The following is a 144179-nucleotide window of genomic DNA, read 5'->3' on the forward strand; positions in this document are numbered from 1 at the left end:
AAAACGGAACAACGGAACGGAAACGGAACCACAACGGAAGCAAAAAACTGAACAACGGATCCGTGAAAAACGGACCGCAAAACACTGAAATGGACATACTGTAGTGTGAAAGAGGCCTAAGGCCTCATGCACACGACAGTTTTTTTTCACGGTCCGCAAAAACGGGGTCCGTGGGTCCGTGATCCGTGACCGTTTTTTCGTCCGTGGGTCTTCCTTGATTTTTGGAGGATCCACGGACATGAAAAAAAAGTCGTTTTGGTGTCCGCCTGGCCGTGCGGAGCCAAACGGATCCGTCCTGAATTACAATGCAAGTCAATGGGGACGGATCCGTTTGACGTTGACACAATATGGTGCAATTGCAAACGGATCCGTCCCCCATTGACTTTCAATGTAAAGTCAGGAGTCCCTTTACTTTCACACTTGCGTTCATATAATGCAGACGGTGGCTCCGTTCAGAACGGATCCGTCTGCATTATATTGTTAAAACATTTCTAATGTGAAAGTAGCCTCAGACGGATCCGTCCAGACTTTACATTGAAAGTCAATGGGGGACGGATTCGTTTGAAAATTGAGCCACAGTGTGTCATCTTCAAACGGATCCGTCCCCATTGACTTACATTATAAGTCTGGACGGATCCGCTTGCCTCCGCACGGCCAGGCGGACACCCGAACATAACTTGAAGCGTCCCCATCACCATGGGAACGCCTCTATGTTAGAATATACTGTCGGATATGAGCTACATCGTGAAACTCATTTCTGACAGTATATTCTAACACAGAGGCGTTCCCATGGTGATGGGGACGCTTCTAGTTAGAATATACTACAAACTGTGTACATGACTGCCCCCTGCTGCCTGGCAGCACCCGATCTCTTACAGGGGGCTGTGATCAGCACAATTAACTCCTCAGGTGCCGCACCTGAAGGGGTTAATTGTACTATCATATCCCCCTGTAAGAGATCAGGGCAGACCCCCCCCTCCCCAGTTTGAATATCGTTGGTGGCACAGTGTGCGCCCACCATCGGCCCCCCCCTTCCTCCCTCTATTGTTATAAATCGTTGGTGGCACAGTGTGCACCCACCATCGGGCCCCCCCCTTCCTCCCTCTATTGTTATAAATCGTTGGTGGCACAGTGTGCCAACCACCATCGGCCCCCCCCCCTCCCTCCCTCTATTGTAATAAATCGTTGGTGGCACAGTGTGCGCCCCCCATCGGCCCCCCTCCCTCTATAGCAGTAACAACATTGGTGGCAGTCTGCGGCCTCCCATCTCCCCCCCCCCCCCCCGATCATTGGTGGCAGCGTAGTTCCGATCGGAGCCCCAGTTTAATCGCTGGGGCTCCAATCGGTAACCATGGCAACCAGGAAGCTACTGCAGCCCTGGTTGCCATGGTTACTTAGCAATAGTACAATTGTAGAAGATTCATACTTACCTGCTTGCTGCTGCGATGTCTGTGACCGGCCGGGAGCTCCACCTACTGGTAAGTGACAGTTCTTTAGCAATGCGCCGCACAGACCTGTCACTTACCAGTAGGTGGAGCTCCCGGCCGGACACAGACATCGCAGCAGCAAGCAGGTAACTATGAATCTTCTACTATTGTACTATTGCTAAGTAACCATGGCAACCAGGACTGCAGTAGCGTCCTGGTTGCCATGGTTACCGATCGGAGCCCCAGCGATTAAACTGGGACTCCGATCGGAACCACGCTGCCACCAATGATCAGGGGGGGGGGAGATGGGAGGCCGCACACTGCCACCAATTTTGTTACTGCTATAGAGGGAGGGGGGCCGATGGGGGGCGCACACTGTGCCACCAACGATTTATTACAATAGAGGGAGGGAGGGGGGGCCGATGGTGGGCGCACACTGTGCCACCAACGATTTATTACAATAGAGGGAGGGAGGGGGGGGGGCCATGGTGGGTGCACACTGTGCCACCAACGATTTCTAACAATAGAGGGAGGAAGGGGGGGCCCGATGGGGGGCGCACACTGTGCCACCAACGATATTCAAACTGGGGAGGGGGGGGGGTCTGCCCCCTGCTGCCTGGCAGCCCTGATCTCTTACAGGGGAATATGATAGTACAATTAACCCCTTCAGGTGCCGCACCTGAGGAGTTAATTGTGCTATCATACCCCCCTGTAAGAGATCGGGTGCTGCCAGGCAGCAGGGGGCAGTCTTGTACAAAGTTTGTAGTGTATTCTAACTAGAAGCGTCCCCATCACCATGGGAACGCTTCTGTGTTAGAATATACTGTCGGATATGAGTTTTCACGAAGTGAAAACTTAGATCTGAAAAAGCTTTTATGCAGACGGATCTTCGGATCGGTCTGTATGAAAGCAACCTACGGCCACGGATCACGGACACGGATGCCAATCTTGTGTGCATCCGTGTTCTTTCACTGACCCATTGACTTGAATGGGTCCGTGAACCGTTGTCCGTCAAAAAAATAGGACAGGTCATATTTTTTTGACGGACAGGATACACGGATCACTGCCTCGGCTGCAAAACGGTGCATTTTCCGATTTTTCCACGGACCCATTGAAAGTCAATGGGTCCGCGAAAAAAACGGAAAACGGCACAACGGCCACGGATGCACACAACGGTCGTGTGCATGAGGCCTAAGTGTGAGAACATACCGCGCGCTCCGTATTGTGCCGCCTATAGAGCTCCCATTGTTGTGCTCTCCGCCTGGACTCAGCGCTTTTCTAACTATCCCTTGTAATGGTCGCCTTCCCTGCGGCGCAGCATGTCGGACGGCGCCCGCGCTACGTTACTGCCGGCCGCACTTCGCTATGTCTAGTGATTAATACTGTACCGTTTTCATGCACATTCTGTTCTGTTGTTAGCAGCATTATATGGCGGTGTATGTGGCTCGGGGTGCGGCTTTCTAATACTTCCCTCTCTGTGTCGCTGAACTATTGTAGAGCAGCCGCGCAGCGACCGCCTCACGTCCTGGAGGCACGAGCTTCCTGGCGCCTCTCAGTGTTACTGACGCTTTTCTTCCCTGGAGGGTTTTATTTTGTGCTTCTCATTTTCATTTTTAGTTTTTCTGTTTGTCGTCCTGCGGAAAAGTGTTAGGAATACGCTATACCTGCCGTTACTTACTGTATGTAGCAGAGCTGTGTGTCTATGTAGCAGAGCTGTATGTCTGTGTAGTTGAGCAGTGTATGTAGCAGAGCTGTGTGTCTATGTAGCTGAGCAGTATATGCAGCAGAGCTGTATGTCTGTGTAGATGAGCAGTGTAGTGTATGTAGCAGAGCTGTATGTCTGTGTAGTTGAGCAGTGTATGTAGCAGAGCTGTGTGTCTATGTATATGAGAAGTGTATGTAGCAGAGCTGTATGTCTGTGTAGATGAGCAGTGTAGTGTATGTAGCAGAGCTGTATGTCTGTGTAGTTGAGCAGTGTATGCAGCAGAGCTTCATGGCTGTGTAGTTGAGCAGTGTATGTAGCAGAGCTGGATGTCTGTGTAGTTGAGCAGTGTATGTAGCAGAGCTGGATGTCTGTGTAGTTGAGCAGTGTATGCAGCAGAGCTTCATGTCTGTGCAGTTGAGCAGTGTATGGAGCTCTGCTTTGTGATACTGTCTATGGAAATGTGAAGAGACACAAAGCTTGTCACGAGATGCCACCCCCCCCCCCCCCCCCCCCCAGGAGAACTCCAGCAACATGGCCAGCCAATAATACATTGATGGTTTTTGGGCTTCGGGGCAAAGTTAGTTCTATACTTCTTTTTGGTTGGAAGTGGTTAAATTTTTTAAATGTTTTTATGCTTTTTATTTTTTAACCCTTTCCCGACATATGCCATACATATACGGTGCGCTGATCAGGCAGGTGCAGGAGATATTTTTCTGAAGGCCGAGCAACTGCTGTTTACACAAATGCTAGCACTTTAACCCTCTGTATGCCGCTGTCAGCACTGACCGCAGCATGTACGGCGTTTGTGGAGGGAGGGGGCTCCCACCCCATCAGGTCCCCGCGCTGCAGTGACGGGTTAGGGTTCCTTCCACAGGTATCAGCGCTTGGCTTCTATGGAAGCCTGTGAGACCCGATATTCCACTGGTAATTGTCACGACCATGTTTATGGCCGTGACTCCTTGGGAGCCGCATACAGTTGCCCGCGGTTTGGGTTGTAGTGTCAACCGCAGCTGGAGGCATAATGTTGTTAGCCTCAGGTGCGGTTGCCGCGGACAACAGGTATGTGTGCGGTCCCCTTGGAGTTGTGTGCGTGTTTGTATGCACTTTTGTATGTCTGTGTGCACTCTGTTTTATGTTTGGTGTGCACCGACATCTTTCCTACACTGTGGTTGCCCGTGGCAACGTTTGGTTGGAGTTGTACATGTGGTGGCAGTGTCCCGGCCTTCGGGCTGACTCCCAGGACATGGTTGCCACCCATGTCGTTGCCGGCGGCCACAGCCACAGTGTGTACTGGATTTGGACACTTCCCCTTTATGTTGTGTTTTCCCTTCTGTGGTATTGGAAGGGTTAACTCTCTTTCTGCGGGTGTGAGTCACGGGGTGTGCCTGATTGTTGGGTGTGGCCTCTCGGCCCTATATAGCCTCAGTTGTAGGCAGTAGCCAGAGAGGGTGCTTCAGCCATGCTGGCTGGAGACAGTCTCCTGGTTACTTACCAACTGCCAGTGGGGGCCATCCTTCTGGTCATAGCAAAAATATAATCTCGTTTGGTGTCTAGAAGACGTGTTTGGTTTTATGCTTGTTTATTGCACCTATGGTCCTGGGTTCCCGTGTGTAGTGTGTTGTGTGCTGAGTCCTGTTGTCTGTGGTCAGTACTTCCACATGGGTTCCAGGCTTTGTGTCTGTGGCAGGTGAGTGTTATGCTTGTGGCAAGTACCTGCCATTGCCATAGGTTGTATTTGTTCTCCCTTCCTTGCAGCTTGGCCAGTGAGACTCCTGTTCCTCCGTATCCAGAAGGAACAGGTTGTCTTACCCTGACTCCTAGTCCAGGGACCGGTCGGAGTTAGGGATCCGAGGTTCCTGAGCATGGGTCCCCCTACCTTAAAGGTCGGCCCATGCAGCTAGGAGTTAGGGTCAGGTTAGGGACGCTTTAGGAGGTGACCAGCTCCCTAATCCTGTCGTCCTGGTCAAGCAGCGACCATCTTCCACCATCACACGGCTGAGGGTTTTCCCCATCCTCAGCTGTGACAGTAATACACTGACAGGCAATGCATTACAATACACACCTCCTGTAATGCATTATAGAGAGGAGCAGACCCCAAAAGCTGAAGTCCCACAGTGGGACAAAAGGATAAAGGGGAAAAAAAGTTAATAAAAAAAAGTGTTTTCATAATAAAAATATAAACGTTTGAAGTAAAAAAATTCCGCTATCATATAATAAACAAAAAGAAAAACAGACATATTTGATATCGCAGTGTCCGTAATGACCGGCTCTATAAAAATATCCATGGCCTATACTATTCAAATGAATGCCTTAAAAAATTAATTTAAAAAAGTAGTGAAAATACCCATTTTTGGTCACTTTCCCCTAAATAAGTGTAGTAGCAAGTGATCAAAAAGTACAATGTACCTCACAATGGTAACTGAAAACATCACCTCATCCCGCAACAAATGAGCTCCTACACAAGACGATAGGCAGATTTTTTTTTTTTTTACTGATATGTGAGGTGTGAGGTATAATAGATGCAGTGTACAGATATATAGTATATACAGCAGTGTACTGATATGTGAGGTATGAGGTATAATAGATGCAGTGTGTACAGATATATAGTATATACAGCAGTGTACTGATATGAGGTACGAGGTATAATAGATGCAGAGTGTACAGATATATAGTATATACAGCAGTGTACTGATATGTGAGGTACGAGGTATAATAGATGCAGTGTGTACATATATATAGTATATACAGCAGTGTACTGATATGTGAGGTACGGGGTATAATAGATGCAGTGTGTACAGATATATAGTATATACAGCAGTGTACTGATATGAGGTACGAGGTATAATAGATGCAGAGTGTACAGATATATAGTATATACAGCAGTGTACTGATATGTGAGGTACGAGGTATAATAGATGCAGTGTGTACATATATATAGTATATACAGCAGTGTACTGATATGTGAGGTATGAGGTATAATAGATGCAGTGTGTACAGATATATAGTATATACAGCAGTGTACTGATATGTAAGGTACGAGGTATAATAGATGCAGTGTGTACAGGTATATAGTGTATACTGCAGTGTACTGATATGTGAGGTACGAGGTATAATAGATGCAGTGTGTACAGATATATAGTATATACAGCAGTGTACTGATATGTGAGGTACGAGGTATAATAGATGCAGTGTGTACAGGTATATAGTATATACAGCAGTGTACTGATATGTGAGGTATAATAGATGCAGTGTGTACAGATATATAGTATATACAGCAGTGTACTGATATGTGAGGTACGAGGTATAATAGATGCAGTGTGTACAGATATATAGTATATACAGCAGTGTACTGATATGTGAGGTACGAGGTATAATAGATGCAGTGTGTACAGATATATAGTATATACAGCAGTGTACTGATATGTGAGGTACGAGGTATAATAGATGCAGTGTGTACAGATATATAGTATATACAGCAGTGTACTGATATGTGAGGTACGAGGTATAATAGATGCAGTGTGTACAGATATATAGTATATACAGCAGTGTACTGATATGAGGTACGAGGTATAATAGATGCAGTGTACAGATATATAGTATATACAGCAGTGTACTGATATGTGAGGTGCGAGGTATAATAGATGCAGAGTGTACAGATATATAGTATATACAGCAGTGTACTGATATGTGAGGTATGAGGTATAATAGATGCAGTGTGCACAGGTATATAGTATATACAGCAGTGTACTGATATGTGAGGTACGAGGTATAATAGATGCAATGTACAGATATATAGTATATACAGCAGTGTACTGATATGTGAGGTACGAGGTGTAATAGATGCAGTGTGTACAGATATATAGTATATACAGCAGTGTACTGATATGTGAGGTACGAGGTATAATAGATGCAGTGTGTACAGATATATAGTATATACAGCAGTGTACTGATATGTGAGGTACGAGGTATAATAGATGCAGTGTGTACAGATATATAGTATATACAGCAGTGTACTGATATGTGAGGTACGAGGTATAATAGATGCAGTGTGTACAGATATATAGTATATACAGCAGTGTACTGATATGTGAGGTACGAGGTATAATAGATGCAGTGTGTACAGATATATAGTATATACAGCAGTGTACTGATATGTGAGGTACGAGGTATAATAGATGCAGTGTGTACAGATATATAGTATATACAGCAGTGTACTGATATGTGAGGTATGAGGTATAATAGATGCAGTGTGTACAGATATATAGTATATACAGCAGTGTACTGATATGTGAGGTACGAGGTATAATAGATGCAGTGTACAGATATATAGTATATACAGCAGTGTACTGATATGTGAGGTACGAGGTATAATAGATGCAGTGTGTACAGATATAGTATATACAGCAGTGTACTGATATGTGAGGTACGAGGTATAATAGATGCAGTGTACAGATATATAGTATATACAGCAGTGTACTGATATGTGAGGTACGAGGTATAATAGATGCAGTGTGTACAGATATATAGTATATACAGCAGTGTACTGATATGTGAGGTACGAGGTATAATAGATGCAGTGTGTACAGATATATAGTATATACAGCAGTGTACTGATATGTGAGGTACGAGGTATAATAGATGCAGTGTGTACAGATATATAGTATATACAGCAGTGTACTGATATGTGAGGTATGAGGTATAATAGATGCAGTGTGTACAGGTATATAGTATATACAGCAGTGTACTGATATGTGAGGTACGAGGTATAATATATGCAGTGTGTACAGATATATAGTATATACAGCAGTGTACTGATATGTGAGGTACGAGGTATAATAGATGCAGTGTGTACAGATATAGTATATACTGCAGTGTACTGATATGTGAGGTATGAGGTATAATAGATGCAGTGTGTACAGATATATAGTATATACCTCTCAGATTTCCCACCCCTTCCAGAGCTCCCACCCAAACGCCCCTCCAGTACCTCCCACCCCAACATCCCCACACCCCTCCTAGACCTCCCACCCCCACACCCATCCTAAATCTCCCACCGCCAGTCCCCAGATATAATGGTCCAGACATCAAGTGTCCTGCTCCCCCCCTCAATTTAATGGTCCAGACCTTGGAGATCCTGCAGCTCCCCCCTCAATAAATTGGTCCAGACCTCCAGGGTCCTGCTTCCCCTCCTCCCCAGATATAATGGTCCAGTGTCCTGTTCCCCCCTATATAATGGTCCAGACCATACCTCCAGGTCCTGCACCCCCCTTCTCCTTAAATGTACTGGTCCAGACCTCCAGGGTCCTGCTCCCCCTTCTCCTTAAATGTACTGGTCCAGACCTCCAGGGTCCTGCTCCCCCTCCTCCCTAGATATAATGGTCCAGTGTCCTGTTTCCCCCTATATAATGGTCCAGACCATACCTCCAGGTCCTGCTCCCCCCCTTCTCCTTAAATGTACTGGTCCAGACCTCCAGGGTCCTGCTCCCCCTTCTCCTTAAATGTACTGGTCCAGACCTCCAGGGTCCTGCTCCCCCTCCTCCCTAGATATAATGGTCCAGTGTCCTGTTGCCCCCTATATAATGGTCCAGACCATACCTCCAGGTCCTGCACCCCACTTCTCCTTAAATGTACTGGTCCAGACCTCCAGGGTCCTGCTCCCCCTTCTCCTTAAATGTACTGGTCCAGACCTCCAGGGTCCTGCTCCCCCTCCTCCCTAGATATAATGGTCCAGGACTCCAGAGTACATTTTTCCAGTCCCAGAGTCAGCCAGCCCTCACCTCACAGCCACTTGAACGTCTGCGCGCCCACACTCCAGCAGCGCTGGCTGGCCCAGCAGCACGCAGCTTCGCTGTACGCGCCGCCTCTTCCACTTCCGGCCAGTAGGACTGCCGCCCAGACTGGGAGCGGGACCACTCCATCCCCTCACTGCAGGTACGCCTCTCTGCCTCCGGCTGCCCCCTATCGCACTGCCCACAGCCTACAGGCCCTGCAGATAGCGCTTTCTCTGTCTGTCCTGGAGGGGCCTGCGACCCCAGTAGCTCAGTGGCGTAGCGTGGGTTGCCAGCACCCGGGGCAAGCCAAAAATTGCGCCCCCCCCCCCCCTACCCCAGGCACGCCCCTTTTAACAGATACTGTAGTAGATCACTAGCAGTCCTATGTAACACCACAGATAACACAGTGATAACTCTGAGTACAGATAATGTAGTAGATGGGAGTGAGCCCCCAGAATTCAGAACACGCACAGTGTGACCTGAAGTCTGGGCCATATTCTCAATCTTCTCCCCCAACCCTACTGTGAAACAGATATCTGCAGGGACATTATTATTACAGTATAATACCGCCCCATACCTGTTACATCCAGTGACATCTCCTGTGATGTAGACTCTCCTCGACATCTTCATTCAGAGATAAGACCGCCATGACGCCTTCTTTCAGCCGCTTCTCGTCTCTGCAGAGTTTCACAGAATTTTTTTTAGGTTCCTCACTTTACTCTCATCCTCTCCTTCCTGGTGTCTCAACACTGTCATCCTGCTGACCCCCAATACTGTGCTAGAGCCAGATAGTCCCCCATTCCCCATAATATTATTTCCCCTGTATATTATAATGGCCCCCTCTTCATTATTAATATAATGTCCCCCTCTTTATTATTAATATAATGGCCCCCTCTATGTTATTAATATAATGGCCCCCTCTATGTTATTAATATAATGGCCCCCTCTATGTTATTAATATAATGGCCCGCTCTTTGTTATTAATGTAATGACAACAGCGTCAGGCTCGATTTAACTTGTGCCAGCCCAGCGGACAGCTGCGCCCCCCTGCAGTGTGGCACCCGGGGAAACGGCCCCCCCGGCCACCCCCCACGCTACGCCCCTGCAGTAGCTATACCACATGAATTAAAAATAATAATCCTCAGCAGGCGGCCCGGGCCCCCAGTGGCGTAGGGCCCCATAGCCATTGCTATGGCTGCTATGGTGATCCCTACGCCCATGCCTCCAGGCCCCCCCATATCTGATCCCCATTAGACCTTCAGACCCTCCAGTTAAACCTCTAGACCCCCAGTCTGACCAACATTAGACCTCCAGACCCCCCTATAAAAACCCCATTAGACCTCCAGACCTACATATCAGACCTCCATACCAGACCCCCATTAGACCTCCAGACTCCCACTAGACATCCAGACCCCCATATATGACCGCGATTAGACCTCCAGACCCCCCGGTCAGACCTGTAGGCCCCCCCATGTCAGACCTCCAGAACCCCCCATGTCAGACCTCCAGAACCCCCATAGACCACTCCAGACCCCCCAGTCAGACCTCCAGCCCCCCAATCGACCTCCAGACCCCCAGTCATAACTCCCCCCCCCCCATAGACCACTCCAGACCCCCATTAGACCTCCATATCAGACCTCAGATCAGACTGTAAAATATTAAACCAACTTACCTCTCCTGCCGCCCTCTCCCTGCCCTGCTGTCTTCTCTTCTCAGGGCCGGCGCTGCAGTCACCTGACCTCCTGCAGCGTCAGGTCAGAGTGCGCTATGTACGTCCTGACGCTGCAGGCAGCCAGGACACAGCAGGCCCTGAGAAGAGCGAGCAGGAGGAGGGGTAAGTACTCACTAGTATTCAGCAATGAGCGCTTCCATCTGTATTAATGAAAGCGCTCGTTGCTTCTGGCACCCCAATGAGATCGGCACCCGGTGTGGAGCGCCCCCTCCAACCTTCCCGGGCATGCCACTGGAGCTCCTGCAGCACAACCTCCCTTGGCAGGGGGTAAACTGGACTCACTGTCTTCTAACTAACTAAATTCCTCCCCTAGAGGGGGAGAAGAGAATGGAAAGAAGGTTCCATCCTCTGACCCTGGAGCTCTGCCATGCTTGCCGCCATCTGCTGGTGAACCAGGCACATCACACTTAAACAGTTGCATAACAAGAAATAGCAATACACATTTTGCAGGATCTGGAAATTAGTCCATATGATGACATTAGGTTAACCATTGGAGACAGTAGCAAGGTGCAAAGGTGGTAATGACACTGGGGTGCTACAGATGCATGTGGTTGTATTATTGTAATGGAAGTGTTTTTGCACATCCATGACGGATCCGCAAAAAACGCTAGTGTGAAAGTAGCCTAAGAGATGATCTGTGTATCTAATCCTATCCTGTGTGATACTGTCTGCTGAGCTGTGTAGCTAATCCTGTCCTGTGTGATACTGTCTGCTGAGCTGTGTATCTAATCCTATCCTGTGTGATACTGTCTGCTGAGGTGTGTATCTAATCCTATCCTGTGTGATACTGTCTGCTGAGCTGTGTATCTAATCCTACCCTGTGTGATACTGTCTGCTGAGCTGTGTATCTAATCCTATCCTGTGTGATACTGTCTGCTGAGCTGTGTATCTAATCCTATCCTGTGTGATACTGTCTGCTGAGCTGTGTAGCTAATCCTGTCCTGTGTGATACTGTCTGCTGAGCTGTGTATCTAATCCTATCCTGTGTGATACTGTCTGCTGAGCTGTGTATCTAATCCTATCCTGTGTGATACTGTCTGCTGAGCTGTGTAGCTAATCCTATCCTGTGTGATACTGTCTGCTGAGCTGTGTATCTAATCCTCTCCTGTGTGATACTGTCTGCTGAGCTGTGTATCTAATCCCCTCCTGTGTGATACTGTCTTCTGAGCTGTGTATCTAATCCTCTCCTGTATGATACTGTCTTCTGAGCTGTGTATCTAATCCTCTCCTGTGTGATACTGTCTGTTGAGCTGTGTATATAATCCTATCCTGTGTGATACTGTCTGCTGAGCTGTGTATCTAATCCTATCCTGTGTGATACGGTCTCTTGGATTCGGCTCAGTCTGCAGAATGTGAATGGTGAGAAGAACAGATGGAGGATGTGTTGGAAAAGTTTTAAAATGTATATCATTTAATGGGTTTACAAAGTGGTTTATAGAAGGTCCTGTCATATTCTATAGAAGGTCCTGTCATATTCTATAGAAGGTCCTGTCATATTCTATAGAAGGTCCTGTTGTATTTTCTATACAAAGTAGCAATTATTTTGGATACTGCTTATTACTTTATTCCTTACGTAAGGAACCTTATAGAAAGCCTGTACTCCTAAGGATAATCAGACGACTGCTTGGCGACATTGTATCTTGTGTGTTATTTGTCTCACAGGAAATAAACTCTGTTCACCTTCTGACAGGAGTCCTGCATAATGGAGTCGGTGCCGATCCGTTATGCTGCCCGTACACTTCTATTATGAAGGAAGGCCTCTAAAGGAATCCCGTTATACCAAATGGTAATTTGGTATCTGATATTACTGTAGGGGAAAGCTTGGGACCTAGTGATCACCAGTCAGTGTGGTTTACTATAAGTACATTAACTGAGTCACACAAACAAAAACAAAAGTTTTAGATTTTAGAAAAAGTGAATTTTCTAAAATTAGATTAGTGGTATATGAGTCCCTATCAGATTTGAACAGTTTCAAGGGAGTCCAGGAGAAATGGGACTACTTAAAGGGAACCTGTCACCAGTTTTATGGTGTCCTAACTAAGGGTAACATAAATAAGTGACTGGGTCACTTTCTTTAATTGACCCAGTCAATCTGCCAACATCTTGTATTGAAAAGCTCCAGCTGATAAAGATGAGTCATGAATATTTATGAGCTCCTGACTCTCCCCGCCCACCTGCTGCTGAATTACAGTTTGTTTCCATATGAATCAGCAGCAGGTGGGCAGGGGAGTGGCTATAGCTCTGAATTAAATACACGCTGGACTCCATGACATCACGGTGGACCCGAATCAGCTCATTAGGATGCGGCATCTTTGTGTGTATATTATGAGGTAACCATCTGTCACACCAGTAAGTGAATACATCTAAGGTACTTTTTAGTAGTTAATGATTGTATATAATTAGTTAGATTATAATCAAATATCCACATGACAGGTTCCCTTTAAAAGTGGCACTATTGAAGGCAACAGATAATTGCATTAGGCTTGTCAGTAAACGCAAATAAAGGAAGAGACCACTGTGGTACTCAGCAGAAGTGGCCAAAATCATTAAAAACAAAAAGAAAGCATTTAGGAATTATAAAAAAAAAAAAAAAAGAGGATGACAGGCAAATTTATAAGATTAGGCAGAGAGAGGCCAAACAAGTTATAAGAGCTTCTAAAGCACAGGCAGAAGAGAAATTAGCTCAGTCAGTGAAAAAAGGCGATAAGACATTCTTCAGATACATAAATGAAAAAAGGAAACTAAAACAAGGAATTACCAAATTAAAAACAAAAGAAGGAAGGTATATGGAAGAAGATAAAGAACTAGCTGACTGCCTCAATGAATACTTCTGTTCAGTTTTTACAAAGGAAAATGAAGGAAAAGGACCTCAGTTAGGAAAGAAGACTAATGAATATTTTGATGCATGTGACTTTACAGAGGAAGAGGTTCTAAGTCAGCTGTCTAAAATGAATACAAATAAGTCACAGGGGCCTGATGGAATACACCCAAAGCTATTAAAAAAACTCAGATTAACAGATTTATTTAACCAATTACTGGCAACAGGAGTTGTCACCGCCAGATCTCTGAGAAGCTCTGACATATGTTCTTCAGTACCTCTTGCTTGAGGTTCTTTTGTTTTGGTTTCGTTTTGTCATCTCGTTTCCCTCTCTCAGCTGTCATCTAGTTGCACTGATTGCATCCCTTTATATCCCCTCCCATACTGCATCACTTTGCGGTTTATACAACTTCCTGGATTGTACTCACTGCTAGATGCTGCAACTGCTGGTTCCCAGATAAGTCTGTTCCTTTATTTGTGTTTTCCTGTTGGCTTGATCCTAGGTGACCCTGACTCCCTCCCCTCTCTACCAGCAAGTAGGGCGGTGACTTGCTGGTAGCAGCCGCATCCTGCTTTAAAAAAAACGCTCCCTCCTCCTGTTAATTGACAGGGCCAGCGATCGCTCTCGTCCTCTGGCTAGCCCTGTCTGCGTTATAAATCTCGTGCCTGCGCCGTACCAGTCTTCAGTCGGCGCAGGCGCGAGATTTTGAACGCAGACAGGGCCAGCCAGAGGACGAGAGCGATCTCTGGCCCTGTCAATTAACAGGAGGAGGGGGAATTTTTTTTAAGGCAGGATGCGGCTGCTACCAGCAAGTAACCGCCCTACTTGCTGGTAGAGAGGTAATTTACATATTATAAAAGTCCATTTTTTAAAGAAACTAGTGAACGAAGAAGGCTAAGAGCACTATATATTGAAAAATCGCTGTATAAGGATTTTATGTAGCCAAAAAATGGGGGGGTGACAGAAGCCCTTTAAGCATGCATGGGATAGGCATAAGGCCATCCTTCATATAAGATGGGGCCAGGGGCTATCCATAGTATTCAGTATATTGAGCAGACTAGATGGGCCAAATGGCTCTTATCTGCCGACACATTCTATGTTTCTAGGTTTCTAAGAGGCCTCGGTCTTTCCTTGCTTTTTTTTTTTTTTGATCCACTTATGGATTTGACTCAAAAAGCTGCAAGTGTGACTCCAGCCTAACGAGAAAAACCTGCAGATGAACCGTAGACACCTCCAGCATAAGATAAATGATACCGCCATCTCCCTCACATCACCGCAACATGATGATAATGCTGCAAATAACTGGTAATTGACGAGCAACGTCTCCTCTCGGCTAATTATCTCCTACGGCATCAGGTGCAGATCCCACAACTGGCCCCTCTGCTGTAGGACCAGCTGTGATCAGCCACAACATCTAGGACTGTGCTCACATCTATGTTGGAGCAGATTTCAGGGAACATTAAGAGCGCTAATTGGCAAAAATTGTGTAGTGGCTCACCTGTCTAGTGACTGGAGTAAGGTGCTCTAAGTCGTATCTGATCCACCCCAAAAAATGTACAGAAAGTATTGGGTCTCTTTCACACGGGCGTCACGTTTTGGCTCAGGATGCGTCCCGAGTGCATTGCGGCAAACCCGCGCGAGTAGGTACCCAATTTCAGTCAGTTTTGACTGCGATCCGTTCAGTTTTTATTGTGCGGATGCAATGCATTTTACTCACGCGTGATAAAAAACTGAATGTGGTACCCAGACCGGAACTTCTTCACTGAAGTTCAGGTTTGGGTTCAAGGTTGTGTAGATGTAATTATTTTCCCTTATAACATGGTTATAAGGGAAAACAATAGCATTCTTAATATAGAATGCTTAGTAAAATAGCGCTGGAGGGGTTAAAAAAAATTAATAATAATTTAACTCTCCTTAATCCACTTGTTCGCGCAGCCTGGCTTCTCTTCTGTCTTCTTTCTTCAGGACCTGGGTAACGGACCTTTGATGACATCACTGCGCTCATCACATGGTCCGTTACATGAGCCATCACCATGTTGATGGATCATGTGATGGACCATGTGATGAACGCAGTGACGTCACCACAAGTCCTTTTCCTCCTGCACAGCAGAGAAAAAGACAGAAGAGAAGCCGGGCTGCGCGAACAAGTTGATTAAGGTGAGTTAAATTTTGTATTTATTTTTTTAACCCCTCCAGCGCTATTTTACTAAGCATTCTGTATTCAGAATGCTATTATTTTCCCTTATAACCATGTTATAAGGGAAAATAATAAAGATCCTGATCGTCTCCTAGCAACCGTGCGTGAAAATCGCACCGCATCCGCACTTGCTTGCGATTTTCATGCAGCCCCATTCACTTCTATGGGGCCTGCGTTGCGTGAAAAACGCACAAAATAGAGCATGCTGCGATTTTCACGCAACGCACAAGTGATGCGTGAAAATCACCGCTCATGTGCACAGCCCCATAGAAATGAATGGGTCCGGGTTTAGTGCGGGTGCAATGCGTTCACCTCACGCATCGCATCCGCGTGGAATACTCGCCCGTGTGAAAGGGGCCTTAATATAGAGACCGGCACTCTAAATCCGAGGTTACGCAGAGGGTTAAAAATGTAACTAATTTAATATCAATAATAAAAGTACAGAAAGACTCCCCTGAATCAAATACAATAAAATGAGATAGAATAGAAGAGGATGAATAAGGATAACCCCCTGTAGTATGTAGGTATTAGTGCTGTGACATTTACACTGCACTTATAAAAAAAAAAAAAATAATCTGTCTGTCTAGTCACCATGTGGTATTTATAGTATAGCCATCAGTTCAATATAAAACACTGCAGGATGGATTCTTAGGGCTGGTTCACACCTGAGCGTTTTACAGCGCGGTCCTACGCGCTGTAAAACGCTCAACAGGCAAGAACCAATGATTCCCTATGGGAATGGTTCTCACCTGAGCGTTTTACAGCGCGTACGAACACGCTGTAAAACGCCCTACGCCCCAAGTACCGGAGCTTCTTTGGGGCGTAGTGTCGCACGTTCCCGTACATAGACTTCCAGGAACGCGCAACACTGGGCGTTCGCTTGTCTCTGTATGTGCGATTGCAAACGCCCGTACAATCGCGCATACAGAGCGTACGTTCAGTACTCTCTGGTGTGAACCCAGCGTTAATGTTACTTGTAGAGCAGATGTAATGTTACCACCAGGTGGCAGCACAGACCAGAACTGGGCACCTAGTCAGTCCTGTATCTCAGCCCGCTCGGAATATCTTCAGAGTGTACACGTATAGCCACAAGTAAGTTCCATCAATTATCTCCGTATGTTCCACATGCTTAGTCCTGGTCAATGATAAAATATCGCTGCCCCGATCAGATATCCCCAATTCTGCCGACCAACAGGGACAGTCAGAAAATAATCTCAGCATATATTTTTTCTATATTTCTATTTGGCAGATAGAATAATAGTAGGCCTGAGCTCCCCGATGTTTAACAGTGGCGTCCCACTGTACACGGATGTGCTGGCCACTTACCTGTCCCGGCTTAGTTTACCCGCATGACGTAGTTTTAGTACCGCTGCCTCTCGCTGTGCGCTGCCGTGCTGCCGCCAGAACTCTTCACCCGCCCCCATTATAGTCAATGGGGACGGAGCGGCAGTCCGGGGGCACACGTGAACTAGCGGCAGGACAGATCCGACAGGCTGTTCACCCGCCGGACTCCCCTGCCGCTAATGTGAAAGTACCCTAACAGCGATAGACAGGCTCTACATTCTTTACAGAGGAGAACATGGGATGTAACAAGCTTGGTCCTTTCATCTTTCCTGGTAAGTTTTATCCTGCAATCCATGGACCAGTTTAGTAGCTTTTCTGAACTCTCTCCAAAGTATCAATATCCTTCTGGAGATATGGTCTCCAGTACTGCGCACAATACTCCAAATGAGGTCTCACTAGTGCTCTGTAGAGCGGCATGAGCGCCTCCCTCTGTCTACTGGTAATGCCTCTCCCTATACACCCCAGCATTCTGCTGGCATTTCCTGCTGCTCTATGACATTGTCTGCCTACCTTTAACCCCTTAAGGACTCAGCCCTATTTCACCTTAAGGACTTGGCCATTTTCTTGCAAATCTGACCAGTGTCACTTTAAGTGCTGATAACTTTAAAACGCTTTGACTTACCCAGGCTGTTCTGAGATTGTTTTTTTTCGTCACATATTGTACTTCATGACACTGCTAAAATTGGGTCAAAAAAGTAAAAAATGTTTGCATAAAAAAATACAAAATGTACCAAAATTTTTGAAAAATTAGCAAATTTCAAAGTTTCAGTTTCTCTACTACTGTAATGCATAGTAATACCCCCCAAAATTGTGATGACTTTACAGTCCCCATATGTCTACTTCATGTTTGTAGCATTTTGGAAATTATATTTTATTTTTTGGGGATGTTACATAGCTTAGAAGTTTAGAAGCAAATTTCGAAATTTTTCTGAAATTTTCCAAATCCCACTTTTTAAGGACCAGTTCAGGTTTGAAGTCACTTTGTGAGGCTTACGTAATAGAAACCATCCAAAAATTATCCCATTCTAGAAACTACACCCCTCAAGGTATTCACAACTGATTTTACAAACGTCATTAACCCTTTAGGTCTTCCACAAGACTTCATGGCAAATGGACATAAAATGTAAGAATTTTGATTATTTTTGAAAATTTTCCAATATAATAGTTTTTTTCCAAATAAAAAGTAAGGGTTAACTGCCAAACAAAACTCAATATGGGTTGCCCACATTCTGTAGTTTTCAAAAACACCCCATATGTGGTCCTAAACTATTGTTTGGCCAAACCGGAGAACATAGAAAGAGGGGAACGCCATATGGGTTTTGGAAGGCAGATTTTGCAGGACTGGTTTTGTTTATACCATGTCCCATTTCAAGCCCCCTGTTGCACCCCTAGAATAGAAATTCCAAAAAAGTGGCTCCATCTAAGAAAGTACACCCCTCAAGGTATTCAAAACTGGGTTTGCAAACTTTGTTAACCCTTTAGGTGTTCCAGAAGAGTTAATGGCAGATGGAGAAACAATTTTGGAATTTCTATTTTTGGGAAAATTTTCCATTTTAACCCTTACTTTATTACTGGAAAAAATCGGTTAACAGCCAAACAAAACTCAACATGGGTTGCCCTGATTCTGTAGTTTGCAGAAACACCCCATATGTGGTCGTAAACTACTATTTGGCTAAACGGCAGGACATATGGTTTTTGGAAGGCAGATTTTGCTGGACTGGTTTATTTACACCATGTACCCTTTCAAGCCCCCTGATGCAACCCGAGTAGAAACTCCATAAAAGTGACCCCATCTAGGAAACTACGGGATAAGGTGGTTGTTGTTGTTTTGGGACTATTTTAGGGGTAAATATGATTTTTGGTTGCTCTATATTACACTTTTTTGAGGCAAGGTAACAAAAAATTAAAATTCAAAAATTGTTTCTACATTCGCTATTTAGTTTTGTGGAACACCTAAAGGGTTAACAAAGTTTGTGAAGTAACTTTTGAATACCTGGGGGTGTAGTTTCTTAGATAGGGTCACTTTTTTGAAGTTTCTAGTCTAGGCTACATCAGGGGGGGCTTCTAATGGGACATGGTGTAAATAAACCAGTCCATCAAAATTGCCTTTCAGAAATCATATGGCGTTCCCTTTGTTCTATGCCCTGCCGTGTGGCTATATAGCCATTTACGACCACATATGGGGTGTTTCTGCAAACTACAGAATCAGGGCCATAAATATTTAGTTTTGTTTGGCTGTTAACCCTTGCTTTATTACTGGAAAAAAAGGATTCAAATGGAAATTGGTGTTTTGGCACCGTTTTTATTTTATATTTTTAACGCTGTTCATCCGAAGGGTTTGGACAAATGTTATTTTTATAGGGCAGATTCTTACGGACGCGGCGATACCTAATATATCTACATTTTAAAATGTATTTAGATTATACACTATATTATCATTTTAGGAACCCCCAAAAATTATTTTAGTATCTCCATAGCCTGGGAATGACATTTTTTATTTTTATTTTTTATTTTTTTGGGCGACTATCTAATGTAGGGGCACTAATATTTTTTGGGGGGGAATTTTTTTTTTCCGTGTCTCCAAAGTCTTAGAGTCATAGTTTTTTATGTTCTCTAGGGGACTGTTGGGGATTATAAAAATGTTGTACTCCATGGAAGTGTGATACTCCCTGAAGCAATCGATAACGCAGAGGCCCGGATGATCGGGGCAAGTGTCACACTGAGTGGTGGTGTCCTAGTGTCCCGTATGCCCTCCTGCGACACACTCTGCACTTTTTTTGGGTTCGTCCCTTCTTTCCAGTATGGGGGACCACACCTGGAAAGTGTTGGCCACGGACAATCTGGGCGCCTCCAATTCCCGAGGTACTCCGGCCTGCTCTTTCCCAGTCAGAAAAGATCTGGTCCTTGAGGACTGCCTCATAGAATTGGAGGAATGTCCCTGTGTTGCCAGTGCTTCGGGATAGTACAAAAGAGTTGTACATGGCAACCTGTACTAAGTAGACCGAGACTTTTTTGTACCATGCCCGGGTTTTGCGCATGGCATTATATGGCTTGAGGACTTGATCAGAGATCAACTCCTCCCATATACCGATTGTAGTCGACGATACAATCGGGCTTGAGGACCGTTGCCGCGGTACCTCGCACAGGGACAGGGGTGATGCCCTTACTGTGGATTGTGGACAGCATAAGGACATCCCTCTTGTCCTTATACCTGACCAGCAACAGGTTTCCACTAGTAAGGACACGGGTCGCACCCCTGGGGATAGGTACCTGGAAGGGGTAGGTAGGCCGCGTTGATTTTTTTCCGCACGGTCCCACAAGCAAACGTGGATCTGGCGGCAAGGGACCTGAAAAAGGGAATGCTGGTATAAAAATTATCCACATACAAGTGGTAACCATTATCCAGCAGTGGGTGCATAAGGTCCCACACGAGTTTCCCACTAACACCCAGAGTGGGGGGACATTCTGGGGGTTGAATACGGGAATCTCGCCCCTCGTACACACGAAATTTGTAAGTGTACCCTGGGGTACTCTCACAAATTTTGTACATTTTCACGCCATACCTCGCCCGCTTAGTGGGAATGTATTGGCGGAAACTGAGTCTCCCCTTGAAAGCAACGAGAAACTCATCAACCGCGACCTCCCTTCCAGGTACATAGGCCTCCATGAATTTGGCCCCGAAGTGATCGATGACTGGCCGTATCTTATACAGCCGGTCATAGGCAGGATCACCTCGGGGTGGACATGCTGCATTATCTGAATAATGCAGACATTTCCGGATGGCCTCAAACCGGGGGTGTGTCATGGCCATACTGTAAAGTGGGGTCTGGTAGAGGACGTCCCCACTCCAGTATTGCCTGACACTGGGTTTTGCACTAGACCCATGTGCAGCACGAGGCCCCAAAATGTCCTCATCTCGGCTGCACTGACCGGCGTCCAGCCACCGGGTCTAGCCAAAAAGGAGCCCGGGTGCTGAGCAATGAACTGTTGGGTGTACAGGTTTGTCTGCAACACCATCAGATTCACAAATGGGTCACTGAAAAAAAAACTAAAAAAGTCCATTTCAGTAAACCCCACTGTGGGAATCTGGATTCCTGGATTGCCAACAAAATCCAAAATCTCGGGCTCAAAATCCACTGGGGGACACCAGCTAAGTTCACCGGCAGGGGGCTCTGGTGGACCTATTTGGTGGGCCGGGAAACCAGTACGAGCCCCAGGGCGGCTCGTACTAGGATGGGCCACAGGGTCCCTAGCATGTGGGGCCCCTGGCTCTGCCTGGTGTCGTCTCCGCCGCCTTGGGGGCTCATCGTCATCAGATGATGATGAGGAGGATGCGGATGACAAGAGGAACGTGGGGTCATCCTCATCCTCACTGGGGCTCTCCGAGTCAGAGGCAATCTGGGCATATGCCTCCTCCACCGAGAACATCTGGCAGGCCATAGGGGAGTGTGTGTCTGCGTGTGTATGTGCGTGCGTGTAAACCTTTATTATATGTGCGTGTGTGTGGGGGCACGAGTGTTTGTGTACTAAAAAGTAAAAAAGAAGTAAATGGAGAAGTGTTAGTGGTGGGGGGCTGGTTTTGGTGGGGCAAGTGGCAGGGGGGGGTCTGAAAGCTGAAAAAAAAAGTTGAGATAAAAGTTTTTTAGTTTTTTTTTTTAGTTTTTCCTTTCCTAACTAACTTTCCCCTATCCCTGCCTAACGGTGCCTCTCCCTCACTGACCCTAACCTACCTGGAGGGTAATGGGTGCAGGAGGGTGATGGGTGCCGATGGAGGGATCGCAGGAGCTGGTGCTGCAGGGTGCGGTTGCTGAACAGGAAGAGGAGGGGAGAGAGGAGTGCTGGAAGTTTGAATCTCGCGCTTCTCTCCCTGCACCAATCAGCACCCTGGACAGCGGCATTCAGCACCGAGGACAGCACCGCCTCTCCAAATGTTCGTACTGTGATTGGTGGTGTGTAATCACACCACCGATCAGTCTTTTTCCGGTTAATCGGGTCACCGGAGACCCGAATGGACCGGAAACGCAGCAAACCGCAGGTCTGAATTGACCTGCGGTTTTCTGCGATCGCCGATGCGGGGGGGGGGGTGGGGGGGTGGGGGTCATTTTGACAGGATGCCCGCTGAATGATTTTAGCGGTCATCCTGTTCGGATTAACCCCCGCCGCAGTCACGATTTAAAGTTGGGACTTACCGGTACGCCCTGGGTCCTTAAGGGGTAAAGTCTTCTGAAATAATGACCCCTAAATCCCTTTCCTCAGACACTGAGGTTAGGACTGTATCACTGATTGTATGTTCTGCTCTTGGGTTTTACGCCCCAGGTGCATTATCTTGCACTTATCAGCATTAAATTTTAGTTGCCAGATTTTTGACCATTCCTCTAGTTTTCCTAAATCCTTTTCCATTTGGTGTTTCCCTCCAGGAACATCAACCCTGTTACAAATCTTTGTATCATCAGCAAAAAGACGCACCTTACCATCGAGGCCTTCTGCAATTTCACTGATAAAGATATTAAACAATATGGGTCCCAGAACAGATCCCTGAGGCACCCCAGTGGTAACAAAACCATGGTCTGAATATACTCCATTGACTACAACCCTCTGTTGTCTGTCCCTCAGCCACTGCCTAATCCATTCAACAATATGGGAGTCCAAGCCCAAAGACTGCACTTTATTGATAAGCCTTCTGTGTGGGACAGTATCAAAAGCCTTACTGAAGTCTAGATAAGCGATGTCTACTGCACCTCCGCCATCTATTATTTTAGTCACCCAATCAAAAAAAAATCTATAAGATTAGTCTGACATAATCTCCCTGAAGTAAACCCATGCTGTTTTTCAACTTTCAATCCATGGGATGTTCCACAATCCTCTCCTTAAGTATGGTTTCCATTAATTTCCCCACTATTGATGTCAGGCTTACTGGCCTATAGTTGCCCGATTCCTCCCTACTACCTTTCTTGTGAATGGGCACAACATTTGCTAATTTCGAATCTTCTGGGACGACTCCTGTTGCCAGTGATTGGTTAAATAAATCTGTTAATGGTTTTGCTAGTTCACCGCATGTGTCTTTTAATAGCTTTGGGTGTATCCCATCAGGCCCCTGTGACTTATTTGAATTCATTTTAGACAGCTGACTTAGCACTTCTTCCTCTGTAAAGACACATGCATCCAGGGGCGTAGCTAAAGGCTCATGGGCCCTGGTGCAAGAGTTCAGCTTGGGCCCCCTTCCCTCAAACCTTCGTGCTGCAGGAGGCAAAAATTGAAACTGCACCCCCTCCTCTTCCATACCAAATTCTTAACCTAACCACTTCTGTCCAGCCAGAGGTGTAACTTGCATACACTTTCTATAATACCAGTGTCTTCTTATGTGGCACAAGGGTCTTTGGGCCCCTCAGGCTCATGGGCCCGGGAGCGACTGCTACCTCTGCACCCCCTATAGCTACTAGGGCTGTCGAATATAATCGATGCAGCGATGCATTGCGATTCGACCCCCGGCGATTCTGCATCGATGCGGTTGCTTTAAATAATCGATGCATGTTGATGACGTCAGCGTCGCGTCCGCCGTGCAGCCGAGTAGAGTTGTTGCGATACCAAATTTTTGATTCGGTTTCGATACCATGAAAAAGTATTGCGATACTCGATACCACGCAAAAAAAATAAACAAAAAAAGCCACGTGCATTCCTCATTTTTAAAAATGGCGAATCGCGCAGTTTTTATTTTATTTTTTCTGTTCCGGCATTCACCACCTAGATTTTTTTTTATATTTTAATAGTTTGGACTTTTCTGACGTGGCGACGTAATATGTTTATTATTTATATATTTTATATGTGAAATTGGGAAAAGGGGGTGATTTATACTTCATATTTTAGTGTTTTTTTTTTACACTTTTTATTTAATAACTTTATCTTTCATCCCTTTTCCTATTCAGCCTGATAGATCTCTATCAGGGTGAATAGGACTTCACACTGTCCCTGCTGCTCTGTGCTTTGTGCACACAGCATCAGGGATGTTACCATGGCAACCAGGGCTTCTGTAGCGTCCTGGCTGCCATGGTAACCGATCGGAGCCCCAGCATTACACTGCTGGGGCTCCGATCAGAAGCTGCCACTGCACCACCAATGAGGGGAGGGGAGAGGTCCCTGATTTTAATACTGGGGGGTTGAGATGGGCCGGCGCACTGTGCCACCAATGATTTTAATGGGTTGGGGGGCACACTGCACCACCAATGATAATTACCCCTTTATACAGGAGGCGGGTACTGGCAGATCAGCGGCAGTTAACTGCCGCTGATCGCAGCTCCCTGTCAGGGGCAGGGTGCCGGCAATGCGATTCTGCTGCCAGCACCCGCCTCCTGTATGTGTTAAAGACTGACTACTATATGGGACTCCAGACTTTCAGTATCAGGCCACACAGAGCGGCGCCCAGCGATGTCCCAGCACTCACCATTAGTCCTGGGCGCCGCTCCGTTCGCCTGCAGTGCTCCATTACTGTCTCCTCTCCTGCTCCACATGCTGCTGATTACTATCGGAGCGATGGGAGGAGACATCAGCTTCACTAGTGGGCGTTCCTTCTCCCTGGCTGTAGCGCTGTCCAATCGCAGCGCAGGGAAAAGGAACGCCCACTAGTGAAGCTGATGTCTCCTCCCATCGCTCCGATAGTAATCAGCAGCATGTGGAGCAGGAGAGGAGACAGTAATGGAGCACTGCAGGCGAACGGAGCGGCGCCCAGGACTAATGGTGAGTGCAGAGACATCGCTGGGTGCCGCTCTGTGTGGAAATAAACCTATCATTGGTGGCGCAGTGCGCCCGCCCCTCCTCCGCCCCTCTCTTCTCATTGCCGCCTTTCCTCCGTGGTGCCGCCCCTCCTCCGCCCCTCTCTTCTCATTGCCGCCCCTCTCTTCTCATTGCCGCCCCTCTTTTCTCATTGCCGCCCCTCCTCCGTGGTGCCGCCCCTCTCTTCTCATTGCCGTCCCTCCTCCGCCCCTCTCTTCTCATTGGTGGCAGCGGCAGCAGCACAGGGGGGAGGGAGGACAGCTCCCTTCTCCCCGTGCTGCTGAGAGAACATGAGCGCGCCGATAGCAGCGCGCTCATGTTCAGAGATACTAGACTGCGCAGAAGCGCAGCCCAGTATCGAAAAAACGGAAATCCCGGTATCGTATCGATACCGGGACAAAAGTATCGATTGGGTATCGAAATTTCGATACCCGCAACAACCCTACAGCCGAGTCGGAAAAAAGTTTTTGGGCGCCTTCTTTCCCGCCTCCCGCTGACGTGTCAGAGGGGGTGGCCACAACATTGAGTGAGCCAGGTCTGACTGAGTGAGGAGGAGCCGGAGGCGTGGTTTCCGCGCATCTCCGGCTCCCAGTCAGACACTCAGAAGCAGGCGGCAGTGCGGACGTGCGGTGGCTGGCGGCGAGGTGAGTTTTGTCACCTATGTAATATCTACCTCCAAAGCGCCTGCCACCTACACAGCATATACACCTACCGCCTGCCACCTACACAGCTCATATTGCCGCTTCTCATACCTTTGCCGCCCGCGCCATGTTTCTTCTTTATTTTTTTCGGTTGTGTCTCTTCTCTTCTTATTCTTCCCCTCCGTCTACAGTGGACGGAACTTTAGGTTCCGGGTCTATGAAAGGCGGTCAAACAGCGGCCCCTAGTGGCCAGTCTAGGAATGTCTACATTTATCTCACACTATTCAGGAGATTGCTCCCAGCAGGAGGTGATCCACACTGACAACTCTCAGCTAAGGGCAGGGATCTGAAACTGCTGGGGTGTCAGATTTACTGACAGTTACTGATCCTGCACCATCAGAGCCCCTTCACACGTGTATCAGTCCCTACTGAGAGGATGGTTATTGTGGATACAATGTAGCATACACACGATCTATCAACCTGAAACCTCCAGGACTAACATACTGATGGTCTCTCAGGTTCTTTCACACTTGCGTTTTTCTTTTCCGGCATAGAGTTCCGTCCTAGGAGCTCAATACCGGAAAAGAACTGACCAGTTTTATCCTAATGCATTCTGAATGGAGAGCAATCCGTTCAGGAGGCATCAGTTCAGTCCCTCTTACGTTTTTTGACCGGAGAGAATACCGCAGCATGCTACAGTTTTCTCTCCTGCCAAAAATCCTGAACACTTGCCGGATCCAGCTTTAAACTTATATTGAAATGTATTAGTGCCGGATCCGGCATTAAAATTGCTGCATTGACGGATCCGTTCTTCCGATCTGCGCAGACCTTTAAATCTGTGAAAAACACCGGATCCGTTTTTCCAGATGACACCGGAGAGACAGATCCGGTATTTCAATGCATTTGTCAGACGGATCCGCCTGACAATAGATACAAATAAATATTTTTGTGCAATTTCTGACTGATTGAATTAATTTTTTGATGTAAAATTGAAAAACAACGGGACTTGGGTAATAATCTTGATGCATCGTGATGCATCGCCGAATCGAATCGAATCGTGGACTTGATAATCGTAATCGCATCGAATCGTGAGACGAGTGAAGATGCGCAGCCCTAATAGCTACGCCCCTGCATGCATCAAAAGATTCATTAGTCTTCCTTCCTTCATTTTCCTTTGTAAAAACTGAACAAAAGTATTCATTGAGGCAGTCAGCTAGTAGGGTTGAGCGAACTGTAAAGTTCGGGTTCGTACCGAACTTTAGGATTTTTGGACCCCAAACCTGAACATTTCCGTAAAAGTTCGGGTTCAGTGTTCGGCGCTTTCTTGGCGCTTTTCGAAAGGCTGCACAGCAGCCAATCAACAAGCGTCATACTACTTGCCCCAAGAGGCCATCACAGCCATGCCTACTAATGGCATGGCTGTGATTGGCCAGAGCAGCATGTGACCCAGCCTCTATATAAGCTTGATATGCGCCGCACGTCACTCTGCTGTTACACGTGTAGGGAGAGGATGCTGCTGGGCTTGTGATTTCAGGGAGAGCATAGGAGAGAATCTAACTCAGCGATCTACAGACAAATAGTTGTGTAGGTGCAGGGCACTATCGTTTTACCCTGCCCTGAGCTCATTGACCATAAAAAACAAACTTTTAGAATTCTGTTAGGTGGGTGGCGGCGGCCATTTTATGCATGGTCAGTGCACCAGCACAGCATCTGAGCTTTTGGGACATTGCAAATCACAATTGTTGGGGGGCAAACTACAACATCTGGATTAGTCAGTGTAAGGTAGAAATACACCCATAATTTTCTGGGGTTTGAAAAACACACTCTTTTGACAAAAAAAAACTATTTTCAGGCCTTGCAGCATCAGCACGTGTGAAATTCCAGGCTCATACTGCTGTCAAATTCAGTTGTTAAACAAACAGTAGTTTGGGGGAAAAAATTTAGTTGCCAGCCTTTGATGCAGAGTTCATTGTGAGATACACCCTTAATACATTTGGGTTACATTCAGAGATTTTAAATACCGCCATTTGGTGCACTAATATTGAATTCAGGCCTACACTGGTTCAGGCCCTGTGAGATACACCTTCTACATACAGGGGTTTGAATTAGGCATTTGAAATACAGCCATTTTAGGCCGAATGCACACAGCCGTGTTTGCGGCCGAGAGCGGCCGTGCAGCATACGGGTAGGCTACCCGACACTGCTAGATTTGAGTGTGTAGTTCCCTTTAAGCCAGTCAGGCCGGTTACCGGCAATCCTTATCACAGCCAGCAGAGGGAGCCCCCTAGCTCAGGAAGTAGAGAAGTTTCCAGACTCAGTGCAGAGAGGGTTCCCCTCCTGAGTCCATATGCATAGAAGTCAGAAGGGCATAGCTAAACAGCCTGAAGACACAGAATACCACAGAGGCCGATCAGATAAAGCAAGAGGTACTCAAGATAACAGAGGAGGTACTAGATAAGGACAGCTTCAAGGGTACGCCAGCTATAGGGCATTAGACCTTGGAGAGAAAGTCACATGTTTCAGGACCAGTCAGGAATAGTGTGCAAGCCGCCTGTACTGCATCTCCTGTAATCAACACTCTGTATAATACCTTGCTAAGACCGGCCATTCTGTACTCCCAAGAACCAGCTGTATTCACTGATATTCAGTAAATGTTCCAGTTTTTGTTGGCTATCCTATGCTTGCTTCATTCTTCTACAATACCATGCACGGCGTGTCACCGTTTAATTGACACTGGCGTCACGAACTTTTAAATACCTGCCTGTTCCAGTATTTGCCCCAATTGAAGACGACAGTGGATCCCAGGTTAGTGAGTCAAACTGCACTACAAAGCCCAGCATACACTACTGACCCCCTGGGACACTGCATCGCTCTTTTTGGCGTCACGAACAGGATCCGCATACTTCTGAAGTGCAGAGAAGTGTGAACTGTGTGCTTTAACTATTCCACCACCGTATTGCAAAGACTGTAACCTTTATTCCCAAATCTGTGGATTAAAATTGTGCCTGGGAGGAATCAGAGGCTCTGTACTGTGTTGCGCTACCCCCAGAGAGAAAATCGTATTTGTGGACTGTGATTTATTGGACTTTGCAACACCCTGCTTGCTGTCAGGGAATCGTGATCAAGATGGCCACCGGCCGCCTGGAGTAAAGTTTCCCGCGCTGCTGAGGACCTCCGTGGGCGGATCCCTTCAAAGACACAGAGAATCCCGCCCCTCTTCATCATCGCACCGCCGCGGCCCTGCTTTTCCTGCGTCAGCAACGTCACCGCGTACACAGGACGTCCGGAGTCTCACGAGATTTGGCCTGCGCGAACCCGGCGATACCGGTAAGAACTTGTATCCGGAGGGAAGGGGATTGTTCCGGCCCCTTTAGTCACCAGCGGCCACCTCGTAATAAGTTAACATGTCAGATCCGGGAGTTGCCGAGCGGCCGGACCCGGGAGAGCTTGCGGCTCCTAATCATTCTATAGCCCCCAGCATGATGCCCTTTACCATGCCTTACTATTTTGGGGCCCCATGGTTTCCCCGCTATAACGGAGAGGCCCATACCCTAAGAGACTTTAAAGAAAAGTTGCTGGCCTTATTCAAACTGTACCCCATAAATGCCGATCAGCAAACGGAAATCTTGCTAGCGCAACTGGAGGGGGCTGCCCGCAGAGAGGTATTATCCTGGCCTGCTGCGGAACGGAGTACTCTGGAGCAGATATTCACCCGCCTCAGGGCCACTTTTGAAACGAGGACTGCCTCAGAGATAAAGATGCACTTCTTTGGCAAGAAACAGAAGCCCGGTGAGTCCCTCCGTGACTATGCCCTATCACTTCAGGAGGCTTTGGGGGCTGTAATTCAGATAGATCCCAAGGAAGCTGATAACCAGGATCAGACCCTGAGGGAACAATTTATTACCGGAGTGGCTAGTGAGCAAATAAGGACCCAATTAAAGATGCTGTCCGCCCAACACCCTAACAGTACCTTTCTGGACTTTAAAGAACTGGCTATAAAAATTCTGGGGTCAGCAGTATCTACAGAGTTGAGCACCCCAACTGAGTTACCAGCCTGCAGGTCAAAACCGCTTATCATTAACCGAGCTGAGGCCGGTCAAGCTGTTCAAGCTACAGCTACCGATACTATCGCCATGCTGACAGAGCAAGTAAATCACCTCACTAAAAGCCTAGAGAGAGTGTGCAGAAAAATGGAGGAATGGGAAAAACCTATGATGTCAGAAGAGGAGTTCCTGTCACCCTCTAAGCCGTTCCCACCTCCATATCAAGAGACTCACCCCAGGGATCCTGGGAGGCGCAATAGGGGTCGCCAGCGGCCCGTGTGTACATACTGCAAAAAGATGGGACACACAGAATCCACTTGCTGGCAGTTAAACGGGCAACCCCTGAGGCTGAGGACCACCCCTCGGGAGGTAGAACACTAGGTCCAAAGGATCCAAATTGGATGCCACGGTATGTAGGATCCCATCCTAAAATCAATGTGGAGATTAACGGGGTCCCCTTTGAAGCCCTATTAGATACTGGGTCTCAGGTCACTACTATTCAGCTGCCCGCCTTTGAAAGATTCTGGGACACCAACCAATTGACCCAGCCGCCTGAATCCTGGGTAGAGATTATCGCCAGCAATGGCAAACCAGTAAAGATTCATGGATACTGGGAACCCACCCTGCAGGTGGGAGAAGTAACCTTACCTCAACAGGGGGTGATAGTAGTACAGGCCGGCGACAGAGGAGGACATCCTGTCATTCTAGGCACCAATGTCTTCAAAAACTGTTATGCTGAAATACTTGCCGTATTACATCAGACTCTGCCCACCGCTTCCTCTGCATCCAAGAGGGTGATTCAAAAGACTATCACTGTGTTAAGTGCCCAGCAGAGGTTTGCTAACGGGAAAGGAGAAATTTGTACTGCCAAGATTCGTGATAATAAGCCTGTGACTTTGCCTCCTAATTCCCAAACTCTCTTATGGTGTCGTGCTGTCCTGGGAGTCCAAGGCCAAGATTATCCAGCCCTGGTAGAACCAATCCAGATGGAGAACTACCCTTATGTGAGAGCTGCCAAGTGCCTGGTGAACGTCTCCCAAGGTAAAGTACCTGTCCGTCTGATTAACCTGAGTGATCATCCTGTTGCGCTTACTAAGCATTACCCTGTTGCCCAGCTTTCTCAGGTGTTCTTCCAAGACATCATCCGTCTTCCAGTGACAGAAAAGCCGCCAGCTGCAGTCAGCGGATGTCCGCCGGTGCCCCAGTCACAAGTACCCTGGTGGGAAGAGCTACATGTCGGGGACGAGACTACCCCCCAACATCAACAAGAAGGGATACTACGGCTTGTCAAAGAGCACCACCAGTCCTTCAGTAAACATGCTGCTGATTATGGAGAGGTTAGTGCCATACAACACACCATACCTACTGGCTCTCATCCTCCTATCAAGGAGAGATACCGACCCTTACCGCCTACTTCATATCAGACTGTAAAAGAAATGATCCAAGAGATGAAAGACTCTAATGTAATCCGGGACAGTCGTAGCCCGTGGGCGGCACCCCTGGTCCTTGTAAAGAAGAAGGATGGTGGTATCCGTTTCTGCGTGGACTATAGAAAAATTTACCAAATAACCCACAAAGACGCGTACCCACTGCCCCGCATTGAAGAGTCACTAACTGCTCTGGGCTCCGCTGCCTATTTCTCCACATTGGACTTGACCAGTGTCTACTGGCAAGTACCCATGGCCCCGGCAGATAGGGAAAAGACTGCTTTCACCACTCCCATGGGCCTGTTCGAATTCAATTGTATGCCGTTCGGGTTATGTAATGCCCCAGGAACTTTCCAGAGACTAATGGAGCGGTGTTTGGGTCACAAAAACTTCGAAACAGTGCTGCTGTATCTAGATGACGTCATTGTGTACTCAAAAACATATGAAGACCACCTGAAACACTTAGCAGAGGTCTTTGAAATCCTTGTCAAATATGGCCTGAAGGTAAAGCCATCTAAATGCCACTTGCTCAAACCTGCGGTAAAATACCTGGGGCATGTGGTAAGCGGAGAGGGCGTACAACCTGACCCTGATAAGTTAGCGGCTGTCCGTAACTGGCCGGTACCCACTACCGTCAAAGAGGTGAGGGGTTTCCTTGGTTTTGCCGGCTACTATAGACGTTTCATCCCCCATTTTGCTCAAATAGCCGATCCTATCCAGGAACTCTTGAGGGGGCAGCCCAAGAAAAGTCCTAGAACTCCAGTGCTCATTGAGTGGAATGAAGAGAGAGAGATCGCGTTCCAGTTGTTAAAAAAGAAACTGACCGAGCCTCCCGTGTTAGGTTATCCCGACTACAGCAAGCCCTTCCATCTGTATACTGATGCTAGCAAGCGGGGCCTGGGGGCTGTGTTAGCCCAGATTCAAGAGGGAAAAGAAAGAGTGATAGCTTATGCAAGCCGCTCCCTGAAAGGAGCTGAGAAAAATGACCAGAATTATAGTTCCTTCAAACTAGAATTCCTGGCACTAGTGTGGGCAGTGACGGAAAAATTCAAAGATTACCTAGCCGCTACCCCATTCATTGCATTCACTGATAATAACCCTCTGGCACACCTAAATACAGCTAAATTGGGGGCTTTGGAGCAAAGATGGGCCTCTCGTCTCGCCAACTATGATTTCTCTGTAAAATATCGCGCTGGACGTACTAATGACAATGCTGATGCTTTATCCAGACTTCCCACAGAGACAGCTCCTGATGATGTGCGAGATGCTTGGGAAGATGTAGAAATGCCGGCCTTCTACCATAAATTTGCTCAACAGGATCAGGCTCGGGCTACCAGTAACAGAGCTGCAGTTCCTTCACCCTCCAGTAGGCCGGAACTCAAAGAAGAAAGGTGGGTGAAACTACAGTCTGAAAGTAGAGTGCTGGGTGAATTGTTGGACTTCATTACCAGTGGCAGAGCCCCTGAGAGGATTCGGCGTAAGAGTACAGATCCTGAGCTCATCAAACTGTGGAGACAGCGCCATCAACTCTTCATACAAAAGGGCCTGTTGCTACGGAGAAGCCTAGACCCAGTGTCCAACGAAAGAGTGCATCAAATTCTCATACCCCGACGAGATGCAGGTATGGTGTTGGAGATGTACCACAATCAATCCGGTCACTTTGGGGTCCAAAAGACTGAGGCAAATATCCGCCAGCGGTTTTACTGGGTGGGCATGAGAGAAGACATGGAGAAGTGGTGTCGGGAGTGTGTAGCCTGTGCCTTGAAACGAGGTGAACACCATGATCAGAGGGCACCACTGAGACCCATTGTAAGTACTCGTCCTCTTGAACTTGTCGCCATCGACCATGTGAAACTGGAGCCTAGTCGCTCAGGGTATGTGTACGCTATGACTATTATTGACCATTTCACTAAGTTTGTTGTAGCGGTGCCTGTGAGAGACCAGACGGCCAAGACTACAGCCGAACTGTTCTGGAAACACTTCCTCCTGCCCTACGGTTGTCCAGAAAAGATCCTCACCGATCAAGGTCCTGCTTTTGAGTCCCACCTGTTCCATGAACTGTGCCGCCTGCACAACTGTAAGAAGATCCGGACGACGGCCTACCATCCGCAAGGTAATGGATTATGTGAAAAAATGAATCAGACCTTGATAGAGATGCTGAGGACCGTGCCTCCTGAAACCAGGGGAGATTGGCCTAATCTGTTGCCACAGCTCATGTTCACATACAATCATACCATACACTGTTCCACCGGGTATACCCCCTTTTATTTGATGTTTGGGCGCCAAGGGTTATTGCCTGCTGACCACTCCTTGGATGTACTCGTACCTGATTGCATCAACCCATTCCCTAATACCGACTGGGTTGCTGAACACCAAAGGCGATTGAATACGGCCCAAGCTATTGTTCAGGAACGTATGGACTATGCTAGAGACCGGCAGCAGAGAGACTATGACCAAGCGGCCCATGCAGAACCCCTGACGATAGGGGCTGTGGTATGGTTAAAAAATAACCGCCGTACCAGTAAACTGGACAGTAAATGGGAGCAAAGTCCTTATGTTGTCACTGCAATCCCAAATGTTGGAACTCACACTTATGAGATCACCCGGGAAGGCAGGGGATCCCAAATTGTACACCGAAACCGGTTAAAGCTCTGCCTGACACCAGGACCCAGTGCCGAGAGTTCTATATCTGAACCCCCTGCGTCAGAGCCATCGATACCGCCCGAGGATCCTATGCAGGCTGTCCGAAATCTAAGGTATGACGCTGATCCCATGCATTGGCTTCTGACACCATGGTTGAACTTGTTGGTGCCCGCTCCGGCACCTACTGTACCTTTACTTCCAGAAGAGCCGGTTCAGGATGCCCCGGATCCAGTTCCCCCTCTAGTGGATCCTGTTGTTCCTGACCAAGGTCTCACGGATGGAGATCCTCCTGTTGCTCCTCTCTCTTCTACCTCGGTGCTAAGAGGAGAGGAAACCCCTGTGTTGAGAAGGTCCACCCGGATGACCAGGGGACGTCCGCCAGTCCATTTAGGAGACTTTGACTATGCTGGTGGTGTCTCCTCCCGAACAGTTACTATCGGAAATAGCCTGCTTGATGTTTGTGCGCAAGAATGGACTCCTCCACGTGAGCCCTTGCCTGTTCTACACCCACGGGGAAACCCTGTGTAGTTCCTTATTATACTTCAGTCAAGAAAAATAGACTAACCTGGTTCACCTTAAGTCCGCTGTGCCAGGTCAGCGGCCGTGCCTAAGAAGAAAGAAGACGCCCCTTTTTCTTGCGTCATTTGTTGCAAATGTTATATTTTTGTGTGAAATAGTTGTTTATCATATTTATAATGTCATGTTTAAATTACGCATCAGCTTATGTTGGTTCAGGCATGTGTGTGAGTACGAGGCCTTACTCACGTTAAAGTCTGGGGGTGTGCAGCATACGGGTAGGCTACCCGACACTGCTAGATTTGAGTGTGTAGTTCCCTTTAAGCCAGTCAGGCCGGTTACCGGCAATCCTTATCACAGCCAGCAGAGGGAGCCCCCAGTTCAGTATAAATAGGCTAGGGCCTAGCTCAGGAAGTAGAGAAGTTTCCAGACTCAGTGCAGAGAGGGTTCCCTCCTGAGTCCGTATGCATAGAAGTCAGAAGGGCATAGCTAAACAGCCTGAAGACACAGAATACCACAGAGGCCGATCAGATAAAGCAAGAGGTACTCAAGATAACAGAGGAGGTACTAGATAAGAACAGCTTCAAGGGTACGCCAGATAAAGGGCATTAGACCTTGGAGAGAAAGTCACATGTTTCAGGACCAGTCAGGAATAGTGTGCAAGCCGCCTGTACTGCATCTCCTGTAATCAACACTCTGTATAATACCTTGCTAAGACCGGCCATTCTGTACTCCCAAGAACCAGCTGTATTCACTGATATTCAGTAAATGTTCCAGTTTTTGTTGGCTATCCTATGCTTGCTTCATTCTTCTACAATACCATACACGGCGTGTCACCGTTTAATTGACACTGGCGTCACGAACTTTTAAATACCTGCCTGTTCCAGTATTTGCCCCAATTGAAGACGACAGTGGATCCCAGGTTAGTGAGTCAAACTGCACTACAAAGCCCAGCATACACTACTGACCCCCTGGGACACTGCAGCCGTGCGCTCCAGCAGTCAGCAGGAATCCTGGCAGGGTTTTTACGGCCCGCCCTCGGCCGCGGAACACGGCCGTGTGCATTCGGCCTTATGCAAAGAAATCTTTAATTGAGGCCTAGTCTGGTTCAAGCCGTGTGAGATACACCCTGTACATACTGTAGTTCTATTCTACTATTAATCAAACACCCATTTAGGGCAAGTTCCTAAATTCAAAAATATGAGGAGAGCGTCAATTAAGGGACGTGGCCCAGGTCGTGGTGCTTCTGGTGGAGCTCCTGTTGCAGGGAGAGGACGTGGTCGATCTGTGCCAGCTACAAGCACAAGTGAAACCCCTTCCTCAAGTGCGAGTAGGTGACAAAAACTGCAGCGCTATTTGGTCGGGCCTAATGCGGCTCTATGAATGGTGAGGCCTGAACAAGTCCTGCTGAAAGACCACAGTTGGAACCTGCAGCCGATGTCCATCAGTCTTTAACCTCACCCCCTTGCAAATCAGCCAAGCAGTCTGAGCCCCAAGTCATGCAGCAGTCTATTCTGCTTTTTGATGACTTTGTTAGCAGGGTTTCCCAGGGTCATCCACCTAGCCCTGCCCCAGAATGGGAAGAGATTGAGTACACCGATGCCCAACCACTTATCTTTCAAGATGAGTACATGGGAGGACCATCTCAGCACGTCTCGGATGATGAGGAAACACAGGTGCCAGCTGCTGGGGCTTTCGAAAGTGGGCAGACCGACAAGGAAGTCAGGGGTGAAGACTGGGTGGACGATTAGGTCCTTGACCCCACATGAAATGAAGGTCATGCGAGTGACCTATGTAGTTAGGAGGAAGAGGCGGTGATGGAAGAGGATGTGGCACAGGAGGAGGAAGAGGGATCATTTCGTAGGGTTTCCGGCCAGTCATTCCCAAGTGGCTCCGAGGGTGGGTTCCTGCACCCACAAACCCAAGGTACACAATTGTCCAGCCAGGGCACAGTTCTGGAGGAGATGGAGGAGGAGGAACCATGTTCACAGCAGGGTGGCACCCAGACCAGCTCATGGTCATCACTGGTGCCTGGATGGGGGGATACAGAGGACACAGACGATATACCTCCCACAGAGGACAGCTTTTGTCTATGGCACACATGAGCTATTACATGCTGCAGTGTCTCCGCAACGACCGCCGAGTTGCCCACATTCTAACTTGTGCTGATTACTGGGTGGCTGGATCCCCGTTACAAGGACAATGTACCTTCCTTAATTCCGTCACTGGAGCGTGATCGTAAGATGCACCAGTGCAAGCGCACGCTGGTAGACGCGCTGCTGGTGGCATTCCCACCTGACAGCGGGGGCACAGTGGAAGCACAAGGCGAAGGCAGAGGACGAGAAAGAGGTCGCCAATGCAGCTGGGGCACCGCCAGCACCTCAGAAGGCAGGGTTAGCATGGCCAAAATGTGGAAAAGCTTTGTCAGCACGCCACAACAACCAGCACCACCAGCTGATATGGAACGTCTTAGCAGGAGGCAGCATTTCACCGACATGGTGGAGCAGTATGTGTGCACACGCCTACACGTACTGAATGACTGGTCTGCCCCCTTCAACTTCTGGGTCTCCAAATTGGGCACATGGCCTGAGCTTGCCCTTTACGCCTTGCAGGTACTGGCCTGCCCTGCAGCCAGTGTATTGTCTGAACGTGTGTTTAGCACGACTGGAGGGTTATATTTACCAATGTTTTGGGGTGTACCCTAATTTAAAAAAATTAATTTAAAACCAAAAAGCAGTGTAGGGTACCTTCTCCTCCTCCTCCTCCACCGCAACTTCCACCTACACCGCCGCATCCACCGCCTCCTCAACCTCCTTCTCCATATGGACCTGGTCCTCCTAGATCAAGATTATTAGTTTTTATTTTTACGTATTTTATGTTATTTTAAGTCATTTCCCTATCCACATTTGTTTTCAGAGCACTTGCCATGCTCTTAACCACATTTTGACGCAGTTTGCAGCCCTCTAGCCCTTTCCATTACGTTTTTACAGCCATTTTAGTGCTCAAAAGTTCGGGTCCCCGTTGACTTTAATGGGGTTCAGGTTCTGGTTCGGGTCCCGAACCCGTCGAACCCGAACATCCAGGTGTCCTTTCAACTCTATCAGCTTGTTCTTTATCTTCTTCCATATACCTTCCTTCTTTTGTTTTTAATTCGGTAATTCCTTGTTTTAGTTTCCTTTTTTCATTTATGTATCTGAAGAATGTCTTATCGCCTTTTTCCCCTGACTGAGCTCATTTCTCTTCTGCCTGTGCTTTAGAAGCTCTTATAACTTGTTTGGCCTCTCTCTGCCTAATCTTATAAATTTGTCTGTCATCCTCGTGTTGTTTTTTTTTTTTTTTATAATTCCTAAATGCTATCTTTTTGTTTTTAATGTTTTTGGCCACTTCTGCTGAGTACCACAGTGGTCTCTTCCTTTTTTTGCTTTTACTGACAAGCCTAATGCAATTTTCTGTTGCCTTCAATAGTGCCACTTTTGAGTAGTCCCATTTCTCCTGGACTCCAATGAAACTGTTCCAGTCTGATAGGGACTCGTGTACCACTAATCTAATTTTAGAAAAGTCTGTTTTTCTAAAATCAAACTTTTGTTTTTGTGTGGTGTGACTCAGTCACTGTACTTATAGTAAACCACACTGACTGGTGATCACTAGATCCCAAGCTTTCCCCTACAGTAATATCAGATACCAAATTCCCATTTGTGAATGCTAAATCTAAAATGGCCTCCTTCCGGGTTGGCTCCTCCACTACTTGCTGTAGAGATAATCCCAGTAGGGAATTTAGAATATCTGTACTCCTGGCAGAACTAGCTATTTTGGTTTTCCAGTTTACATCAGGAAGATTAAAGTTTCCCATAATGATAACTTCCCCCTTCAATGTCATTTTAGCTAACCACTGTGAGGGGGCACATATCTGGCATAATGCCTGTGAGGGGGCACATATCTGGGCATAGCGACTGTGAGGGGGCACATATCTGGGCATAATGACTGTGAGGGGCACATAATATCTGGGCATAACGACTGTGAGGGGCACATATCTGGGCATAACTACTGTGAGAGAGGCACATATCTGGGCATAGTGACTGTGAGAGGGGCACATATCTGGGCATAATGACTGTGAGGGGCACATAATATCTTGGCATAATGACTGTGAGGTAGGCACATATCTGGGCATAACTACTGTGAGAGAGGCACATATCTGGGCATAGTGACTGTGAGAGGGGCACATATCTGGGCATAATGACTGTGAGGGGCACATAATATCTTGGCATAATGACTGTGAGGTAGGCACATATCTGGGCATAACTACTGTGAGAGGGGCACATATCTGGGCATAATGACTGTGAGGTATGCACATATCTGGGTATAACTGCTGTGAGGGAGGCACATATCTGGGTGTAACTGCTGTGAGGGAGGCACATATCTGGGTGTAACTGCTGTGAGGGAGGCACATATCTGGGTGTAACTGCTGTGAGGGAGGCACATATCTGGGTGTAACTGCTGTGAGGGAGGCACATATCTGGGTATAACTGCTGTGAGGGAGGCACATATCTGGGTATAACTGCTGTGAGGGGCCACAAGGAGGACATAACTATTTTGACGGCTTAATTACTGTGAGGGGCCACAATGTGGGCATTAGTACTGTATGGTAGCACTAGATTACCCTGCTATACATTGGCATGGCTCAGTTTTACAGGCCAGCACAGCGCCCCCTGCTGGTGATTTCACAGGGGCAGTCACCATCCCTTCCTTATGTGATTATTCTTTTTCTTTATCGCCACAGGGACCTTGTTCCGGATCCAGCGGACATCACGCTGACGCCAGCGACACCCTGGATGAGGAAGGACCAGATTTTATTAGGACTGGGTGCGGGGCCGGACTGGGGATAAAGACCAGCCCTGGAAAACGTTGCACTCCAGCCCCCGAGCATTGGGCCATTATTTACTTTATAAAAGGCGAAAGCATTTATTTTAAAACACGTGTGTAAACACGAATATGAACGTTGCCCCACAATAGCTCTTTTGTAGAACCCCCATTGTTTATATTATCACAGTAGACCAGCTTTTCCCAACCAGGATGCCTCCAGCTGTTGCAGAACTACAACTCTCAGCATGCCCAGACATAGCATTATGGCAATCACTAAAAAGAGATACTTGCTAAAACAAAAGTGTGTATGAACTCAGCATCCTGCTAGGGGGTAGAGAAGCCTGACATTTCATTTACCAGGCTTCCGCACTGCTACAAACTTGATGTTGTGGCCTTTGACTCAAAGTTTGAACCAAAGGGCACAGCGTCGAGTCTGCAACATGACGGAAGTCTGGCAAATCCAATGTCAGGCTTCCCTGGCAGGCTGTAGTGATATGAGCTTGTGTAGTAGAAGCCTGGTATATGATGTCTCATTGTCCTGACTGGAGGAGACAGAGGTGAAGTTTGCTTTACCCTGGGTTCACACCTGAGCGTTCCTCAAACGCGCGTTTTTGTCATTGACTGCAGTGTCCTATGGCCACAAACGCGCGTCAAAACGCCCCAAAGAAGCTCAAGTACTTGTTTGAGCGTCGGGCGTTTTACAGCGCGTTCGTACGCGCTGTAAAACGCCCAGGTGTGAACCATTCCCATAGGGAAGCATTGGTTTTCATGTCTTAAGCGTTTTACAGCGCGTTTGAACGCGCTGTAAAACGCTCAGGTGTGAACCCAGGGTTACTCTCCCCAACATTTCTGATGGACTCTTCTTTTATTTGTAATGGCGTTTAGTGGGTTTTCTGCTTGTTTCTCAATGGAAGGCAATCTCTGAGCTTCAGGGGTTAATTCCTCTACAGGAGCTCTCCGCCCTCTTAGGGGAAGAGACTTTTCCACTTTCGGTTCCTGCTCCTCATACCACAATGGCTTCTGCTGATCTGAGGGCCGAGCTGGACTGCTCCATCTGCCTGAGCCTCTATACAGATCCTGTATCCCTGAGATGTGGACACAACTTCTGCCGCTCGTGTATTGTGAGTGCGCTGGATGCACAGGAGGCAGCTGGAGTGTATTCCTGTCCTGACTGCAGAGCAGAATATCCGGAGCGTCCGGCCCTGGAGAAGAGCAGGAAGCTGAGGAACATAGTGGAGCGTTTCTTATCTGCTCAGCCTGATATGGAGGAGACCGAGATCTTCTGTACTTACTGTACTAAGTCTCCTGTACCGGCTGTGAGGACATGTCTGCACTGTGAGGCCTCGTTCTGTGAAAAGCACTTGAGTAGACACAGTAAGTCATCAGAACATACTTTGGTTGAACCTACTGCTACCCCGAAGGAAAGAAAATGCTCCACACACAAGGAGGTGCTGAAATACTATTGTCCGATGGACGCCGCCTGTATCTGTGTGTCCTGCTGGGTGGCCGGAGACCACAAGGGACATGACGTGCAGCTACTGGACGTGGCCTCTGAGAAGGAGAAAGAGAAACTGAGGAAATATCTGGAGGAACTAAACCCACAAAAAGCAGAAATTCAGAGTAAACTTCAGAATCTGCAGGATCGTCAGAGGAATATCCAGGAGAAGGCCTCTGATAAGAGGAAGAACGTCAGGAAGTTATTTATGGACATTAAGGAGCAACTGGAAATGGCAGAAAAGAAAGCGCTGAGCGAGATCTCCAGGAAGGAGGAGAAGATTGTGTCCCAGATATCTGATCTGATCAAGAAGCTGGAAATAGAGGAGGACGAGCTGTTCAGGAAGATGCGTCACGTGGAGGAGATGTGTCATGTCACCGACCCAATAAGACTCCTACAAGAAAGTGACATTACAGTATGTGGTCATGGAGATGATGAGGACACAGGGGAAGATGGTAGAGAGGGCAGGTCTGAGGATGATCTGGATGAGGTTCTGATCTCACTGACCTTCTACCGATCTATGAGGGATATTGTCACCAATGTCACATCAGAGCTCGGGCTCCATGTTCCAGACATATTGCTGGATGAGGACACTGCTAATATATATGTGAAGATATCAGAAGATCTGAAAACAGCAACAACAACAGAAGAGGAAGAAGAAGAGGAAGAAGAGGACAGACCAGAATCACCAGGAAGGTTCCTAGATTATCCCCAGGTGTTAAGCAGATGTGGCCTCTCCTCAGGAAAACATTACTGGGAGGTAGAGTGGGACCAGAAAGGAAAATGTGACATCGGACTGTCCTATCCCAGTATAGAAAGGGAAGGAGATGAGTCTTGTATTGGATGTAATGATAAATCTTGGTCTTTGGATATGTCTGGTGCAGGATGTACAGTGTGTCACCGCTCAGTCAGATCCCCCCTAAGTGTAGATACAACATGTCCTAGACTTGGGGTCTTCTTAGACTATGAGGCCGGGCGCCTGTCCTTCTGTCAGCTGTGTGACCCCATCAGACACTTACATACCTTCACTGCCTCCTTCTCTGAACCCCTACATGTTGTCTTCTGGTTGTGGTCTGGAGCCTCTGTTAGAATAATAAGCTGAGGCCGATGCGTCCACGTCCCGTTATAATCTCCGCCTATAAGTCACTATATAGCGCTGTATGGGCGGAGCCTCCGATCACACAATGTATATGGCGGCTCTATGGGGGGGGGGGGTTTACTGTACGATAATTTTATATTCCTTGGAGATCAGATCCAGAATCGATGCTTGAGACAAATGAAAAGTTACGTCGTCTGCACACGAGTTCGGGTGAACGCACATCAGACCCGCAGCGTATCCGCACCAATACCTGCAATGTGTGATTACGGTTTTTGGTGCAGATAAGATGCGGTTTTCCACTGAAAAGGGTGAAATCCGCAGCTAAAACCACAAACATAACTGACGGGCCGCAGATCTGGGAATCCGCACGGAAATAATCGGCGAAGTGTACATGATCGGGGTAATCTCATACACTTTGCTGGTGCTGTAATTCGTTACGGTTTTTCCACATGGGAATTCGCGTGGAAAGACTGAGCGTATTCCGCAACGTGCGCAGATGGCCTTCGGGTACAAGCGCATGGTGCGTATTACCTGCTGGTTTTCCAGAGTGAAATAATACCGCCTGAGCAGATGGGATTCCCAGTATCTCATCTACACGGAGCGGAAGTTTCCTGCGTCAGGAGTGACCTGCGGAGCGGATCCGGAGATCTGCGGCCGGTGGATTGTCCGTGCGGATTTCTCCCTTTACAATGCAGAGGGGGAGATCTGGGGAAATCCGTGTCAGGATCTGCAGGTAACAGGTGTGGATCCCGGAGCGGAGATACACCGCCGAGTGCACGTACCTCATGGGGGGCATCATTAACCCTTCCCCGCCCTCCACTGATGTCGCTGTAGGGGCTTCTTTATGTTTCGGGGACACATTTGGGGAACATATAATTATTAATCAGCTTTTCCTATTTCTGTAGAGATGTGACAATGTGACGCTTCTTTCCGCACTATACGCGGCATTTGTTGTGTTTTTTCCCTTTTTATGGAATAAATGTCTGACTACTTCTGTCCATCAGAGTTGTCGGTCCTGTCATCTGGGTGTCAGTGGTCTCCTCCGCCATCATGTCTGTTATAACCGCAGGTAATGAGTACTGCAATACACTGGATCTGTACAGCGCCACCTGCTGTTCTCTTCCTTATCTTTGGCCGGTCGCGCTGAGCTGGTCGCACACGCTCAGTTTAATGCGACGTCTACACGACGAGGTGTCTTGGTCCCAACTCTATACATTGTTAGTGTGAGAACATACCGCGCGCTCCATATTGTGCCGCCTATAGAGCTCCCATTGTTGTGATCGCCGCCTGGACTCAGCACTTTTCTAACTATCCCTTGTAATGGTCGCCTTCCCTGCGGTGCAGCATGTCGGACGGCGCCCGCGCTACGTTACTGTCGGCCGCACTTCGCCATGTCTAGTGATTAATACTGTACGGTTTTCATGCACATTCTGTTCTGTTGTTAGCAGCATTATATGGCGGTGTATGTGGCTCGGGGTGCGGCTTTCTAATACTTTCTCTCTGTGTCGCTGAACTATTGTAGAGCAGCCGCGCAGCGACCGCCTCACATCCTGGAGGCACGAGCTTCCTGGCGCCTCTCAGTGTAACTGACGCTTTTCTTCCCTGGAGGGTTTTATTTTGTGCTTCTCATTTTTCTGTTTGTCGTCCTGCGGAAAGGTGTTAAGAATACGCTATACCTGCCGTTACTTACTGTATGTAGCAGAGCTGTACGTCTGTATAGTTGAGAAGTCTATGCAGCAGAGTTGTATGTTTGTGTAGTTGAGCAGTGTATGCAGCAGAGCTGTATGTCTGTGTAGTTGAGCAGTGTATGCAGCAGAGCTGTATGTCTGTGTAGATGAGTGATGTATGCAGCAGAGTTGTATGTGTATTTGAGCAGTGTATGCAGCAAAGCTATTTGTGTAATTGAGAAGTGTATGCAGCAGAGCTGTATGTCTGTAGATAAGCAGTGTATGTAGCAGTGCTGTATGTGTAGTTAAGAAGTCTATGCAGCAGAGCTGTATGTCTGTGTAGTTGAGCAGTGTATGCAGCAGAGCTGTATATCTGTGTAGTTGAGCAGTGTATGCAGCAGAGCTGTATGTCTGTGTAGATGAGTGATGTATGCAGCAGAGTTGTATGTGTATTTGAGCAGTGTATGCAGCAAAGCTATTTGTGTAATTGAGAAGTGTATGCAGCAGAGCTGTATGTCTGTAGGTAAGCAGTGTATGCAGCAGAGCTGTATGTCTGTGTAGTTGAGAAGTGTATGCAGCAGAGCTGTATGTCTGTGTTGTTGAGAAGTGTATGCAGCAGAGCTGTATGTCTGTGTAGTTGAGCGGTGTATGCAGCAGAGCTGTATGTCTGTGTAGTTGAGCGGTGTATGCAGAAGAGCTGTATGTCTGTGCAGTTAAGCAGTGTATGCAGCAGAGTTGTATGTGTAGTTGAGCAGTGTATGTAGCAGAGCTGTATGTCTGTGTAGTCGAGTAGTATATGTAACAGAGCTGTATGTCTGTAGATGAGCAGTGTATGCAGCAGAGCTGTATGTCTGTGTAGTTGAGCAGTGTAATTGAGCAATATATGTAGCAGAGCTGTATGTCTGTAGATGAGCAGTGTATGCAGCGGGCTGTATGTCTGTGTAGATGAACAGAGCTGTATGTCTGTGTAGTTGAGCAGTGTAAACTGTCACTTTTTTTTTACCAGTATTGACTGTTAGGTTTTAGATTAGTTTAGGCCCCTTGGTTAGGTAGTTAGCGATCAGTTAGCGCCCAGCCCACCGCACCGCAGTCACTGATTCGCTGATTAGCGTGTCGCTAATCAGCATTTGTACTTTTATAGTATCTGTAAGTGATCAGAACTGATAGTATTAGTGTCACCTTAGCTTGCCCTCCACCCAAAACGCAGTGTTTGCCCGATCAGGCCTGATCGGTCACCCACACGTGCGTTCACCCACGCCCGCCCCACCACAGTGACAAAATATATATTTTTTTATCATTGCACAATCACTTTACAAGCGCTGCGGCGCTAAAAAAATCAGTTTTGATATTTTTTATCAATCTCAGTGGCTTCCAGTACTTCGCTAGCCTCCAATTTGTAAGACAGGCTTGCTTTTTTTCTTGGGTAGTCTCAGGGAATACCCCTAAATTTAGTAGTCCAAATGTCAAACAGGGGGTATTCTTCTGAAGAGGCCTACAGGCTTCTGACCCAGTCGGATGAGGAATGGGAACCCTCATCTGACAAATCCAGTGGGTCAGAATACGAACCTGTAGAAAGCAGTGGCAGTCTGACCCAAAGTTCAGACGAGGAGGTTGAGGTCCCTGATACCACCAGGCGTACCCGGCCCCGTGTCGCTAGACCACAGGTTGCGCAGGATCAAGGGCAGCAGAGTGGCGCTGGCTCTGTCCGATTACGTGGTGAGGCATACACCAGCAGCGCAGCCCATCCTGGACCTAGTACCAGCACTGCCGTACAACATGGTGAAGTGGCGAGCACCAGAAGGGCAGTTGAAGCTGGTACGGTGGCACGTGCAGTAGTTCCCCCATCGCAGCCACCGCACAGACAGGCCTGTAGAGCCCCTAGGGTCCCTGAGGTGCTGGCAAACCCTGATTGTCAGCCCTCAACTTCAGCCGCACCAGTAGTTCCCCCTTTCACCGCCCAGTCTGGATTTCGGGTTGAGACAGCTCAGATTGGATCGGCACTGGTTTTTTTTGAGCTGTTCTTGACTGCGGAGCTCTTGGACTTAGTCGTGGCAGAAACAAATCGGTATGCCACTCAATTTATAGCCGCCAACCCGGGAAGCTTTTATGCCCAGTCTTTCCAGTGGAAACCCGTCCAAGTTTCCGAATAAAATTTTTTTTTGGGCCTTCTCCTCAACATGGGCCTAACAAAAAAGTATGAATTGCGGTCATATTGGTCCACGAACCCAATTTATCACATGCCCAAGTTCTCTGCTGCCATGTCCAGGGCACGATTTGAGGCCATCCTGCGTTTCCTGCACTTTAATGACAACAGCACCTCTCATCCCAGAGGCCACCCAGCTTTTGACCGGCTCCACAAAATTCGGCCCCTCATAGACCACCTTAACACCAAATTTGCAGATTTGTATACCCCTGAGCAAAACATCTGCCTGGACGAGTCCCTAATACATTTTACCGGGTGCCTTGGCTTCAAACAATACATCCCAAGCAAGAGCGCCCGGTATGGGGTAAAATTGTATAAGCTCTGTGAAAGGGCCACAGGCTATACGCACAAATTTCGTGTCTATGAGGGTAAAGATCAGACCCTGAAGCCGGTCGGTTGCCCTGACTACTTGGGGAGCAGTGGGAAGACAGTCTGGGACTTGGTGTCACCCTTATTTGGCAAGGGGTACCATCTTTATGTGGACAATTTTTACACAAGTGTGCCCCTCTTCAGGCATTTGTTCCTAGAACAGATTGGCTGCTGTGGCACTGCGCGACCTAGTCGCCGGGGCTTCCCCCAACGGCTCGTTACCACCCGTCTTACAAGGGGGGAGAGGGCTGCCTTGTGTAACGAAGAACTGCTCGCGGTGAAATGGAGAGACAAGCGTGACGTTTACATGCTCTCCTCCATTCACGCAGACACGACAATACAAATTGAACGAGCAACCAGTGTCATTGAAAAGCCCCTCTCGGCCCACGACTATAATTCGCTCATGGGAGGGGTGGACTTCAATGACCAGATGTTGGCTCCCTATTTACTTTCCCGCAGAACCAGACGCTGGTATAAGAAGGTGTCTGTATAGTTGATTCAATTGGCTGTATATAATAGTTTTGTTCTCTACAGTAAGGCTGGGAGAACAGGATCCTTCCTCAAATTTCAGGAAGAGATCATCGAGAACCTCCTGTATCCAGGAGGTTCCGTGGCCCCATCCACCAGTGTAGTGAGTCGTCTACACGAGCGACATTTCCCCAATGTCGTTGCTGGTACCTCAACCCAAGCGCCACCCCGAAAAAGATGTGATATCTGTAGCAGGAGTGGAATAAGGCGTGAAACCCGCTATTTCTGTCCTGACTGCCCTGACCACCCTGCCCTATGCTTAGGGGAGTGTTTCCGGAAGTACCACACACAGGTACACCTAGCATAGGGATCACATCTCACAGGACAGGCACACAGGGCTATTAGGGCCCATTCACTGTCACCACCAGACATCTGAGAAGCTCTGACAGATGCCTTTCAGAACCTCCTCCTTGAGCTTCCTTTGTTTTGCTTTCAGTTCCTCATCTCGTTAGCCTCTCTCAGCTGTCATGTAGTTGTACTGATTGCATCCCTTTAAATTCCTCCCCATAGTGCATCAGTGTGCGGTTTTTATTATTTCCTGGAGTGTGTGTGCATGCTGATCCTACTTCCCAGTCTTCTACAAGATAAGTGTTGTGCATTCATTTGTGTTTTTCTGTTTACTGGATCCCAGGTGACCCTGACTCCCTCTGTATCTAGTGTAGGGAGCCGATGGTCGTGTCCCCTCACTATTATAGGGTGTTCAGGTGTTTTACAGTCGAGGTACGAGGATATGCGATCATCTACCATTGGGATTTTTGCATTGGCTGAGCAGTCAGGGAGAGTGCGAGGTCTGATGCAGGGTTCTCCCTTTTTGTTCCTTAGTTTGGATCCAGTGAGTCGTATTTTCATGTTGTGTTGTCTTGTTTCCTGTACACCTTCCGTGACATTCACACACAGCTGCTGCAAACCTCTCCTTTCACCTGGGACAAAGTGCATAATGTACTTCGCCACATCTCTGGGTGATTTGCGCTTTGCACATTGTCCCATAGGGAAGGAGAGGTTTGTCCTATAAACAAAAGGTAAAAAAAATCACCGGTAAGCAAAAAAGTTTATGTTCTGTTCCAAAAGTTTAATAAAGTTAATGTTCTGTTCAAATGTTATTATAAAGTTCATGTTAATAAACTTATTGCGTTGCGGCCTGGTGTTTTTTTTTTTTTTTTTTTTTTTTAACCTTCCAGGTGGACCAACCGATCGACTAGCTGCAGTACTGATGTGCATTCTGACAGAAGCATTGCGCTGCTGTCAGATTACACAAAAGTCGGTGTATGAGGCGCTGCAAGACGAGATTTCTCCTCTGCAGTAAAAGATACGTTTGCTGAGGCATATGAGCTGAGGAGGTGGCGGTGTTCATATGCTTTGGCAAACACTTTGTATATAAAACAAAAAAAAAACAAAAAAAAACGGCAATGATTTTTTTCATCCACATCGATTGATGTGAATGGAGAAATCGGGTTTGCCAGGGCATACGAGCTAAGTGGGTATGGATGTTGGGCGAAGCGCCTATGTCCTGGCAGACGCCTTTCCCCTCCTCTTTTTTTTTTTTGGCAGAGATTTTTTTATCCACATTGATCGATGTGAATGAAGAAATCTGTGCCGTTCATATTTTTTCTTTCAGCCCAGAGGCTGAACGGAAAAAAAAAATCTCATTACCCGTATGCTAAATATAAGGAGAATAGCAGAAACTCCTAATGCTGGCCATACGTGTAATGATTGCGGAGACCCTCAAATGCCAGGGCAGTACAAACACCCCACAAATGACTCCATTTTGGAAAGAAGACACCCTAAGGTATTCGCTGAGGGGCATATTGAGTCCATGAAAGATTGAAATTTTTGTCCCAACTTAGCGGAAAGGGAGACCTTGTGAGAAAAAAAAAAAAAACAATTTCCGCTAACTTGTGCCCAAAAAAAAAACTTCGATGAACTCGCCATGCCCCTCATGGCATACCTTGGGGTGTCTTCTTTCCAAAATGGGGTAACATGTGGGGTATTTATACTGCCCTGGCATTTTAGGGGCTCTAATGCGTGAGAAGTAGTTTGAATCAAAATGTGTAAAAAATGCCCTGTGAAATCCTAAAGGTGCTCTTTGGAATGTAGGCCCCTTTGCCCACCTAGGCTGCAAAAAAGTGTCACACATGTGGTATCGCCGTACTCAAGAGAAGTTAGGCAATGTGTTTTGGGGTGTCTTTTTACATATATCCATGCTGGGTGAGATACAAATCTCTGTCAAATGACAACTTTGTATAAAAAAAATGGGAAAAGTTGTCTTTTAGAGAGATATTTCTCTCACCCAGCATGGGTATATGTAAAAATAGACCCCAAAACACATTGCCCTACTTCTCCTGAGTACGGCGATACCACATGTGTGACACTTTTTTGCAGCCTAGGGGCGCAAAGGGGCCCATATTCTAAAGAGCACCTTTAGGATTTCACAGGGCATTTTTTACGCATTTGAATTTCAAACTACTTCTCATGCATTAGGGCCCCTAAAATGCCAGGGCGGTATAACTATCCCACAAGTGACCCCATTTTGGAAAGAAGACACCCCAAGGTATTTCGTGATGGGCATAGTGAGTTCATGTAAGTTTTTCTTTTTTGTCACAAGTTAGTGGAATATGAGACTTTGTAAGAAAAAAAAAAAGAAAATCATCATTTTCCGCTAACTTGTGACAAAAAATAAAAAGTTCTATGAACTCACTATGCCCATCAACGAATACCTTAGGGTGTCTACTTTCCGAAATGGGGTAATTTGTGGGGTTTTTCTACTGTCTGGGCATTGTAGAACCTCAGGAAACATGACAGGTGCTCAGAAAGTCAGAGCTGCTTCAAAATGCAGAAATTCACATTTTTGTAACATAGTTTGTAAACGCTATAACTTTTACCCAAACCAATAAATATACACTTATTGCATTTTTTTTTAATCAGACATGTAGAACAATAAATTTAGATAAAAATTTATATAGAAATGTAGTTTTATTTGAAAAATGAAAGTCATTTTTTGGCAAAAAAATCGGTAAATTTTAATTAATAACAAAAAAAGTTAAAATGTCAGCAGCAATAAAATACCACCAAATGAAAGCTCTATTAGTGAGAAGAAAAGGAGGTAAAATTCATTTGGGTGGTAAGTTGTATGACCGAGCAATAAACGGTGAAAGTAGTGTAGTGCAGAAGTGTAAAAAGTGGCCTGGTCATTAAGGGTGTTTAAGCTAGGGGAGCTGAGGTGGTTAAGAAATAACTAGAAATGGCAGAAAAGAAAGCGCTGAGCGAGATCTCCAGGCAGGAGGAGAAGATTGTGTCCCAGATCTCTGATCTGATCAAGAAGCTGGAAATAGAGGAGGACGAGCTGTCCGGGAAGATGCGTCACGTGGAGGAGATGTGTCATGTCACCGACCCAATAAGACTCCTACAAGAAAGTGACATTACAGTATGTGGTCATGGAGATGATGAGAACACAGGGGGAGATGGTGGAGAGGGCAGGTCTGAGGATGATCTGGATGAGGTTCTGATCTCACTGACCTTACACCGATCTATGAGGGATATTGTCACCAATGTCACATCAGAGCTCGGGCTTGATGTTCCAGACATATTGCTGGATGAGGACACTGCTAATGAATATGTGAAGATATCAGAAGATCTGAAAACAGCAACAGAAGAAGAAGACGAGGAAGAGGAAGAAGATGAAAAAAAAGAACAGGACAGACCAGAATCACCAGGAAGGTTCCTGTATTGGGACCAGGTGTTAAGCAGATGTGGCCTCTCCTCAGGAAGACATTACTGGGAGGTAGAGTGGAACCAGATAGGAGGATGTGACATCGGACTGTCCTATCCCAGTATAGAAAGGAAAGGACAGAGGTCTGGTATTAGATGTAATGATAAATCTTGGTGTCTGGAAATGTCTGGTGCAGGATGTGCAGTGTGTCACCGCTCAGTCACATCCCCCCTCAGTTTAGATACAACATGTCCTAGACTTGGGGTCTATCTGGACTATGAGGCCAGGCGTCTGTCCTTCTATAAGCTGTGTGACCCCATCAGACACTTACACACCTTCACCGCCTCCTTCTCTGAACCCCTACATGCTGTCTTCTGTGTGAAGGATGGAGCCTCTGTTAGAATAATAAGCTGAGGCCGATGCGTCCACATCCCGTTATAATCTCCACCTATAAGTCACTATATAGCGCTGTATGGGCGGAGCCTCCGATCACACAATGTATATGGCGGCTCTATGGGGGGGGTTTACTATAAGATTATTTTATATTCCTTGGAGATCAGATCAAGAATCGATGCTTGAGACAAATTAAAAGTTACGTCGTCTGCACACGAGTTTGGGTGAACGCACATCAGACCCCCAGCGTATCCGCTCTAATACCTGCAATGTGTGATTACGGTTTTTGGTGCGGATAAGATGCGGTTTTCCACTGAAAAGGGTGAAATCCGCAGCTAAAACCACAAACATAACTGACAGGCCGCAGATCTGGGAATCCGCACGGAAATAATCGGCGAAGTGTACGTGATCGGGGTAATCTCATACACTTTGCTGGTGCTGTAATTCTTTACATGGTTTTTCCATATGGGAATTCGCGTGGAAAGACTGAGCGTATTCCGCAACGTGCGCAGATGGCCTTCGGGTACAAGCGCTCGGTGCGTATTACCTGCTGGTTTTCCAGAGTGAAATAATACCGCCTAAGCAGATGGGATTCTCAGTATCTCATCTACAAGAAGCGGAAGTTTCCTGCGTCAGGAGTGACCTGCGGAGCGGATCCGGAGATCTGTGGCCGGTGGATTGTCCGTGCGGATTTCTCCCTTTACAATGCAGAGGGGGAGTTCTGGGGAAATCCGTGCAGGATCTGCAGGTAACAGGTGTGGATCCTGGAGCGGAGATACACCGCCGAGTGCACGTACCTCATGGGGGGCATCATTAACCCTTCCCCGTCCTCCACTGATGTCGCTGTAGGGGCTTCTTTATGTTTCTGGGACACATTTGGGGAACATATAATTATTAATCAGCTTTTCCTATTTCTGTAGAGATGTGACAATGTGACGCTTCTTTCATACTGTTTGGGCATTGTAGAACCTCAGGAAACATGACAGGTGCTCAGAAAGTCAGAGCTGCTTCAAAATGCGGAAATTCACATTTTTGTACTATAGTTTGTAAACGCTATAACTTTTACCCAAACCAATAAATATACACTTATTGCATTTTTTTTTTTATCAAAGACATGTAGAACAATAACTTTAGATAAAAATGTATATAGAAATGTAGTTTTATTTGAAAAATTTTACAACTGAAAGTGAAAGTCATTTTTTGGCAAAAAAATCGGTAAATTTCAATTAATAACAAAAAAAGTAAAAATGTCAGCAGCAATGAAATACCATCAAATTAAAGCTCTATTAGTGAGAAGAAAAGGAGGTAAAATTCATTTGGGTGGTAAGTTGTATGACCGAGCAATAAACTGTGAAAGGAGTGTAGTGCAGAAGTGTAAAAAGTGGCCTGGTCATTAAGGGTGTTTAAGCTAGGGGAGCTGAGGTCTTTCCGCACTATACGCGGCATTTGTTGTGTCTTTTCCCTTTTTATGGAATAAATGTCTGACTACTTCTGTCCCATCAGAGTTGTCGGTCCTATCATCTGGGTGTCTGTGGTCTCCTCCGCCATTATGTCTGTTAAAGATGTGTGAATTTGATTCTATATTTTGTATCTCTAGGACTGTAATGAGTTAACTTTTTCTTCTTCAAGTGCCTCCCACCCCCCCCTTTGTTTCAAGACTGGAGAAGAGAGGGGGGGGGGCAAAGGGCTGTGCTGTGAGAAGTGTCTGTTTTCTCATCTTTGTACAGGTGTCCCAAGGGAGTCATATAGACTGTGGAGGAATGCATAAGCCAATCATAAGGGTTGATGATATATACCTATTATTCACTGCCTATAGAGAAGCACCTCCTTGAAGTGTCACATATGACGTATGCAGTATTATTGTTGGGATAAACGCCATTACAAAATGGCGACGATAACCAGATGTTTACATTAGTTCACATTCCAAAGTAGTGCGCAGGAGCCAGGGTGCTATCTCCTCTCTCTTATCTCTTCTTCCCTTTGAGCCAATGAAATACTGCCCTTTTCTGAAGATACATATACCACTAACTCTGTGTAATAAAAGTTAGAGATTGCTTTGACCAACTTCTGTGTCAGTGTCCAGTCTCTCAACCACGTGTGGATATTAACCCCTTGGGGTTGGAGCATCAGAGTGCATCTCAAATGCTCTAATTTAGGTCTACTTTAACATGTCTTTAATAACCGCAGGTAATGAGTTCTGCAATACACTGGATCTGTACAGCGCCACCTGCTGTTCTTTTCCTTATTTTTGGCCGGTCGCGCTGACCTGGTCGCACGCGCTCAGTATAAGGCGACGTCTACACGATGAGGTGTCTTGGTCCCAACTATATACATTGTGTTTGTGTGAGAACATACCGCGCGCTCCGTATTGTGCCGCCTATAGAGCTCCCATTGTTGTGTTCGCCGCCTGGACTCAGCACTTTTCTAACTATCCCTTGTAATGGTCGCCTTCCCTGCAGCGCAGCATGTCGGACGGCGCCCGCGCTACGTTACTGTCGGCCGCATTTTGCCATGTCTAGTGATTAAGAGCTCACACACGCGGCCATAGTTTTTTTCCACATCTGGACCCATTCATTTCAATGGGGCCACAAAAGATGCAGACAGCACAGTGTTCCGTTTCGCGCCCCTGCAAAAAAGATAGAACATGTCCTGTTCTTGTCCGTTTCGTGGAGAAGAATAGGCATTTCTAAAGGGGGCCGGATGTACCGATCTGCAAAATGCTGAATGCACACCGCCAGTATCAGTGTTTTGCGGATCCATAATTTGCGGACCAAAAAAACCCCGCAACAGCCACAACCCAGGCACCAGGATGTAAGGTTGGAATGGAGCGGCGGACACGATTTGCCCTGGGGACTGGATTTTCTCCTTCTTGGACCCATTGCCGCTGCTTCTGACAGCCCAGATCCTGAACCAGTGTGTCCTCTACGCTTCCATTCAGACCAGCTGCTCCCAGTGCCTTCATTACCGCTCTGAACTGGAACTGCAATACTGTGGTCGCACCTAGAAGCGCCCCAGGTCGCCCGACTCTCAGCCGCACATACTTCTACCTCCACTCCGCACAGTGGTCCAGCTCTTTCCTAGCGTGGCCCAATATCCTACCTCCGCTGGATCTGCTTTGGAGCGTGATATGAAGCATGAAACCTTCTTCCCAGAAACCTGTAGGTCCTAGAACTTTAGCCCTGACATTCTGATGAAGCCTCTGGCTTGTAACTGCAACAGTAAGCGTACGGTACATCCACAATGTATTTTGAGGTCCGCAAAAAAGGGATCTGCAAAATACGTATACTGTCCGCGTTGCATCTGCATTTTTTGCAAACCCATTGACTTCAATGAGTCTGAGGTCCACGTCTGTAGCCAAGTACAGGACAAGTTCTAACTTTTGCGGATAAATGTCTTCTCTATGTCTGTTCTGCAAAGGATAGAACATGTCCAGTTCTTGGCCGCACATACAGACCATGGGCCCGTAGAAGTCAATGGTGACATCACAATGACTCTATCCCTATTTGCACTATTTTTATGGTTGAACGGAACGGAAACACGTAAATACGAAAACGGAATGCATATGGTGTACATTCCGTTTTTTTTGCGAAACCATTGAAATGAATGGTTCCGTATACAGAATGCAAAAATGTTCGTGTGAACGAGTCCTAAGGCCTCTTTCACACGAGCGTGACGGATTAGATCCGGATGCGTTCAGTGAAACGCGCACCATTTTGCAAGCAAGTTCAGTTAGTTTTGTCTACGATTGCGTTCAGTTGTTTCCGCGCGGGTGCAATGCGTTTTGATGTGTTTTTCACGCGCATGATAAAAAATGAAGGTTAACAAACAACATCTCTTAGCAACCATCAGTGAAAAACGCATCGCCCCCGCACTTGCAATGCGTTTTTCACTGAAGTCCCATTCACTACTATGGGGCCGGGGCTCCGTGAAAAACGCAGAATATAGAACATGCTGCGTTTTCAGAACTGATGCGTAAAAAAAAAAAGCTCATGTGCACAGACCCATTGAAATGAATGGGTCCGGATTCAGTGTGGGGGCCATGTGTTCAGGTCACGCATTGCACCGGCGTGGAAAACTCGTTCGTGTGAAAAGGGCCTAAGTAATATTGGTTTCGGGGTCAGACTACCCCCTCAATGAATCCCTATAATGCACTATGCCCTACGCCATTCTAGATGAGATATGAATAAGCACATAGAGGGTATATGTGATGCCTGGAAACTGCAGCCGTGAGCGGAGCCTTATACAGGAAGCAGCACCAGGGGCCGACTGGCCATAGACCCGACAGGGAGATTACCCAGGGGACCGCCCAAGCCCTCCGCCTCAATTACTGCTAGAAGACTTCCCAACCACATCCGAACAGTGACACAATTATTTTGGGGAATCGCAATGACTCCTCGCCCCCCCGAGTGCCCAGGACACGTTGCTCTTTTCGCTCATCGGGGGAAGGGAAACTACTGTGGGACAGAGCAAAGGATCTCGCTGTCAGGATTCTCTAGGGTTCATGCACTCTCAGCTTTACGCGTCATCCTCCTCACCTGAGAGCGGGGGACCAGTGGACGGCTGCGTAGTGAGCCTCAGACATCGCACATTCCAACGTCCCCTCTGTGCTGCTGAGTAAAGGTAAACGCCTGGGCCCCTCACACACAATGTACTTACCTCACTCCCCGGCACCTTCTAACGCCCGCACACCCGCCGCTGCATCTCCCCGTCAAGCAGATGAAAACATCCATTATTATTTGGGGCCAGCCAATAGCAGGCGGTGACGGGGATGAGTACCCCTAGCATTGTGGGTGACGCTAGGAAGCCTCCTCCTCATCACCACCTGCCATTGGCTGTCCCCCCCGAATGTTTTCATCTGCACGACTGGAGGATGCAGCGGCGGCCGTATGGGCATCAGAAGTGAAGCAGGTTCTGGGGAGTGAGGTAAGTACATTGTGCGTGAAGGGCCCGGGAATGTGGGGAAGGGGGGCATTTCAGGGGTCGCATGACCCCCTTTAAACTGTAACTTTAGCAGCATGTTAACAGAAGGAAAAATAAATCTCTAAGGGCCGCCTGTCTTTTCTGCCACCCTAGGTAGTGGCCCACAAGAGCCTAATGTGTGGTAGGAGACATGGGCTTCACTAGGTTAAAACATTTGGGGCCTGGACCCCGGAACTACTGCCTGACTACTGAACAGGACGCTGCAGAAGCTGAAGGACCTGTGGTGACATCACAGTCATGTGATTAGTGATATCTGGATCATGAACTAATCGTTCTTTTCAGTTAACTGAACCGGAAGAGTCGATTCTTCTGACTGAGCTGATCCGAGTGAAACAACTCAGATGTGATCTGTGCTAGAGGCAGAGCTCCGAGGGGGACAAGGACCTGCGATGATGTCACTGCCATGTGATCAGAGAGGGAAGGGCGGAGCTCAGCTATGAAGAGGAGAACTAATAGGGAAGACCTTGTGATAACTTCTCTGACAGGAGCAAAGGTAAGAGAGCCAGAGGAATGCTGGGAGTTGTAGTTCTCCTCTCTTACACCACCTCTGTTAGGGCTGAAGGGAGAGGTGTTATTTACATGGGACTGTATGATGGAGGGGAGTGATGTTTTCTTACATGGGACTGTATGTTGGAGGGGCTGAAGGCAGGGGAGTGATGCTATTTACATGGGACTGTATGTTGGAGGGGCTGAAGGGAGGGAGTGATGTTATTTACATGGGACTGTATATTGGAGGGGCTCAAGGGAGGGGAGTGTTATTTACATGGGACTGCATGTTGGAGGGGCTGAAGGCAGAGGAGTGATGTTTTTTGCATAGGACTGTATATTAGAGGGGCTGAAGGCAGGGGAGTGATGATATTTACATGGGACTGTATATTAGAGGGGCTGAAGGCAGGGGAGCAGTGTTCCCTCTAAGCTGCGCGGGTGAGCGGCTGCGCAGCAATTATTGTGCCCCCGCTCACCAGTTTAATAAGTCCGCTCAGCGGCCGCTCACCCGCTCACCCTGCTTGCAAAAAAAGATGAGTCTGATTTCTTCAAAACCTCCTGCTGTGCGGCTCAGCGACGCGCCGCCTACCCCATATTCCGGCGCTACTGCTGCCTCCTCCTTTTTCTGACCAAAGAGGAGGAGCAGTAGTGCGCAGGGAGAGGTAACGTGGAGGCGGCATTGGCGGCGTGTTAGGTGTAGACTGTATATAGTGTAGGAAGGAACAAGGGGCCATCATTGACGGTCGGTACGTGTCACCGAGGTTCCTGGCCCCGGTGAGGTAAGAGACATTTTTTTTCCCCCTGAAGTGTCAGTATTGCAGATTGCTGTCTGACACTTCAGCTGGTTAGTATGGCTATCAAGCTGATCCGGGACGGCTCTTACTGGGAGCAGCCAAAGTGCTGGGTGGGTGGCTCCTCCCCACGTTCCAGGCCGGGTCTTGGCAGGCTTATAAGCAGCCAGCACTGCCAGGTGGTGTGGATTACCTCCCTCTGACAGTGGAGATCTCTGCGCTGAGGGCTGAAGGCCGTGTGTCTGGCGAGCAGCCGCCGTACAGCCTGAAAGTGGACTTTCTGAGGCTGAGCATTTGGCCGGGTGTGAACTGACTCCCAGGATACCAGGTGAACAAGCCCCAAGCCTGAATAGGGACTGTTCTGTTATGTTATGGCATCATGCACACGACCGTTGTTGTGGTCCGCATCCGAACCGCAGTTTTTGCGGCTCGGCTGTGGACCCATTCACTTTAATGGGGCCGCAAAAGATGCAGACAGCACTCCGTGTGCTGTCCGCATCATTTTCTCTGTTCCGTGGCCCCGCCCAAAAAATATAGCATGTCCTATTCTTGTCCATTTTGCGGACAAGAATGGGCATTTCTACAATGGGCCACCCGTTCCGCAAATTGCGGAAGGCACACTGGCGGCTTCCGTTTTTGGCGGATCGCGTGCATGTCGTGTGCATGAGGCCTTATGAGTGTGAATAAACACTGAAGATTGAGTTAAAACCTGGTCCGTTGCCTCTATACTGCGTCCGCTAACCTGCCTACCAGAGCGAATCCCCACAATAGGTGTAGGCTGTATATCTATCTCACAGGGGTTATATTGTCCGGCATGGCGTAACCTCCATACATTTACTATACAGTATAATCCCTGCACCATGCCGTACAGTATACAGTATAATCCCTGCACCATGCTGTACAGTATACAATATAATCCCTGCACCATGCTGTTCAATATAACACCTAAACTGTCGGGTTTTGTTGTATATTGTAAGGCATGGTGCAGGGATTATACTGTATATTGTACAGCATGGTGCAGAGATAATGTATACTGTATGGCATGGTGCAGGGATTATACTATATATTACACAGCATGGTGCAGGGGTTATAATGTATACTGTAAGGCATGGTGCAGGGGTTATAATGTATACTGTACGGCATGGTGCAGAGATAATGTATACTGTACGGCATGGTGCAGAGATAATGTATACTGTACGGCATGGTGCAGGGATTATACTATATATTACACAGCATGGTGCAGGGGTTATAATGTATACTGTAAGGCATGGTGCAGGGGTTATAATGTATACTGTACGGCATGGTGCAGGGATTATACTATATATTACACAGCATGGTGCAGGGGTTATAATGTATACTGTACGGCATGGTGCAGGGGTTACACTATATGCTCTTTAATGTGACAATTATGTAACTACTGCGTCCATCGGCGCATGCGCATTAATTACTGTGATGCCGTACAAGGAATGGGCATCGCAGTGCGCATGCGCCGGCCGACGGACTGAGTGCGCGGGATCTCGGCTGAATAACAAGTTAGTAGAAAGGCGGTAAGAGGGAAAGAATGGGCGGGCGGAGGGTAGGAAGGGGTGGGGGGATGCAATGAAAAGGCTGAGCTAGCAGTGCACCTACGAGGGTAACGCCGACCCTGGGCACTTGCGAGCCCTCATTTGCATATGTTATAAAGATAGTTTTTTATGGTTCTATAAGTCCAGGATTGATGCCAGAGGTAACGTTTTTATTAACTGTAAGCATGCTAGGGAGCTGTGGGAAGGGTTAAAAAAGTGAAATGCTGGTGACAGACTCCCTTTAAGGCTCCATTCACACGTCCGCAATGTGTTTTGCGGATACACAGAGACACGGATCCGCAAAACACGGAAAGCGGCTTTGTGCGTTCCGCATTTTGCGGACCGCACATTACCGACATAATAGAATATGCCTGTTCTTGTCCGCAATTGCGGACAAGAATAGAACATGTTCTATTTTTTTGCGGAAACGGAAGCACGGATGCGGAAGTGCGGATCCGCAAATGTGGATGCAGACAGCACATTCCGTCCCCATAGAGAATGAATGGGTCCGCACCCTTTCCGCAAAATTGCGGAAAGGATGCGGACCCATTTTGCGGACGTGTGAATGGAGCCTTAGGGAGGGGTGTTATTTACATGGAACTGTATATTAAGGGGCTGGAAGGAGTGATACTTGCATAGGACTGTATGTTGGACAGGCTGAGGGAAGTGGTTATTTACATGGGACTGTATACTGGAGGGGCAGAAGGGAGGGAGTGATATTATTTACATGGGACTGTATGTTGGGAGTGATGTTATTTACATGGGACTGTATGTTTGGGCTGAAGAGTGGGGTGTTATTTACATGGTACTGTATACTGCAGGGGCTGACTGGAGGAGAGTAATGCTGTTTACCTGGGACTGTATGTTTGAGGGGATAAAGGCAGGGGAGTGATGTTATTTACATGGGACTGTATGTTGAACGGGAGGGATGTTATTTGCATGGGACTGCGCGTTGGAGGGGCTGAAGGCAGGCAAGTGATGTTATTTGCTAGGGATCGACCAATTATCGGTTTTATCGATATTATCGGCCGATATTCCAGACTTTCAAAGTTATCGGTATCTGCATCTATTTTGCCGATAACTAATCGGGCTGCTCTCAGCGCTCTCCGTGTTCCCTCAGCAGCACAGGGGGAGAAGGAAGCGGTGTCTTCCCCCTGTGCTGCTGCCACCAATGAGGGGAGAGAGGAGGGGAGGGGCTGTGGCCACGGCGCCACCACTGACGTTAATGCACTCATTCATTCAAATTTGACAGGAGGCGGGAGCTGGCCTCAGAATCATATAGCCGCACCCGACCTCTATGACAAGTAGCTGCCATCCGCGGCAGTTAACCCCTGCCGCACCTGAGGGGTTAACTGCCGCGGATCGCAGCTACCGCTCATAGAGGTCGGGTGCAGCTATATAATTCTGCAGCCAGAACCCACCTCCTCTATATGAATTACCGTAATGGGCGAGTTATCTTCATTGGTGGCGCAGTGTGCCGCCCCACCCAAGCTTCCCAGTATTAATCATTGGTGGCAGTGGCCACAGGGTCTCCTCTCCCTTCCTCCTCATTGGTGGCAGTGGCAGCTTCTGATCGGAGCCCCACAGTGTAATCCTGGGGCTCCGATCGGTTACCAGACGCTACTGAAGCCCTGGCTGCCATGGTAAGCTCCCTGCTGCCGTGTGCACAGGGAGAGTGTGAGGTCCTATTCACCCTCATAGAGATCTATCAGGGTGAATAGGACAAGGGTTCTAGTCCGTAAGGGGCGTAAAAGTTAGTAAAAAAAAAAAAAACGCAAACGCCAAAATATTAAGTATAAATGAAAAAGAAAGATTTAAAATATTAAAAAAAGCTACACGTTAACAATAAACCTGTTCAGCAGATTTGTGTAGGAAATTTTAGTTTTTTCAAAAATGAAAATGCACAGAATATCGGTATAAATTATTGGCCTGAAAGTTTGCAGATTATTGGTATCGGCTCTAAAAAATCAATATCGGTCGATCCCTATTATTTAGGCCAAGTGACAGCATTTTAAGTAGCGTCCATCACACGATCAGGTCCTGCTGCATCCAGTGAGAAGCGAGTGGGGATGAGGTGTGTTTTTTTTTTTTTTTTTTTTTTTTTTATAGTTTTTTGGCAGTCAAAAGAAAATGCTGTTGGGGACATTATTAATGCTGGGGGCCACTATGAGGGACATTATTTATGCTGGGGGCCACTATGAGGGACATTATTAATGCTGGGGGCCACTATGAGGGGCATTATTAATGCTGGGGGCCACTATGAGGGGCATTATTAATGCTGGGGGCCACTATGAGGGACATTATTAATGCTGGGGGCCACTATGAGAGACATTATTAATGCTGGGGGCCACTATGAGAGACATTATTAATGCTGGGGGCCACTATGAGGGACATTATTAATGCTGGGGGCCACTATGAGAGACATTATTAATGCTGGGGGCCACTGTGAGAGACAGGGTGTGATGTATTTTACATAGGACTGTGTGTTGGATGATGCTAAAGGGAGGGAATTATGTTTCTTACATGGGACTGTATATTGGAGGGGGCAGGAGAGATTGTTATTTTACTATGGGCCTGTCTGTTGGAATGGCTGGGGCATTATTATTTCTGAGGGCACTGCAGGGAAGATTTTAACTATAGGGGCACTGCAGGGGGGACATTCTAAATACAGGGGACATTATCGGGGTCCTGATTGCTACAGGGGGCTCTATAGGAGGCTTATACATCATCCTTTTTATTACTGAGGGGTCTGTAGGGAGCTTTATTACCACTGGTGGAACAATAGGGGGACCTTATTTCTACTGGGGGCTCTGTGAGGGCATTATTATTACAGGAGGGCTCTTCTACTAATAGGGGCATTCTTGGGGAGCAGTATTACTGTTAGGGACACTGTAGGGGGCTGTATTACTAATGAGGGCATTCTAGAAGGGAATTACTATTGGTGGGACTATGAGGAGCACTATTACTATGGGGGCATTAGTATTTCTTCAGGATATAATTTTGGGGTATTGGGGGGCACAGCGAGCAGCAGGATAACGAGGCATGGCTATGAGACCTTGTCTGGACCGAATGGTGAAGATGAGGCGAATATCTACATCAGAGGAGGCATCACCTGGAGGCCCTGGATGTGAGAGGTATGTGCTGCTGTATTCTCCTGTATGTTTGATGGTGTCTATGCAGAAAGTAAAATGTGTTTAGTGCTAGTGGGGTCGTCGACGGGGGCCATATACATTGGGGCTTGGGCCCCTGATCTTTTGAGACCCTAGCAACGCCCCTGGTAGGAGACTTATACAATCTAGAAGCTAACATATTAATACTTTCATTCATTGCAGAATGGCGTCTGCTGATCTGAGGGCCGAGCTGGACTGCTCCATCTGCCTGAGCCTCTATACAGATCCTGTATCCCTGAGATGTGGACACAACTTCTGCCGCTTCTGTATCGTGACAGTGCTGGATGCACAGGAGGCAGCTGGAGTGTATTCCTGTCCTGACTGCAGAGCAGAATATCCGGAGCGTCCGGCCCTGGAGAAGAAAAGGAAGCTGGAGAACATAGTGGAGCGTTTCTTATCTGCTCAGCCCAAGATCTTCTGTACTTGCTGTGATTCTCCTATACTGGCTGTGAGGACATGTCTGCACTGTGAGGCCTCCTTCTGTGAAAAGCACTTGAGTAGACACAGTAAGTCATCAGAACATACTTTGGTTGAACCCACTGCTACCCCGAAGGAAAGAAAATGCTCCACACACAAGGAGGTGCTGAAATACTATTGTCCTATAGACGCCGCCTGTGTCTGTGTGTCCTGCTGTCTGGTCGGCGAGCACAGGGGACATGACGTGGAGCTGCTGGACGTGGCCTCTGAGAAGGAGAAAGAGAAACTGAGGAAATATCTGGAGGAACTAAACCCACAAAAAGCAAAAATTCAGACGAAACTTCTGAATCTGCAGGATCATCGGAGGAATATCCAGGAGAAGGCCTCTGATAAGAGGAAGAACGTCAGGAAGTTATTTATGGACATTAATAAACAACTGAAAATAGCAGAAAAGAAAGCGCTGAGCGAGATCTCCAGGCAGGAGGAGAAGATTGTGTCCCAGATATCTGATCTGATCAAGATGCTGGAAATAGAGGAGGACGAGCTGTCCAGGAAGATGCGTCACGTGGAGGAGATGTGTCATGTCACCGACCCAATAAGATTCCTACAAGAAAGTGACATTACAGTATGTGCTCATGGAGATGATGAGGACACAGAGGGAGATGGTGGAGAGGGCAGGTCTGACGATGATCTGGATGAGGTTCTGATCTCACTGACCTTACACCGATCTATGAGGGATATTGTCATCAATGTCACATCAGAGCTCGGGCTCCATGTTCCAGACATATTGCTGGATGAGGACACTGCTAATATATATGTGAAGATATCAGAAGATCTGAAAACAGCAACAAGAACAGAGGAAGAGGAAGAAGATGAAGAAAAAGAACAGGACAGACCAGAATCACCAGGAAGGTTCCTGGATTGGTCCCAGGTGTTAAGCAGATGTGGCCTCTCCTCAGGAAGACATTACTGGGAGGTAGAGTGGAACCAGAAAGGAGAATGTGACATCGGACTGTCCTATCCCAGTATAGAAAGGAAAGGAGATGAGTCTTGTATTGGATGTAATGATAAATCTTGGTGTCTGGTTATGTCTGGTGCAGGATGTGAAGTGTATTACCGCTCAATCAGATCCCCCCCTCAGTGTAGATACAACATGTCCTAGACTTGGGGTCTTCTTAGACTATGAGGCCGGGCGTCTGTCCTTCTATCAGCTGTGTGACCCCATCAGACACTTACACACCTTCACCGCCTCCTTCTCTCAACCCCTACATGTTCTCTTCTGGTTGTGTCCTGGAGACTCTGTTAGAATAATAAGCTGAGGCCGATGCGTCCACGTCCCGTTATAATCTCCGCCTATAAGTCACTATATAGCGCTGTATGGGCGGAGCCTCCGATCACACATTGTATATGGCGGCTCTATGGGAAGGGGGTTACTGTACGATTATTTTATATTCCTTGGAGATCAGATCCAGAATCGATGCTTGAGACAAATGAGAACTATCCACACCAATACCTGCAATGTGTGATTACGGTTTTTAGTGATAAGATGCGGTTTTCCACTGAAAAGGGTGAAATCCGCAGCTAAAACCACAAACATAACTGACGGGCCGCAGATCTGGGAATCCGCACGGAAATAATCGGCGAAGTGTACGTGATCGGGGTAATCTCATACACTTTGCTGGTGCTGTAATTCGTTACTTTTTTTCCACATGGGAAATCGCTTGGAAAGACTGAGCGTATTCCGCAGCGTGCGCAGATGGCCTTCGGGTACAAGCGCACGGTGCGTATTACCTGCTGGTTTTCCAGAGTGAAATAATACCGCCTAAGCAGATGGGATTCCCAGTATCTCATCTACACGGAGCGGAAGTTTCCTGCGTCAGGAGTGACCTGCGGAGCGGATCCGGAGATCTGCGGCCGGTGGATCGTCCGTGCGGATTTCTCCCTTTACAATGCAGAGGGGGAGATCTGGGGAAATCCGTGTCAGGATCTGCAGGTAACAGGTGTGGATCCTGGAGCGGAGATACACCGCCGAGTGCACGTACCTCATGGGGGCATCATTAACCCTTTCTCGCCCTCCACTGAGGTCGCTGTAGGGGCTTCTTTGTGGTTCGGGGACACATTTGGGGAACATATAATTATTAATCAGCTTTTCCTATTTCTGTAGAGATGTGACAATGTGACGCTTCTTTCCGCACTATACGCGGCATTTGTTGTGTTTTTTCCCTTTTTATGGAATAAATGTCTGACTACTTCTGTCCATCAGAGTTGTCGGTCCTATCATCTGGGTGTCAGTGGTCTCCTCCGCCATCATGTCTGTTATAACCGCAGGTAGTGAGTTCTGCAATACACTGGATCTGTACAGCGCCACCTGCTGTTCTTTTCCTTATCTTTGGCCGGTCGCGCTGAGCTGGTCGCACGCGCTCAGTTTAAGGCGACGTCTACACGACGAGGTGTCTTGGTCCCAACTCTATACATTGTTAGTGTGAGAACATACCGCGCGCTCCGTATTGTGCCGCCTATAGAGCTCCCATTGTTGTGCTCGCCGCCTGGACTCAGCACTAACTTCGCCATGTCTAGTGATTAATACTGTACGGTTTTCATGCACATTCTGTTCTGTTGTTAGCAGCATTATATGGCGGTGTATGTGGCTCGGGGTGCAGCTTTCTAATACTTCCCTCTCTGTGTCGCTGAACTATTGTAGAGCAGCCGCGCAGCGACCTCCTCACGTCCTGGAGGCACGAGCTTCCTGGCGCCTCTCAGTGCAACTGACGCTTTTCTTCCCTGGAGGGTTTTATTTTGTGCTTCTCATTTTCATTTTTCGTATTTCTGTTTGTCGTCCTGCGGAAAAGTGTTAGGAATACGCTATACCTGCCGTTACTGTATGTAGCAGAGCTGTACGGCTGTGTAGCTGAGCAGTGTATACACAAAACGATAGGAAGAAAAATTAAAAAATATGTACTGATATGTGAGGTACGAGGTATAATAGATGCAGTGTGTACAGATATATAGTATATACAGCAGTGTACTGATATGTGAGGTACGAGGTATAATAGATGCAGTGTGTACAGATATATAGTATATACAGCAGTGTACTGATATGTGAGGTACGAGGTATAATAGATGCAGTGTGTACAGATATATAGTATATACAGCAGTGTACTGATATGTGAGGTACGAGGTATAATAGATGCAGTGTACAGATATATAGTATATACAGCAGTGTACTGATATGTGAGGTACGAGGTATAATAGATGCAGTGTGTACAGATATATAGTATATACAGCAGTGTACTGATATGTGAGGTACGAGGTATAATAGATGCAGTGTGTACAGATATATAGTATATCCAGCAGTGTACTGATATGTGAGGTACGAGGTATAATAGATGCAGGGTGTACAGATATATAGAATATACAGCAGTGTACTGATATGTGAGGTACGAGGTATAATAGATGCAGTGTGTGCAGATATATAGTATATACAGCAGTGCACTGATATGTGAGGTACGAGGTATAATAGATGCAGTGTGTACAGATATATAGTATATACAGCAGTGTACTGATATGTGAGGTACGAGGTATAATAGATGCAGTGTACAGATATATAGTATATACAGCAGTGTACTGATATGCAAGGTACGAGGTATAATAGATGCACTGTGTACAGATATATAGTATATACAGCAGTGTACTGATATGTGAGGTACGAGGTATAATAGATGCAGTGTGTACAGATATATAGTATATACAGCAGTGTACGGATATGTGAGGTATGAGGTATAATAGATGCAGTGTGGACAGATATATAGTATATACAGCAGTGTACTGATATGTGAGGTACGAGGTATAATAGATGCAGTGTACAGATATATAGTATATACAGCAGTGTACTGATATGTGAGGTACGAGGTATAATAGATGCAGTGTGTACAGATATACAGTATATACAGCAGTGTACTGATATGTGAGGTATGAGGTATAATAGATGCAGTGTGTACAGATATATAGTGTATATACAGCAGTGTACTGATATGTGAGGTATGAGGTATAATAGATGTAGTGTGTACAGATATACAGTATATACAGCAGTGTACAGATATATAGTATATACAGCAGTGTACTGATATGTGAGGTACGAGGTATAATAGATGTAGTGTGTACAGATATATAGTATATACAGCAGTGTACTGATATGTGAGGTATGAGGTATAATAGATGCAGTGTGTACAGATATATAGTATATACAGCAGTGTACTGATATGTGAGGTACGAGGTATAATAGATGCAGTGTGTACAGATATATAGTATATACAGCAGTGTACTGATATGTGAGGTATGAGGTATAATAGATGCAGTGTGTACAGATATATAGTGTATATACAGCAGTGTACTGATATGTGAGGTATAATAGATGCAGTGTACAGATATATAGTATATACAGCAGTGCACTGTCATGGTCTTACCTTCTTACTGTCCTCCTTCGTTTGACATGTGCTGGCGGCCATCTTGGTTTCTGGGTCTCTTGTAGCCTCCCACCCTGCGGCTTCTCCTTCCCACTGGGAGGAGCTGGATGCCTAGCTCATATATATAGGAGGTCTGTGGCTTCAGTTCCTTGCTTGGTCCTCCTGTGTTCACATGCTTCTAAGACTGCTGCTGCTTCTGGTTCCTGATCCTGGCCTCGTCTGACTACCCCGTTGGTTCCTGATCCTGGCTTCGTCTGACTACCCTGCTGGTTCCTGATCCAGGCTTCGTCTGACTACCCTTCCGGTTCCTGACCTCTGTCTACGCAAGACCCTGCTTCGGTTTAGCCATCCGTTTGGACTTTTGCTTACAGCTTGATTTTCAATAAAGCCTTCTTATTTCCACTTATCTCTTGTTGTACGTCTGGTTCATGGTTCCATGACATTAGGACCAAGCCGTGAATTCTGACGGTACAGGGCCATCCTCGCTACCTACGCTGGTTGCCAGACTTGATCAGCAGGATCACCTGTTGGGTCGGTTCGCTGTGGCGTTGCAAACCCTGCTTGAACGCACGGCTCATTTCGCTTCCGTTGCCGATGGGTCGGTTGTCGCTCCTGGGCCCGCTCCTACTGCCGCTCCGGTTGTTGCGCCAGAGTCTACCCCGACACCTGTTGCTGCGCCTGCGGTGTCTCGGGGTATGACCGGTTCTGCCCCCCTTCCACAGCGCTTTGGGGGAGAGCCAACTCAGTGCCGAGGTTTCCTTAGCCAGGTGGGCATTTATTTCGAGTTGCTGCCACATGCCTTTCCTACTGAGAGATCAAAGGTGGGCTTCTTGATCTCGCTGCTCTCGGACAAGGCCTTGGCCTGGGCCAGCCCTTTATGGGAGAACAACAATCCGGTGGTTGCCGAGTTTTCCGGTTTTGTTGCTTCTCTTCGGAAGGTATTCGATGTGCCGGCTCGTGCTGCCTCTGCTGCGAAGCTCCTTATGTCCATCAGACAGGGTTCACGATCCGTAGCTGAATACGCCATTGAGTTTCGTACCCTGGCAGCAGAGGTGGGCTGGAATAATGAGGCTCTGGTCGCTGCTTTCTCTCATGGTCTCTCGGATGCCTTGAAGGATGAGGTTGCAGCTAAGGACCTACCAGTGGAGCTCGAGTCTCTTATTTCTTTCCTGATTTTGATTGACACCAGACTCAGGGAGAGACCTTCCTTTAAGGAGAGCCTGCGGAGGTCTTCTAACAGATTGGTGCCTACGTTTGCTGTCCCACCCGTGCCTCCCTCTCCTCCCACGCCTCCTGGGGATGACTTGTCTGGGGGTGAACCCATGCAGCTGGGGTTTGCTCGCCTGTCCGAGGGGGAGAGGGTACTCCGGAGACGCGAGGGCCGATGCATGTACTGTGGTCTCGGTGGGCATTTTCGGTTGGCATGTCTGAACCGTCCGGGAAACGCTCGCACCTGAGATCCTGTCGGGGGAAGATCTTGGGTGGAGTCTCCTCGTCCCCGGTTTCCCGTGTTGACAAACCACTGATCACTGTTGTCCTCTCCTGGGTCGGGGGCTCGGTGACGACCCAGGCGTTGGTGGACTCTGGTGCTGGTGGTTTGTTCATTGATAGTGTGTTCGCTGCCGCCAATTCCATTCCTCTGCAGCCTCGAGGTTCCCCACTGGCTCTTGAGGCGATAGACGGCAGACCCCTTCTGCCGCCACACGTGACTCATGAGACCCTTCCAGTGGGGATAGCCATTGGTGCCGTTCACAGAGAGTCGGTCTGTCTCCAGGTGATTTCGTCTCCACACTACTCGGTGGTCTTGGGGTACCCCTGGCTCCAGAAGCATAATCCGACTTTCGATTGGAGATCGGCCGAGATCCTCTCGTGGTCACCGCAGTGTGGGGCTAGTTGCATCCATGGGTCTGTCAAGTTGCTGTGTACTTCCTCGGACTCTCTGTTGCCTCCTGAATACGAAGAGTACCGGGATGTATTCGATAAGGTGCGCGCGGTTGCCCTACCTCCGCACCGCCCATACGATTGTGCCATAGAGTTACAATCTGGTGCCGTTCCTCCTCGTGGCAAAGTCTATCCACTGTCGGTAGCGGAGAATGAGGCCATGGAGGAGTACGTGAGGGAGGCGCTTTCACGCGGACACATTCGCAAATCCTCGTCCCCGGCAGGGGCTGGATTTTTCTTTGTGAAAAAGAAGGGCGGTGAGTTGAGGCCTTGCATCGATTACAGGGGTCTCAATCGCATCACGATCAAGAACGCTTACCCGATACCCTTGATTTCCGAGCTGTTCGATCGCCTCAAAGGGGCCACGGTCTTTACCAAACTCGACCTGAGGGCGGCATATAACCTGGTAAGGATCAAGGCGGGCGATGAGTGGAAGACCGCGTTTAACACCAGGACCGGTCATTATGAATCCTTGGTTATGCCCTTTGGGTTGTGCAATGCGCCCGCAGTCTTCCAGGAATTCATCAACGATGTTTTCCGTGACCTGTTGCAGCAGTGTGTGGTGGTCTATTTGGATGACATCTTGGTATATTCTGAATCCATGGAGGCCCACATTATGGATGTCAGACGAGTGTTGCAACGGTTACGAGAGAACAGGCTGTTCGGTAAGCTTGAGAAATGCGAATTTCACCGATCCCAGGTAACCTTCTTAGGTTACATCATTTCCGCTGAGGGGTTCTCCATGGATCCTGAGAAGGTTTCGGCTGTCTTACAGTGGCCCCAGCCCAGTGGTCTCCGTGCCCTGCAGCGCTTTTTGGGCTTCGCCAATTATTATCGGAAGTTCATCAGGGACTTTTCCATGCTAGCCAAGCCTCTCACGGATCTGACCAGGAAGGGCAGTAATTTCCAGGTCTGGCCGCTCGAGGCCATCCGAGCTTTTGAGGCTCTAAAGTCCGCCTTTGTGTCGGCTCCGATTCTGTCGCATCCCAACCCTGGGTTGCCCTTTGTCCTCGAGGTGGACGCGTCTGAGACGGGAGTAGGCGCCCTTCTGTCTCAGCGTAGAACACCAGAGGGTCCTCTGCTTCCTTGTGGGTTTTACTCCCGGAAACTGTCTTCCGCGGAGTGCAACTATCAGATTGGTGACAGGGAGTTATTGGCCATCGTGCAGGCCCTTAAAGAATGGAGGCACTTGCTCGAGGGTTCGGTGGTTCCGGTTCTCATCCTGACGGACCACAAGAATCTGACCTACCTTTCTGAGGCCAAGAGATTGACACCACGTCAGGCCAGATGGGCTCTGTTCTTGTCACGTTTTAATTACGTGGTCTCCTACCTACCCGGTTCCAAGAACATCAGAGCGGATGCCTTATCACGGCAGTACTCCGAGCTGTCCGGGGAGGAGTCGATTCCGACTTCGGTCATACCTCCGAATCAGATCCTGGCCGCCATTCGCACCAGCCTGACCTCTCCCCTGGGTGAGCAGATTTTGGCGGCTCAATCTGGTGCTCCCTCTGGGAGACCCAACGGCAGGTGTTTTGTGCCTGAGGAGTTGCGCACTCGGTTGTTGCGAACCTACCATAACTCCAAGGCCGCGGGGCATCCTGGAAAGAATCAGCTGTCCTGGGCTGTTTCACGTCTGTTCTGGTGGCCTTCTCTACGTTCCGACATCGCCGCATATGTAGCGGCATGCTCCGTTTGTGCCCAGAGTAAGTCCCCTCGGCACCTTCCGTTGGGCCTTTTGCAACCCATAGCCACCGGGGAGCGCCCATGGTCACACCTGGGGATGGATTTCATTGTGGACCTCCCTGCATCCCGAGGCCATACGGTCATTCTCATGATTGTGGATCGGTTTTCCAAAATGTGCCACTGTGTTCCTCTCAAGAAGTTACCCTCTGCACAAGAGTTGGCCACGATTTTCGCCAGGGAGGTCTTCCGGTTGCACGGTTTGCCCAAGGAGATTGTGTCGGATCGGGGGAGTCAGTTTGTGTCCAGGTTCTGGCGCGCCTTTTGCTCCCAGTTGGGGATTCATCTCTCTTTCTCCTCGGCCTACCACCCTCAGTCCAATGGGGCCGCAGAACGATCCAATCAGGCCTTGGAGCAATTCCTTCGTTGCTATGTCTCCGATCACCAAGACAATTGGGTTGACCTCCTGCCTTGGGCTGAGTTTGCCAGGAACACGGCGGTGAACTCTTCCTCTGGGACGTCTCCCTTCATGGCCAATTATGGGTTCCAACCTGCCGTGTTACCGGAGGTATTCTCTCCCCAGGATATTCCGGCTGTGGAGGATCACCTTTCCGTCCTACGTGCTTCTTGGGTACAGATCCAGAGGTCCCTTGAGGTCTCTGCGCAGCGCCAGAGACTCCAGGCTGATCGCAGACGAGCGCCCGCTCCTTCCTACCAGGTCGGAGACCGTGTATGGTTGTCCACCCGCAACCTCAACCTTCGAGTGCCCACTCCCAAGCTGGCGCCTCGCTTTGTTGGTCCCTTCCGAGTGCTTCGCAGGGTAAACCCGGTAGCCTATGCCCTTGCGCTTCCTCCTGGCATGCGGATCTCCAACGTGTTTCATGTCTCCCTGTTGAAGCCATTGGTGTGTAATCGTTTCACTTCCTCGGTTCCTCGGCCCCGTCCGGTCCAAGTGGGCAATCATGAGGAATATGAGGTGAGCAATATCCTGGACTCACGCCTGGTCCGCGGTCGGTTGCAGTTTTTGGTCCATTGGCGTAGTTATGGTCCAGAGGAGCGTTCCTGGGTTCCCTCCGCAGATGTCCATGCTCCTGCTTTGCTCCGAGCCTTCCACGCACGCTTCCCTCAGAAACCGTTCCTTACTCCGCGGAGGAGGGGCCCTTGAGGGGGAGGTACTGTCATGGTCTTACCTTCTTACTGTCCTCCTTCGTTTGACATGTGCTGGCGGCCATCTTGGTTTCTGGGTCTCTTGTAGCCTCCCACCCTGCGGCTTCTCCTTCCCACTGGGAGGAGCTGGATGCCTAGCTCATATATATAGGAGGTCTGTGGCTTCAGTTCCTTGCTTGGTCCTCCTGTGTTCACATGCTTCTAAGACTGCTGCTGCTTCTGGTTCCTGATCCTGGCCTCGTCTGACTACCCCGTTGGTTCCTGATCCTGGCTTCGTCTGACTACCCTGCTGGTTCCTGATCCAGGCTTCGTCTGACTACCCTTCCGGTTCCTGACCTCTGTCTACGCAAGACCCTGCTTCGGTTTAGCCATCCGTTTGGACTTTTGCTTACAGCTTGATTTTCAATAAAGCCTTCTTATTTCCACTTATCTCTTGTTGTACGCCTGGTTCATGGTTCCATGACATGCACTGATATGTGAGGTACGAGGTATAATAGATGCAGTATGTACAGATATATAGTATATACAGCAGTGTACTGATATATGAGGTGTGAGCTGTAATTTATACCTCGTACCTCACATATCAGTACACTACTGTATATACTGTAGGAACGGGTAGTGGGAGGGGCTAAGAATGGGGCATTGGGGCCCCGTGTAGATTCTTGCTGTGGGGCCCGGTGAGGTCTCTGTACATCCAGCAGGTTGGGATTTCTGATGAAGATTGTGATGTTTTCCTGGCAAATTGTGCCCTGGGGGCAGCAGCCTCCCCCAGTCCAGCTGTTATAGGACTACAACTCCCAGCATGCACACTATCTCAGCTGTTGAAGTGAATCTAGAAGTGACTGGAGCATGCTGGGAGTTGTAGTGACACAACAGCTGGAGCGGCGGAGGTCGGAGACTATGGTGAGATGCGGTGTGTGACACGGCGATCTGGTGACCTCCGTTTTCTGCTGTCGTCACCTTTATATGTTTTGTCAGAACGGCGCCAGAGAGTCTGAGAGGAGAGAAAAGAGACTACAACCCCCATCGTTACTCACATCCATACATTTCTATCTGGGAAGATTTTGCACTGAGTTATCCAGAACTGTGTTTTGATACCGTTGGATGTACTACAACTCCCATTCTGCTCTTTAGTAAAAAGAGGTTTGTTTTCCCCCTCCTGCACCGTACGCGGCCGCTGCATCTCCTCCTCCTTCCTTACTGCAAACCAACAACATGAAGGGCCCCCCGACCGCCATCAGGCAGGAGCCCCAACATCAGGGTGTGCCCTGAGGGAAGAAGGGTGTGCCCTCCTGTCACTGCCTCTGTGAACCACTACCACCCCCATCCTCTGCTCCTCTCCTCCTGGGCTGGTGCAGAACCACATATTGTTTCACCGCCGTCGCTGTGATTATCGGACGCATGATTTTTACAGGTTAAATAAACGTTTAATAAACGCAAGTCAATAACTGCGCGGCTAAATGGCGGTAAAACCGCGTAAGTGACGTTTTACACAACCGCAATCCCCTCCGCAGCCATGATTTTCCGGGCCGGCAGAACGACAATCACCCGATGAATGAGCCGCCATCTTTCATGAAGGCAGATTATCCGGAAGGAGCATTTCTACAAACACATATCCCGGATAATCGCTCCCTGTAAAAGACCTTTAGTCCTGGGGGCGGTTTTCGATGCGTCTCATGTAAACGGGGAGCGGCCGGGGGTTGTATGTGCCATTCAGGATCCATGGAAAGCTGGGTAACTGGAAATACTTACTGGGAGCAAACCAGTGCCTGTACTGGGAAATGATGTACAGCTGACTCCTGGTAGCAAGAGCTGATGGGTGAGGACTACAACTCCCATGATCCCTCATAATGTGTCAGGTGAGTATAACTGACGGATCAAGGCTTAAAGGCAGAGTCATATGTTACTGACTAAACTGCATCAAGTAAGAGACGAGCTGTGTATCTAATCCTGTCCTGTGTGATACTGTCTGCTGAGCTGTGTATCTAATCCTATCCTGTGTGATACAGTCTGCTGAGCCGTGTATCTAATCCTGTTCTGTGTGATACTGTCTGCTGAGCTGTGTATCTAATCCTCTCCTGTGTGATACTGTCTGCTGAGCTGTGTATCTAATCCTCTCCTGTGTGATACTGTCTGCTGAGCTCTGTATCTAATCCTCTCCTGTGTGATACTGCTGGTACAACTAGGGATAACGCAGGGGGAAGGGACTCCCAGCGGGCAGTTCCGCTCATTTCCTCTGATACCTCTCCTGCCGCCACGGAGGAGAACCGCCCTCAAACGGGGCTCCGACCACCACCCAAAACATGGCCTGCTGAATTCCATCCTGAAGACCGAAGAGGAAAATATCTAGACCAATCTCAGATAAGTGAACACCATCTGTAGTGTCCCACTAGGTAGGGGTGGGCACTACACAAGGGTCAATTGGTGTGCGCGTTACTCCTACTCACCAGGAACAGAAATGTCATATTTAATTCTGCATTTAATGTATGTTCTGATGTGTTTTACATGCAGTGTACCCCTGTATGATGCAACAGCAGGCCTAGTTGGGTGTAGTTAGACATCCCAGACACTAGAGGGAGATAGGGAGCCCCTAGTATAAATGTCCAGGCCTAGACAGGGAGAGTTAGTGCAGAGTCAGGAGTCTGAGAAGACAGAGGCCAGAAAGCCTGCTCCTGACATGCAGCTGGATAGCCCTGGCTATTAGTGATGTCCAGGAGGCTAGTGAGAAACCCCAGCCTGCCTGAGAACAAGAGAGCCTAAGTTAGCTCTGAAGACACCCCAGTTGCAGGACCCAACCTCCTGGGAGAAACCCACAGCTATCCACCTTACAAGAGAAGGCGATCCAGGGTAAGCTAAGTGACCCTGATGGGCAGAGAAAACTAGAAAGTGCAGCAAGAATATAATACCTGAGGAAGACAGTAACCAAGGATTTAAGCCACCCTTTAGGCATCCGGGCCTTGGGAAATAGAGCCAGAGCAGGAGTTCTAGAAAGGACAGTGTACATTGATTCTGAGGAAAGGTACAACCTGCTGCCTAGTGCTTGTGAAGTTACCCTCTGAGTGTCTTGCATAACTATTGCCTGCCATATTGTGAATAAGCCCCCTTGTGGAACTGTAATATAAAGACTGTACTACTACCTGCTGTACAAAGTTGGATTGTTCAGTAAAGTTTACGTTTGGTTCACTATTCTACTTGTGTACCTCCATCATTCCAACCACCAACCGGCGTGCCACCGTATAAAGGCACTGGCATCACGAATACAACAGGGACCTTGCCCCAGGCACTAAAAATACCCGTAACATCCAGGGCACCTCATCCACCACCAGGCCTGGTCCCTATATACAGAGTGTGCCCCAGAGGAACCGTGTCTACCTCTCCTTCACTGCCACGCGCCTACCCAGGGTTCTCCAATACAGTAAGTACCCTCGATTGCCCATAACCGTGACCTCACTTCGTCATACCCTGCAGGTCTGGCGTGTTGCACATCCGGCCTCATCAAAGAGTGATTATCGCCCTCCAGCTCATGATGATGAGCAACCACACTTCCCCTGGATAGAACAAAACGGGAAATACGCGTGTTAACAGTCCTCCTACACCTTTCAATTGCAGCACCGCCCTGCCACACCACGCGTGGGACTATCTCCGACCATACCAAAACCAACTCCCGAAAAAACGACGGGAAACGTTCCAAATCAGACCGCATAAGGGTCAACAATTCCACTAACGGCACAGACCCCACGTCATTGACACCCGCATGAATGACCAGGATCACCGGGCCACTGGCATGCAAGCCGATATCCACGACCTGCGAAAGGAGTTGAGACCATCTCAAGCCACGGATTCCTCTCCATAAGACGTCCACCTCCCGAAAGCCGAGGGATCTCCCGCCGGGCCGACAATCGGCCCACTGTGCCGCCCAGAAAATATAAGAATGGCTGACTATCCACACCGCCGGTCGCACCACACCTGCAAGAAAAAAGGGTTAGCAAAAACCGGAATAACAAAACACATAATAAAAAACTTATCCCTGTGAAACAACAATACCTTTTTTTTTTTTTTTTCTTTTTTGTTTGCACCTCACAGCAACAAATCCGGCCTAACGCACCTCGCGAAGCAAGCCGATTTCCACCTACCAATTCTCATAACCTCAGATTCGGGCAGACCCACCCTAGCAGCTTCAGTAGCTGCCCCAATACGAAAAGAGTGGGATCCACCCCCAATAGCTCCAAACAGGACCGGAAGACCCTAGCAAACTGGAACTTAGTCAGCGGGGAACCGTCTGCATGCGCTAAGAAATTGCGGCACGGCAGGCGCAGTGCGCTGTAACCAGTAACTAGGTGGACCGGGCAAGCGACCCCCGGGACCGGACGCAGAGAGATCCACGCTCCCCTTCCAAACTGATCCGTCTTAGAGCGGACAACCCGAATCCTTAAGAAATCATTGCCCAAGACCACATCCTCACAAGAAAGGCCACCCGCCCTAAGACCCGAAGGAGCCACTAACTCACCAATTCAAAGAGCAGCAAAAAAGGCGACGCTAAAACTACATGAGAACGGCATCGTCTCAAAAGGCGATATGCAAACCTCAGGAAGCTTACCAATGAGGCAGCACAACAGGTTAAACGAGACAGGGCGCCGACTCTCCTGCGAAACAAATTCCTTCCTCCAACCCCTCAATGCCTGACGAATAATAAACCGCCTAGTAACATCCACCCAGCCGCGCAACTTGAAATGAAAGGAAACACCCGACAATCTTCGCTGCGCAACCGCTGCCGAAACACTCGCAGCCCTCAACCGCAACAACCATTCAATCGTCACCTCCAAACGCAGGTCATCCCGAGTGCACACATTCCTGGAACCCACCATACCACACCTCTCAGCCCACGCCTTACTATGTGCCTGCCATGTCGCAGGGGAAACCGATGATCGGACCAAGGACATCAGCTGCTGGTCACCAACTCCCACAGGAAAGACGGGCAACTCCTGCCCACCGGGTCCGCTTCCGGCAGAAGGGAACGAAAGTCCTGCCAACTAAAACGTGAGAGAGCATCAGCAACTGTGTTCTCAACCCCTGGAACATGACTAGCCCTGAAATAGATATTGTACTCAAGGCAACGTAGCACTAGGTGAAGCAACAGGGACGAGAAAGGAAGGGAAGAAGACGACAGACTGTTAACTGCATACACCACACTTAAATTGTCAGTCCAAAACGATACGTGTTTGTTGGACAACCTGTTTCCCCACAACTCCACCGAAACAACTATCGGGAAAAGCTCTAGCAGGGTGAGGTTCCTACATAGTCCAGCTTCCCGCCATGTAACAGGCCACTCATCGGCACACCATTCAGTTCCAAAAATCATCCCAAAACCTAAAGATCCGGAGGCATCTGAAAACAGGGACAAATCGGAATTCGGGGTAACCCGAGACAAGTAACAAGTGTGGCCATTATAAGATCGCAAAAAGGTGTCACGGCTGTTTAAGGGTAACAAGAGTATACACAGTAAAAAGAGCTACTGACCGGACCCAAACTAGGGAAGAGAAAGGGTGACCCCTGTCAGACCCTCAACACTCTCCCTATGCTGCTAAAGCACATGCCCGGATCCAAATGGTGGAACGAGGCATGCCCGCGTACCTTAGACTGATGAGCCCTGTAACCCCTACAATAGTGGAAGGGGCACGGCCTCCGATGCCCTGCACAGAATAAGGAGGGAACCGGGGCCACCTCAGATCCAGTCAGGAAATCACCAGGTACATAACAAAGTCTGCACACTTAGCTGATGGAGCTGCAGCCGTAGAGAAGACGGATCCAAGGACCGCTGGCAATATCCGGAGTGCTTGCAGCAGCAGAACACAGGTCCAGAGAACTAGTAGCTAAAGGAGTGAAGATACTCAAGGCAGAGCTACAACTGAAAGGAGAAATATAATCCACGCCCTGCAATAGGAGGAGGGGTGATTTAAAGGCAGAGAAATCAAACGCAGGAGAGACAGCTGAGAGTAAGACCTCATCACAGGGGCGGAGAAACAGAACAGTGAGAAAACCTCCAACCCTAAGTGACATCATCACAGGGGTGGAGACACAGAGCTTTGAGAACGTCTCAAAGCTCTGGTAGTGACAGTACCCCCCCTTCTACGGGTGGACTCCGGACACCCAGGACCCACCTTCCCAGGATGAGCCCTATGAAATGCCCTGATAAGGCGAGTGGCTTTAATGTCCGACATCGGAACCCACATCCTCTCCTCAGGACCATAACCCTTCCAATGAACGAGGTACTGAAGAGAACCGCGGACAATGCGAGAGTCCACAATTCTGGAAACCTCAAACTCCAGATTGCCATCAACCAAAATCGGAGGAGGAGGCAAAGAGGAGGGTACCGTGGGCTGGACATATGGTTTTAAGAGAGATCTGTGAAAAACATTATGTATCTTCCAAACCCGTGGAAGATCAAGGCGGAAGGCAACAGGATTGATGACTGACAACATTTTATAAGGCCCAATAAACTTGGGGCCCAATTTCCAGGAGGGAACCTTCAGTTTAATATTTCTTGTAGACAACCACACCAGATCACCCACATTCAGGTCCGGACCAGGCACACGTCTCTTATCAGCCACACGCTTATACTTCTCACTCATCTTTCTGAGATTACTCTGAATCTTTTGCCAAATGGTAGACAAAGACGAGGAAAATCTCTCCTCCTCAGGTAAACCAGAAAGAGCCCCTCCCGAGAATGTCCCAAACTGCGGATGGAACCCATATGCACCAAAAAATGGTGACTTATCAGAAGATTCCTGACGACGGTTGTTCAAAGCAAACTCAGCAAGAGGGAGAAATGAACACCAATCCTCCTGGTTCTCTGCCACAAAACAGCGCAAATATGTCTCCAGATTCTGATTGAGGCGCTCAGTCTGACCATTCGACTGCGGGTGAAAAGCAGAAGAGAAGGACAGCCGAACCCCCAGGCGAGAACAGAAAGCCTTCCAGAACCTGGACACAAACTGCGTGCCTCTATCGGAAACAATCTCAGAGGGAATGCCGTGCAATTTAACAATATGATCGACAAAAGCTTGCGCCAACGTTTTAGCATTGGGTAAACCAGGGAAAGGAACGAAATGAGCCATCTTGCTAAAACGGTCCACGACCACCAGGATCACCGACTTCCCCGAGGAACGAGGAAGATCCGTGATAAAGTCCATGGACAGGTGTGTCCAAGGACGGGAAGGTATGGGTAACGGGAGAAGGGAACCTGAAGGTCGTGAACGAGGGACCTTAGCGCGAGCGCACGTCTCACAAGCCGCCACAAAACCCTCCACAGACTTACGAAGAGCCGGCCACCAAAATCTCCGAGCAATGAGATCTACCGTGGCTCTACTCCCGGGGTGACCAGCAAGAACTGTATCATGATGTTCCTTAAAGAGTTTGTGACGTAGCTCAGGAGGCACGAACAACTTCCCGGAGGGACAACGGGCAGGTGCCTCAGACTGGGCAGCCTGGACCTCGGCCTCCAAATCGGAATATAGAGCAGAAACAACAACCCCCTCCGCCAAAATGGGACCCGGGTCCTCGGAGTTTCCTCCTCCCGGAAAACAGCGAGAGAGAGCATCAGCCTTCACATTCTTGATCCCAGGGCGGAAAGTAACAACAAAATTAAATCTGGAGAAGAACAGAGACCATCTGGCCTGTCTCGGATTCATACGCCTGGCCGACTCCAGGTACACCAGATTCTTATGGTCGGTAAAAACGGTGATAGGGTGCCTGGCCCCCTCCAACCAATGGCGCCATTCCTCGAAAGCCAACTTGATGGCTGTAACGGCACCGTTTCAGCAGACAAGGGGTTAAAGTCCGTTTAGGCGATATGCCCCTTTCCGAGAGACAGGCACAGCTACTGCAGAACACCAACCTCCCGAACTGGATACAAAATAGCACTCCAAACTGGAACCTCACAAGTAGCTGTCAGTCAGACGAACAGGAAAAGCGTATCCGTCAGCTTACACTCCTGGCAATCAGTCTCCCACAGCATACAGGGAATCCCCCAATAACGAGACAAGGCTCCGTGTTGAGGGTCAAGCAGTGATCTGAAGTGCTGGCACACCCAGCCTGGTTTTTATTACAGTTTTTGCAGATACAGGACAGATACAACATATCCCCACAATGCATCATGGTTTCCTCCCCTCTGTCCCGGAGACGACCGAACACAATCCAATTATCTCTCAGGACAAAGGGGAGATCACCAATACACATGTGGAGACAACAGGACAGGAATCACCACCCAAACACACAATGGCACACCCCCACAGCAAACACAGACATTTAACATATCCCCAGATAGCTCAAGTCTGAGTGCATATCATTAGGTGACTGGCACTCAGACCACACGAATACAATAATATTAGCTATCTGGGTGCCCTCACATAACATACAATTTAACCGAACGCATAATAACATAAAATACAATTCTACAGACAGATTTAAGCTGTGCGGCCGGTCTGTCTTCTCCTTTACAGTTACTATGGGCCATAATCCTGAGGCAAGAGGCTTTTAAACAGCCCTCTCCAAAACCCAGTGGCGAGGTTGGTTTCGCCACACATCTCCCCCCCCCAGGGAAGACTAACCAGATACCTGACCTCACGCCGGTCGGTACCTGAGTTAGTCTGGCAGGCCACCCACAACAAAATACTGGACCTGCTGAATTTCGTAGCATGTCTCTGTCCAGTGAATCCACCAAAGTTATGTTGGAAGCTGGTACTCCCGGTCTCTGTGTTGCTCCCTGGTTTGGAGTGGAGGTTGCTTTGTGGGCAGGGATCAGCGGTACTCAGCCCTGGTGCCAGCGCTACCACGGAAGAAGCCTGGTTGGAGCCTGGTTGTTGGAGGGGGAGACCGACTGTCTCTACCCCCTGTGCTGTAAGTGCAGAGACCACGGTCCCATCTGCACTGTTGTGGGGCTTACTGTCTCCCCCTGGTGCGTTAAGCTGCCGCTGGGGAGAGGGGGTAGCGAGCTCCTCTCCCATACATACTTCCAGCCGCTGGGGAGAGTGACCGACCGCCTCCGCTCCCAATACAGTGTCCTGCTGCTGGGGAAAGGAGACTGGGCTCTCTATTCCCTGTAGGACACTCTGCCGCTGGGGGACAGGACCGACTGTCTCTGCCCCCTGTAACTCCGCCTGCCGCTGGGGAATGGAGACTCGGCTCCCAATTCCCAAAAAATCATGCTGCTGCTGGGGGGCAGGAACAACTACCTCTGCCCCCTGTAACTCAGCCTGCCGCTGGGGAGGGAGGCCGTTGCTCTCCTCTCCCTGCATTTCACACTGCCTTCCCGGCACATCACTCTGCTGCTGGGGGGCAGGAACAACTACCTCTGCCCCCTGTAACTCAGCCTGCCGCTGGGGAGGGAGGCCGCTGTTCTCCTCTCCCTGCACTTCACACTGCCTTCCCGGCACATCACTCTGCTGCTGGGGGGCAGGAACAACTACCTCTGCCCCCTGTAACTCAGCCTGCCGCTGGGGAGGGAGGCCGCTGCTCTCCTCTCCCTGCATTTCACACTGCCTTCCCGGCATATCACTCTGCTGCTGGGGGGCAGGAACAACTACCTCTGCCCCCTGTAACTCAGCCTGCCGCTGGGGAGGGATGCCGCTGCTCTCCCCTCCCTGCACTTCACACTGCCTTCCCGGCATATCACTCTGCTGCTGGGGGGCAGGAACAACTACCTCTGCCCCCTGTAACTCAGCCTGCCGCTGGGGAGGGAGGCCGCTGCTCTCCTCTCCCTGCATTTCACACTGCCTTCCCGGCATATCACTCTGCTGCTGGGGGGCAGGAACAACTACCTCTGCCCCCTGTAACTCAGCCTGCCGCTGGGGAGGGAGGCCGCTGCTCTCCCCTCCCTGCACTTCACACTGCCGCTGGGGAATGGAGACTGGGCTCCCACTGTCCCGCAACCGTAACTTCCGATGGAGGTCCACCCAACGTGGCAGCTGACCGTCACCTTCTGCCCGGTATAGTAGGGTCGTAGACACTAGATTCCTCACGAACTTCACGTATTTCTCACCTGGATTGGGTCCGAAGAAGTTCAGCCGCAACCACATCATACGGTCAAATTCCTCCACAGAGTATCTGTACTCCACTGCTGGTTCCATCCTGGTGCTTTTAGGGTCACTGTACTGAGACATGCGTTGCCCTTAAATTGTAGAATCCACAGAAATGGTGTCTCCTGTAGCTGTCCTTCTGGCTGTAGGAACGATCCCGCTGCTTGCCACCAATGTAACGGCACCGTTTCAGCAGACAAGGGGTTAAAGTCCGTTTAGGCGATATGCCCCTTTCCGAGAGACAGGCACAGCTACTGCAGAACACCAACCTCCCGAACTGGATACAAAATAGCACTCCAAACTGGAACCTCACAAGTAGCTGTCAGTCAGACGAACAGGAAAAGCGTATCCGTCAGCTTACACTCCTGGCAATCAGTCTCCAACAGCATACAGGGAATCCCCCCATAACGAGACAAGGCTCCGTGTTGAGGGTCAAGCAGTGGTCTGAAGTGCTGGCACACCCAGCCTGGTTTTTATTACAGTTTTTGCAGATACAGGACAGATACAACATATCCCCACAATGCATCATGGTTTCCTCCCCTCTGTCCCGGAGACGACCGAACACAATCCAATTATCTCTCAGGACAAAGGGGAGATCACCAATACACATGTGGAGACAACAGGACAGGAATCACCACCCAAACACACAATGGCACACCCCCACAGCAAACACAGACATTTAACATATCCCCAGATAGCTCAAGTCTGAGTGCATATCATTAGGTGAATGGCACTCAGACCACACGAATACAATAATATTAGCTATCTGGGTGCCCTCACATAACATACAATTTAACCGAACGCATAATAACATAAAATACAATTCTACAGACAGATTTAAGCTGTGCGGCCGGTCTGTCTTCTCCTTTACAGTTACTATGGGCCATAATCCTGAGGCAAGAGGCTTTTAAACAGCCCTCTCCAAAACCCAGTGGCGAGGTTGGTTTCGCCACAATGGCCAACAACTCCCTATCTCCCACATCATAGTTTCTCTCTGCCGGGGAGAGTTTTCTAGAGAAAAAGGCACAAGGTCGCCATTTGGCAGGAGAGGGGCCCTGGGACAAAACTGCACCCACACCCACCTCGGAAGCATCCACCTCAACAATAAAAGGTAAGGAAACATCGGGATGCACCAAGATGGGAGCAGACGCAAAACTCTCTTTAATCTTAGAAAAGGCTGCAAGCGCCTCCTCCGAGCAAGAGGAAAAATCCGTCCCCTTTTTTGTCATGTCAGTAAGGGGTTTGACAATAGAGGAATAATTCAAAATGAACTTTCTGTAGTAGTTAGCAAAACCCAGAAAGCGCATCAATGCCTTCTGATTTTCAGGAAGCTCCCACTCCAGCACAGCACGGACCTTCTCCGGATCCATGCGAAAACCAGAAGCAGAGAGGAGAAAACCCAGAAATTGAATCTCTGATACCATAAAAAGACATTTCTCCAGCTTGGCATACAGTTTATTTTCCCGCAGTATCTGCAGGACCTGAAAAAGATGATCCTGATGAGTCTGAACATCAGGGGAAAAAATCAAAATATCATCAAGATACACCAATACAAATTTCCCCATTAAGTGGTAGAAAATACTATTAACAAAATGCTGAAAGACGGCCGGAGCATTCATCAGGCCGAAAGGCATAACGAGATTCTCGAAATGCCCGTTAGGGGTATTAAAGGCCGTTTTCCATTCATCCCCCTCTCTGACCCTGACCAGGTTGTACGCGCCTCTCAGATCCAATTTGGAAAACACCTTGGCCCCAACAATTTGGTTGAAGAGGTCCGGGATCAGAGGAAGGGGATAGGGATCGCGAATCGTGATACGGTTCAGCTCCCTAAAATCTAAGCAAGGTCTCAGAGAGCCATCTTTTTTTTTAACAAAAAAAAAACCCGCGGCAACAGGCGACTTTGAGGGACGAATATGCCCCTTCTCGAGACTCTCAGAGATATAGGTTCGCATTGCGAGTCTCTCCGGTTGTGAGAGATTGTAGAGGCGTGCCTTTGGCAGCTTGGCGCCGGGAATGAGGTTAATGGGACAGTCAAACTCCCGGTGAGGAGGTAGCTCCTGAACACCGCTCTCGGAAAACACATCCGAGAAATCAGAGAGAAATGATGGCAGAGTTTTAGTAGACACCTCAGCAAGAGTGGCTGTGAGACAATTCTCTCTACAAAAGTCACTCCACTCATTTATTTGCCTTCCTTGCCAATCAATAGTGGGGTTATGTCTAGTGAGCCAGGGTAGCCCCAAAACTAGAGGAGAAGGCAATCCGTTAAGGACAAAACAAGATATCTCCTCCACATGAGTGTCACCTACAGCTAGCCGGATATTGTGAACAATGCCTTTCAGAGATCTCTGTGAGAGTGGGGCAGAGTCAATAGCAAAAACAGGTATATCCTTTTCTAATGTACAAACCTGAAACCCATGCAAAGCTACAAATTGAGTGTCAATAAGATTGACGGCCGCTCCACTATCGACAAAAATCTCACAAGGAATGACCTTGCTCTCTAGCGCCACCCTGGCAGACAGGAGAAAACGGGAACTGCAGGTCAGAGGAAAAGCATCAATTCCCACATCAACTTTGCCCAAAGTAGCAGATGAAGCAGAACTTGATGATCCACCTCTTGAGGTTTTTCTCTTATTATCGCTCTTAGTACAGTTCAGGAATCTCCTAGACGGACAAACATTTGCCAAATGACCTATGCCCCCACAACAAAAACACACCATATTCTGAGGACTAAATCCTCTTTTATCAGGGGCAAGACGGCCTAGCTGCATGGGCTCCTCCTCAGAGGGGAGCGAGACAGGATGAGACCCCTGCATACTGAATGAGTCCGCACCATTGCCCCTAGACTGACAATGGCTGGAGGGAGAGGTCTTGTTTCTTTCCCTTAGACGCCTGTCAAGGCGTACCGCCAATGACATGGCAGACTCTAAGGATGTTGGTCTCTCATGGAAAGCAAAGGCATCTTTCAAACCCTCTGAGAGACCATGACAGAACTGACTTCGGAGTGCAGCATCATTCCAGCCTGAATCAGCTGCCCATCTCCGAAATTCAGAACAATAAAGCTCCGCAGACAGTTTGCTCTGGCATAGAACACGTAAGTTCGATTCTGCCAGAGCAACACGATCCGGGTCATCATATATCTGCCCCAGGGCCACAAAAAACCTCTCCACGGATCGCAGGGAAGGATCCCCTGATGGCAGCGAAAAAGCCCAAGTCTGAGCATTACCTCTGAGCAGGGAGATGACAATCCTCACCCTCTGTTCCTCATTACCAGAGGAGTGGGGACACAAACAAAAATGGAGTTTACATGCCTCTCTGAAGCGAACAAAATTCTCACTGCCCCCGGAGAACGTTTCCGGAAGTGAGACCTTTGGCTCGCAACAGACTCCATGAGCCGGAGCAGAGCCCAATGCTTGTAGCTGAGTCAGAGATTGACGGAGATCCGCTACTTCCAAAGAAAGACCCTGCATGCGGTCAACCAGGTCAGAAAGCGGATCCATGTCAACAAGGACGGTTTTGGTGGATTATAATGTCACGGCTGTTTAAGGGTAACAAGAGTATACACAGTAAAAAGAGCTACTGACCGGACCCAAACTAGGGAAGAGAAAGGGTGACCCCTGTCAGACCCTCAACACTCTCCCTATGCTGCTAAAGCACATGCCCGGATCCAAATGGTGGAACGAGGCATGCCCGCGTACCTTAGACTGATGAGCCCTGTAACCCCTACAATAGTGGAAGGGGCACGGCCTCCGATGCCCTGCACAGAATAAGGAGGGAACCGGGGCCACCTCAGATCCAGTCAGGAAATCACCAGGTACATAACAAAGTCTGCACACTTAGCTGATGGAGCTGCAGCCGTAGAGAAGACGGATCCAAGGACCGCTGGCAATATCCGGAGTGCTTGCAGCAGCAGAACACAGGTCCAGAGAACTAGTAGCTAAAGGAGTGAAGATACTCAAGGCAGAGCTACAACTGAAAGGAGAATATATAATCCACGCCCTGCAATAGGAGGAGGGGTGATTTAAAGGCAGAGAAATCAAACGCAGGAGAGACAGCTGAGAGTAAGACCTCATCACAGGGGCGGAGAAACAGAACAGTGAGAAAACCTCCAACCCTAAGTGACATCATCACAGGGGTGGAGACACAGAGCTTTGAGAACGTCTCAAAGCTCTGGTAGTGACAAAAGGACTTCCAGATCCGCAAATCATCCTTCATAGACTTAGTGACCCAAATGTGGCGACGAGGAGACTTAACCCCTCTAGTAGCCAGAGACAAACGCTGCGCAAAGACCCGCCCCATGGGCATTACCCTGCACGCAAAACATAACAGGCCTAACAGCGACTGCAACTTTAGAAGTGTAACCTTCGCGACCCCCAAAAACCCACCAATCAAACCCATGATCTTCTGAAGCTTGTCCAACGGCAACCGGAAGACCATGTCCACTGTATCGATTTCGATTCCTAAAAAAGACAAACGTGTAACCGGGCCCTCCGTCTTATCCGCCGAGATTGGGACTCCGAACCGAGACATCACGACCAAAAAGGTATTCAGCAAGCGCAAGCAACCATCGTCCACACCCGGGGCTACAAAAAGAAAGTCATCCAAATAATGTAACACGGACGAAGAGCCCGACTCATACCGCACGACCCACTCCAAAAACGAACCAAACATTTCAAAATAGTGACACGAAATAGAGCAGCCCATGGGGAGACACGTGTCATAGTAATACTGGCCGTCCATGCAGCAACCTAACAAATGAAAACAATCAGGATGAACAGGGAGAAGGCGAAAAGCAGACTCAATATCAGACTTGGCCAGGAGGGCGCCCCTGCCGGCATCCCGGACCAGGGAAACCGCCCGGTCAAAGGAAACGTACGACACCGAAGCATCCTCCGGACAAATGGCATCGTTCACCGACGAGTCCTTTGGGTGGGACAGGTGCTGAATCAACCTGAACTTAACCGGTTCTTTTTTAGGGACCACACCCAGAGGGGAAACACGCAAATTAGGGAAGGGCAGGACAGAAAACGGGCCCCTAATCCTACCCAAGGACACTTCCTTAGAAACCTTCTCCCTAAGGACCTCCGGCAACTCCCTAGCGGACTTCAAATTAACTGAAAAAAACGGGAAACGATTAAGGACAAAAGGAATAAAGAACCCAAAAGAAAAACCAAACCGAAGTTGCGGGGCCGCCTGCTTATTGGGGTACTGGTCTAACCAGGGTCCCATCTCGGCCACGCTCACCGGGGTCCTTAAAGCTGGCTTGCTCGTTTGGTCTGGGGAACTTAACGGGAGGTCGGGTGCACTTATTCGTGTTTAAACCTACACAGCCCTGCAAACCTGCAGGTACCCTCATTGTACAACCAACAGGGCCCAGGGCGGCGAACGGCCAACGGTCCATGGGAAGAAGGTCCCCCTGCACCAGTGGCCGCCGCTGGAAAGGGAGGAGGCCTCTGCGACATCATCAACCTCAACCATGCATCCGTCGCTTTAACCCCCCAACCCATCTCAGGATGCAACGCCAAGCGCCTTCTAAACTCCTCATCATACCGCCACCAAGCGCTACCCCCGTGCGATTTATAGGCACTGTAAATGATATCCTGGTAAACAAAAAGCTCTGAACATCGTTCAGGATGCCGCTGCCCCATAATGCAACACAAAACAGAAAAAGCCTGTAACCAGTTGTTCATAGTTTTCGCTACTCGAGGCCTGCGCTCCGAAGGCTTATCCGAAAAACGCAGCTCCCTATCTACCGTATGTTGATCAACTGAAACTAGGGACCAAATGTCTACGAACTGATTCGCCCAAATCTTATCCCGAACTGACTCATCCAAGTGACTGCCCAGGAGGCTCACCCCACAAAAACACTTTGTGAACCCCCGCTAAAACCGGCGCCGGCTTAACTACAGGAGGAGGAGCGGGCGTCGGATGGGCAGGCTGCTGCAACCGCTCCAACAGCGTTTTTAACAAAGCGGCGGTACTAGCATCCCCAGCCCCCGCCCCCCACGCACCCGCAAACTGGTACTCACCAGACGATGACGGTAAAGGCATAACCGGAGGAACAGAAACCGGAACCTCAGGCTGGAGAGACGCCGCTGGGACCAGGCTGCTCCCCCTGGAAGAAAGATGAGACAACCGCCTCTGGCGACGAGAGCGTGAAGCGCGACCAGACTCCCCCGAAGCCGATACCGATCCGTCGGACGAAGACTGCGACCGCCATCTGGAGGATCTGAAACGTCCACTCCGCGATGAACCCACGGATCTGCGGCGCGAGTGACGTCTGCGGGATCCATGCCTATAGCGCCTACTGCCCTCCTGGGACGAGGAGGAGCTAGAACGCACCCTGCACTGGCGTGACCGCTGGGGAGGCGGTGGAGGTGGAGGCAACAAAGATTGCAGTAACGCAGGGGGGGGGGGGAGCTGCCGGCTGGCCCGAGAAGAACCAGCACTGACAGCAGCGCCCGAGGTAACAGGGGAAAAACGGGGGGGACTGTGACCAAGCCTAGCGGGGGGGGGGGGGGCGGATTCGCCGAGCAGACCGCCGGCCCCCCGCTGAGGAACTCGGGCATGTATTAGGGACAACCTCCCCAGCAGTATCCACCACACCAGGGGAGAAGGAAGGCAAGGGAGGCCCAAGGCTGTCCAGAAATGAGCGCAGCCATCCCTCACCCCCCTCCGCCATTCTCGCCAGCAAAACCTCCCGCAAGGGAGCATCACCTGCGGCCATCTTCATGCGGAGCTGCACACACTGCACCACGCTTCCGCTCATAGAGGAAGAGGAAGGCGGGAACCAGGCTTAAGTAAACCGCTAGCCCCCGCCTCCTCCTTCTCCCGGGAACCGCAATGAACCCCTTCCTATCCTCCTAAACCTTCAAATCACAAGGGGACAGAAAACAACCCCACAGGGGCTAAAAGGGAGGGAGAGGGAAAAAAGGGGTGGGGAGGACCAACAGTCCCTGTCCACCCTCCCTAGACAGTCAGGTGGCCACCATACTGTCTGCTGAGCTGTGTATCTAATCCTCTCCTGTGTGATACTGTCTGCTGAGCTGTGTATCTAATCCTATCCTGTGTGATACTGTCTGCTGAGCTGTTTATCTAATCCTGTCCTGTGTGATACTGTCTGCTGAGCTGTGTATCTAATCCTGTCCTGTGTGATATAGTCTGCTGAGCTGTGTATCTAATCCTGTCCTGTGTGATACAGTCTGCTGAGCTGTGTATCTAATCCTGTCCTGTGTGATACTGTCTGCTGAGCTCTGTATCTAATCCTGTCCTGTGTGATACAGTCTGCTGAGCTGTGTATCTAATCCTCTCCTGTGTGATACTGTCTGCTGAGCTGTGTATCTAATCCTCTCCTGTGTGATACTGTCTGCTGAGCTGTGTATCTAATCCTCTCCTGTGTGATACTGTCTGCTGAGCTGTGTATCTAATCCTCTCCTGTGTGATACTGTCTGCTGAGCTGTGTATCTAATCCTGTCCTGTGTGATACTGTCTGCTGAGCTGTGTATCTAATCCTCTCCTGTGTGATACTGTCTGCTGAGCTGTGTATCTAATCCTATCCTGTGTGATACTGTCTGCTGAGCCGTGTATCTAATCCTATCCTGTGTGATACTGTCTGCTGAGCTGTGTATCTAATCCTATCCTGTGTGATACTGTCTGCTGAGCTGTGTATCTAATCCTCTCCTGTGTGATACTGTCTGCTGAGCTGTTTATCTAATCCTGTCCTGTGTGATACTGTCTGCTGAGCTCTGTATCTAATCCTGTCCTGTGTGATACTGTCTGCTGAGCTGTGTATCTAATCCTGTCCTGTGTGATATAGTCTGCTGAGCTGTGTATCTAATCCTGTCCTGTGTGATACAGTCTGCTGAGCTGTGTATCTAATCCTGTCCTGTGTGATACTGTCTGCTGAGCTCTGTATCTAATCCTGTCCTGTGTGATACAGTCTGCTGAGCTGTGTATCTAATCCTCTCCTGTGTGATACTGTCTGCTGAGCTGTGTATCTAATCCTCTCCTGTGTGATACTGTCTGCTGAGCTGTGTATCTAATCCTATCCTGTGTGATACTGTCTGCTGAGCTGTGTATCTAATCCTATCCTGTGTGATACTGTCTGCTGAGCTGTGTATCTAATCCTATCCTGTGTGATACTGTCTGCTGAGCTGTGTATCTAATCCTATCCTGTGTGATACTGTCTGCTGAGCTGTGTATCTAATCCTATCCTGTGTGATACTGTCTGCTGAGCTGTGTATCTAATCCTATCCTGTGTGATACTGTCTGCTGAGCTGTGTATCTAATCCTATCCTGTGTGATACTGTCTGCTGAGCTGTGTATCTAATCCTATCCTGTGTGATACTGTCTGCTGAGCTGTGTATCTAATCCTATCCTGTGTGATACAGTCTGCTGAGCTGTGTATCTAATCCTATCCTGTGTGATACTGTCTGCTGAGCTGTGTATCTAATCCTATCCTGTGTGATACAGTCTGCTGAGCTGTGTATCTAATCCTATCCTGTGTGATACTGTCTGCTGAGCTGTGTATCTAATCCTATCCTGTGTGATACTGTCTGCTGAGCTGTGTATCTAATCCTATCCTGTGTGATACAGTCTGCTGAGCTGTGTATTTAATCCTATCCTGTGTGATACTGTCTGCTGAGCTGTGTATCTAATCCTATCCTGTGTGATACAGTCTGCTGAGCTGTGTATCTAATCCTATCCTGTGTGATACTGTCTGCTGAGCTGTGTATCTAATCCTATCCTATAGAAATTTCTGGGCCGTCATTTATGTCAAAGAATTCTCGAATAGCCTTATCAATACTCTCAACTCTGTCTAATCGTTTCAGCAGATAGGCGTTGAGTCTCCACTGTGGGGGAGAGGGACTCGGCAAGCCTGTTTGGATTTCTAAAGTTATGGGTGCATGGTCAGACCATGTCGTGAGGCCAATTGCGGAATTAATAGACTTGCACAATAAATCAAAAGAGATAAGGAAATAGTCTATTCTGGAGTGCGATAAATGGGACTGCGATAAGAACGTGTAGTCTCGTTCCCCACCATGATGGTACCTCCATGTATCATGGAGCTTGGTTTCTGCTATAAGGGATTTAAGATCCCGTCTGTATGTCGGGGTTTGACTACTACAATCTAATTCAGCATTTGCCAGAATGTTAAAATTCCCACCTTCCCCACCACAATGGAGCCCGAAGCCATAGATCAGAGTTTACGGAAAGGAAGGATACTTGTCTAGTATTAGGCGCATAGACCGTGGCTATGGTCACCGGTAAATTATCTAGTAGGCCTGTTAGAATAATATAACCTCCGTTGCCAGGGAGGATAGAGTAAATGCCACAGTTCTCTTTATTGCCACCAGACCTCCTGCTTTCTTTTTTTTAAACACAGGGGAGTAGTAAATGTGCGGAAAATCGGGGTGTTTACACCTGTGGGAATCTACTGGTAACAAGTGGGTTTTCTGGGCCATAAGTACATTACATTGGGGAGTAGTGGCATCTGCCCATAACCATCTCCTATTATGAGGGGAGTTTAACCCCTTTACATTCAGAGAATACATTTTGATACCCGTTGATATAATAAAACATACCAGTTCTACGCTGCTCCGATTGCACATACGGAAAATAAGCTTCGCCATTTGCCTGACTCACAGTTATAACCATGGAAGAGACTATAACAAGAGAAGCATAAAAAACATGATAAAACAGAAAAGTAGAAGCACTAGTAAAATGCTTCATATGGGTAAAGTGGAAGAGGGGGTTATTGCCCCTTGAAATATGGGGTGTAAGGAAGCGAGTCTTTCCGTTACCTTACAGCACCAAATACCAGCTCTTGCCGGGTTCCACTCCACGGGAATTTTGGCCTGTCGTCGGTGTAGGTCTCCTGACAGCTGAGCGTCTTCAGGAAGCAGGCCCAAGGCTTTCAACTTCTCTGCAGCAATTTTCAGCGTTGCGCACACGTGGAGGACGCCATTTTGCGCAATGATAAGTTTCACTGGGAAGCCCCATCTATAACGGATTTGCTTCTCCCGAAGTATCCTGGTAAGGGGGGCGAATTCTTTCCTTTTAGCTAGTGTCACCGCCGACAGATCCGGAAACAACGATATGCCTTCAAAGGAACCGGCAGTAGAGTTGAGCGAACCCGAACTGTAAAGTTCGGGTTCGTACCGAACTTTAGGTTTTTCGGCACCCGAACATTTACGTAAAAGTTCGGGTTCAGTGTTTTTAATGGCGCTTTTTGAAAGGCTGCAAAGCAGCCAATCAACAAGCGTCATACTACTTGCCCCGTGAGGCCATCACAGCCATGCCTACTATTGGCATGGCTATGATTGGCCAGTGCAGCATGTTACCCAGCCTCTATTTAAGCTGGAGCCACGTAGAGCCACCCGTCACTCTGCTCGGATTAGTGTAGGGAGAGGTTGCAGCTGCTGTGAGGGAGAGATCAGGGAGCGATCTTATCAAGAACTGGTTTATGTACTCAGCGATCTACAGAAAAAGTGTTTTGTGGGTGCAGTGCACAATTCTTTTAAGCCTGCCCTGAGCCAACTACTGCTGAAAAAAAAAACTCTAATATACTGCACATCTGGGATTAGACAAGCATGACTGTTGCATTTAGGACAGAAATACTCCTTTTTGGTCACTGGGGTGAAAAAAGCCTCTGATATACTGCACATCTGGAATTTCACGTGCATAAGTGAGTGTCACATTTAGGCCACAAATTCCGCTGTCATATAGAGTTAAAAAAAAAAATATTTAGTGCAATACCCTACATCAGGGTTTTTATTGGGAGTTAATTTTTTTTAACAGACTTAACCACTTTTTACTTTGCTTTGTAAACGCTAACTATGAGGCAAACATCTAATAAGGGACGCGGACATGGTCGTGGTGTTGGTGGAGCCTCTGGTGCAGGGAGAGGACGTGGCCGTTCTGCCACAGCTACACGTCCTACTGAACCTACTACCTCAGGTCCCAGTAGCCGCCAGAATCTACAGCGATATTTAGTCGGGCCTAATGCCGTTCTAAGGCTGGTAAGGCCTGAGCAGGAACAGGCGCTAGTCAATTGGGTGGCCGACAGTGGATCCAGCACGTTCGCATTATCTCGCACCCAGTCTTCTGCAGAAAGTGCACAGGTGGCGCCTGAAACCCAAGCCCATCAGTCTGTCACATCACCCCCGGGAACCCCAGGGGAACCTGTCTGAGCCTCAAGTCATGCAGCAGTCTCTTATGCTATTTGAAGACTCTGCTGGCAGGGTTTCCCAAGGGCATCCACCTAGCCCTTCCCCAGGGGTGGAAGACATAGAATGCACTGAGGCACAACCACTTATGTTTACTGATGAGGACATGGGAATACCACCTCAGCACGTCTTTGATGATGACGAAACACATATCTGTAAAGAATAATTCAAGGCAACTGGACGTACTGTAGATTTCTTAGAAACGTTTCACTCGTTCTTCCAACGAGCTTTCTCAATTCTGAGTGACTGTACAAAAATGCTGGGAATAAATATGTAACTGAATCCACATCTGGTAATTATACCCAGCATTGGGTCAAAGGTGTTGATTCCATTATCCTAATTGGAGTCAGTAGGTGATAAAGACTTCCCAGAAAAAGGTGTCAAGACAGCATTGTATGTGGCAGACAATAGATGTCTAACCCCCCCCCCCCCCCCCCCCACACCTCTATTCAAGCTTGGCTTCTCCAAGCTTACATCTAAAAGGAACAGGTCACACCTTTGAAGACAGTCAAGTACGTGTTTTGGATAAGGAGGCCGATTGGTACAAACGAGACGTGACGTAAAAATCTACGTAAAAATGGAGAAACCAAGCTTGAATAGAGGTGGGGGGGTTAGACATCTATTGTCTAAGGTGGCATCACAGCGGGGTGGCATCCAATGCAGCTCGGGCACATCACTGGTGCATGGCTGGGGGGATACGGAGGACGCAGATGATACGCCTCCCACAGAGGACAGCTTGTCCTTACCTCTGGGCAGCCTGGCACACATGAGCGACTACATGCTGCAGTGCCGTCGCAATGACTGCAGAGTTGCCCACATCCTAACTTGTGCTGATTACTGGGTGGCCACCCTGCTGTATCCCCGTTACAAAAACAATGTGCCGTCCTTAATTCCCTCACTGGAGCGTGATCGGAAGATGCGCGACTACAGGCGCACGCTGGTACTGACGCCAGGGGACAAGTGGAAGCACAAGGCGAAGGCAGGGGAGGAGGAAGAGGTCGCCAACGCAGCTGTGTCAGCACAGCTGTGTCAGCGCCAGCACCTCAGAAGGCAGGGTTAGCATGGCCGACATGTGGAAAAGCTTTGTCACCTCGCCGTAACAACCGGCCCCAACTGCTGACATGGAGCGTGTTAGCAGGAGGCAGCATTTGAACAACATGGTGGAGCAGTACCTGTGCACACGCCTAAACGTACTGACTGATCGTTCTGCCCCATTCAACTTCTGGGTCTACAAATTGTCCACATGGCCTGAGCTAGCCCTGTATGCCTTGGAGGTGCTGGCCTGCCCTGCAGCCAGTGTACTCTCTGAACGTGTATTTAGCACGCAGGAGGCGTCATTACAGACAGACGCAGCCGCCTGTCAACAGCCAACGTGGACAAGCTGACGTTCATTAAAATGAACCAGGCATGGATCCCTCAAGTCTTGTCTGTACCTTGTACAGAATAGACATGTATACCACCATCAAACATACATTATTGTACTCAAGTCAAGTGCAATGATTTTTTTATTTTTTTTTATTTGTCCCAATATTTTGGGGGCTACCTACCCAGTAAAAAATAAAAAAAAACATTGTTGCCTCCTCCTCCTCCTCCATTGCTGCCTCCACCTACAACACCACATTCACCGCCTCCTCAACCTCCGACTCCATATCCACCTCCTTCTCTGAGTTGCAGGTTAATAATTTGTAATTTTTAGTTATTTTATTTCATTTTAAGTTATTTCCCTACCCACATTTGTTTGCAGAGCAGTTGCCATGCTCTTAAGCACATTTTACTGCCTTTTACATCCCTCTAGCCTTTTCAAGGACTATTTTAGAGCCATTTTAATGCAAAAAAGTGCCAATTTTAGTGCCCTAAATTGAAAAAAAAATCTTATTTTCAATTGTCGGGTGACATTTTACCATTTTTGGCGTATACAAACCCCTGCTGTGCCTGGGTGACAGTGTTGGCTACCGATTCCTCCTTCACCGCCGCTTCCACCTACACCGCCACATCCACAGCCTCCTCAACCTCCTACTCCTAGATCCAGATTGTTATTTTTAATTCTTCTGTATTTTATGTTATTTCAAGTCATTTCCCTATCCACATTTGTTTGCAGAACAGTTGCCATGCTCTTAAGCACATTTTGATGCCTTTTGCAGCCCTCTAGCTCTTTCCAGGACTATTTTAGAGCCATTTTAGTGCCCAAAAGTTTGGGTCCCCATTGACTTCAATGGGGTTCGGGGTCAAGTTCGGGTCCCGAACCCGATTTATTTTATTTTTTTCAAGTTTGGCCAAGCCTGCCGAACCCGAACATCCAGGTGTCCACTCAACTCTACATATGATGAGGTGGAGAGCTGGAAAAAAAAAATCCAAATAATGAGGAATTGTAAAAAAAAATAAAAAAATAATACAATTCTACCACATTTTATGTTTTTGTTTATTTCCACACCGTTCCCTATGGGGGATAACCGAGCTGTGCTCTTCATTCTCCAGGTCAGTACGATTAGAACGATACCGCACTTCATTGTTTTTCTTGCATTTTAATACTAGAAAAAAATAAAAACCTTGAAAAAATTTATTTTCTTTTTTCTTTCCATTGCCATATTTGGGGGAAAATAAACTGTCAGATGACATGCCGAATGTTGAAATAAATTCCCCATTAAAAGTGCCCTGTCTGACCCAGGAAGAAGTACAACAGCGACTTAAAAAGATTAAAATAGACAAATTGCCAGGACCAGATGGCATACACCCTCGTATCCTAAGGGAATTAAGTAATGTCATAGCCAGACCCTTATTTCTGATATTTGCAGATTCTATATTGACAGGGAATGTCCCACAGGACTGGCGCATGGCAAATGTGGTGCCAATATTCAAAAAGGGTCCAAAAACAGAGCCTGGAAACTATAGGCCGGTAAGTTTAACATCTGTTGTGGGTAAACTGTTTGAAGGTTTTCTGAGAGATGCTATATTAGAGCATCTCAACAGAAATAAGCAAATAACGCCATATCAGCATGGCTTTGTGAGGGATCGATCATGTCAAACAAATTTAATCAGTTTCTATGAGGAGGTAAGTTCTAGACTTGACAGCGGCGAATCAATGGACTTCTCCAAAGCATTTGACACCGTACCACATAAAAGGTTAGTTTATAAAATGAGAATGCTCGGACTGGGAGAAAACGTCTGTAAGTGGGTAAGTAACTGGCTCAGTGATAGAAAACAGAGGGTGGTTATTACCGGTACACACTCAGATTGGGTCACTGTCACTAGTGGGGTACCACAGGGGTCAGTATTGGGCCCTATTCTCTTCAATATATTTATTAATGATCTTGTAGAAGGCTTGCATAGTAAAATATCAATTTTCGCAGATGACACTAAACTGTGTAAAGTAATTAACACTGAAGAGGACAGTATACGGTATATATACTACAGAGGACAGTATACTGTATATATACTACAGAGGACAGTATACTACTACAGAGCGATCTGGAAAGATTGGAGGCTTGGGCAGATAAGTGGCAGATGAGGTTTAACACTGACAAATGTAAAGTTATGCACATGGGAAGGAATAATGCAAGTCACCCGTACTTATTAAATGGTAAAACACTCGGTAACACTGACATGGAAAAAGATCTAGGAATTTTAATAAACAGCAAACTAAGCTGCAAAAACCAGTGTCAGGCAGCTGCTGCCAAGGCCAATAAGATAATGGGTTGCATCAAAAGGGGCATAGATGCCGGTGATGAGAACATAGTCCTACCACCTTACACATCACTAGTCAGACCACACATGGAGTACTGTGTACAGTTCTGGGCTCCTGTGAACAAGGCAGACATAGCAGAGCTGGAGAGGGTCCAGAGGAGGGCAACTAAAGTAATAACTGGAATGGGGGGACTACAGTACCCTGAAAGATTATCAAAATTAGGGTTATTCACTTTAGAAAAAAGACGACTGAGAGGAGATCTAATTAATATGTATAAATATATCAGGGGTCAGTACAGAGATCACTCCCATCAGCTATTCATCCCCATGACTGTGACGAGGGGACATCCTCTGCGTCTGGAGGAAAGAAGGTTTGTACACAAACATAGAAGAGGATTCTTTACTGTAAGAGCAGTGAGACTATGGAACTCTCTGCCTGAGGAGGTGGTGATGGTGAGTACAATAAAAGAGTTCAAGAGGGGCCTGGATGTATTTCTGGAGCGTAATAATATTACAGGCTATAGCTACTAGAGAGGGGTCATTGATCCAGGGAGTTATTCTGATGCCTGATTGGAGTCGGGAAGGAATTTTTATTCCCCTAAAGTGAGGAAAATTGGCTTCTACCTCACAGGTTTTTTTTTGCCTTCCTCTGGATCAACTTGCAGGATGACAGGCCGAACTGGATGGACAAATGTCTTTTTTCGGCCTTATGTACTATGTTACTATGTTATATTTTGACCCCCATAACTTTTTTTAATTTTACATCTATAAAGCTGTGTGAGGGCTCACTTTTTGCCGGTCGATCTTTCCTTTTCTATAACATGCACTCATTAGACTTCTACTGGGACTTCTGGCACAGAGATGCTTTACACTGCAATCTGCGGCTTTTCTCTGCCCACGTCGGGTCTAATAAAGTGGGCGTGGTGTGGGCGGGGAAGGGGAGGGGCCAGCAGACCCGTCTCGTTTACCATTTTCTATGTCTGTTTTAGGTGTAGAAAATGGTGTAAATATGAGAGCACTAGGATACTGTCTGACCGTTATCAGCGGCGGTGGATACGCAGAAGTTATGTCTAGGTCGGCGCCTCTACATAACACCGACGGATCCACCGCCAGCGCAGGCCTCATGTATGTGCCCCGTAATGCCTTGTATTTAGCATCTTTATTATGGCCACAGACCTATTTATATCTATTTATGTATAATGGGGTTAGAGGTGGGTATCAGGCTGTAGGTAAGTGGCTTTCCATTGTTTTCAGAGCAGCTTCTACCTACCGGCCAGAGTCTATCAGTCTATAGGTATAACCATTCTCCTCCGGTCACTTACCTCCTACACTCGCCGATCATCTGGTCACCACCATGGACCCCGGCATTCAAAACCGTAAAGAAGAATCCACCATTAATTCAGGGAAATTACAGTAATAGCGAAGCCAAGTTAATAAACAAAATGATGATGGGAGGAAAAATAATCCATTCAGCTTGATTCCTGAGAAGATTGCACTCGCTGCTCCTCAGGATGGAGCCCATCATCCACCTACTACAGGGGTCACCTGTAATACTCCACATGTCTCATTGTCCTGAGACAGAGGAGACAGAGGTGACGTTCGAATAGAAGAAACAGTTCCAGGATAACATTTTGCCAACTTCCTTATTTGATCTCCCTCCACCGCTCGGATAACATGTTTGGAACCAGCCAGGTTCTTACTCATCACCTCAGGTGTGGCTTGGCTTTCAGGGTAAAATAGTCCAAATCCTCCAATAGAACACAAAAGGGGAGGGGAGTGAATTGGAGGACAAGGCTTAACCCTTAGAAAGCCAAACCACCCAACCAACCATTTGTGAAATACATCATTTAACACCCAAATGTGTTATCTTAAAAAGTAAACTGCAGGAGCAAAAGGTTGCAGAAATCTATATCGATGCAATAGAAAAAGCAATGTAAATAGTCAATGCTAAAAATGAGCTGACAAACTCCATATAAATCTCATACATCAAAGTGTGAACATACCCTCTGCATCCCCACGCAGAAAACCCTTAAAAACTCAGCAAAATGCTAACAAATGATGATTAAAAAAGCTTTGTATTATCAATCTGCAAAAACAGCAAGAAAAAGACAATCTGGAAACAAACAAAAAAAAAGGAAAAAAGAGGGGGGAGGTGGAAAATGTTATATATGTATAACTGGAAGACAAACCAGACAGACCAGCTTTATTGATTACACTCTGAAATATTCTGTTCAATGCTGATACAAATACATGAGCTCTTTTCTAGGACTGAGTCCCATAGGACACCGTGTATTCAACTTAAAAATCCAGTTTGCCTCCCGCAGGAGGATTTTATGTTTGATATCTCCTCCGCTTGGCGGGATGACCACTATGGCCTATGTGCGGAGACTATCTCTTCTTCTGCCATGTTCATTAATACAATGATTGGCTGCAGTAGATACACCAGTAGCTAGGGGGTTAGGGATGTAATTCAAATGCTCCCAGAATCCGGCCCTAAACCTCCTCCTTGTGCTACCAATATACGTTTTATCACAGGCAATACGCTCGATGCTAGAAATGACCCCGTCTGTATTACGGTTAATATATCTCCGGAAAACTATCTGAATGGGAAGAATCCTCGAATACTCTGGTCTGGTGGGCAAACCTACAGGTATTACACGGATGTCTTCCGCATTTTGTAAAGCCTTGATATTTTAACCACGCGTCCCGTGTAGGCTTGTATGTAACGACTGATGGGGACAACCTGTTGCCTAGGGTAACGGATCTTCTGGATACAATTCGGCAGAGGTGAAGTTTGCTTTAGGCCCCTTTCACACGGACGAGAGTTCCGCGCGGGTGCAATGCGAGAGGTGAACGCATTGCACCAGCACTGAATCCGGACCCATTCACTTCAATGGGGCTGTTCAGATGAGCAGTGATTTTCAAGCATCACTCGTGCGTTATGTAAAAATCGCAGCAGGTACTATATTCTACGTTTTTCATGCAACGCAGGCCCCATAGAAGTGAATGGGTCTGCGTAAAAATCGCATAGAATCCGCAAGCAAGTGCGGATGCGGTGTGATTTTCACACATGGTTGCTAGGAGACGATAGGGATGAGCGACCCCGGACCCCATTAAAGTCTAATCACTGTATTACTTTCCCTTATAACATGGTTAAAAGGGAAAATAATAGCATTCTTAATACAGAATGCTTAATACAGAATGCTTACTAAAATGTCGATTGAGGGGTTAAAAAATTAACTCACCTCATCCACTTGATCGCGCAGCCGGCATCGTCTTCTTTCTTCTTCTTTCAGGAGATGCAAAAGGACCTTTGATGACGCAATCATGGTGAGCGCGGTGACGTCAGCGCAGGTCCTGCTGAATGAAGATAGAAGATCCTTCCACTTGGTGAGCGCGACGACTTCATCAAAGGTCCTTTTGCAGGTCCTGATAGAAGAAGAAAGAAGACGATGCCGACTGCGCGAACAAGTGGATGAGGTGAGTTAATTTTTTTTTATTTTTTAACCCCTCAAGCCACATTTTAGTAAGCATTCTGTATTAAGAACCATGTTATAAGGGAAAATACTAAAATGAATAGAACACCTAACCCAAACCCGAACTTCAGTGAAGAAGTCCGAGTTCGGGTCTGGGTACCACATTCAGTTTTTTTTCATACGCGTGCATAACGCATTGCACTCGCGGGGAAAACTGACTGCAATTGCGTGCCTACTCGCGCAGGTTTCCCGCAATGCACACGCGACGCATCCGGAGGAAATCCGGGACGCCCGTGTGAAAGAGGCCTTAGGCTGTGTTCACACGGGCGTTGCAGGTGCGTTGTGGGAAAAGATGCGGGTGCACATTTTTTCCCTGCGAGTGCAAAGCGTTTTAATGCGTTTTGCGCGCGCGTGAGAAAAATCGGCATGTTTGGTACCCACACCCGAATCTGGACTTCATCACAGAATTTCGGGTTTGGGTTCAGTATTCTGTCAATTTTATTATTTTCCCTTATAACATGGTTATCTCCTGTTCTTTCTTCAGGACCTGCTTGCGGATGCTTGCGATTTTCACGCAGCCCCATTAACTTCGTGAAAAACGCACAATATAGAGGATGCTGCGATTTTCACGCAATGCACAAGTGATAAGTGAAAATCACCGCTCATGTGCACAGCCCCATAGAAATGAATGGGTCCTGATTCAGTGCAGGTGCAATGCGTTCACCTCACGCAATGCACCCACGCAGAAAACTCGCCCGTGTGAAAGGGGCCTTACTCTCCCCAACATTTCTGATGGACTCTTTTTTTTTTTTTTTTTTTTTGGACTGACGTTTAGTGGGTTTTCTGCTTTTTTTCTCGAAAGAATGCAATCTCTGAGCTGCAGGGGTTAATTCCTCTACAGGAGCTCTCCGCCCTCTTATGAGAAGAGACTTTTCCAGTTTCGGTTCCTGCTCCTCCGTACCACAATGGCGTCTGCTGACCTGAGGGCCGAGCTGGACTGCTCCATCTGCCTGAGCCTCTATACAGATCCCGTATTCCTGAGATGTGGACACAACTTCTGCCGCTCGTGTATTGTGAGTGCGCTGGATGCACAGGAGGCAGCTGGAGTGTATTCCTGTCCTGACTGCAGAGCAGAATATCCAGTGCGTCCGGCCCTGGAGAAGAACAGGAAGCTGGGGAACATAGTGGAGCATTTCTTATCTGCCCGGCCTGATATGGAGGAGACCGGGATCTTCTGTACTTACTGCACAAGTTATCCTGTAATGGCTGTGAAGTCATGTCTGCAGTGTGAGACCTCCATGTGCCATAAACATCTCGGAGCCCATAACAAGTCAGTGGATCACAGTCTGATTGAACCTACTGTCTTGTTTCTACAGAGAAAATGCTCCACACACAAGGAGGTGCTGAAATACTATTGTCCTATAGACGCCGCCTGTATCTGTGTGTCCTGCTGTCTGGTCGGCGAGCACAGGGGACATAACGTGGAGCTACTGGATGTGGCCTCTGAGAAGGAGAAAGAGAAACTGAGGAAATATCTGAAGGAATTAAACCCACAAAAAGCAAAAATTAAGACGAAACTTCTGAATCTGCAGGATCGTCAGAGGAATATCCAGGAGAAGGCCTCTGATAAGAGGAAGAACGTCAGGAAGTTATTTATGGACATTAAGAAACAACTGGAAATGGCAGAAAAGAAAGCGCTGAGCGAGATCTCCAGGCAGGAGGAGAAGATTGTGTCCCCGATATCTGATCTGATCAAGAAGCTGGAGATAGAGGAGGACGAGCTGTCCAGGAAGATGCGTCACGTGGAGGAGATGTGTCATGTCACCGACCCAATAAGACTCCTACAAGAAAGTGACATTACAGTATGTGGTCGTGGAGATGATGAGGACACAGGGGGAGATGGTGGAGAGGGCAGGTCTGAGGATGATCTGGATGAGGTTCTGATCTCACTGACCTTACACCGATCTATGAGGGATATTGTCACCAATGTCACATCAGAGCTCGGGCTCCATGTTCCAGACATATTGCTGGATGAGGACACTGCTCATAGACGTGTGAAGATATCAGAAGATCTGAAAACAGCAACAAGAACAGAACAAAACAGAATCACCAGGAAGGTTCCTGAATTATGCACAGGTGTTAAGCAGATGTGGCCTCTCCTCAGGAAGACATTACTGGGAGGTAAAGTGGGACCAGATAGGAGAATGTGACATCGGACTGTCCTATCCCAGTATAAAAAGGAAAGGACAGCAGTCTAGTATTGGAGATAATAATAAATCTTGGTGTTTGTATATATCTGGTGGAGGATGTACAGTGCGTCACCGCTCAGTCGGATCCCCCCTCAGTGTAGATACAACATGTCCTAGACTTGGGGTCTTCTTAGACTATGAGGCCGGGCGTCTGTCCTTCTATCAGCTGTGTGACCCCATCAGACACTTACACACCTTCACCGCCTCCTTCTCTGAACCCCTACATGTTCTCTTCTGGTTGTGGTCTGGAGCCTCTGTTAGAATAATAAGCTGAGGCCGATGCGTCCACGTCCCGTTATAATCTCTGCCTATAGGTCACTATATAGCGCTATATGGGCGGAGCCTCCGATCACACAATGTATATGACGGCTCTATGGGGGGGGTTACTGTACGATTATTTTATATTCCTTGGAGATCAGATCCAGAATCGATGCTTGAGACAAATGAAAAGTTACGTCGTCTGCACACGAGTTCGGGTGAACGCACATCAGATCCGCAGCGTATCCGCACCAGTACCTGCAATGTGTGGTTACGGTTTTTGGTGCAGATAAGATGCGGTTTTCCACTGAAAAGGGTGAAATCCGCAGCTAAAACCACAAACATAACTGACAGGCCGCAGATCTGGGAATCCGCACGGAAATCCTCAGCGGAGTGTACGTGATCGGGGTAATCTCATACACTTTGCTGGTGCTGTAATTCGTTACGGTTTTTCCACATGGGAATTCGCGTGGAAAGACTGAGCGTATTCCGCAACGTGCGCAGATGGCCTTCGGGTACAAGCGCACGGTGCGTATTACCTGCTGGTTTTCCAGAGTGAAATAATACCGCCTAAGCAGATGGGATTCCCAGTATCTCATCTACACGGAGCGGAAGTTTCCTGCCTCAGGAGTGACCTGCGGAGCGGATCCGGAGATCTGCGGCCGGTGGATTGTCCGTGCGGATTTCTCCCTTTACAATGCAGAGGGGGAGATCTGGGGAAATCCGTGTCAGGATCTGCAGGTAACAGGTGTGGATCCTGGAGCGGAGATACACCGCCGAGTGCACGTACCTCATGGGGGCATCATTAACCCTTCCCCGTCCTCCACTGATGTCGCTGTAGGGGCTTCTTTATGTTTCTGGGACACATTTGGGGAACATATAATTATTAATCAGCTTTTCCTATTTCTGTAGAGATGTGACAATGTGACGCTTCTTTCCGCACTATACGCGGCATTTGTTGTGTTTTTTCCCTTTTTATGGAATAAATGTCTGACTACTTCTGTCCATCAGAGTTGTCGGTCCGATCATCTGGGTGTCCGTGGTCTCCTCCGCCATCATGTCTGTTATAACCGCAGGTAATGAGTTCTGCAATACACTGGATCTGTACAGCGCCACCTGCTGTTCTTTTCCCTATTTTTGGCCGATCGCGCTGAGCTGGTCGCACGCGCTCAGTTTAAGGCGACGTCTACATGACGAGGTGTCTTGGTCCCAACTCTATACATTGTGTTAGTGTGAGAACATACCGCGCGCTCCGTATTGTGCCGCCTATAGAGCTCCCATTGTTGTGCTCGCCGCCTCGACTCAGCGCTTTTCTAACTATCCCCTGTAATGGTCGCCTTCCCTGCGGTGCAGCATGTCGGACGGCGCCCGCGCTACGTTACTGTCGGCCGCACTTCGCCATGTCTAGTGATTAATACTGTACGGTTTTCATGCACATTCTGTTCTGTTATCAGCATTATATGGCGGTGTATGTGGCTCGAGTGCGGCTTTCTTAGGGTACTTTCACACTTGCGGCAGGACGGTTCCGACAGGCTGTTCACCATGTCGGATCCGTCCAGCGACTATTTCGCCGTGCCGCCGGACTGATGCTCCGTCCCCATTGATTATAATGGGGACGGGGCGGAGCTCCGGCGCAGCACGGCGAAAGCCGGTGGACTAAAAAGTCGGACATGCACGACTTTTTAGTCCGGAGGCTTTCGCCGTGCACCGCTGTGCTGCGCCGGAGCTCCGCCCCCATTATAGTCAATGGGGACAGAGCGGCGGTCTGGCGGCACGGCGAAATAGCCGCAGGACGGATCCGACATGGTGAACAGCCGTTTTTTTCCAGTATTGAGCCCCTATGACGGAACTCAATACTGGAAAACTTTAACGCTAGTGTGAAAGGGGACTTACGTTGATTTTCAGGGCTGATCAGGTTTGTTCAGTTTTGCAAACCGGACACAAAAACGCAGCTTGCAGCGGTTTTGTGTCTGGCCTCAAAACACAACTGAACTGATGCATACGGATCAGTTTTGTCTCCATTGACAGGGAATGTGGACAAAACTGATCAGTTTAATTCAGGTTTTGAGAAAAAAACGCAGATGTGAAAGTAGCCTTAGTTGCCCATAGCAACCAATCTGATTCCACCTTTCATTTTTCACAGCTTCTTTGGAAAATGAAAGGAGGAATCTGATTGGTTGCTGTGGGCAATTAAGCCAGTTCTACCTGACACCTGTTTGATAAATCTCCCCCTGTGTTTCCCAGTAATAATGTAATTTGTCCTCCCTTTCTGCGAGAGGAAAACATTCCTCCATTTTGTCTTGATAGTGAGTGTTCAAAAGCATGGCTATCCAGTAATCATCAGACTGCTTGATGTCAGCCATACGCCTGTCACTGTGTGAGCAGGAAAGTCTACAGGTTGTCATTCTGGCCAGCGTGCGTTCCTTCCACCTCTGCCCCTCACTGAGGTGATTGTGGCTGGTGTCCCCACCATCATCATCCTCTTCCTCCTCCAGTGACAGCACCTCCTCGTCCTGCATGGGAGATGCTCATTGTGTGTCCCCAACAGCTACAGAGTGGACAACAGGATGTGTTAGCCGTTCTTCTTCCTCCTCCTTCGTCTCCACCTGTTGCATGAGCGTCAGCTTCTCTTCAGAAATACAGCAGCATGAACGGCAGGAGCTGCCGCTGCCCGACCTGGACACAACACCTGCTCCCTGCTGAGGCCGTCTGGTGCACGACCAAATAGTCCATGGCTTTCTGCTGCTCCTACGGACTCTCTAGCAGGTGCAATGTGGAATTCAAGTGAGCTGGAACATCGCAGAAATAGCTGCAAGTCCAAGAGAACGTTCCTCACCACGTGAGAATGGCTGAGAAGCAGGACAGTCTCCTGGACATTGCCAGCACCGCAGAGAGCATGTGTTATTTCCACTAGTTTCAGGGCAGCCAAGTGGTTGCGCCCGTTATTGCAGACCACTTTGCCCAGTTGGAGTTGGTGGGTGACAGCCAGCAGGATGTTTGTCGCTTGATGTACTCTAATCCTACTGATTTTAGGTTAATCACATTCTTTTATACATAAGTAATTCCATGAATCCTTGATTCTGTAATTGGAGTGAAATTGCAGCCTGATGCTACAGATTTTGTTGTGTCCGCTCCAGCCCTATTGACTAGAATGGGGACGGGCCAGAGGTCCGGTGCAGCGTGGCATGCATGCTGCAGTTTTATTCCGCCCGCCTCTCAGTATTTTTGCCGTGCTGTGGCTGGACCTCTGGCCCGCCTCCCATTATAGTGAATGGGGTTGGAGCGGATTTCTGGTGATACGGTGGACTAGCGGTAGCACCGCTCCGGCGGCTGTTTCCCCACCTGAAAAGGCTGCCGCAAGTGTGAAAGTCGCCTAATAGAGTCTTGGGTCGCTGCACGGTTCTTCATACCTGACACTAACATTGACAAGTTCATACTTTAGTTATTTGGTCAGTTTTGGATCTTTAACCAAATAAGTAAAGTGTGAACTGAGCCTAAGAGTGACCCCTGTCCCCGGCCCGTCATACTGACGCTCAGTAACTGTTTCACTACCAGTAAGGACTAGCTATGCATATTTACGCAATGCACAGTGATGTACACCGAGATGCACGCTCCCTGCAGCCGGGAAATAGCTGATTTTTTTTTTAACGCACCTCGTCACTAATTAATTTGAATCAAATTGAATTTTTCCCCCCTCGTCTATGACAGCACCCTTGGATAGTGTCCGCCCCCTCCTCAGGACAGGAAACAGGAACCACAACCACTTTAAAAGGAGGGACCCACCCCCTACACGCCAGTTCTGTTTTCTGTCCTAAGGGACAGGGTTGGATCACCACAGCTACGGTGACCTAAGGAGTTTACGGTCCCTTCTCGGTTCGGGAGGTGTGCATGCCTCCAGGACGCGTGGACCTCTGCAGCCGTGTCTGCATGTTGGTCTGCCGGCGTTTGACGCACTTCCGGTTTCGGCAGTAGGAGGAAGCGCGGAGCTGTATACCGGAAGTGGGGGGAGCCGGTGCGCACCCGGCAGACATAAAGTTCAGCCAGGTCATACTGCTAGCGGGAGAAGAAGCTAGCAGTCTGTTTCTCCATTTTCTGCTACTACAGCGTGTGACCATGGAGCAGACAGCGCGCAGATCCCACTGAAACCACCAATGAATTTTCGGTACCATGGTGGGGTAAGAGGGGTGAATACCCCATAAACTCTAAGGTTGCAGTTTCTTATGGGGCTATTTCTCTGTATTTAGGTCTCCAAGGAGAGTAGAGGGGTCTCCTGTAAACCACACAATCACTGCAATGTAGGGGTAATTACAGTGCAGTGGATGATGGACATCAGGGGTAGTGGGGCTATTGCAGGGGACCAGGATAAGGGCTGAGGTTAATGCTGCAGGAGTTCAGCAGCCGGGGTTAGGGGATGGTTGGTGGTATAGGGAAAAAGGGGTTAAATGCAGGGGTTAGGGTGAACCCAATGAATAGAGGTAAACTAGGTCAGGGGTATTAGGGGTCTGGAGGGAAAGGGTTACTCACAGGGGCGTACATAGAAATCACTGGGCCCCATAGCAAGAATCGAAATTGGGCCCCCATTCCCCATTTATAGCCCCTCCCACTACCCATTCCAGGCCTCTCTCTTTGTTCCATGAACTATTCTTGCTGCTGCGTTTTATAATTTATGCCTTCAGGGCCGGATTGGGATTACAAAACAGCCCTGGCACACAAAATAGGTATAATAGATGCAATGTGTACAGATATATGGTATATACAGCAGTGTACTGATATGTGAGGTACGAGGTATAATAGATGCAGTGTGTACAGATATATGGTATATACAGCAGTGTACTGATATGTGAGGTACGAGGTATAATAGATGCAGTGTGTACAGGTATATAGTATATACAGCAGTGTACTGATATGTGAGGTACGAGGTATAATAGATGCAGTGTGTACAGATATATAGTATATCCAGCAGTGTACTGATATGTGAGGTACGAGGTATAATAGATGCAGTGTGTACCGGTATATAGTATATACAGCAGTGTACTGATATGTGAGGTACGAGGTATAATAGATGCAGTGTGTACAGATATATAGTATATACAGCAGAGTACTGATATGTGAGGTACGAGGTATAATAGATGCAGTGTGTACAGGTATATAGTATATACAGCAGTGTACTGATATGTGAGGTACAAGGTATAATAGATGCAGTGTGTACAGGTATATAGTATATACAGCAGTGTACTGATATGTGAGGTACGAGGTATCATAGATGCAGTGTGTACAGATATATAGTATATCCAGCAGTGTGCTGATATGTGAGGTACGAGGTATAATAGATGCAGTGTACAGATATATAGTATATACAGCAGTGTACTGATATGTGAGGTACGAGGTATAATAGATGCAGTGTACAGATATATAGTATATACAGCAGTGTACTGATATGTGAGGTACGAGGTATAATAGATGCAGTGTACAGATATATAGTATATACTGCAGTGTACTGATATGTGAGGTACGAGGTATAATAGATACAGTGTACAGATATATAGTATATACAGCAGTGTACTGATATGTGAGGTACGAGGTATAATAGATGCAGTGTGTGCAGGTATATAGTATATACAGCAGTGTACTGATATGTGAGGTATGAGGTATAATAGATGCAGTGTGTACAGATATATAGTATATACAGCAGTGTACTGATATGTGAGGTACGAGGTATAATAGATGCAGTGTGTACAGGTATATAGTATATACAGCAGTGTACTGATATGTGAGGTACGAGGTATAATAGATGCAGTGTACAGATATATAGTATATACAGCAGTGTACTGATATGTGAGGTACGAGGTATAATAGATGCAGTGTACAGATATATAGTATATACAGCAGTGTACTGATATGTGAGGTACGAGGTATAATAGATGCGGTGTGTACAGGTATATAGTATATACAGCAGTGTACTGATATGTGAGGTACGAGGTATAATAGATGCGGTGTGTACAGATATATAGTATATACAGCAGTGTACTGATATGTGAGGTACGAGGTATAATAGATGCAGTGTGTACAGATATATAGTATATACAGCAGTGTACTGATATGTGAGGTACGAGGTATAATAGATGCAGTGTGTACAGATATATAGTATATACAGCAGTGTACTGATATGTGAGGTACGAGGTATAATAGATGCAGTGTACAGATATATAGTATATACAGCAGTGTACTGATATGTGAGGTACGAGGTATAATAGATGCAGTGTGTACAGATATATAGTATATACAGCAGTGTACTGATATGTGAGGCACGAGGTATATCAGTACACTGCTGGATATACTACATATCTGTACATATTGCATCTGTAATACTGTGTAATATATGCAGTGTGTGTGTGTGTGTATGTATATATATATATAGAATAGAAAAAACGGACTGCACTCCCAAGAATCTTCAGTGAAAGAGTTTATTCACCCATAGGTGGCACAAGCAGAGTGATTACAGGAACGCGCTGTACAGCGCAATGGTTTACGGGGTCGCTAGTACCATACCAGGTATCAATCAACTGATTCCCTCCCTCCTCTTTCTCCCCTCACATGTTTATTATTAAGATTAATGTGATTAACACGTTAGGTATAATACAGCTGAGAACAATCATGGATTTAGAGGAATTATATGAAATTTTGATACACTATGTATTTTATGTATTTTTTTTTTTCAAATATCCTTTTTATTGAAGCAGATAAGTCAGATTCAGTTACAACTTAGTGACATCATATCACATATATAGTTACAGTGACAGTAATCCTGTAAGATACAAAATTGCCTATTCATTACACTACAGTCAGTATACGGTTTGCATTCCTGAATGCTCATGTATTAGCATATATACTATTCATCTTTCATATTACAGTTGTCCAACGACCTCAAGGTGCACTTCGTTGTATCAAAACCTTATTTTTTCCGGTTTCATGACTATCCACTTTCATTTTCTATATAGCATTAACCCCAAACTTTATTGCAACAAACCCCAACTTCCCCTTCCCCCCTCCCCCCCTTTCACCACAGGGTATTTTATGTATTTATTGCACGTGTCACTTTGTTCATTTTAACAAACTGGATGTATACTTTTCACATTGTAATATTTCTTTTTTGATTTATTGTGTAAATATCAATTAAGTTGAAGCACTAATTGTTTTGATTCGTCCTGTGGGCGAAAATGCCTTGTGGATGCTAGAGGTCAGAGGAGAATGGGCCGACTGATTCAAGCTGATAGAAGAGCAACGTTGACTGAAATAACCACTTGTTACACCCGAGGTCTGCAGCAAAGCATTTGTGAAGCCACAACACGCACAACCTTGAGGCGGATGGGCTACAACAGCAGAAGACCCCACCGGGTACCACTCATCTCCACTACAAATAGGAAAAAGAGGCTACAATTTGCACGAGCTCACCAAAATTGGACTGTTGAAGACTGGAAAAATGTTGCCTGGTCTAATGAGTCTCGATTTCTGTTGAGACATTCAAATGGTAGAGTCCGAATTTGGCGTAAACAGAATGAGAACATGTATCCATCATGCCTTGTTACCACTGTGCAGGCTGGTGGTGGTGGTGTAATGGTGTGGGGGATGTTTTCTGGGCACACTTTAGGCCCCTTAGTGCCAATTGGCCATAGTTTAAATGCCACAGGCTACCTGAGCATTGTTTCTGACCATGTTCATCCCTTCATGACCACCATGTACCCATCCTCTGATGGCTACTTCCAGCAGGATAATGCACTATGTCACAAAGCTCGAATCATTTCAAATTGGTTTCTTGAACATGACAATGAGTTCACTGCACTAAAATGCCCCCCACAGTCACCAGATCTCAACCCAATATAGCATCTTTGGGATGTGGTGGAACGGGAGCTTCGTGCCCTGGATGTGCATCCCTCAAATCTCCCTCAACTGCAAGATGCTATCCTATCAATATGGGCCAACATTTCTAAAGAATGCTATCAGCACCTTGTGGAATCAATGCCACGTAGAATTAAGGCAGTTCTGAAGGCAAAAAGGGGGTCTAACACCGTATTAGTATGGTGTTCCTAATAATTCTTTAGGTGAGTGTATATATACATACATACATACAGAGCAGTGTATTGATGTGAGACATACAAGGTATAATACTATAGATGCATTGTTTACAGAAATATGTGGTCAGTTCTACATTATGGTCACTGTGTGTGTGAGGTACATGAGGTAGTGGTCACTGTATCTGTCTGAGGTATACATGAGTGAGCAATGAGTAAAAACAGGGCATGGAGGGGGGGGGGGGTGTAAATGATAAGTGGAGGGCCTCTCTTACCATTCCAGTCTGTATGGATCAATGCAGAGCTGATTGTGAACTTCTAATACTTGCTGTTAGGGGTTGAAGGACCTGTGATGTACTGCACTTAATACTTGCTGTTAGGGGTTGAAGGACCTGTGATGATGTCATCATAGGTCCTGGCAGATGTACCTTTCAAAACTAGGAACTACAACATTTTTGGTGCAGTTTCTTTGCTACATCCTGCAGGACCTGTGATGTTGAAGATTATGTCATCACAGGTCCTCCTTACTGGCATACATTTAAGCTATTTTCCACACCAAAAACTGGCATGGTAAGTGACAAATAAGACAGGCTTACCAGCACGCCCATTCTACACCCCCTTTTCTTGCCACTTCGGAAAAGTGTAATGAGCAGATTTTCCCACAAAATGGCATGCTACTAAATCTGAGACCCATATACCCCCATTGTGGTTTCTGTGCGGAGCATGTGAAGGGATCAATATACCCCGGTCCTGGAATTCCCTACATTCATGTCTTCAATGAATAATCTAACGCATATAGAGCAGAATCAACCCATCCAAAGCCTTTACTAACTGCAGTACAAATGCTATGGACATTACAAAACAGTAATTCCACGAAAGAAGTCCTAGTGTGTGTGCTACAACTACTCCACCAGGATCCGGACCTGATCCCGTCAGTGATCACTCATCATTGTCTTCCTCAGTATGAATCAGCAGTAAACACAATCTCTGAGCTGCAGGGGTTAATTCCTCTACAGGAGCTCTCCGCCCTCTTAGGGGAAGAGACTTTTCCACTTTCGGTTTCTGCTCCTCCGTACCACAATGGCGTCTGCTGACCTGAGGGCCGAGCTGGACTGCTCCATCTGCCTGAGCCTCTATACAGACCCCGTATCCCTGAGATGTGGACATAACTTCTGCCGCTCCTGTATTGTGAGTGCGCTGGATGCGCAGGAGGCAGCTGGAGTGTATTCCTGTCCTGACTGCAGAGCAGAATATCCGGAGCGTCCGGCCCTGGAGAAGAACAGGAAGCTGGGGAACATAGTGGAGCATTTCTTATCTGCCCGGCCTGATATGGAGGATACCGGGATCTTCTGTACTTATTGCGATTCTCCAGTACCGGCTGTGAGGACATGTCTGCAGTGTGAGGCCTCATTCTGTGAAAAGCACTTGAGTAGACACAGTAAGTCATCAGAACATACTTTAGTTGAACCCACTGCTACCCCGAAGGAGAGAAAATGTTCCACACACAAGGAGGTGCTGAAATACTATTGTCCTATAGACGCTGCCTGTATCTGTGTGTCCTGCTGTCTGGTTGGGGAGCACAGGGGACATGACGTGGAGCTACTGGACGTGGCCTCTGAGAAGAAGAAAGAAAAACTGAGGAAATATTTGAAGGAACTAAACCCACAAAAAGCAGATATTCAGGCAAGACTCCACAATCTGCAGGATCGTCAGAGGAATATCCAGGAGAAGGCCTCTGATAAGAGGAAGAATGTCAGGAAGTTATTTATGGACATTAAGAAGCAACTGGAAATGGCAGAAAAGAAAGCGCTGAGCGAGATCTCCAGGCAGGAGGAGAAGATTGTGTCCCAGATATCTGATCTGATCAAGAAGCTGGAAATAGAGGAGGACGAGCTGTCCAGGAAGATGCGTCACGTGGAGGAGATGTGTCATGTCACCGACCCAATAAGACTCCTACAAGAAAGTGACATTACAGTACGTGGTCATGGAGATGATGAGGACACAGGAGGAGATGGTGGAGAGGGCAGGTCTGAGGATGATCTGGATGAGGTTCTGATCTCACTGACCTTACACCGATCTATGAGGGATATTGTCACCAATGTCAGATCAGAGCTCGGGCTCCATGTTCCAGACATATTGCTGGATGAGGACACTGCCCATAGATATTTGAAGATATCAGAAGATCGGAAAACAGCAACAGATTCAGAGAAAGAAGAACAGGATAGACCAGAATCACCAGAAAGGTTTCTGATCTACCCCCAGGTGTTAAGCAGATGTGGCCTCTCCTCAGATAGACATTACTGGGAGCTAGAGTGGAACCTGATAGGAGAATGTGGTGTCGGACTGTCCTATCCCAGTATAGAAAGGGAAGGAGATGAGTCTGGTATTACATATAATGAAAAATCTTGGTGTCTGGTTATGTCTGATACAGTATGTGCAGCGTATCACAACTCAGCCATATTACCCCTCAATATAAATTCATGTCCTAGACTTGGTGTCTTCTTAGACTATGAGGCCGGGCGTCTGTCCTTCTATCAGCTGTGTGACCCCATCAGACACTTACACACCTTCACCTCCTCCTTCTCTGAACCCCTACATGTTGCCTTCTATATGCAGGATGAAGCCTCTGTTAGAATAATAAGCTGAGGTCGATGCGTCCACGTCCCGTTATAATGTCCGTCTATAAGTCACTATATAGCGCTGTATGGGCGGAGCCTCCGATCATACAATGTATATGGCGGCTCCATTGGTGGATGTTTTTGTCATCCTTGGAGATCGGATGCAAAATTGATTCTTGAGTTGGCGTAAGACTGATAATTGTCCAGAATTTAAAGAAATATTCCCATCTCATAAAGTCCTGGTATATAGATAGGAGAGGACATCCCTTCCTTGACTCCAGGATCCCCACTGGTCCTGGGAATAAAAGGACCACAGTGCTGGTTTGGTGAAGTGTCCTCTTTAAAGTTAGTTTATCTCCTATCCATTCTGCTTTCCCCAAACAATAAAGGAGGAGTCAGTTCTGGGGATGGGGTCCCAACAAATCAGAAAGTGATGGGATATTCTATATACAGTATATACTACCACTGTGTGAGATGGGGAAACCTCTTTAAGCTGAGCCCGCAATATCTACAGCAGCTTCAGGGGACACAAGTGATGTGTGAAGCTCTTTGTCTATATTCACATTACTCAGGGATTTGTAAAGCTGCAGGAGACGTTACATGGTCGTTACTAGTGATGAGCGGGAGGTGCCATATTTGATTTCATGATATTTCGCGAATATTCGATAGAATATTCGTCGAAATCGAATATTCGTAATTTTTCTATTTATCGCGAATAATATACGATTTAATTATTCGCGTATTGCGATTTTTCATTTGACAGTATAAGGCAACGTTCCTATGACTATGGCTAGGCTAATATGTGTATTTTACGAATATTCATAATATTGCTCTAACTTCGTCTTTTAGAATATTACGAATATTTGTAAAAAACACATATAGACTGTAATTTATGTGGACTGTTATTCCACTTTGGCATACTGCTCCCCGACAAGCGTCCCCGTAACCATGGGAACGCCTGTGCGTTAGAATATACCATCGGATCTGAGCTTTCACAATCTCAGGGAAAACTCAGATCCGATGGTATTTTCTAACCCACAAGCATTCCCATGGTGACGGGGACGCTTGTCGGGGAGGAGTATGCGAACAACTGTACAGATAGGAAAAAATAATGCCAAAATTCTAAATAACGAATATATTCACTATATTGCTATGTATTAGTTTTTTAGAATATTGGTCATTTTATTTTCCATATGAAAACATGATTCCCTCTGCTTAAGTTGCTTGTGGGCCAATGGCTTATTGACCCACAAGCAAGAAGCAGGGAGAAATCATATTTTCAGATGAAAAAAAACGAATATTCGATTTCACGAATATATAGAACTATGTTCGAAATATTCGCGAAATCTCGGTTACGATATTCGAGAAAAAAAAATCGCAATTCGAATATTCGCGCTCAACACTAGTCGTTACCCATTAGGCGGCTGCAGGAGGTTCGGGGGCCCTTCTTGTGGGGTTCACATTGGACTGTTTGGGCACATTCATACATAGAGGTTGAGGAAAACGTATCATAAGGAAAGCGCGAGGTCTCCTTGTGGTTTTCAAAGCCATTGCAGATGTTTGGGTGAAGCACATTAATTTAAAGTTTCTCTAATAAAACAGCGAGTGCTTGGAAAAACAGGCAAAACTGCATGTGTTTTATTCCCATGAGATTTTAAACCGCACCTCAGCTGCTACGTGTGAATATACGCTATAGTTTACTGGAGCCGTCTGCAGATAATCTGCTGCCAGATGTGTGGGTCGTAGCTGAGCTCTACCATACAGAGGTGGAAGCTGAAACAGTAAGCCATGACCTGACATCAGCAAAGAACACCAAGACAGGACGATGAAAGTTGTAGCCTCTTTTATGTTTTTCATCATACCTTATCAATGTAAAAAAAATATATAATTAAAGCTGTAATTTGCTGTCATAGATCTGTCCTTATATTTCCTGATGCTCCGACGAGGAGGACGATGCAGCCGCCATCATCATGTTCTGTAGACGCTTCTTCTACACATGGCGGTAGACATTTTATTATGTGGAGTTCTTACCTTCCATTACACATGTGAACCACAACCAGCTAGTGGTGATCGGTGTCCGGGGGTTCCTCACCTCCTCAGGATCCAGTGTGGTCCATGCTCCGGTCACTGGTCTGAGAGTGCAGGGATCCTGGGATACAGACGGTCAGTTCTGAGTGCCGACATCAGGTTCCAACATTTCAACAGGACGTGTGAGAAGCACCCACCAAAATAGAGACCCCAGGATAAAACCAGAATGTATCCCAAAATCCAGGCCCCAAAATACATTCAGACCTCAGACCAGACAGCAGAGTGAATACAGACCCCAGCACCCCCAAAATGACATCACCAAACCTACTGTTTATTGAAGGAATGAGGAAAATGTCCAAAATGTCTGTCTACACTCTGAGCATTACAGGGGGTCTTCCCATTACTCTGTGGGAGATAGCCCAGTGCTTGTACCAGGATATATATGGTAGTCCATAGACTTGAATAAAGTGGCAGCATGACCACTGCTCCATTCAAATGGGAAACACCGGGCCCCTGTTCTTATTATTAGTGGGGGCCACTGGACAGTCACCAAAACTTAGTGCCTCGGCTCAGCTACCTTTCACAGGTGTTGTAAGAGTACAACTCCCATCATGGGATTTGTAGTGATACAACAGCGGCAGTGGTGGAGGTCGGTGGTCCCTGACGTGCACTAGCTGCTACATGGAGATCTGGAGAACTCTATTTACTTCAGGGGTCACATGTTTTACCAAAAGTGCCAATGCAGATGGCGGATTCATGACTGGATATCACTCCCATCATCCACAATTGCATCTCTTTATAACACTGTTGCAGTGTCCTGAAATACACTGCAAAGCACTGACAGCGTTAATATCTCTGTATTTTATGTATTAATTGCATGTACTGCTATGTAGGGCTGGCTCAGTCCATCCTCTTCAGGAGGTAGTTTCTGGAGTCTATGGTGGAGATTTATCAAAACTGGTGTAAAGTAGAACTGGCTTGGTTGTCCCTAGCAACCAATCAGATTCCACCTTTCATTTTCCATAGGAGCTCTGAAAAATGAAAGGTGGAATCTGATTGGTTGCTAGGGACAACTAAGCCAGTTTTCCTGCACACCAGTTTTGATACATCTCCTCAGATGGCTGCCTGCTGAGGAGTTAACCCCGAAGAGCAGCAAGGAGCAGATCCTACAGACTACAAGCAGTTTATGCACCACCTCAGGCCACCTGCATATAGATGTGGGTGAAAGGACCTAAGATCCGCACGCATTTATGTGAGTCGCTGCAGCATATCTGCAACGTGCCGCCCCCCAGGGCCGATCGTGTCCCAGGTTTAGTGGAATGCAGAGTGGTGTGGCCCTTAATAGTCTCTGTGTGTGTCACGGTGCTCCAACCTGGATAGTGTTGCTCCCCAGGGTATGGCTCCGAAGCAATAAAGTGGATGAGTAATGGTGGCGAATAAGTCGATTCCAGACCTTCATAAAGTTCAACAGCTTTACTTGCATCAACTTGAATCCAGACAATATTCAGGGTTTCTCTTGGTTCCAGCAGGCTTTGGTATACACTGGCAGGCAAACTTGATAACTCTGCTTTCTCTTTCTGCTGTGCTAAACTCTGCCTGGGTCTGGTTACTGGACTTTCATTTGGTTCTGGTATCCCTGGATTTGGGTCCCTTTTGGCTGTTGTCTCCCTCCTGACACTCAGTAAGTAAATTAGCAAGGAGTCATGGTGCTCTATGAGCTACTTCCCTTTGGAGAGACTCCTGCCACAGTTAGAGAACACGTTCCCCTTGCTGCTACATCTTCCACACATTTGCCCCATCGCAAGCTTAGCTTACACTGCACTGGCTGCTACATGTTAGGCACGTCTGGCTCCGACGATGCCCAGGCTTAGACTGCTCTAAACTAGAACTGAAACCCTTCCCTTGTGGTAGGAAGCGGGACCTGCCCACTTCTACCCAAAGGGGGGAGAATGGAATGGCGAGTTCCATTCTGTCTAGAGATCTATCTCTCTCTGCCAGATACACACCACCACCTGCTGGTGAACCAGGTACATTACATGAACATAACAGTTTCAGAACAACATTATCAATGCACAATGTGAAGGACCTGGAAATAAATACAAGGATGACATTATAGTTAGCCCATTAGAGACAGTAGCAGGATGTAGGAATGGTAATACTCTGGGGTATTACATATCCACACCAAAACTCACAATGTCTAACAGAATTTTTGGGTGTTTATTTGATGCAGTGTTTCCGCAGATCTCGCCCTTCTATTGAGAAGGGTGAAATCCACAGCTAAAACCACAAACATAATTGACAGGCCAACAAATTTGGAAAGCCATACGTCATTACAATTTTTGCATGGAAATAATCCGCAAAGCGTACATACGATTAGTGTAATGTCATACACTTTGCTGGTACTGTAATACGCTGCGGTTTTTCCACAGAGAAAGAATGCTCATATTCCGTAATGTGTGCGGAAGGTTTAGCTGACACAAAGGGATTGCAGACTTTGGCAAAGAAGGTAAACGCAGCTAATCTGGCTACATCCTCCTCTGCGTGTGGTGGGAACACTACAACTGCCCACCTAAACCAAAGGACAGGAGGCCCCCTGCTCAGAGATTGTATTCCCCTGAGGATACTGTTATATCTGATGACAGAGAGAGTGCATCCCTTTAGGCCGGGAAAAGGGAGATTGACCAGTATGAGAGAGAGAGAGAAGCCTCTCGTGTCTCCAGGGCACTACAAGGAATAAAAGCTGTGCTCTGATTGGTCGCTATAGGCAACAAGGACAGGATTTGCCTTTTTCCAACCATTTTCTATTTTCAAGGCCTATAGGGGGGTTTATATTATTATGGGCTGTGCACCGGGATTGTTTGTGACGTTTAAAAAGGCACAGATTTTAGTGTATACCGTTTTTGTGACTGTATGCCAAGCTTGCCACTTTTCAAGCCAGTGTGATTAGCGGGAGGGCACGTGGCCGCCTCTGGCCAGTTTTTCTATGACTTACTCCAGAAATTGGCGTACACTCATTCATAGACATGCGGCACTGTGATAAATGTGGTGCATCTTTAGACTTAGTCTAATCTTACCGGGAGGAATGTATCACGAGGGGAAGTTCTGAAGTCGGTTTTGTGTTAATATTAACACCATTAATGACTGGGATCGGAATGCCCGTCTTTTGTGGAGGGGAAGTGATGGAAAAAGCTTGGCTCGCTGTGTCTCCGCATCCCGACGTCCGCTCTGTCCTCCCACGGTCAAAACTGCATAAAAAGTCATGCATGAAACAGGTGGTTTTACGGCCATTGCTGCGGTTTTACTGCCTTCACTATGTGATTATTGGACGCATGATTTTTACAGGTCAATAACTGCATCACTAAACGGTGGTAAAACCATGTGAGTCTTAGGGCTCATGCACACAAACGCCCGTGCCAATTTGCAGTGCCCAATGCACGGGCACCGTCCGTGTGGGCTACGCTGATGAATGCAGACCCATTTAACTTGATTGGGTCCACACTGTAAAAAAAAAATAGAGCTCCGTACTGCTTCTGTGGCCTTCTGCTCCGTCTCTTCCGGATTGCGGACCCATTAAAGTGAGTGGGTCACGGTGTTCTCACGGCTGGTGCCCATATAATGCGGACCGGCTGTTTGTGGGCCGCAGTATGGGCAAGACCAGCAGACGTTCGCATTCATTAGCCCTAAGATGCGGTTTTCATTGAGCAGTCAAAGGCGTCTCATGTAAATGGACCTTCAGGGTAAGGCCACATGGAACGGACGACAGGCGGCAAAATGTGGTGATAATTCTTCCCATGGGTTGTAGGTGCCATTCAGGATCTTAGGCTACTTTCTCATTAGTGTTTCCGCTATTGAGATCCGTCATAGGATCTCAATAGCGGAAGAAAATACTTCAGTTTTGTCCCCATTCATTGTCAATAAGGACAAAACTAAACTGAACGAAATGGACTGCACCAGAATGCATTCCGTTCTGTTTGGTTGCATCCCCATCGCAGACAGAAAAATGCTGCAATAGAAAGCGGATCCGTCCCCCATTGACTTTAAATGGTGTTCATGACGGATCCGTCTTGGCTATAGAAGACATAATACAACCAGATCCGTTCATGACTGATGCATACTGTTGTATTATGGCAATTGAAGAGTTTTTGCAGATCCATGACGGATCCGCAAAAAACGCTAATGTGAAGGTAGCATAACTAGAAATACTTACTGGGCAAATTTATGAAAACTGTGGTGAAGGAAAGCAACCATAGCAACCAATCAGATTCCTCCTTTCATGTTCTAAAGGAGCTTTGAAAATTGAAAGTTGGCCTAAAATGTCTCTATGTGTCACGGTGCTCCTACCTGGATATGACTGGATCCCAGGCTTTGGCTCCGAAGCAATAAAAAGGAGGAATAATCGAGGGATTTGAAAGAAAGATAGAGTCCAGACCTTGTATGTAGTTGAACAGCAGCTTTACTTGAATAAATGTTCCTCAGAAACAGTCTTCAAGCTTTGTCTGTTTCTGCTGTACTGACAGGCTGGCTATATAACTCGGCTTCTGCTGTACTGACAGGCTGGCCATATAACTCAGCTTCTGCTGTACTGACAGGCTGGCCATATAACTCAGCTTCTGCTGTACTGACAGGCTGGCCATATAACTCAGCTTCTGCTGTACTGACAGGCTGGCCATATAACTCAGCTTCTGCTGTACTGACAGGCTGGCTATATAACTCAGCTTCTGCTGTACTGACAGGCTGGCTATATAACTCAGCTTCTGCTGTACTGACAGGCTGGCTATATAACTCAGCTTCTGCTGTACGCTGCACTTTCTCTCTGTGGTCTGTCTCCAGATTATGCCAGGGAACTTTCCTCCGTACTCCTGAGGCTTCAAGCTTTGGCCTCAATGGCCAGCAGAGACATGCCCCTGCACACCTGTCTCCTAGCAGGGGGTAAGCTAGACTAACTAGAACTGATCCCCACCCTTCCTGCAGGAAGTAGGACTAGCCCATTTCTCCACAGAGGGGGGTTAGAATGGAATGGGAAGTTCCATTCTATCTACATACAGCTCTGCCGTGTTTTCTGCCACCTGCTGGTGAACCAGGCACATTGTGGAGTGACCAGGATGCAGGTATACTGATGCCACTTTAATGCAATGGCTGGGTCAGGTGGATAATAGTCTGTATTTTGTTTGGTGACGCCAATTGCAGCGTGCGCAGGGTACTGTCACAGGGCCCTTCAAAGGTGTTATAACGCACGTCCCAGATTAGGAATGCCAGAGTGGTGTAATATAGGAAATGTATCGTGGCTCTCCCGTATCTGGTTTAGGGTTAAGGTGCTCTGTTTTTTGGATGGTTCACCTATTCATCCAGTGTAGCATGTAAATATTCAGAAGTTCTAGGTAAAAACAGGCACTCACCATCTGGTAGGATGGATACATTAATTTACTCAATGCAATGTGTATATGTTAAAATACACTGTAAATCAATAAAAATAAAAATATCCATACACTGTATATAAAATATCCATATACTTGCTAGCTTCTGTTATCCTACTAGTTGATATATTGTTTGGGGCATATATTTTAAACTGACCTATACCACGTGGTACAATCAATAAACCTTGTGTATAATCAGCTTTGTGCTTCTTATTCCTATACAACGGTGCAAATTCATTAAATGGCGTGTTCACCCCAATTTCTGGAGTTGGTGAGAGTAAAGTGTCCACAGTATAAATACAAAAAAATATATGGTGTAAAAATATGCAGTATAAAAATATGCAAAAATCTATGGATATAAAGTCCTTCTTTATTATGTCCTTTATGATAAAAGACAGTGATGTTGGACACTCTTTTACTCTCCAAAACAGCCAGACGCGTTTCGAGGCATTAACCTCTTCCTCAGGTTGACACCTTGAAACGCGTCTGGCTGTTTCGGAGAGAAAGACTACCCACCTAAAATCTTATAAAGACTGTCCAACATCACTGTCTTTTATCATAAAGAAGGACTTTATATCCATAGATTTTTGCATATTTTTACACCATAGATTTTTTTGTATTTATACTGTGGACACTTTACTCTCACCAACTCCAGAAATTGGGGTGAACACACCATTTAATGAATTTGCACCGTTGTATAGGAATAAGAAGCACAAAGCTGATTATGCACAAGGTTTATTGATTGTACCACGTGGTATAGGTGTCACGGAAGGTGTACAGGAAACAAGACAACACAAAACGAATATATGACTCACTGGATCCAAAACTAAGGAACAAAAAGGGAGACCCCTGCATCAGACCTGGCACTCTCCCTGACTGCTCAGCCTATGCGAAAATCCCAATGGTAGATGATCGCATATCCTCGTACCTCGACTGTATAACACCTGAACACCCTATAATAGTGAGGGGACACGGCCACCGGCTCCCTACACTAGACACGGAGGGAGTCAGGGTCACCTGGGATCCAGCAAACAGAAAATCACAAATGAATGTACAACACTTAACTTGTAGAAGACTGGGAAATAGGATCAGCATGCACACACACTCCAGGAAGTTGTATAAACCGCACACTAATGCATTATGGGGAGGAATTTAAAGGGATGCAATCGGTCCAACTACATGACAGCTGAGAGAGGCTAACGAGATGAGGAACTGAAAACCAAAACAAAGGAAGCTCAAGGAGGAGGTTCTGAAAGGCTTCTGTCAGAGCTTCTCAGATGTCTGGTGGTGACAATAGGTCAGTTTAAAATATATGCCCCAAACAATATATCAACTAGTAGGATAACAGAAACTAGCAAGTATATGGATATTTTATATACAGTGTATGGATATTTTTATTAGTATTTTTATTGATTTACAGTGTATTTTAACATATATACATTGCATTGAGTAAATTAATTTATCCATCCTACCAGATGGCGAGTGCCTGTTTTTACCTAGAAGTTCAGAGTGGTGTAATGTCTCTGTAGGGTACTGGTAATTGTGTCAACGGTGTCTCCTACCTGGGTACGGCCGGACTCCTGGCTCCCTTGCAATAAATTGAGGGTAGTGATAGTGGAAGTAATAGAGGAATTTGCAGCAGAAATTAAGATCCAGACCTTTAGGTGAAGTTCAAACTTGTCTTTACTGATTGTAACTTTCAACCAACCAAGATACAGCTTTTGTCTTAGGTCCCAGCAGGTATTGGCAATGGTTGGCAGGGATTTATCTTCTGCTCTCTCATGTACCTGGAGCTTGCAGGAAAGGACGTCTGCTTGTTAGCTCTATACTGTGGCAGGAATTTGGCTTCTGCACTCTCTCTAGCTTCTGCCGTCTGGGGACTGACTAGCTGAGGAGGAATATGGCTTCTCCTGGGTCTCTGGACTGTACTCAGTTATCTTCTCAGGGGATGATTTCTTCCTGGAACTGGAGTTGTCTGCAACTTTCTACTTCTTTTCATCCAGTTGAACTGCAGAGCTCAGACTGGGAATTTGATCAAGTCTCAGAACGAGACTTGGTTCTTGCTGTCTTCCCTATGCAGGGGGCAAACAGATCTGGTTCTAACTGTTTTTTTTCCTCCCTTAAGTTGCTGCAGGATGTGGGAACCTCCACTTCCCTTCAGCAGGGGGGCAGAATAGAACAGGATCGTTCCACTCTGAACGGCCATAACATTAAGACTATCTCTACCAATGATGCTGCCACCAGCTGGTCAACCTGGGACATTACAAGGAAAAAATAACCTTTAACATGGTTTATGCACATTTGTGAATGACATAATCAAAATCACATCAAATGACAATAGAATGGCTCCTGAAGGGCAGTAGAGGAGTAAAGGAGTGTCGTAACACAACTCTGGGGTGTTACACTCTCACCTACCTCGTCCCCTAACAACATCAAGTGAGATTTTTCCCAATTTATTTTAAGTCCCAAATAATATCCAAATCTCTAAATTATTTCCATCAGTTTCTCCATCTCCTAATCAACATTCGCCAAAAACAACAAAATATCATCCGCATATCGTATTTTCTCCCTTACATTACCGCATTGAAACCCCTTAATACTTTAATTCTCTAATAATTATCGCTAGTGGTTCTATTGCAATTGTGAAGAGCAGAGGCGATAGGGGACATCCCTGCCTAGTGTCCCTAAGAAGGGACATCACCCCATTCACAGCCCCCCTCGCTCTAGGGTAAGAATAAATCTATTTAATCCAACCTATAAAATACTCCCCAAAGCGTTTACGATCCTCCCACAAATATTCCCACTCTATACAATGGAAAGCCTTGATTGCTTTTTTACTACTTTGATCTTTATTTGCTTCAATGTTCATAAATAATCTTCTAATATTAGAATATATCAATCACCCAGGAATAAACCCTGTTTCAGCCTCTTTTATTATAGTTTTTATTACTTTTGTTAACCTGTCTGCCAATACCTTGGCTAATAACTTGATATCAGTATTCAACAGAGAGATGGCTCTATACGACTCCATAATATAAGTAGGTCCGGCAGCACTCCTGTTTCCAAAAATCAGCCAATTTGGAAAGTCCATGCACTATACCTTCACCACGGTAGTACTGCTGCCAGCAGATCGGGATCCTGGCTGTTGATCCACCATCAAATAGCAATACGAAAAAATCTATACGACTCCAGCCTTAATGGATCCTTTCCAGGTTTAGAAATTAAAATACCAGTGGCTTCTTTCATTGATTCCGGTTATTTATTTGATCCCTTGGCCTCAACGAGGGTCTCCATTAATTCCGGAAGAAGAACTAAAGTAAATTCTTTGTATTCCTCAAAAGGAATCCCATCCCCTCCCGGAGCTTTCTTATCTTTTGTTGAATTTAGAGCTCTCACTAACTCCTCCAGCTTTATACTTTCAGTACGCAGCCCTGCAGGGTGAGGCGAATGGTGAGGTCACAGGGGTAGTTACTAACCGAGGGTGTTTTTGGTACTCACAGTTTTTATATACTCTGGGCAGGCGTACAGCAGTGATGGAGAGGCTGGCACATGGATCCTCTGGGGCACTCTCTGTATATAGGGACCAGGCCGGGTGGTAGGTGAGGTGCCCTGGATGTTGCAGGTTTTTAATGTGCCGGTGGCAATATCCCTTTAAGTTTGTGACGCCAGTGCCGGTAACGGTGGCACACCGATTTATCGTTGTAATAATTGAGGAACACAAGTTGCAGTAAACCAGAACTTCCTTTTACTGAAACAGTTCAACTATTTACAGTCTTTAGTTGGTTCCATATGTCAAAAGGTTGAATACAGGCAGGCTTAATATAAAACGGCAGGCAAAGTCTTTGTAAGATACTCAGAGGGCATAAACACTTACAGATCAGGCTGCACTTTTCCTCAGGTGCTGTCTTGGTTACTCCAAGGTCCGTATGCCCTATTGCTGGCTTTATCCTTGGGAAGGGAAAACCTTCCTCTGGTATATACACTCACCTAAAGAATTATTAGGAACACCATACTAATACGGTGTTGGACCCCCTTTTGCCTCCAGAACTGCTCAGGTAGCCCGTGGCATTTAAACGATGGCCAATTGGCACTAAGGGGCCTAAAGTGTGCCCAGAAAACATCCATTACACCACCACCACCAGCCTGCACAGTAGTAACAAGGCATGATGGATACATGTTCTCATTCTGTTTACGCCAAATTCAGACTCTACCATTTGAATGTCTTAACAGAAATCGAGACTCATCAGACCAGGCAACATTTTTCCAGTCTTCAACAGTCCAATTTTGGTGAGCTCGTGCAAATTGTAGCCTCTTTTTCCTATTTGTAGTGGAGATGAGTGGTACCCGGTGGGGTCTTCTGCTGTTGTAGCCTATCCGCCTCAAGGTTGTGCGTGTTGTGGCTTCACAAATGCTTTGCTGCAGACCTCGGTTGTAACAAGTGGCTATTTCAGTCAACGTTGCTCTTCTATCAGCTTGAATCAGTCGGCCCATTCACCTCTGACCTCTAGCATCAACAAGGCATTTTGGCCCACAGGACTGCCGCATACTGGAGGTTTTTCCCTTTTCACACCATTCTTTGTAAACCCTAGAAATGGTTGTGCGTGAAAATCCCAGTAACTGAGCAGATTGTGAAATACTCAGACCGGCCCGTCTGGCACCAACAACCATGCCACGCTCAAAATTGCTTAAATCACCTTTCTTTCCCATTCTGACATTCAGTTTGGAGTTCAGGAGATTGTCTTGACCAGGACTACAACCCTACATGCATTGAAGCAACTGCCATGTGATTGGTTGACTAGATAATCGCATTAATGAGAAATAGAACAGGTGTTCCTAATAATTCTTTAGGTGAGTGTATATCCTGGCTGTAGTAAATACTTCTGCCCTTCAGCTCTGTTTGGCTGGAAATAAACTTGGCTCTGCACTGCACCTTTAAAGGAACTTGGTTTCTCAGGAGGCAAACTCTTCTCCTGGTGGCAAGCTAGGAGCCTGGGCTATCTAGCTGCATGTCAGAAGCTGCTCCTCAGCTCTCTTCTGGCTAAAGTCCACACTGACTTCTGACTACACTCTTCCCTGACTATATATACTAGGGGTCCCCTAGCTCCCTCTACTGTCTAGGTAGGAGGAGGAACTACCCCTAACAGGCCTGGTACAGGGGAAAACGGGGGAAATGCACATAAAAAACATCATATAAAATACAATGACCCTGTTCCACAAAAGGTGAGGAACAACGTGGCCCAATTGACCCTTGTGTAGTGCCCACATTTACCTAGTGGGACACTACGTACTCCCTTCCCACTGAATCTTATGAGCTTCTGCAAGCTTCCTGAAGGGGATATCATCCAGGTATTGACATAACTCTTCCCTTTTATATCTAATTTTTGATTTTTTGAGTTCTTCAAAATATTTACTAAACAAAATATTAATCTGTTCTGGGGATTTAACTATTTGCCCTTTATTATTTCTTATTGGACCTATCCAACTTTTTTTTTTCTTGTTGATTAATAATTATGGTAACCAAAAGTTTACCCGCTCTTTCTCCATCTGCAAAAGACCTAACCCCCCTGAAAAACATGGTTGTTTGTATTTTTTCCATATGTACTTCTTTAACCATATCATTTAGTTTTTCCCAGTTTCTGACAGAATTTTTGGGCATCCTTTAATTTCTGTTCTAAAGTTTTACCATTTACTTTTTTTCCAATTAATTACTTGCTTGCATAATATTCCCCTCAGGAACGCCTTTGCCGCATCCCAAATCCACTGTTTCTTAGCAGAATCCCTATTAATACTCCCTATAAATACTCCATAATACTGTTCATCCAACAAATTAAACCAATGGGGATTAAATGTAAAAACCCTTGAGATCTATTTTTCCAAGGACCCAATCTCCATTGCAATTGCGCCATGATCCGACATAAACACAGGAACATACTTTATACTTATTTTATTCCTTTCCAGCAGTTTCCTATTACCAAGGATCACATCTCTCCTAGACCAGGACTTGAATAACCGGAAAATACCTTTTCTTCAGGATTATATAAATGCCAGATATCGTTCCAGCCAAAGTCCAATAATAACCTGGAAAAATTAGTATTATGGTGTAAACCTTTGCCCTTGGACAATCTATCTATACTTGGGTCCAACGCAGTATTCTAGTCCCCGCTGCTACTAATACACAATCTTGTTTCTCAGTCATATAGTTATACAACTCATATACTACATCAGGTTTATATGGAGGTGGTAGATATATATATATACACACACACACACTCACCTAAAGAATTATTAGGAACACCTGTTCTATTTCTCATTAATGTGATTATCTAGTCAACCAATCACATGGCAGTTGCTTCGATGCATGTAGGGTTGTGGTCCTGGTCACGACAATCTCCTGAACTCCAAACTGAATGTCAGAATGGGAAAGAAAGGTGGGCTACAACCGCAGAAGACCCCACTGGGTACCACTCATCTCCACTACAAATAGGAAAAAGAGGCTACAATTTGCACGAGCTCACCAAAATTGGACTGTTGAAGACTGGAAAAATGTTGCCTGGTCTGATGAGTCTCGATTTCTGTTGAGACATTCAAATGGTAGAGTCCGAATTTGGCGTAAACAGAATGAGAACATGTATCCATCATGCCTTGTTACTGTGCAGGCTGGTGGCGGTGGTGTAATGGTGTGGGGGATGTTTTCTGGGCACACTTTAGGCCCCTTAGTGCCAATTGCCCATCGTTTAAATGCCACGGGCTACCTGAGCATTGTTTCTGACCATGTCCATCCTTTCATGACCACCATGTACCCATCCTCTGATGGCGACTTCCAGCAGGATAATGCACCATGTCACAAAGCTCCAATCATTTCAAATTGGTTTCTTGAACATGACAATGAGTTCACTGTCCTAAAATGGCTGCCACAGTCACCAGATCTCAACCCAATAGAGCATCTTTGGGATGTGGTGGAACGGGAGCTTCGTGCCCTGGATGTGCATCCCTCAAATCTCCAACTGCAAGACGCTATCCTATCAATATGGGCCAACATTTCTAAAGAATGCTATCAGCACCTTGTTGAATCAATGCCACGTAGAATTAAGGCAGTTCTGAAGGCAAAAGGGGGTCCAACACCATATTAGTATGGTGTTCCTAATAATTCTTTAGGTGAGTGTGTGTGTGTGTGTGTGTGTGTGTGTGTATATATATATATATATTTGCTATTACCAACAATATATCATTCACTCTACACTGTAAGCTGCCACAACCATCCGCCTTTTGCAATATACTCAAAGTTAACTTTATTATGTACTAGAATAGATGCGCCCCTTGAATATGATGTATATATTGAATGGTATCGTGCACCTATCCATCAATTCCTTGTCCATATGTGTTTCCTGAAGGCAGATGATGGCTGGCAAGTACCTCCCCATCCAGTGAAATATAGCAAATCTTTTCAACTTTTCTTACATATAAAAAAAAAAAAACCCTCTCTCTCTATCGGGAAAACTTGATTCCCTCCCCCATTTTGCCCCCCAATCTATATTAACATAGAGCTGGATTAACATGCACGGTATACTCCATATACCCCCCACCTCCAAGTAAACATATTAACAATTACTACATTTGGCGCAGGCCCTTTAAATCTGCCCATTCACTTGCTTCTTGAGGGGACTGGAAGACGGCCATTTTGTCCTGATATACCACCCGGAGTTTAGCTGGAAACACCAAACTATATTTAACCCCATCCTGCCTAAATCTCTTTCTTATGTCAGTATATTTTTTCCTTTGGGCGCTGGTAGCCATTGAAAAGTCTGGATAAACTCTTAGTTTTGTCCCATCTATTTGAAGCTTCTCGGAGGCTCTAACCTCCCTCCACACAGCCTCCCAGTCTCTATAATTAGCCAACTTAGAATTGTTCTTGGATATTCTCCCGGTTTTCTCCTGTGATTTGGGACTCTGTGCGCTCTCTCAATAATTAAGGAGTTGAACAGCGACCCAGATTTACAGTTCTCCATTTTTCCATAAAACCGTCACAATCGGAACCTTCCTCTTGTTCTGTCCCCACATGAAGGCGAATGAAGGTGTAACTGATGATGACCTTGTGACTGTCCTACCTTCGTATCCAAGCAGTGGAGCAGACCGGACCGGCAGATGCTCAGGTTAGATGGATCCAGACGTAGACATGAGGATGCAATCAAACGTGTGTTTATTTGATCCAGAGCAGTGACATACAGTGATGCAATACAGTGATGCAGTAGATGCTGCGATGTGGATGTCTTTCCTGAGGCTAACTGCTGAGGCAACTGCTGGTCAAAAACTGATGCCTTCACAAGCCAAGGTGTGAGTCTCCAGTCACAAAGGAGTGCAGCACTGAAAAATGGCTACAGGAAGTGACAAGGACCAAGGCTGCTAAAACCACGCCCAGCAGAGAAAAACTTTATAGACAAGGAACAAGGCGTGCAGCATACGAATTCCAGCCAGCAGATGGCAGCAGAGAACAATACATTGGTAACAACATAGTAAAGAAGAGATAATAATACAATGCAGGAATTCAATTTAAAAAGAACAGCACATTCCCCATCTGAAATTCACTTTGGGAATTTCACTATGACGAATGTCCATAAAATATAAACAACCTGTAAAAAGAACATGTTAGAATGCAAAACATAGATTAGTCTTGTTTTCCAACTTGGAATGGAGAAGATCTGTGAAGCTAGATACAGTCCTGTTCACCCAGCAGGGACGTTCTCGATGGGTAATATTAGGATGAGTTCGTTGATTGGTCTTGAGAACGTTTTAAGCTCGCCTTTCCTGAAGATCTTCAACTCCACCTTCCGGACCTTGCCATCCTTGCTAGGGAAAACCTTTGAAATTAGTCCGATAGACCAGTCAATCCTTTCGGTTTGTTGCTCTTTCATCAATACAAGGTCTCCTTTCTTCAAGTTTGGTTTGTGGTGTTGCCATTTTCTTCTTCCTTGAAGAACACTGAGGTACTCCTTTCGCCACCTTGCAAGAGTTCTGACGAGTCTCATCCAACTGGAGAAACGCTCAAAGCGCTGACAACCGAAGCTGGCTGTTTGCTTAGTTCCAGTAACTAATGCGCTAACCTCAGTGCGGATTTCTGGATCATTATCTGGATCCTGGATGCTGAAAGCTTCCTGTACACATTCGTCTGCCTCTCCAAGCAGAAACTCTGGACCTGTAAGCCAAGTAGAGTTAGTAAAGGAACCTATAGACATAGGCCTAGTGGCGTGATCTGCTGGATTAAGTTCGGATGGTACGTAGTGCCATTGTTCAGGTTTGGAGGATCTCCTAAATCTCTCTATGCGGTTACTAACGTAACCTCTCTGACTACGAAACAGTGGAACATCTGTTCAATGTCGGCGGTGATGGCAACGAGCTCTTTTCTGAACCTCATCAGCACTCCAACTAGGTTATTCGTCAGATTAGGACCTGTGAGAAGGACATCATTAAGACATACACCTTGATGTTTGGCGCTTGAGTCGAAAACGTGGGTGATACACTCCAAATGAAGGCAAGTACCAGCACTCGTCGTTCTTCCCTAAGGATGGAGCTGGTTCTGCATGGTTGTTGCGGAATATTTTGTCGATAAAGGCAAAGATGTGTTCTCTCATCTCAGGCTTACTGTTCATGGTGCGCTGAAGAGTTAAATCTAGACAGAGCTTGTTCCCTATTGTTCGGGAGTCTCACCCTGGTAGCTCGGAAGGGTAATGGAGAAACCCAGTGATTGGTTTCATCTTGATAAATTCTCTGTCTTCTACTGACAAAGCTACTTTGTCATCGTCCTTGCTTGTGTGAAAGACTAATCTTCCCAAGTTGTCGGCAAAGAAGGGAGGAATGTCGTCAGGTGGTTGTATGAGGTCTGGAGGCTTCTCTTTCACCTCGTACTGATGAGGGCAAGGCTTAATGCAAGTTGTGCGTCCATCTCCACGCACGTACGTTTTGAAAGAGTGGATTCTTGGTTGAGCCAAGCATACATTTCCTATGACTACCCATCCCAAGTCCAGTCTCTGGGCGTATGGTGCATAGTGGGGACCATTACACTGTTGACGCATCTTGTGTACCCTTAGATTGTCTCTGCCAAGCAGGAGTAGAATCTTGGCGTTGTTGTCCATAGGTGGGATAACGTTGGCTAGGTGCCTTAGGTGTGGTTGGTGAAATGCAGCTTCCGGGGTAGGAATTTCATCCCTATGGTTGGGTATTTGATCGCATTCGATCAGCGTCGGTAGAGGTATTTCTGTATTCCCACTGACGAAACAAGCGATGAATCCTTGTGCCCTCCTGCCGCTAGTCTCTATGCGACCAGAGCAGGTGTTTAAGATGTAGGGTTCAGACGGTCCCTTTATTCCAAAGGCTTCAAAAAATTTAGGTCCTGCTAGAGAGCGGTTGCTTTGGTCGTCAATGATGGCATACATTTTTACTGCCTTTTCTGGTAGCCCCGGTAGACCTTGATTAGGCATATGCGGGCACAACATTTCTCACTCTGGCCCTCCCCACATACGTCCAAGCATGAGTAGGAAACAGCAGTGGCTGTGTTAGCGTTATTTTGGGGCTCCCCACCAAGATTCGGAGCGGGACTGGTGGTGACAGCAGCCGGTGAATTCCTTGTGAATGGAGTTGGGTGCATAGCTGAGGCATGTCTTTCACTATGACACTCCTCACACTTGATAATGGATTTACAGTCCTTAGCCATGTGCTCCAATGAAGCGCAGCACCTGAAACATACCCCAAAGGTGACGTCATGCACTCTTTTGTACCTTGAGACTGATGCCGCCCACTTCTCTTGCAGGCTGTATGGTAGCTTCACGACAATTGGGTTCACCCCATGGGCAGTATCCAGGTAGCACAGCCCAGACAGACGAGGATCTCTTTTGGCGAGCTCCTGTTCCATGAGCAAATCACTTAAATCCTGAAGCTTATGGACGTCCTTAAAACTGATCTTGGGAACGTTCTTGTCACCACCAGACATCTGAGAAGCTCTGACAGATGTTCTTTAGAACCTCCTGCTTGAGGTTCCTTTTGTTTTGTTTTCGTTTTCTCATCTCGTTAGCCTCTCTCAGCTGTCATGTAGATGCACTGATTGCATCCCTTTAAATCCCTTCCCATACTGCATCACTTTGCGGTTTATACAACTTCCTGGAGTGTGCTGATGCTAGAAGCTGTTACTACTGCGTCCACAAGATAAGTCTGTTTCTTTATTTGCCTGTTGGCTTGATCCTAGGTGACCCTGACTCCCTCCGTATCAAGTGTAGGGAGCCGGTGGTCGTGTCCCCTCACTATTATAGGGTGTTCAGGTGCATACAGTCGAGGAACGAGGATATGTAATTTTCTACCATTGAGATTTTTGCATAGGCTGAGCAGTAAGTGAGAGAGCTAGGGCTCTTACAGGGCTTACCCTCCTGTTCCTTAGTTTTGGATCAAGTCAGTCGGATCTTCATTTGTGTCTTCTAGTTTTCTGTACACCTTTCGTGACATTATAAACCGTCTCAAGCATGGATCCGGTTTCACTTTTGACTGAACACATGCAGGGTCTTTCATTGGAGGTAGCATATCTCCGTAAAACTGTTTCTCAGTTTCAGGTGACCGGTTCAGCTTGCATTCATGGAGTTTGTTCTGAGCCTAAGATCTCGCTCCCGGATACGTTCTCCGGGGGTAGTGAGAATTTTGTTCATTTTAGAGAGGCTTGCAAACTCCATTTTCGCCTACTTCCCCATTCCTCTGGTGATGAGGAGCAGAGGGTGGGGATCATCATCTCACTGCTCAGGGATAACGCTCAGTCCTGGGCCTTTTCGCTGCCGGTGGGGGCACGGCCCCTCTGTTCAGTGGATGAATTTTTTTTAGCCCTGGGTCAGATATATGATGATCCGGATCGTATTGCTCTGGCTGAATCTAGACTACGTCTTTTATGCCAGGGTAAACAGTCCGCAGAGATATACTGTTCAGAATTTTGGAGATGGGCAGCTGATACTGGTTGGAATGATGCTGCACTCCGAAGTCAATTTTGCCATGGTCTTTCAGAGGGATTGAAAGATGCATTTGGCTTTCATAAGAGACCTAACTCCTTGGACTCTGCCATGTCTCCGGCCGTTCGTATTGACAGGCGTCTTAGAGAGAGAGGAAAGATCACTCCTTCCTGTCATACTCAGTCCAAGGACAGTGCGGCGGTCTCATTCAGTGCACAGGGGTCTCAGTCTCTCTCATTCCCCTCTGAGCAGGAGCCCATGCAGCTGGGTTTGCTTGCCTCTGACAATAGATGATTCAGCTCTCATAGGAAGGTTTGTTTCTGTTGTGGAGGTATAAATAATTTGGCAAATGTTTGTCCCTCTAGGAGATTCAGGCAGTTTTTTGAGAGTAATAAAGAAACAAAAAGAAAAAAATCCTCTAAAAACATTCCATCTGTTACTATTGGCAAGGTTGATGCGGAAATTGAAGCTTTTCCGTTTGCTTGTAGTTCCCGTTTTGTCCTACCTGCCAGGGTGGCGCTAGAGAGCAAGAACATTTTTTGTGAGATTTTTGTAGATGTTGGAGCAGCGGTCAATCTCATTGATAATCAATTTGCTATAACTCATGGTTTCCAGGTATGCACTTTGGGAAAGGATATACCCGTTTTTGCTATTGATTCCATTCCACTTTCTCAGAAATCGTTAAAGGGCATAGTTCACAATATCCGTTTGATTGTGAGTGATACTCATGTTGAGGATGTGTCATGTTTCGTCCTAAGCGGGTTGCCTACTCCTCTAGTGTTGGAGCTACCCTGGCTCACTAAACATAACCCCACCATTGATTGGCAAGCGAGGCGAATAAATGGTTGGAGTGACTTTTGCAGAGAGAATTGCCTCACGACATCTGTTTCTGAGGTTTCTACTAAGACTGTACCATCTTTTCTCTCTGAATTTTCGGATGTGTTTTCTAAGAGTGGTGTTCAGGACTTGCCCCCTCACAGGGAGTACGATTGCCCTATTAATCTCACCCCAGGCGCCAAGCTGCCTAAATCTCGTTTATACAATCTCTCCCAACCTGAAAGGGTCGCTATGCGTGCTTATATCTCTGAGAGTCTGAGAAAGGCTGTTTTTTTCTTTGTTAAGAAAAAAGATGGTTCTTTAAGACCATGTCTGGATTTCAGGGAGCTGAACAGTATCACAATTCGTGACCCTTATCCGCTTCCTCTGATCCCGGACCTGTTTAACCAGATTGTTGGGGCTAAAGTTTTTTCCAAGTTGGATCTAAGAGGGGCATACAACCTGGTCAGGGTCAGAGAAGGAGACGAATGGAAGACGGCCTTCAATACTCCTGAGGGCCATTTTGAGAATTTGGTTATGCCTTTTGGTTTGATGAATGCTCCAGCCGTCTTTCAGCATTTTGTGAACAGCATTTTTTATCATTTAATGGGGAAATTTGTATTAGTGTATCTAGATGACATTTTGATTTTTTTCTCCTGATTTCAAAACTCATAAGGACCACCTACGTCAGGTCTTGCTCATCCTGCGGGAGAATAAATTGTACGCTAAACTGGAAAAATGTGTGTTTGCGGTTCCAGAAATTCAATTTTTGGGGTTTCTTCTCTCCGCTTTTGGTTTTCGCATGGACCCCGAGAAGGTCCGCGCTGTGCTTGAGTGGGAGCTTCCTGAGAATCAGAAGGCGCTGATGCATTTTTTGGGTTTTGCCAATTATTACAGGAAGTTTATTTTGAATTATTCCTCTGCTGTTAAACCACTCACTGATATTACTAGAAAGGGGGTAGATTTTTCCTCCTGGTCGGTAGAGGCGCGTAAGGCCTTTTCTAGTATCAAGGAGAGTTTTGATTCCACTCCCATCTTGGTACAACCTGATATCTCTCTGCCCTTCGTAGTTGAGGTGGACACTTCTGAGGTGGGTGTGGGTGCGGTCTTGTCTCAGGGTCCCTCTCCTGCCAAATGGCGACCGTGTGCCTTTTTTCTCGAAGAAACTCTCCTCCGCAGAGAGAAATTATGATGTGGGAGATAGGGAGTTGTTGGCCATCAAGTTAGCTTTTGAGGAATGGCGCCATTGGCTAGAGGGAGCCAGACACCCTATTACCGTGTTTACTGACCATAAGAATCTGGCCTACTTGGAGTCAGCCAAACGTCTGAACCCGAGACAGGCCAGATGGTCTTTGTTCTTTTCAAGGTTTAATTTTGTTGTCACGTTCCGCCCTGGGGTTAAGAATGTGAAGGCGGATGCCCTGTCACGTTGTTTTCCGGGAGGTGGGAATTTTAAAGACCCGGGTCCCATTTTGGCTGAAGGTGTGGTGGTCTCTGCTCTTTATCCTGAATTGGAGGCAGAGGTTCAGGTAGCTTCACATGGCCCGCGTGCTACAGATCACGGAGGTGAGAGAGGGGACCGAGCTAGCGTCCCGCATCAGACGCACTACATGTGCACCCTGAATACATTCAGCTTGATTCCTGAGAAGATTGCACTCGCTGCTCCTCAGGATGGAGCCCATCATCAACCTACTACAGGGGTCACCTGTAATACTCCACATGTCTCATTATCCTGACTGGAGGAGACAGAGGTGAAGTTTGCTTTACTCTCCTCAACATTTCTGATGGACTCTTCTTTTATTTGTAATGACGTTTAGTGGATTTTCAGCTTTTTTTCTCAATGGAATGCAATTTCCGAGCTGCAGGGGTTAATTCTTCTACAGGAGCTCTCCGCCCTCTTATCAGAAGAGACTTTTGCATATTCGGTTCCTGCTCCTCCGTACCACAATGGCGTCTGCTGATCTGAGGGCCGAACTGGACTGCTCCATCTGCCTGAGCATCTATACAGATCCCGTGTCCCTGAGATGTGGACACAACTTCTGCCGCTCCTGTATTGTGAGTGCGCTGGATGCACAGGAGGCAGCTGGAGTGTATTCCTGTCCTGACTGCAGAGCAGAATATCCGGTGCGTCCGGCCCTGGAGAAGAACAGGAAGCTGGGGAACATAGTGGAGCGTTTCTTATCTGCTCAGCCTCACATGGAGGAGACCGGGATCTTCTGTACTTACTGTACTAAGTCTCCTGTACCGGCTGTGAGGACATGTCTGCAGTGTGAGGCCTCGTTCTGTGAAAAGCACTTGAGTAGACACAGTAAGTCATCAGAACATACTTTGGTTGAACCTACTGCTACCCCGAAGGAAAGAAAATGCTCCACACACAAGGAGGCGCTGAAATACTATTGTCCTATAGACACCGCCTGTATCTGTGTGTCCTGCTGTCTGGTCGGCGACCACAAGGGACACGACGTGGAGCTACTGGATGTGGCCTCTGAGAAGGAGAAAGAGAAACTGAGGAAATATCTGGAGGAACTAAACCCACAAAAAGCAAAAATTCAGACGAAACTTCTGAATCTGCAGGATCGTCAGAGGAATATCCAGGAGAAGGCCTCTGATAAGAGGAAGAACGTCAGGAAGTTATTTATGGACATTAAGAAGCAACTGGAAATGGCAGAAAAGAAAGCGCTGAGCGAGATCTCCAGGCAGGAGGAGAAGATTGTGTCCCAGATATCTGATCTGATCAAGAAGCTGGAAATAGAGGAGGACGAGCTGTCCAGGAAGATGCATCACGTGGAGGAGATGTGTCATGTCACCGACCCAATAAGACTCCTACAAGAAAGTGACATTACAGTATGTGGTCATGGAGATGATGAGGACACAGGGGGAGATGGTGGAGAGGGCAGGTCTGAGGATGGTCTGGATGAGGTTCTGATCTCACTGACCTTACACCGATCTATGAGGGATATTGTCACCAATGTCACATCAGAGCTCGGGCTCCATGTTCCAGACATATTGCTGGATGAGGACAATGCTAATATATATGTGAAGATATCAGAAGATCTGAAAACAGCAACAAGAACAAAAAAAGAACAGGACAGACCAGAATCACCAGGAAGGTTCCTGAATTATGCCCAGGTGTTAAGCAGATGTGGCCTCTCCTCAGGAAGACATTACTGGGAGGTAGAGTGGGACCAGAAAGGGAGATGTAACATCAGACTGTCCTATCCCAGTATAGAAAGGAAAGGACATCAGTCTAGTATTAGATGTAATGATAAATCTTGGTGTCTGGTTATGTCTGGTGCAGGATGTGCAGCGTGTCACCGCTCAGTCACATCCCCCCTCAGTGTAGATACAACATGTCCTAGACTTGGGGTCCTCTTAGACTATGAGGCCGGGCGTCTGTCCTTCTATCAGCTGTGTGACACCATCAGACACTTACACACCTTCACCGCCTCCTTCTCTCAACCCCTACATGTTGCCTTGGCTTTGTGTCCTGGAGACTCTGTTAGAATAATAAGCTGAGGCCGATGCGTCCACGTCCCGTTATAATCTCCGCCTATAAGTCACTATATAGCAATGTATGGGCGGAGCCTCCGATTACACAATGTATATGGCGGCTCTATGGGGGGGGGGGGTTACTGTACAATTATTTTATATTCCTTGGAGATCAGATCCAGAATTGATGCTTGAGACAAATGAAAAGTTACGTCGTCTGCGCACGAGTTCGGGTGAACGCACATCAGATCCGCAGCGTATCCGCACCAATACCTGCAATGTGTGATTACGGTTTTTGGTGCGGATAAGATGCGGTTTTCCACTGAAAAGGGTGAAATCCGCAGCTAAAACCACAAACATAACTGACAGGCCGCAGGTCTGGGAATCCGCACGGAAATAATCGGCGAAGTGTACGTGATGGGGGTAATCTCATACACTTTGCTGGTGCTGTAATTCCTTACGGTTTTTCCACATGGATATTCGCCTGGAAAGACTGAGCGTATTCCGCAACGTGCGCAGATGGCCTTCGGGTACAAGCGCACGGTGCGTATTACCTGCTGGTTTTCCAGAGTGAAATAATACCGCCTAAGCAGATGGGATTCCCAGTATCTCATCTACACGGAGCGGAAGTTTCCTGCGTCAGGAGTGACCTGCGGAGCGGATCCGGAGATCTGCGGCCGGTGGATTGTCCGTGCGGATTTCTCCCTTTACAATGCAGAGGGGGAGATCTGGGGAAATCCGTGTCAGGATCTGCAGGTAACAGGTGTGGATCCTGGAGCGGAGATACACCGCCGAGTGCACGTACCTCATGGGGGCATCATTAACCCTTCCCCGCCCTCCACTGATGTCGCTGTAGGGGCTTCTTTATGTTTCGGGGACACATTTGGGGAACATATAATTATTAATCAGCTTTTCCTATTTCTGTAGAGATGTGACAATGTGGCGCTTCTTTCCGCACTATACGCGGCATTTGTTGTGTTTTCCCTTTTTATGGAATAAATGTCTGACTACTTCTGTCCCATCAGAGTTGTCGGTCCTGTCATCTGGGTGTCAGTGGTCTCCTCCGCCATCATGTCTGTTATAACCGCAGGTAATGAGTTCTGCAATACACTGGATCTGTACAGCGCCACCTGCTGTTCTCTTCCTTATCTTTGGCCGGTCGCGCTGAGCTGGTCGCACGCGCTCAGTTTAAGGCGACGTCTACACGACGAGGTGTCTTGGTCCCAACTATATACATTGTTAGGCCTCTTTCACACTACCGTTTTTTTTTTCCGTTTTGCGGTCCGTTTTTTGCGTTCCGTATACGGTCCGTATACGGAACCATTCATTTCAATGGTTCCGCAAAAAAAACGGAATGTGTTCCGTATGCATTCCGTTTCCGTATTTCCGTTTTTCCGTTCCGTTGAATGATAGAACATGTCCTATTATTGCCCACAAATCACGGTCCGTGGCTCCATTCAAGTCAATGGGTCCGCAAAAAAAACGGAACACATACGGAAATGCATCCGTATGTCTTCCATTTCCGTTCCGTTTTTTCTGAACCATCTATTGAAAATGTTATGCCTAGCCCAATTTTTTCTATGTAATTACTGTATACTGTATATGCCATACGGAAAAACGGAACGGAACAACGGAACGGAAACGGAACCACAACGGAAGCAAAAAACGGAACAACGGATCCGTGAAAAACGGACCGCAAAACACTGAAATGGACATACTGTAGTGTGAAAGAGGCCTAAGGCCTCATGCACACGACAGTTTTTTTTCACGGTCCGCAAAAACGGGGTCCGTGGGTCCGTGATCCGTGACCGTTTTTTCGTCCGTGGGTCTTCCTTGATTTTTGGAGGATCCACGGACATGAAAAAAAAGTCGTTTTGGTGTCCGCCTGGCCGTGCGGAGCCAAACCGGATCCGTCCTGAATTACAATGCAAGTCAATGGGGATGGATCCGTTTGACGTTGACACAATATGGTGCAATTGCAAACGGATCCGTCCCCCATTGACTTTCAATGTAAAGTCAGGAGTCCCTTTACTTTCACACTTGCGTTCATATAATGCAGACGGTGGCTCCGTTCAGAACAGATCCGTCTGCATTATATTGTTAAAACATTTCTAAGTGTGAAAGTAGCCTCAGACGGATCCGTCCAGACTTTACATTGAAAGTCAATGGGGGACGGATTCGTTTGAAAATTGAGCCACAGTGTGTCATCTTCAAACGGATCCGTCCCCATTGACTTACATTATAAGTCTGGACGGATCCGCTTGCCTCCGCACGGCCAGGCGGACACCCGAACATAACTTGAAGCGTCCCCATCACCATGGGAACGCCTCTATGTTAGAATATACTGTCGGATATGAGCTACATCGTGAAACTCATTTCTGACAGTATATTCTAACACAGAGGCGTTCCCATGGTGATGGGGACGCTTCTAGTTAGAATATACTACAAACTGTGTACATGACTGCCCCCTGCTGCCTGGCAGCACCCGATCTCTTACAGGGGGCTGTGATCAGCACAATTAACTCCTCAGGTGCCGCACCTGAAGGGGTTAATTGTACTATCATATCCCCCTGTAAGAGATCAGGGCAGACCCCCCCCTCCCCAGTTTGAATATCGTTGGTGGCACAGTGTGCGCCCACCATCGGCCCCCCCCCTTCCTCCCTCTATTGTTATAAATCGTTGGTGGCACAGTGTGCACCCACCATCGCCCCCCCCCCTTCCTCCCTCTATTGTTATAAATCGTTGGTGGCACAGTGTGCCAACCACCATCGGCCCCCCCTCCCTCCCTCTATTGTAATAAATCGTTGGTGGCACAGTGTGCGCCCCCCATCGGCCCCCCTCCCTCTATAGCAGTAACAACATTGGTGGCAGTCTGCGGCCTCCCATCTCCCCCCCCCCCCGATCATTGGTGGCAGCGTAGTTCCGATCGGAGCCCCAGTTTAATCGCTGGGGCTCCAATCGGTAACCATGGCAACCAGGAAGCTACTGCAGCCCTGGTTGCCATGGTTACTTAGCAATAGTACAATTGTAGAAGATTCATACTTACCTGCTTGCTGCTGCGATGTCTGTGACCGGCCGGGAGCTCCACCTACTGGTAAGTGACAGTTCTTTAGCAATGCGCCGCACAGACCTGTCACTTACCAGTAGGTGGAGCTCCCGGCCGGACACAGACATCGCAGCAGCAAGCAGGTAACTATGAATCTTCTACTATTGTACTATTGCTAAGTAACCATGGCAACCAGGACTGCAGTAGCGTCCTGGTTGCCATGGTTACCGATCGGAGCCCCAGCGATTAAACTGGGACTCCGATCGGAACCACGCTGCCACCAATGATCAGGGGGGGGGGAGATGGGAGGCCGCACACTGCCACCAATTTTGTTACTGCTATAGAGGGAGGGGGGCCGATGGGGGGCGCACACTGTGCCACCAACGATTTATTACAATAGAGGGAGGGAGGGGGGGCCGATGGTGGGCGCACACTGTGCCACCAACGATTTATTACAATAGAGGGAGGGAGGGGGGGGGCCATGGTGGGTGCACACTGTGCCACCAACGATTTCTAACAATAGAGGGAGGAAGGGGGGGCCCGATGGGGGGCGCACACTGTGCCACCAACGATATTCAAACTGGGGAGGGGGGGGGGGTCTGCCCCCTGCTGCCTGGCAGCCCTGATCTCTTACAGGGGAATATGATAGTACAATTAACCCCTTCAGGTGCCGCACCTGAGGAGTTAATTGTGCTATCATACCCCCCTGTAAGAGATCGGGTGCTGCCAGGCAGCAGGGGGCAGTCTTGTACAAAGTTTGTAGTGTATTCTAACTAGAAGCGTCCCCATCACCATGGGAACGCTTCTGTGTTAGAATATACTGTCGGATATGAGTTTTCACGAAGTGAAAACTTAGATCTGAAAAAGCTTTTATGCAGACGGATCTTCGGATCGGTCTGTATGAAAGCAACCTACGGCCACGGATCACAGACACGGATGCCAATCTTGTGTGCATCCGTGTTCTTTCACTGACCCATTGACTTGAATGGGTCCGTGAACCGTTGTCCGTCAAAAAAATAGGACAGGTCATATTTTTTTGACGGACAGGATACACGGATCACTGCCTCGGCTGCAAAACGGTGCATTTTCCGATTTTTCCACGGACCCATTGAAAGTCAATGGGTCCGCGAAAAAAACGGAAAACGGCACAACGGCCACGGATGCACACAACGGTCGTGTGCATGAGGCCTAAGTGTGAGAACATACCGCGCGCTCCGTATTGTGCCGCCTATAGAGCTCCCATTGTTGTGCTCTCCGCCTGGACTCAGCGCTTTTCTAACTATCCCTTGTAATGGTCGCCTTCCCTGCGGCGCAGCATGTCGGACGGCGCCCGCGCTACGTTACTGCCGGCCGCACTTCGCTATGTCTAGTGATTAATACTGTACCGTTTTCATGCACATTCTGTTCTGTTGTTAGCAGCATTATATGGCGGTGTATGTGGCTCGGGGTGCGGCTTTCTAATACTTCCCTCTCTGTGTCGCTGAACTATTGTAGAGCAGCCGCGCAGCGACCGCCTCACGTCCTGGAGGCACGAGCTTCCTGGCGCCTCTCAGTGTTACTGACGCTTTTCTTCCCTGGAGGGTTTTATTTTGTGCTTCTCATTTTCATTTTTAGTTTTTCTGTTTGTCGTCCTGCGGAAAAGTGTTAGGAATACGCTATACCTGCCGTTACTTACTGTATGTAGCAGAGCTGTGTGTCTATGTAGCAGAGCTGTATGTCTGTGTAGTTGAGCAGTGTATGTAGCAGAGCTGTGTGTCTATGTAGCTGAGCAGTATATGCAGCAGAGCTGTATGTCTGTGTAGATGAGCAGTGTAGTGTATGTAGCAGAGCTGTATGTCTGTGTAGTTGAGCAGTGTATGTAGCAGAGCTGTGTGTCTATGTATATGAGAAGTGTATGTAGCAGAGCTGTATGTCTGTGTAGATGAGCAGTGTAGTGTATGTAGCAGAGCTGTATGTCTGTGTAGTTGAGCAGTGTATGCAGCAGAGCTTCATGGCTGTGTAGTTGAGCAGTGTATGTAGCAGAGCTGGATGTCTGTGTAGTTGAGCAGTGTATGTAGCAGAGCTGGATGTCTGTGTAGTTGAGCAGTGTATGCAGCAGAGCTTCATGTCTGTGCAGTTGAGCAGTGTATGGAGCTCTGCTTTGTGATACTGTCTATGGAAATGTGAAGAGACACAAAGCTTGTCACGAGATGCCACCCCCCCCCCCCCCCAGGAGAACTCCAGCAACATGGCCAGCCAATAATACATTGATGGTTTTTGGGCTTCGGGGCAAAGTTAGTTCTATACTTCTTTTTGGTTGGAAGTGGTTAAATTTTTTAAATGTTTTTATGCTTTTTATTTTTTAACCCTTTCCCGACATATGCCATACATATACGGTGCGCTGATCAGGCAGGTGCAGGAGATATTTTTCTGAAGGCCGAGCAACTGCTGTTTACACAAATGCTAGCACTTTAACCCTCTGTATGCCGCTGTCAGCACTGACCGCAGCATGTACGGCGTTTGTGGAGGGAGGGGGCTCCCACCCCATCAGGTCCCCGCGCTGCAGTGACGGGTTAGGGTTCCTTCCACAGGTATCAGCGCTTGGCTTCTATGGAAGCCTGTGAGACCGAGGCCCCGATATTCCACTGGTAATTGTCACGACCATGTTTATGGCCGTGACTCCTTGGGAGCCGCATACAGTTGCCCGCGGTTTGGGTTGTAGTGTCAACCGCAGCTGGAGGCATAATGTTGTTAGCCTCAGGTGCGGTTGCCGCGGACAACAGGTATGTGTGCGGTCCCCTTGGAGTTGTGTGCGTGTTTGTATGCACTTTTCTATGTCTGTGTGCACTCTGTTTTATGTTTGGTGTGCACCGACATCTTTCCTACACTGTGGTTGCCCGTGGCAACGTTTGGTTGGAGTTGTACATGTGGTGGCAGTGTCCCGGCCTTCGGGCTGACTCCCAGGACATGGTTGCCACCCATGTCGTTGCCGGCGGCCACAGCCACAGTGTGTACTGGATTTGGACACTTCCCCTTTATGTTGTGTTTTCCCTTCTGTGGTATTGGAAGGGTTAACTCTCTTTCTGCGGGTGTGAGTCACGGGGTGTGTCTGATTGTTGGGTGTGGCCTCTCGGCCCTATATAGCCTCAGTTGTAGGCAGTAGCCAGAGAGGGTGCTTCAGCCATGCTTGCTGGAGACAGCCTCCTGGTTACTTACCAACTGCCAGTGGGGGCCATCCTTCTGGTCATAGCAAAAATATAATCTCGTTTGGTGTCTAGAAGACGTGTTTGGTTTTATGCTTGTTTATTGCACCTATGGTCCTGGGTTCCCGTGTGTAGTGTGTTGTGTGCTGAGTCCTGTTGTCTGTGGTCAGTACTGCCACATGGGTTCCAGGCTTTGTCTGTGGCAGGTGAGTGTTATGCTTGTGGCAAGTACCTGCCATTGCCATAGGTTGTACTTGTTCTCCCTTCCTTGCAGCTTGGCCAGTGAGACTCCTGTTCCTCCGTATCCAGAAGGAACAGGTTGTCTTACCCTGACTCCTAGTCCAGGGACCGGTCGGAGTTAGGGATCCGAGGTTCCTGAGCATGGGTCCTCCTACCTTAAAGGTCGGCCCATGCAGCTAGGAGTTAGGGTCAGGTTAGGGACGCTTTAGGAGGTGACCAGCTCCCTAATCCTGTCGTCCTGGTCAAGCAGCGACCATCTTCCACCATCACACGGCTGAGGGTTTTCCCCATCCTCAGCCGTGACAGTAATACACTGACAGGCAATGCATTACAATAAACACCTCCTGTAATGCATTGTAGAGAGGAGCAGACCCCAAAAGCTGAAGTCCCACAGTGGGACAAAAGGATAAAGGGGAAAAAAAGTTAATAAAAAAAAGTGTTTTCATAATAAAAATATAAACGTTTGAAGTAAAAAAATTCCGCTATCATATAATAAACAAAAAGAAAAACAGACATATTTGATATCGCCGTGTCCGTAATGACCGGCTCTATAAAAATATCCATGGCCTATACTATTCAAATGAATGCCTTAAAAAATAAATTAAAAAAAGTTGTGAAAATACCAATTTTTGGTCACTTTCCCCTAAATAAGTGTAGTAGCAAGTGATCAAAAAGTACAATGTACCTCACAATGGTGCCTCTGAAAACATCACCTCATCCCGCAACAAATGAGCAGAAGGCAAGACGATAGGCAGAATTTTTTTTTTTTACTGATATGTGAGGTGCGAGGTATAATAGATGCAGTGTGTACAGGTATATAGTATATACAGCAGTGTACTGATATGTGAGGTGCGAGGTATAATAGATGCAGTGTGTACAGGTATATAGTATATACAGCAGTGCACTGATATGTGAGGTATGAGGTATAATAGATGCAGTGTGTACAGGTATATAGTATATACAGCAGTGTACGGATATGTGAGGTACGAGGTATAATAGATGCAATGTACAGATATATAGTATATACAGCAGTGCACTGATATGTGAGGTACGAGGTATAATAGATGCAGTGTACAGATATATAGTATATACAGCAGTGTACTGATATGTGAGGTACGAGGTATAATAGATGCAGTGTGTACAGGTATATAGTATATACAGCAGTGTACTGATATGTGAGGTACGAGGTATAATAGATGCAGTGTGTACAGATATATAGTATATACAGCAGTGTACTGATATGTGAGGTACGAGGTATAATAGATGCAGTGTGTACAGATATATAGTATATACAGCAGTGTACTGATATGTGAGGTACGAGGTATAAT

General features: G+C 47.3%; 3 protein-coding genes and 1 pseudogene across 3 annotated transcripts; all 4 read left to right on the forward strand.

Moving 5' to 3' along the window:
• Positions 1-39869: 39869 nt before the first annotated feature.
• Positions 39870-50373, forward strand: LOC122945539 (E3 ubiquitin/ISG15 ligase TRIM25-like). The gene is made up of 2 exons (XM_044304603.1): positions 39870-41484; positions 49490-50373. Exons 1-2 carry the CDS (start codon positions 39906-39908, stop codon positions 50371-50373), a joined length of 2463 nt encoding a protein of 820 aa, XP_044160538.1. The 5' UTR covers positions 39870-39905.
• Positions 50374-61229: 10856 nt separating this feature from the next.
• On the forward strand, positions 61230-113374 carry LOC122945854 (E3 ubiquitin/ISG15 ligase TRIM25-like). Its single transcript, XM_044305109.1, has 2 exons — positions 61230-61308; positions 111123-113374. The coding sequence occupies exons 1-2, from the start codon at positions 61244-61246 to the stop codon at positions 112687-112689; spliced, it is 1632 nt and encodes a 543-aa protein (XP_044161044.1). The 5' UTR covers positions 61230-61243; the 3' UTR covers positions 112690-113374.
• LOC122945860 lies at positions 100423-102979 on the forward strand (annotated as a pseudogene).
• Positions 113375-134811: 21437 nt separating the features above from the next.
• On the forward strand, positions 134812-137369 carry LOC122945857 (E3 ubiquitin/ISG15 ligase TRIM25-like). Its single transcript, XM_044305113.1, has one exon. The coding sequence runs from the start codon at positions 134842-134844 to the stop codon at positions 136408-136410; it is 1569 nt and encodes a 522-aa protein (XP_044161048.1). The 5' UTR covers positions 134812-134841; the 3' UTR covers positions 136411-137369.
• Positions 137370-144179: the final 6810 nt, after the last annotated feature.

Source organism: Bufo gargarizans, chromosome 8, assembly GCF_014858855.1.
Source record: "Bufo gargarizans isolate SCDJY-AF-19 chromosome 8, ASM1485885v1, whole genome shotgun sequence".
NCBI lineage: Eukaryota > Metazoa > Chordata > Amphibia > Anura > Bufonidae > Bufo > Bufo gargarizans.

What these genes read in the sequence shown, in the direction of transcription:
- LOC122945539 (XM_044304603.1), top strand. Translation starts at nt 39,906, where the DNA reads ATGGCTTCTGCTGATCTGAGGGCCGAGCTGGACTGCTCCATCTGCCTG. An exon ending in AGCCTCTGTTAGAATAATAA is followed by an intron (nt 41,485 to 49,489) that starts GCTGAGGCCGAT and finishes AGAAATAACTAG; the next exon opens with AAATGGCAGAAAAGAAAGCG.
- LOC122945854 (XM_044305109.1), top strand. Translation starts at nt 61,244, where the DNA reads ATGGTGAAGATGAGGCGAATATCTACATCAGAGGAGGCATCACCTGGA. An exon ending in GGAGGCCCTGGATGTGAGAG is followed by an intron (nt 61,309 to 111,122) that starts GTATGTGCTGCT and finishes CCTCCGTACCAC; the next exon opens with AATGGCGTCTGCTGACCTGA.
- LOC122945857 (XM_044305113.1), top strand. Translation starts at nt 134,842, where the DNA reads ATGGCGTCTGCTGATCTGAGGGCCGAACTGGACTGCTCCATCTGCCTG.